The sequence below is a fragment of the Pholis gunnellus genome, assembly GCF_910591455.1.
Source record: "Pholis gunnellus genome assembly, chromosome: 21".
In the NCBI taxonomy this organism is placed as follows: Eukaryota; Metazoa; Chordata; class Actinopteri; order Perciformes; family Pholidae; genus Pholis; species Pholis gunnellus.
In genome coordinates this window covers 7,981,671-8,123,708 of record NC_136548.1, presented here as the reverse complement: position 1 = coordinate 8,123,708, position 142,038 = coordinate 7,981,671, and the positions used below count along the sequence as shown (strand labels likewise).

Here is a 142,038-nt window from a genome sequence, read left to right as displayed (position 1 = left end):
ATCTCTGACTTCAGAGGAGATGACTTGGCATAGCGCACTCAATAATTCAACACTACAGGCATGTGAATGTATATGGTTGTCTCATCTGAGACTGGGGTAAGTTGAGGGGTAGCAGCGTTGGGCTTTTGCTGCAGCATGCCAAACTACAAAGGCATTTCCTGGGGGCTGTGGCGAACAGAGGAAGCAGGAGGGAGATGTTGAGCTCTGCTTCTTGGAGGCGGCTCATTCGTTTGTTGCTTACGTTCTACCGCCCGCACGCGCTCACCGCCATTGCACTTCTTCTCCCCCTCCAGATATTAACACTTTAACATTAAATATGCATGCACACCCCCTCATGTTTATGTTTTTGTCTTGGAGGCGCGGCAGGCGGATCTCTCCTCTCCTGGTATCTGCTGCAATGGGAGGGAAGCGGCCATATTTCCAAAGTCCCCAACCGCCGCTTCTAGCAAGAATGTGCCCTATTTGCTGTGGTTTTCAGCCCTCTCCACCAAGCATCCGTCTCTACTAATGTGTGGGCTGTAGCAGTAGAGCTGCGTAATGGAGGCAGGGGCGCGGGCACACACACACACACACACACACATATACACACACGCAGTGGGAGGCTGGGAACGCACTCTTAATCTGGGCACAGTGTGAAAGTCACGTAAGAGAGGATTCCTGTGCTTCCCTGTGAACTCCCCCACCCCTTGCTTCCCTCTTAATAAAGCATTTCCTCACACACACACACACACACACACACACACACACACACATGCAAAGTAGAAAGCACTGACACACTCATGAGTGCATGAGGCTCATAACGCACACTCGGCAGACAGCCGTGAATTCAAGAGCACATGACGGATGCGAGCCAGTGTGTGCCGTGGCCATTCACTCCTCTTTTTCATCTCTCTCACCCCTCTCGCTCTTCTCGCGGCTCTCATCTCCTCTAAACGCTGCAGGGTGGCTGACAGGCCCGCTGAGGGCTCTTGTCGCCGGGTGGATTAAGCGGTGATACAAAAAGAGGCTTAAGGACCGCAGGAAGCAATGACTCCTTAAAGGAGGAGGGAGGGGGGGGGGGGGGGGGGGGGCAGGAACAATCGAGCGGGCCCACGAGCCGCCAGCAACAGCCAATCGGGAGGCGCTGCCAGGGGGCACCTGAGCCTCGTGGCGTGAGGAGGGAGTAGGTCAATCCCCTGTGACACCGGGGTCAGGGTCGGGGCACCGTCGGATCAAAGGGCACGTGATACACGCACACATAGAAACACACACAAAGACTCCAGACTTATCCCCCAGCATCAGCAGCGGGAATTAACGTCGAACTACAAGCCTTGTTGTTCTCTCCACTTTGTTGTTTGTTCAGGCCTCACCGCTCTGTCGGGAGACACGGATGAGTTTGTGGGTTTGTCTGTTGGGGGGGTACACGCCTTCTATTTATACACTGGAAATGGTGCATGAAAAGCAGGGCTTTGATACGGTATCGTTAAAAAACGCGGTTTTTAATGCGACAGCCGGTTTAAGAGCAGATGTGAGGCCAGACAGAGGTTTGACGACGTGACCCCTCTGAAGACTGAAACGCTTGCTCTACCAGCCGGAAGCGAGGTCTATCATGTGTGTGTAATGTAAAACGGTCACTAGTTCATTAGAAGCCTGATACACTTCCACTCTGTGGTGGTGGACTGGAGATGTGAGAAGAGGCTGGTGATCCGGGAGGGACAAATTGTGGGCTTATGTCCACCGGCCATCTGTCGGCTAGCGGAGCTAATCCCTCGACATGGGATGGGGCTCCCTGGAAGGTTCCCCCTCCTCACCGCACTCCGCCTCGCCTCCCTCTCTCCCTAGCTAGCCACCTCCCCCCCCCCCCCCCCCCCCCCCCCCCACCCACCCACCCACCCACCACAACATAAACCATGTCCCACTACGTCACATCGACACTGACGGTGACCTTTGTTACATTCATCCCGAGCGTCGCTTGCCGAGCGCTGATTTGCATTGACCCTGTTTTTTAATCTCTTTGACACACGAGGGATGTTTGAGGTCAGAGGTCAACAAGGATTTCATCGGAGTTGCGCGGTATGAAGAAGAATATTAAGTGGTGACGCGAATCATCTTATCGATCCGGGAGAGATACTTTGCTCCGTTTCTACGTCTTGCTTTTATGCAATCAAAACATAGTTGGCCTCCCCAAAGATCTCTCATTCTAGCTCAGTGACCAAAGATGAGCTCATTATAATTCATCCTCAACCTGAAGCGCATGGACTAGATTTTTTTAATGTATTTTCTTTGATCTAGTTGGATTAAAAAGGCAAATGAAGGAAGGAAGGGATTCCTTCTTTGTGCTTACACAATACTGCGTTCAGCCTATGTTCTCTCTCTCTCTCTCTCTCTCTAATAATACACGCTTGGCCTGGATCTAGAATTGCTTATTTCTGGCTGTGTAAACTAGGCCACGGTTATATGGCACCCAGTAACCCTGTGCCTTTTACCCCCCCCCCCCCCCCCCCCCCCCCCCCCCCACACACACACACACACGCAAAGCTTTTGGACCTGAAACATCTTCATATGAACTTCAGTGTTGTGGTGGCCCTGTCTGAGCGGGTGGGAGACCCCATGAGATGGTGACAATTCACTGATTGTTCGTCTCTGTCCAGATTATGTCACGGAATAAGCCTTTTTAAGGACTTAACTGTTTATTGCCTTTTTAACTGCAGCTGCATGTGGCCGCTCTGCGCGGCCTCTTTTTAATTTCATTCTTTAAGCAAGTAAGTTAAGTTCTTTTGTTGTTGTTGTTGGGACCGGATGAAAAGGGACACGGTGAACATGAGGCGAGAGTTTGCACAAAGCAACAAAAGAACACAATGAAAGCGGTGACGTGGATATATAACCTTGGAACAGCCAGCAGCACAACTCTTAATTGCCAAGTACTTTAACTATTTGCTGCTCTCTCTTTGCTAAGGTAGTCCTGTATCCCTCACCCTTTTGGCAGCCCTCCCACTGCCAAACGCCAGTCCTCTCTCTTCATTATCGCTCTGTCTTTCTGTCACACAGGGCTTCTTTCGGAGAAGCATCCAGAAGAACATGGTGTACACTTGTCACCGAGAGAAGAACTGCATCATCAACAAAGTCACCCGCAACCGCTGCCAGTACTGTCGGCTGCAGAAGTGCCTGGAAGTCGGGATGTCCAAGGAGTGTGAGTATAAAAACTGTTACCCACAACTCCCTGCTCCGGGGCGAGCACAGATCTCGTTGTCTAATCCCAGAGGGGGTCGGCATGATTGTTACCCCTGCAGGACGTCGGAAGCCACCGCATTTGTCGGCATTTGTTCCACGAGCAGCGTTCATTATTCATGCACACCCATATCGGCTTTTGGAGGTGACTCAAGTGTGACTGCTGCACTTAATTTATTATTTATTTACAACTGCACTGGGCAGAGACCGCATCCTGTCGTTTTTTTTTTTTGTGTCATTTTTCTGAGAAAATCCTGTGAAATCAAAGCTGTTATGATTAATTCCTCACACATTGATGCTTTTAGTTGATTTTTTTTGTATTTTTTTTCGAAGAGAACATCCACTGTAAGAGCGAGACAAAGGGCAGCCGTGATGCAGACTGGCAATAACAGTCGGGGTGTCGCCAGGCTTGGCAGGACTCTGTGATGAATATGTTCTCACCTGCCGAGAGTGAAAGAGCAGGCGTCTGCTCCCATCATTGCACCCCGGGGGCTGTGTGAACACACACACACACACACACACACACACACATACGCGCAGGCAGTCAGACTTGATAAAGTAATTGGAAGAGGTGTGACCGCAGAGAACTCAGAGGCCAGCAGGGTTTTCATACACTGCTATACACAAAGGCACACACTTGCGATCACTTTACACATTGCCAGAATGTGTGTAGGGGACACGTTTGTAGTCATGAACGCTGATAAATGCTTCGTAATAGAACATGTATTATGAATAAGCATATGCAGACAGAGAGTGTAGCACCTCTCCTCCTCTCACAGGCTTGTTTAAGCTCACTCCGCCATCCCTCCTGTCTTCCCAGCGCTATTTACCTCATCGTCCTGGTACAGCGAGTGCAGGGAGCACTCCCTGTGCCTCAGCACTGTGGCTTACAGTAAAAGAAGTTATCCTCTGAGCTCCTTACCTTTGAATGGGGCCATTAATCATGGTTAGAAGGATCACAGCAGCCAGCTCTTTTATACACACACCCACACACACACAGAGACACACACACAGAGGCGCACAGCACAGACAGGCGCAATCTGCTGGAGTTGGAGAGCCATCTAGTGGTGAATAACGAGTACTGAACAAGTCAAAACCGCTAAAATGGTTTTCTGACTGGAATGGAGGCTTGACATTTTTTGTTATGGGATGGATTTGGAGGCACCCTTGCTCGGCCGCTTTTGGTTTGACAGCAACGCCTCTTTCTGATTGCGGTCATTTTGTGCGCCGTTCGCTCGCCCTGTGTCCTCAGCAGTGACTTTGGAGAGAGGAACTGGTCTGGACTGGTGAGGGAGGAGAGGCCGGCCATCTGGGGCCAGCAGGGAGTCTCGCCGCCTCTCTCCTACACACACATACACACACACACACACACGAGAACACGCACACACGAAAATGCATGCTTGCGCGTACTATCCAATTATGCACATGCAAGGTGACAAACACAAACTGATATGAACAAAAATACTCCAACCGAAATGAGCTCGGACAGCTCCACTTACACACCATACACTCTCTGTCACACACACACACACACACACTCACACTCACAGAAGGTGGACCCCCTGCTAGTACCGGGGGGGGACGTCCGGGTGACCTTGTGTCCGTCGGCAGACAGCTCCAGACGACAGTGCCAGGCCCACTGCCAGGTGGCAATGCCAAGCAAGACCGCGTCAGGACGATGGAGGGGGGGGGGGGGGTTAGGAGCAAGTGGAGGATTACAAGGGAAACGCCTGTAAGCCTGGTGCCACGTTATCATCAACCTGACAGTGTGTGGTTAAGGAAGGTTAACGTTAGAGATTCAGGTCTCGGGCTTTAGGTGTCGGCCGATACTGAGCACCAGTGTGTAATCAATGAGCTGTGTGCCTCACTGTGTGGAAGAGACCGGGATCATTCTTTTATGTGTAAGGCAACATCAGGCTTGACTTAAGCATTGCTTTCCTAACAAATAAATACATAGATGTAAATGTACTGAATTATTTATTATTAAAATGGTATTGGTGTATCTCTAATTAACGTGCAATAAGTCCGCAATAATATTAAGACGTTGAAATGTTACTATACATACGTTGCCCTGAGCCTATTTCAGTGATTCCCAACATGGGGTTTGTACAATTCTGCAGCATAAAACATTTCCCTTATTATTTTCTTTTTCTATAACTGGTTTTACGTCTTCAGGCTTCTAAAATATATTTTCTATACTATTTGAGAAGGTAAAAATCACTCTTTGCTTGTAATGCTAACAGCTGATAGAAATATGTGCATTTTGATAAGCAAGTTGACTTTGCTAACTGTTTTATTTAACCAGATAAAGAAAATGTGAATGAGTGGAATTAACTTTATTCCCACAACTGACGCTTCTCCATTTTACATCTTTTTTTTGTTTCTGGTTCAGCTGCACAATCCTCGAAAACTGCTATTTATGTTGGTGAGTTCCGACCAGTCACCTCCCTCCCTTTATCATCCCCTCCCCCTCACAAAGCTATCGCCCACATGTTCCTCGAGGAAGGTGTTATTCAGCGATAGAAAAGGGTAATAAAAGTAAAATAAGATGAAGCAAAGAATGATGGAGAACGGGAGGATAACATCAGCCAGGAAGGCAGGACAGTCGAGAAAGATGAAGGCTGTGAGAGGAAAGAGTATTGAAGTCAGTGTGTGAGTGAGAATGAGAATCTAGTGTTGAGAGAGCAGACGGGTGGGGGGGGGGGGGTGAGAGAGGCTGGAGGACAGGGAGAGGGAGAAAGTTTCATCACTGTCGACGGTGGCTCTGCGCTGCGAGCAGCGGGAGCAGGGGGGGGTGGGGGGGGGGGGACATTGACATTTTTATCTTTCCATTGAATTTAATCTGTGTGATGGACGAGCTGCCAGCGCTTTAATTTTCCTCACACGAATTATCCCTGTCTGCCCACCTCTCTCTGTCTTGTATACAGACACACACACACACACACACACACACACACACACACACACACACACACACACACCGAGGCACTAACAGAAATTGTCCATTAACTGCACACTGCAGCTGAAATCCACGATGAGAACAAATGATTGAGTGATGGCTGTGTGTGTGTGTGTGTGTGTGTGTGTGTGTGTGTGTGTGTGTGTGTGTGTGTGTGTGTGTGTGTGTGTGTGTGTGTGTGTGTGTGTGTGTGTGTGTGTGTGTGCTGTCACAGTATTCTGTACACGTTACACACCGGCTCCTGTAAATCATTTTTATGCAATGAACACGGAACCGCAAACAATCCAGGATGCAAGTTCCCTCATTAGCATTCGTATTCTCTCGTAATGCATTTCGAAAAAGATGCATTGCTTGAAGTTGGCACGCACGCAAACATCAAATGCACGTTTGTGTCCACACACACACACACATAATAAAAACGCAAGACAGTATCTCCCCCCCCCCCCCCCCCCCAAGTGTTATTGCATGTGGCAATTCGCCATGACAGATCGTCAGTCGTGCCTAATAGTTCTTTAATGACTTCATTAAATTGTGTTGTGCGGCTTATGATTGTGCTGCCAATTTGTCAGCGCGGGTAATGTCTGGGCGCTAGGGATGCCCCACTTTTATTTGTGAATTAATTGGACATCGACTGCGCTGCGGCCCCTCCACCCCCCCCCCCTCCCCTCATGGCAGGCGGCACACAGATCCTCCAATCGGCGCCGCAAGCGAGGCCGGCCCAAACATGTTTCGGCAGTTTACTGCGGTTTTTATGTAGCTGGCCTCAAAAGCCGGCGGTTGCTTAAGAGGGTGTTCCCTCTCTAATTAAGACATAATTAGCTCATAGAAGTAAATGGAAGTGGGAAGCTTTTTGCTTGCTTTTATTAACATAGTTCATAGAACTGCCTCATCATAACATACCGTGTTGTATGGGGGATCCACATGTGTTTTGGCGACTACACTAGTCCACCAATAAAACGCTGGCAAGAAACGCCGTGCCGTGCCGTGCCGTGCCGTGCGCTGTCTGCACAGCAGGGTCTTCTTCATTTCTTGTTGTGCCGAGCAGCGCTTAGCAATAACATTGTGCAGCATCAGACTTCCAGCCCCCTCCTTCCCCCTTCCCGCCATGTTCTCCCAGGCAGGGAGGCCTGTCTGCGGGCTGATGGATGAGCAGCAGCGACCGGGTAGTGCATCCCTCCCCGGCCCCCGGGCCATGCCCCTTCTGTCACAGACACTGATCTCCCATCAGCCCGAGCGCTCTCACCCCTTAATGGTCAAGGTTAGGATTAAGACAAGGAAGATCTGATTTTAGGTCAGCTTGCTAGGGGGAAATTCAGGTACCTGGAGGGGAGGTAGAGATTGCGAGAGCTGATTGAGATGACTAGGAAAGTGGGATGATTTAAAGCGCAAGAAATACCATTTTTGGAAAGGGGAGGAAGTGAGAATGAAATGAGAGGAGGAATAAGACTTGTGCGTTGTACAACCAAGAGAGGGGGAGAGAGAGAGAGAGAGAGAGAGAGAGAGAGAGAGAGAGACGTAAAAGAGAGAAAGCTGGAAGGGTTTTTTTTTTCCTCCGGTATGGGCTGAGCAGCCGAGCCCTTTTAAAACCATTAGAGGCAGGATATTTGTCATATTATGTTATTAGATTAGCCGGGACCCCTAATGAAAGCTCTGGCAATTCGTCAGCCTTATGGATAGCTCCATCCCCCACCACTATTTATCAACTCACCCAGCCCACCCCCACCCTCAACACACACACACACATACACAGCCCAGTCATAGCTAAACTGCACCCCAGTCTGGATGGGAGAAATGGATGGACCCTGTAATGGGATTCCAATGCTAAACACCCCGCCTGGTGTTTTTTATCATTTGGGGTGAGCACACTATTCTCAGCTAGATCGCCCAGAGGGAAAGCACATTGGATTATTTCAAGGTTTTTTTTTTCTTTCCTCCCCTCCATTACCAAAGGCCCTCCTCCGTGGAGCCGTCTCACAACATTTATCTTGCAGCGTAGGATAAGAGAAGAGGCGCTGCTGCTGTTTGCTGCAGACAGAGCATCCTTTCATGCCGAGGACTTTGCCTTTTTGATTTTGATCTCAGTTTACCTCGTGGTAAATAGTATGTAGGACACACGCGTGCCTGGTTGTTAGCCTGTTGCAACACGTTTTCAAGCAATATGTACAGATTTAATTGACGAAGGCCATACAAGTTTGGTTTCTCCAGCGAGTTTCTAAAAGTGTAGCTGAGATACAGTATGAAAACTCTATTTAAGACAGTGAGAGCTTGTAGATTTAAGCGTGTGTAAAGCTTAAGTTTGTCACTGTTTGTCAATGTTTTTAATGTCGTTGTTTTTTACACAAATGGTAACCTTTCCTTCTGCCCCTCTCGTTTCATCTCTGTAGCAGTAAGGAATGACCGGAATAAGAAGAAAAAGGATGAGAAGAAACAGGAGTGCACAGAGAGCTACGTGCTTAGTCCCGAAACAGAGCGGATGATCGACAGGGTTCGCAAGGCCCACAAAGAAACGTTCCCGTCTCTCTGCCAGCTGGGCAAATACACTACGGTTAGTAGCATGACACCGGCGACCTGTGTGTCGCGTACGTTCCTTCACCTTTTGTTAGCCGCTGTTTATTTTCTCCTGCACTCATTGTATTTATCTGGAAATATCTAAAACATGTCGCTCACCTCACCCCCCCCCCCCCCCCCCTCCTTCCAGACTAACAGCTCAGAACGACGTGTATCTTTGGACGTAGACCTCTGGGACAAGTTCAGTGAACTCTCCACCAAGTGCATCATCAAGACGGTGGAGTTTGCGAAGCAGCTGCCCGGTTTCACGACGCTCACCATCGCTGACCAGATCACTCTGCTCAAATCCGCCTGTCTGGACATCCTGGTAAGAGCAGCAGCAGCAGCCCGCCATATTGTTACAAAATGTAACTGAAGTGATAAAGGAGAGGACTGGTTCAAATGTCTAACCAATGTCCCCGTTCTGTCTCCGCCGTCGCCAGATACTCCGGATCTGTACTCGCTACACACCGGAGCAAGACACCATGACTTTCTCAGATGGACTCACGCTAAACCGAACCCAGATGCACAACGCCGGCTTCGGTCCCCTTACCGACCTGGTTTTCGCCTTTGCCAACCAGCTCCTTCCTCTGGAGATGGACGATGCGGAGACGGGGCTGCTCAGCGCCATCTGTTTGCTGTGTGGAGGCAAGTCACCTCGAAAACTTACCGAGCATTCTCTTTGCCAAAACTGAAATTCCAGATTATAGCTTTAATGAACTGATAAGAAATAACAGTCGGGTGTCTCTGCTGGGCTCTTTCATTGAGCTCCACCTAGTGGCAAACTGTGAGTATGACAGTAGTCTGACACATTTTGTTTCTGGGTGTTCCTCCACAGATCGTCAGGACTTGGAACAGGCAGAGAAGGTGGACGTCCTGCAGGAGCCCCTCCTGGAGGCGCTGAAGATCTACGTGAGGAGGAGGAGGCCCCACAAACCGCACATGTTCCCCAAGATGCTGATGAAGATCACCGATCTGAGAAGCATCAGCGCTAAAGGTCTGTGGTCCTCACTAGTCGCCAAGTGTTTATATGTGAAGAATGCTAAAAGATTAAGTTGATTAAATGATTGCTCATGTCATATTAATGTTGTGTTTAAGAGAAAGAATGAATGAATACCTCAAATGTATTTTGTCAGATCTATGGTAGCTCACGTTTCCCTGTCTCTCTCTCTCCCTGCAGGAGCTGAGCGCGTCATCACCCTGAAGATGGAGATCCCCGGCTCCATGCCCCCTCTCATCCAGGAGATGCTGGAGAACTCGGAGGGCCTGGAAAGCGGTGCCGCAGGCGGCCGGCCCAGTGGTGCCCCCCCGGGCAGCTGCAGCCCCAGTCTGTCCCCGAGCTCTGCCCAAAGCAGTCCGGCCACACAATCGCCGTAGTAGCGGCCCACCCTTTTTATTATTCCTCACGATGCCCTCTGTGTCCTCCCTCGGCGTTCTAAAGAGGAGGGGGGCCAAGGAGGGGGGGGCGGGGGGGATGGGGATGGGGGGAGACCTTGCCCCTGACTGCTGAACTCAGGAGACTAGCAGAGCCGACCTCCTCCTCTCTCACGACACAAGTCCCCCACCTCCTGATCCGCTTCCCCTCACTGTGGAGCACCTTCCTGGTGTGAGGGGAGGTGAGGCCGGGGCAGGCCGGGGGGCAACAGTATGCCTCTGAGAGACCACACCGTAAACACTGCTGATGACTCCTCCCGCGTCTCCCTCCACTCTCCCCCTCCACTGCTGCGCCTCCTTTCTCCACCCTTTTCCCCCCAAAAAAGACTAATGGAAACAAATCTGGGATGCAGCGGTGACCAGTTTCGAATGGAACTGAGAGTGGGCGGGGCATCGTGGGACAAATATATGATCAAGGACAATGCATACAGACTGACTTGACAAACACCAGACACTTTTTTTTTTGTTGTACTCTGAGGCAGACTGCAAGCTTGGGACTTGTCAAAAGACCCCCCCCCTCCTCCTCCTCAAAGACTCTGGGTCTTTTCTCTTTTTCCAACTTCAAAAAAACAGATTTCGTACAAAAGATATATAAATATATATAGAAAGTTAAGGAACTATTGTGATTGACATGTCCAGAACAGAATGGCAGGTTGAAACGAGGACGTGTTTTCTGAGATTAGAAATTGTTGTATTCCTCCACCGTTTGAATCTTTTCATACCCATCGAGAGTATTGAGAGAGACCTTTCAGTTTGATCACATTTGTACATTATTCCAATTAACGAAAAGCAAAAGATGTTGAAATTTCTCTCCGGTCTACACACGCAAACACACACAAACAAACAAGACACACACACATACATACACACACACACACACACACACACACAAATGTGCACAGAAAACAAGTCGCAATGAATATCACCCACTATTCCAGGTTGGATTTGTTTTCCTTTTTTCTTTTTTTTTTCTTTTGCTTCCAAGATAATGGAATAAAATGATTGTATGAACTTGGTTGTATGATATGGTCACAGGTCCTTTCAAGAAATCAAATTAATGAAGATTCATTATTAAGGTGTATTTTAAGTAGCCTTTGAGTTTGTGTATATAAGCTTTATTCATTTCTTTAAAACTATGAAGAGTTTTAGGCTTCACCTGATTTTATTTTTTTTTTTTTTTAAAGAACACCATCTATGTGTTTTGTTTCTAGGTTTGTGATGCAAGAAAAGACATTTTGAGCACATTTTACTGAAGGAAGTTCTTTCGTGTTTTGTGTCCTACTAAATACTGGACAGACCCTTAACCAATCACTGGCTGTTCAGAATGTGGCTTTCACAGACAATTTCAACCCCCCCCCCCCCCCCCCCCCCCTCACTTTTAAAACGTGTTTTTACATACAGTAGAATGACAAAGTAGCACTCCAGTCGGGGCATAGCTTTTTTTGGGGGGCCATGTAGCAGAAAGAGATGGTGTTTCTGAAAAATGGTGAGCCAGACGGCACTTGTAGCCTGCCAGGTTCAAGTGAGCCACCGCAGCTCCGCCTCAAAGAGAATTAAAATGTGAAGAAAGGTGTACATACACACTGTATTAAACACACGGGATTCTCCGTAGTCTCTGAATGGATCAATAATCTGTAGTGGATGGGAAAAGGCTAGATTGTAGTGATGCCTCTGCTCGGTCAGTCGTCAAGGCAAGTGAAGGTCCCAAATGTGATGTCTGTCAACTAAGTCCTCACAAACCCCCCCCCCCCGGCAACCTGTGGTAGAAACGAATATGTGACTTTTTTTTTTTGCCGGATCCAGAGCAACCTCGCACCCTGTGACTCACTTTACGCCAAAACGCCTTCACCGTTAACACACTCACACACACACGTTTCATCTAGACCATCGTTACTGTACACACGCCAATGTCTCAGGAAGGAATCATTTTGTGTGCTTGGCCTGTTCTATGTCCTGTGCTGCACCCCCCCCTAACCCTCCACAGATGCACACACACACACACACTTCTGCTACTGAGCCCCTGACTTTTTCTTCAGTCACTCGTTTTTTTTGTTTTTGTTTTGGCCTGGCAGACCAGGACTTGTGCAGAGAGACACTTACCCTGACCCTGCAACGTTACGACATAGGATGCCAGTGTGGAGTCTCTCCGAGTCGTTTCATGTGTTCTTTTTATTTGTACGGTCAAAGCTGCTTTCATCATTAAGGACTGTCCACAACAGCGCACAACTTTTCCCTCCACAGCTAATCTGGAATAGCAACGGACACACCGTCAGTTTGAGAATTATGGAGTATGTTGCAATTTTGTCAAGATTATCAAGCGACTTTGAAAAAAAAAAAAAAAGAAAACAACAAAAAAAAAAAAGATACAAAAATAAAAACATTTAATATTAAATGAGTTTGTGTTGTTCGTGTGTGTCATTCTTTTCATTGTCATGCCACAGGCGTGTCCTAAGTATGTTTTCATGCATCATACACTTGTTCACTCTCTCTGGAAGCCTTAGAGCTGTGTGTGTGTGTGTGTGTGTGTGTGTGTGTGTGCGCGCAGCAATAGCAACACATTGAAGAGATGGACAACAAGGGTTAACAGCACAATCTTAACTTTTATATTTAGTGTTGAACATTTGCCACCACCCACTGAATAAATACCTTCACGACAGTGACCTCAATCGAAATCAGCATGAACGTATAGTTAACGTGAAACTTTGTAACTTTTGAAAAAGAGGTAACGTGTCTTTTAAAAGAGTGAGTTTGCAGACAGTTTTTGCAATTGCCATTTGAGCAACATGTACACAGACTCAGTTTTACAAGAATACAATAGAATGTATAGGAAAAAATGACATCAGAAACTACATCCTGAACCAGGCTTCGGCTGGATTTACAGATTACTGTATGAGGGTCAGCTGTACTGTGTAGATATAGTGCACAGTACATTATTGATTATTTTTGGAATATGTTGTGCTCTCTGGAGTTGGGACTAAGGCGAAGACAACACAATCATCAAATTGTTACTTGATGGTGTGGATTAGACCCAAGCAGACAAATCGGCACTTGATTTTACACCTGTAATGGATTATTTTAAAAGTAGTTGGCGCACCTAATCTGGCAACCACTGTCTATAATCACAATGAAACACGTTGCATGCATTGCACAAAAAATAGGAAAATTAATCATTTGTTCTCCCATTAGCCATTTTTTTAACAGACTTATTTTGGGAGCATATAATTGCAATGCGCGCCTATAAGCATTTTTCACCAAAATGTCAAAATCCTACAGCAGAAATTCAGAGCTGCCACTAATAACATTAGTGATGGCTCTGTTCCATTTAGGTGTTTCACTAAGCCCAACCAATAAACCAGTAGGCTATACATAATACCATGGCTCCTCAACTTGAACACTTTATTGAAAAACAGCCCTCATTGATATTATTAATTACACTTGTGTTTTTTTTCTGCAATGAAATGTCAAAGTTCCTTGTGTGAAAACAGTCCGTTATGATTATGTACAACAAATACAGTACTATCAATAATAGCTACTCAATACTTTGATATCATGTATGTTAAACCCATATAACAGAAGATCCATTCTAGTCTTTTGACGTTCATGAAAAACCTCTTTAAAAAAAGAAACCTTTAATATATATGTTTACAACATTAGAAGTGCCTAAAGCTTCAGCACGGACCAGTCTAGGCCCTGGAGAAACCGTATGCTCCGCCCTCTTGTCGAATAGTGACGTTTCAACCAATCACAATCCTTCGCGCGGAATTTCAAACATTTTCAAATCAGATTCCCTTTACCGAAGTACGATTGTTCCGCCAAATTCGTAAACAAAATAGTCCCTTTCATGTAAACTCAGGTTAAATGTTATGCTGGTAACGAAAAAGTGTGAAATGTAGTAACGTAAAATCCAACTATTGTTTGTAACCCAAAACATCAGTTAATCATAGTTGTTTAAGGTTACTGTGTGTCTGTAGTGTGGCGGAGTGATACTACGGCATGTATCTGGAAGCGGCGAGTAAAGCCAAGGGACGTATGGACAAGGTAGCATACGTTAGCCATTCGTCGTAGTACATCGTAGTGCATGGTAGGATATCAATAGTAGGTTTAGTCTGATATGATACCATAGTAAAACTACTCTTTGTCACATCCGGGTCGATGTTTATGGACTGCCAGAAGTTGACATTTCTTTGAGCGGACTTCCAGGTAAGGTAAGACTAAAACACCAAACGTTACTAATGTGTTTCATCGTGTAGTTAAATATTAGGCCATATCACGTTCGTCGATTGTAGCTAGTTTAGCGTTACACGCCTAGTTAAAAAACGTATGTTGTTTAGTAGTTAGTTGACATCGATTTCTGACTTAACTGTAACATTGCCATCGTGGCGCCGTTGCACGTGGGGTTTTGCAGTATTGCCAGCAGTGTGTTTTAACTTCACGTTACACTAACTACGACCTGCTGACAAGTTATTTAAAAGTGTAACGTGACGTTGGACAAAGCGTTATTAGCTAACGTTAAATTGCTAAAGATATCTTTGAGTATATAAATGATGTTTTGTCGCAGACAGTTGGCCTTCCGTTGGTTGCATGTTTCTGGAAGGCTTCTTCCTAACGATAGCACGCTATTCTCCAATAAAACAGATAAATAAGTTGATTTGATGTTGCTGTTGTTAAAGGACTTGGCCCGGTCGTGACACTAGTGTTTTGCTCGTGTTCCCAGGTAACGTTACGAAAATGCCATTGCATGGGAAGATAGTGGTGATCAAGAGGACTGGAGGAGATGGCACAGAGTTTCCTCTTACTGCCGCATGCTTGTTTGGAAGGTGAGCTCACTAAAGTCGCATTTGGTGGATATAATGTTAGATCGCCATGTCACGTGTAACTTCAGTTATTTCAAGATTAAACCTCCTTTCGTTTCCTGTGTTTAATTCTAATTGCACTAGCTTTATTTTATTTTTTATCGTAAGATGGATATGTTAACTACAATAACGCATGCTAAAAGAAACCACATGTTGTGTCGGAGCCAGCATTCACTATGTGTAGCCATGATGAGCCGTGCTGTTGAACCCCTTGTGGCCTGGAGGCGGGACATCTGCTGATGACGTCAGAATCTGGTCTTTCACCAAAGACAACTTCCTCCTCACTGTGTGTGTGTGTGTGTGTGTGTGTGTGTGTGTGTGTATATGTACATACATACATAAAGTTAGTTACATGTCAGCTGACGCGTCTCTTTTATTCACACATTTGTTTCTTTGCGGTCTTGCAGGAAGCCCGACTGCGATATCCGTATTCAGCTTCCTCAAGTCTCCAAGGAGCATTGCCGAATTGACTTGAATGAAAATAAAGAGGTAACGACACATTTTGAACGTGACTACATTAACGTGTTTCAACCTAGTAGGATGTCTGGGCTAATATGGAATTGTTACTGAATAGTCACATCGATGTCTTCGTGTTGTGGTCATCACAATGTTAATTTTGTAGATGCTTGAATCACGTGTGCATTCACTGTGGGGGGGGGTTATGACCCAGATAGAAGTAGAAGCCTGGCTGACGCTGGTCCTCTGCTTCGACAGACTGTATTTATGGTGACGCTTATGTTTGTCTCTCCCAGATCATTTTGACAAATTTGAGCTCAGCGAATCCAACCCTTGTCAACGGAGAGGTTTTGCAGCAATCTGAGCGTCTGAAGCACGGAGATGTGATAACTGTTATTGATCGTTCTTTCAGGTGAGTGCGACGCGAACGTTTTGAGTTTGTCAGTGTGATTTGCACTTGAGTACTATGATCTTCAAGAGCATCCTCTTTTATTAATGATCATTATTTAGTGAAGCTTTATTTGTACCGTGGTAGATTTTATAGAGAAATGATCGTGCAATATATTTAAATCAAAAATCAGTTGCTGCTCCACTTTGCAGTGTTTACTGCCCACGGAACAGACGTTACTTCGTCTGAATTTCCACATCTACTCTGTTAACTGAACGATGTGAGCATAAGCTGCTACCGCCAGACCTCCCACCATTTTACTATCCATAGTCAACGTGCTGTTTCATTATATCTCTCACCAGCAGCTCTTTCTATTTCTCTACAAGAGTTTTACACTCTGTTCCCACATTTACCATTTGTTCCTCTTGATGGTTCCGCCTCTCCTCATATGTGCCTGTGCTTCCCAAAGCACATTAGAGCGAAGTACGGGCAGGCTGTATTTAAACGGCACACGTTATTTTGGGGAACGGGAATCCCGTGGTGTCGTTTCCCAAATGTTACCACTTTCATGAGGTCGTACTTACATTTTGTTGCTGATTTGTCATTTCAGGTTTGAGTACCCGCCACCACCCACGCCGAAGAAGAGGTCTTCCATAGGAGGCAAAACTGAAACCCTCAAAGTAACCATCCCATTATTTATCTCCTCACTAGAGCAGTGCAGCCTTCCCGATGTCTTGAATTTGCCTCCACTGCTGATAATTTGATTATCTTATACATGTGTTCACAAAAGTGTCTCCTGTCTAGGTTCTTCAGAATCAACACGTTTCCGCTGAAACTGGAGAAAAAAGGAGCTCTGAAGCTTCCACAGGTGAGACAGTGATTTTTCTGAATTGGAGATTTAAGAGTTTAATATTTCAAGATAATGTTGCACAATTAACAGTCGGTGTGCATTCCCAGAATTAGTATTTCTGTTGCAGGTTAATAAACATCATAGAATACAAATTTGTCCAAATGTTTTGAAAATGGAGATAATAAACCATTGAAATCTAGTATTAGTAGTCTATATTCGAGCCAGTGTCCTATCAAACAGATCATTTACAAAATGCAAGGCGTTGTTATGTATTTTTTTTTTCATGTTTAGCTCAAAACAAAAATGTTTTTCTGTCTTCCTGTCCCAACCCACTCTGTTCCATTTAAAGGGATTTTGGTTCCTGTATTTTTTCTCATGTCTAACACTGTTTTGTTGTTTCTTCTCATTGTAAGACCCTCATCTTAAAGATGGAACTAACCATGAAAACATCCAGCGACCCCTGGAGAAAACAGTGGAGATGGAGACCAAGGAGGGTGATGGCCTGCAGCAAAGCAAGACGGCCTCCCCCTTCAACGATCTGTATCAAATGATCAAAAAGTCCCTGGATGTCAAGACCCCTCGGACATCATCTGCCAGTGTGCTTCAAACACCCACCTCGAGGTTTTGCACCCCAAAACCTGCTGCAGTCAGGAAAAATGATGGAAAACCTGTCATTTCCACAGAAGACCACATCACCCCGAAGAAGGAGGAAGCTGAAGTCTCTTCTGTCGCTGACGAAGCTAAGACGGAGGCTGGAAACGTAAGTAACGGGACCCCAACGTCTGTGAAGAAGCAGAGGAGCTCCTTCCAGTTTCCTTCCCCTGAGATCGCCAGACCGGAGGTTCAAGACGCTGAAAATGCTGCCGGGTCCGAAGCAACTTCCCCCCAGAAGAGAATCCGTACACCTCCCAAGAGGTTTACTGCCTGTGAGGGTGTAGAGCAAATTTCTGCAACGCCCAAATCACCCGTGAGACGGAGAAGCAAAGAGGCCAAACCGGCAGAGACGAAGGAACAAGAAGAGGAAGCAGTTACTCCTCCCAAAACAGAGCGTCTTCGAAAGGCATCACCAAGGAGCTCAGGGAAAGGTGAGAGACTGTAATACTCTATTGTTTCTCTTTGTTAACCCAATCGCAGTAATTATTCAAGCCTGCTATGTTCACGTGTTTGGTTGTTATTGATGTAAAATCCTGTTTTCAATTCATTTCTCAGGGAAAGAGACGTCCAAGAAACGTAAAAGTGAAGAACTTGGGGCCGACTTGCCCACCTCCCAGATGAAGAAGAAGCGGGTTTCCTTTGGAGGCTCCCTGTGTCCCGAGTTATTCGACAAACGTCTGCCTCCCAACAGTCCGCTACGTAAAGGGGCCGATCCGCACTGTGTGACTAAACCCAGACAGTCACTCCTTCGACGAGCATCAGCCACTGGCTTGTTCAAGGTGAGACTTAAGTGGAGAATGATAGGTCAAACTATTTGAGTCATCAGATGCGTATAAATGTTATCCATCTTATAATTCTATTTCAAATGGAATCTTTTTATTTTTTGCAGGACAAAAAGGAGCGTTCAGGTAGCCCTAAGTCTCCAACAACTGGAAAGACTTCGCCAAAATCCAGGTCTCCCAAGGCTGCGTCTCCAGCAAGGGGAAAGTCTCCCACTGTGCAAGGGCGCTTCTCTGTGTCCCACATCATCACGCCATCTCCAGTTGCAGACGATGCCGCGACTGAACAGGCGTCTGTAGTCGCTGCAACTCCTCTGAGGAGGAGGAGCACCTCACGGGAGACTCCAAGTCTGGTAAAAGTAATGCGCAGAAGAAGTGGCGTTTCACGGGCGTCTATGAAAGGTATGTTGGACCCTGAGGTGCATAATACGTCTCTTACGTTGGGATTGTTGTCTTTGTTCCTTGCATTGTAGCATCAATAGAAAGAAGAAAAAAATGTCCTTTATGTAAAGAGCGATGCTGAAAGCCATTCAACTTCCATGTTTGCCATTCAGTTTTATCACCGAGGTTAAATTCAGCACATCATATCTTATTTCATCTGTCTGTCATTTATTATTATTATTAAATGAAAACCGTACCCAGACAATGCGGTCGATGTCTGATGTTTGTTAATATTTTTTTTACTTTTGGTATCTTTACAGTCAAAAATTCCTGGGCAGAAGTTGTGAGATTTGGGCAAAATAAGACTCAAGTGGCAGCTCCAGCTAAAAAAATAGTCACCAAAAAGACAATGAAGAAGAAGAAGACTGTCTCCAAACCACAGGTAAAGTACCACACTGAGGATTACATGGTCCATTAACGTCATTGTAACAACTTTGCAACAATCATAACTTGTTGGACCCATTATTCTAATCAAAGGACATACTGCATGTCCACTGTTACTGTAGTACGCGTATGTCGTTGTGTGATGTTGGCATAGTTAAAACTACAGAGACGATATCTTCCTCGATCTCCTCAGACCCCTGTGAGAAAGCTCGACAGCCATGTCAGCACTGGACACGCAGATTCACCCGTTACCATCGTGGTGGGCAGAGCGCACAAAGAAAAAGTCGTCCAGCCGACTGGTGCCGCACCAAAACTGGTCCCCAATATCGCTCTCTTTAAAAAGAACACGGAGATTGACGAGGACTTGACAGGTAATTGACTATTTGTCATCCCAACCAATGGGAAGAATTTTAATTACTCTAGTAATGTAATTTGGATTTTCAGTATTGCACCTGCTTATGTTGTGTGTTGTGGTTTCAGGAATCTCTGAGATGTTACAAACCCCCGCAAATGAACAGAGGACGAGATCTGTGATCGATGGGAACGACGCCCCAAAGACACTGGTGGGAGGTCTGGGCACATCGGTGGTGGAACCATCAGTGTTGAACACACCGGAGGAGACAGGTACAGTCTGGTGGTGTTAGTGATTACAGGGGAGAGCTGAAGCATCATCACTAAGTCTACGGGGTTTGTCAGATTAAGCCAGTTGGGTAATTGAATGTTATAAATGTGATTTGTTTTACAGGTGAAATGATGGTGTCTCCGATGAGTGTTACATCTACAGTAAAAGACAGAAGCTACAACAGCGAGGCAGTCCAACGCCTCTTTGATAATGACCAAGAATCCAGCATCGTTAGCGTCGTCCCCGCCGTGGAACTTCTGACCACTCCCAAACAGAAGCCTGAACAACAAGAGGGCCTCACTGAAGCTACGGGAATTTGTGAGACTCCACAACCGGAGGTTGAGCTTCTTGAAGACGGTGGAAAACCTGTGGAAGCTCCCAAAGCGCCAGAGGCCAGTGAGGTACTCGTGAAGACGCCAGCACGCGTGCAAGAATCAGAAGACGCGACAGCCGACAGCGTGAAGAGCTCCCCGTTGGTGTGTCTCACAGGTGGCAAGAGAATAGCAAAGACCCCCAAGAAGAAAAGTGCTCCAGTGGAAGATATGGTCGGTGTGAAGAGGCTCATGAAAACCCCCAGAGTGAAGGGCCAACCTGTCGAGGAGAACTTCGGTATTAAGAGACTTGTGAAAACGCCGAGGCTGAGCGGTGCTGCACCGGTGGAAGAGCTCATGGAGGAGCCACTGGCTGAACCCTCAGCACAGCCGGAGACCAAAGAGGTGAACACTGCTAAAAGCTTCTTGTTAGGATTGTAAATGTTAGGTATATATGTTAGTGCCGATTGTCTAAATAGTTTTTGATTATTTTTTTTTTAGCAGGTTGCAGATCAAACTCCTCTGGATTGTGATGAAGACGTAGCAAAAGGTAAGTCTGTGCTTAGGTCTGATTATAAATATATTGGAGGTATTAGATGTCATTACTTGCAGTGTTTCTGTAAACTGCATTACATTGATGAGCCGACTGATGATTTTATTGTCTTCACTATCTTTTTTTTAAAGAACTAGTCTTTGCCCTCGAGGAGCCACGAGATGACGTGCCAACAGATGTGATTGCTGATGTTCCCCAAGATGACAAAGAAAAGGGTATGTTGACTAATTATCTCTTTTCATTAGTTTGTTAAATATTACTTCTAAGTAGATTATATAGAACATGAACTCTGAGAGATGTTTTCAGAAACGTTGTGGAAATTCTGCACATTGATATACATCAAGATAGAAGTCTGCTCTAAAAACATATTTTAATGTAATTTTAGTCCTAATAGAAGCTACCTTTCCTGTCTTTAATCTGAATATTGTTTGTCTTATTCTAGAAGCCGATGCAAATGAAGTAGAGACCCTCTCTCAAGCAGCTGTAGATGAGAAGTTACCTGAGGAACAACCTGAAGTGGAAGCTGCTTCTATCAAAGTCACAGAAACGGAAACGTCTGCCACAGATCCTGACCATGAGAAATCTGTTTTAGACAGCACGCTTAAAACGGTCGAATCTCTTGCAGCTGATGCAGCAGAACACAGTGACGAAGCTGTCGTCTCTGCTCCAGTCAGAGGAAGAAGAGGGAAGAAAACCGAAGCCACAGCACCGCCCGCTGTTAGACAGTCGAGAGGCAGAAATGCAAAGTCTCAAGAAAGCCCCGCTGAGGATCAACCTGAAATGCAAAGTGAGTCTGTTACTGCAGACGCTCAACCGCAGCAAGCAACACTGGCGACTGAGATTTCCTCTGAAGCTGTGAGTGACCAGACGTCTCCAATAAATGAAAATGAGGCCACGCCCACCGAGGAGGAAGCTGTCGTGAAGCCCACCAGAAGAAGAAAGCCTAAAACCGCTGTTGAGCCTCCTCAGACCGAGCAAAGTGAGTCTGTTGCTGCAGACGCTCAACCTGAGAAGTCCATTCCTGCTCTTGAAAAACCCAAAAGAGGGAGAAAGCCAAAACCCGATGCTGTTGAACAAAACGAGGTGGCGGAAGACTCCGTCGTTGCTGTGGAGACCAAGCAGCAGCCTCCAGTCAGGGCTAAGAGAGGAAGAACTGCTAAACAGGAAGAAAAGCTAGAGTCTTCATCAGTTGAGACCATCAACCATGAAGCCAGCGGCAGTGCAGCGCCCCTGGAGAAGGCTGTGTTGAAGCCCAAGCGAGGGAGAAAAGCTAAACAACCTGAAGAGTCGGTGGCGGAGCAGCGAGATGCGTCTACTTCTCACAGTGAGGATGTTCCTCAAGCTGACACGACAAAAGGTATGCCAACTGTCCTGTTTGTTTCTGCTGTCATGTTATTGGTTTAATCTGAATCACTTAAACTGTATTCTGACTCCGTGCAACACATGTGAAAGTGAGGTCATGTGTTTAATGAGTTTTCTCCTGTTGTTTTTGAAGCAGATGCCATGGAAACTGCTCCTCAGGCGCCTGTAACTGAGAGTCTACCTGAAGAAGAAACGAGCAAAGTCACAGAAATGGACGCAGCCGTTCAGAAGAAATCTGGTCGAGGCAGAAAGGTGAAACCGGTGGAGTCCGTCTCCGCCGAGGAGAAGCAGGAGGCAGCGGAGATCTGTGACGAAGCGGTCGTCTCTGCTCCAGTCAGAGTAAGAAGAGGGAAGAAAACCGAAGCCACAGCACCGCCCGCTGTTAGACAGTCAAGAGGCAGAAATGCAAAGTCTCAAGGAAGCGTCGCTGAGGATCAACCTGAAATGGCCCCAGAGAACGCTGCGGAAGCAACACTGGTGACTGAGATTTCCTCTGAAGCTGTGAGTGACCAGACGTCTCCAATAAATGAAAATGAGGCCACGCCCACTGAAGAGGAAGCTGTCGTGAAGCCCACCAGAAGAAGAAAGCCTAAACAAACCGCTGTTGAGCCTCCTCAGACCGAGCAAAGTGAGTCTGTTGCTGCAGACGCTCAACCTCAGAAGTCCATTCCTGCTCTTGAAAAACCCAAAAGAGGGAGAAAGGCTAAACTCGATGCTGTTGAACAAAACGAGGTGGCGGAAGACTCCATCGTTGCTGTGGAGACCAAGCAGCAGCCTCAGCCTCCAGTCAGGGCTAAGAGAGGAAAAACTGCTAAACAGGAAGAAGAAAAGCTAGAGTCTTCATCAGCTGAGACCACTAAATCCCAGGAGCCGGCTAAAAGATTGAAAAGAACCAGGAAGGCAGAGCAAGACCGAGAAGAAGCCATTGAAATGGTTCTCCCAGAGGAGGCTGAAGCTCCACTTGTTGCTGAGCAGGCTGCAAAACCCAAGAGAGGAGGACGTAAAGCCACCGAGGTCAGTGCCACAGACAAAGTTAAACGCGGTACCAGAGGAAAACGAGTTGCTGAAGAGGGTGGAGTCACTTCTGTACCAGAGGCGAAGGCTGACGAGAAGAATAATTCTGAGCCAGCCGCTCCAGTCATGAAACAGAGCAGAGCAAGGGGGACGAAGGCTTCCATAAAAAAAGAGGTTTCACAAGCCGTTCCAGCCAAGAGAGCCCGTCGAGGTGCGGCTCCCCTTGAGGAGACTAATGCAGAATCCACAGTCCAGGTTTCAGAGCCTTCAGTAGAACCAGCCAAAAAGAGCCGACGGGCAGCAGCAAAGCCTGCAGCGAGTGAAGCCACGGTGACCAGTGAGCGGGCAGAGCCCACTGAAGACGTCGTAGAAGACACAAAAAGATCCGTCAAGTGGAAAGCAGAGTTAGAAGTCATCGAAATTCCAAAGGTAACACCTGCGAAGGCAGTCCGAGGTAAAAAGTCAAAACTTGGAGGCCAAGTCGACGCAGAAAGCAAAACCGTTTCAAAGGCTGCTGACAGAACTGAAGAGGAGGATCTCTCAGACAAAGTTGTGGAAGCTCAGCCCGTCAAGAGAACCAGGAGAGGGCCAAAGGTCGCCGATGTGACCGCTGACGAAGTCACAAGTCAGGTTGAAAGTGTCGAGGCACCGCCCAAAACCCGAAGAGGAAAAGCAGCAAAGAAATAAAGCATTTGTATATTTTGTTCATTCCAATGCCTCTTTATACCTCTCCTTTTTATTAGATTGTTTAGCATTTTAGAAAGTAGTTTTATAGACTCAAAATTAAGCACTGCTTTTTTTTTTTATTCTTCAATACATCAGGGAATCTTCTTAAACCATTTTTTTTTGTGACAAGTTGTATGTTATTCATTGGTGGTTTTAGAAATATCTTTATGGTGAAAAAAAAATATTATTAAATTTGTTTTGAAAAATTGACTCTGTCTTTTTTTTTGTTCAAATATTTATTTGGTGTTCTGTGGATCTTCATGTGTGGTTATAGTGACTAAGATAATAATTCACCAAATGGCTTGAGAGACCTTGTGAAAATGCCGACACCTGAAGCTTTCATGGAGCCTGTTGGTGCAGATGCTGCTGGTGACTGGGCTCCATCATGGTCCTGCTTTAGTAAGACAAGCGCTGGAAGATGAGACTGAAAAGAGAAATAGAATTACGTTTGCTTTTTATGTGTTGCTTCCGGTCTGAACTTTTATAGGAAGAGGAAAAATAAAGTGTTTATTCACAGGATATGAAAAATTACTCCTAAGTGTAAAGGAGTGAAGCAGATGTGTAACCTGACATGGGTTTAAAAGGGAACTCCACCAGGCCTTTATTCAAGATTTATGAGACGTACTGAAATAAATATCCTCACTTCCTTTCTTTTCCTTCTTTTTAAGTTAAACATTAAGTTTGGATTCTCCGTCATCCGTGATAGAATGTTTATTTTAGTGTAGCATACACAACCTGAGTCAGTTTAATCTCTGCTTGGAATCGCTTTCCTTTTGTTCAAACATGAAGACAGATTGGAAAATGAAAGGTAATGTTAGGCTATGAAATCAGTGCACTAATACATTTACACTAATATACATTACAAATCAGTATAGAAGTGATGAAAATGTGATTTAATAAGATATAAATGGAAAATATATGAAGAATAGCTTAAATTACATTCAACGGAACCTTGTGATTAATAAGGAGTACAACCCGGACAGAGTTTGGAGACGGACCCGAAACAATCGCACAGCCGACGTTGGAGGGAGATTTGATTGCGGGGCGCGTGGAGAGCAGTCGGCCGCGAACTTTGCAGACGACCTTATCGGTTGATTTATTTCTTGCCGTACTCTTCTAGTTTATGTGCCATCATGGAAGCAGACAGTGACATAAAAACGACGCCGAGAGGGTTTCACTGCGCCCTGTGCAACACCAACGTACCAAACCGTAAGTAACGTTAAGCTAACGTAGCCACAATAAACGTGAACTTCTACGTTATGTTTCTATGAATGTGGGTGGAATACAACCATACCGTCATTCTAAAATCATAACGTCAATGTAACTCATTAGTACAGTTGGCTAATGTTAAACTAGAAATGCCAAAGATGGTTAATGTAACGTTATTGGTCTTGTTTCAGTGGTTTATTTGCTAAATACAGATTTATTTTATTTCTTTTAAATATATTATTTTCTTCCATATTATAATTCCCCTGCAGAGTCTAGCGTGGAACAGCATGTCCGAGGGCGGAAACACCAAACGTTGCGCACCGTGCGGGAAACCAGGAAGACCCAGGAGCAGCACAGTGTGTTCGTCAGCGGCATCAGCCCTGTCGTCTCTCAGACCGACATAGCGGAGTACTTCCAGCAGTTTGGACCGGTCTCAGATGTCGTCATGGACAAAGACAGGGTCGGTCCGTCTGTTCTCAGCGGGGACGCAGCTCCTTTAACATGTCAATAACCTCACAGTGCCCCTTCCTTACAGACACTGTCCCTCTGCACTCACAGGGTGTGTACGCCATCGTGCAGTTTGCCGAGATGGACAGCTTACAGGCGACGCTGTCCCGGCTCGAGCATCAGATGAAAGGCTTGAAGCTGCGCGTCAAACCCCGAGAAAAGAAGTCCTTCAAGTTGATTCCCAAGAATAACCCGTCTCAGAACCTCCAGCAGGCTCTTGAGCGCCTCAAACCTCAGCTGTGTCAGTTGGTGTCTGTAAGCATCCAGTTATCAATACGGAACCTGGTTGATGCAAATCAAAATTGTTGTTTAACTTGTACATACACCACGGTGTGTTCCTTTTGTTCTCCTCAAGGTGAATGCACAGATGCAGTATGTGGTAGAGCGCTTTCAGCTGGGAGAAAACGAAAAGAAGGGCCGAGGCTTGCTGGTTCAACTCCTGCAAGAGGTCTTCGTAGAGTTTTTTCCAGGTAAACATGGGCACGTAGTAGAGTCTGTTTCGGAAAAATCTCGTCTTCCACGATGACAAAATGTTGGTTCGCTCTCTCACTCTTGATACAATGTTTTTGGACCGGTTGCAGATAGCCAGATTCAGCCGTTTGGTTCATCTGTGAACACTTTCGGCATCCATTCCTGCGACCTGGACCTCTTCCTGGACCTGGACAACACCAAGGTGTTCCAGGCCCATGCCAAGTCCACTACAGAACAGGTCTGGCATCTTTACATACACAGTAAATCATTTATAGCAGGGGTGTCAAACATACGGCCGAATCCGGCCCGCCACGTCATTTTATGTGGCCCGCGAATCCGCCAGCAAAAAAAAAAAAAGTTAAATCGCGCACGGCGGAGCTCCTCCCCGATCCGCGCGCACACACCTCCACCAGCGCATGTGGCAGCAGCAGCAGCAGCAGCAGCACCAGCACCCCCCACACATGTGCGGGGGTAGATGGGGGCAGAGAGGGACACTTTGAAACGTCACTGACGGGGCTTCAGCTGATAGCTGTGAATTATTTAGGCCAGAAAAGGTAACGCAAGGCTAGTGAGAAGCCTGCGAGTCAGAGAGTGCTACTAATAGTTTGCACTCCCTTTCCTCGGATAACCTTTCGTACTAAAAGACGGCGGAGACACATTAAAACAAAGAATGGTGGGAAGAATTCCCAAAACTATTCCGCTAAAGCAAGACAGATAATTAATCAGACAGTAAAGTAGCTAACCAGCCGTATTCTTGAGGTCTGCAGTAAATGAGGGGCCTTTAATAATATGTTATGAGGAATTACACTAGGTTTATTTGACCTGAGAGTGCCAAGTGAAATAAGGTGTATATTGTATTGGTGGCAGACGGTTTGACTTGGTTTTTATTGTCATTCTGCAGATTCTCGGTTTCACGGCGGAGTTATAGGTGAAATAGGAAATGACTCATGTTCACTTTGAGTTGATGTTTCATCTGTGATGCTGCTGTCACTGTTCAGACTTGTTCTTCATGATGCTCAAGCAAAAGATCAGTTCACGTTGCCATCAATTCATTTGGCCTTTTCTCACCATGTAGTTAGTAAATGAGATAATAAAATGTCCTGAATTTAGTGATAATGGCCTTTTATTTATGTTCTTGTACCATACATGTATGGCTTCATCTCTTAAGATTGTAATGATTTATAGTTTAACAGAAGGTAGGTGAGGGGGTTATACATCTCTACAAGCAATTTAACCTGATGAAAAAAACTGGGACACAGATGCTACTGTTGTGTAATTTCCCATCCAGCTCTGATGCATTACATGTTTAATTAGATCGCAATAGAGCTGAAAAGATGACTTGATACATTTATTATTTGTTCATCTGAACTTTTTTTTATATCATCAATTAATCATTTAAGTCATTTTTAATGCGTTGGAGACTCATCGACTTAGTTGTTTTTCTGCGGGCGTGGTGGAATCTTGCAACTGTCTCTTCCCTTAATGTTAGGATATAGTGACAGTCAGTGGCGGCTGGTGGAAAGTTTTCTAGGTAGGGCCATCCAATCAATTTCAGCAAACATCCCAGTATGATTTAATGCAAAAAAAAGAAAGTATCAAACACGCATTACTACTTTGCAGTTCAATATTTAAAATGTATTCCAACACGAAAAAAAGCAGTAAATAGCACTTTGATAAACACGTCAGGACATCTTATTTTAGTCACCCTCACAGGGAATTCAGTATAATATATATATATATATATATATATATATATATAACATACATATATAGATATAAGCTATGATGAGTTTTCACTGATGCCTCCATGATCAAGTTGTCATGAAACTATGTAGAAGAAAAGATGTTCACTTTGCCTAATATGTAGCTTGACAGAGTTCTCATGTGTGCCCTGGTGTTCTCATGTTTCCTTACCTCCTCATCCCTCACTCCTGTAACTGTCCATGCTGGATCTATCCCCGTTGTTTTAAAAAGCTAAATAAGTTATTAGCCAAACCTGTCTGGTACAGCTAGTAGAGAAGCTTTGCATGCACTGCTTCCCTTTCCCGCTACTCTGCTGTCTGATTGTGAGGTCAGGCTGATCTGGGATCAGCTCTTTGGCCTGCAGAATCTCCGCCAAACTTCTCTTCTCATACGGGTCTTGGAGGAGTAGTGCTCGCGCTGGCGCTCACGCTCGCCTGTAGAGACTTCTCCTGACAAGAACGCTTCGCTTGGGGCCAAACCGATTTGGCCCCAAGCTGAATCTATTTGAGGACGCTGATTGGCTAAATTGTGTGTCACTCATTTATATCTTTAATCAGCAATTGGCTAAATTGCTTCATAGACCCGCCTCTTTTGGGCCAAATTCGTTTGGCCCTCCTAGCTGTGCGTTCTGAGACGTGTCGTGCACACAGGCGGAGAGGACAAGCAGGAAAAGCATATATTTTGCGCAGATATCATATATTACACATATTACTGGGTACATTCCATAGTTCAAAAACACAAATATTGACAACTTTTATAATTTATTATTATAATTTTTTTTTTTTAATATATTCAATTATATTCTGTTTGTATAGCTCTTTAATCTCATGTTGCAGAGCAACGTTGTCCTGGCTGATCACCTCTTTCTGAGCTTTTACGACTTTGCATGATTCAACCAAGGCTTCGACATGCTGCTGTGTGTCCTTGAGCTTCAGGAGTTCCTTTTGCAGCACGTCGTTTTGATTGCTGACAGCTTTGTGCAAAGCCGCCTCGTCCTGTAGCTCCCTGTGCAACTCCTGCATTTCAAAGTGCAGAGCCTCGTTCTCCTGGCTGATCGCCTCTTTCTGAGCTTCTGTGTCGTTGAAGGATTTCTTCAAAGCTCTGACATGCTGGTTCCTATCTTTGAGCAGCTGGAGTTCTTGTCTCATGGCCTTGTTTTCCAGATTCAATGCATCCGTCTTCTCTTTCAGTGCAGTGCACGCTTCCTCCGAAGTGGTCGCATCTTGCAGTTCTTTCACCAGATCCATAATTTCTTTCTTGAAATTCAGGTTCTCTTGTCTTGCGACTTCATAGGCTGCCTTCACATTATCCACTCTCTTCAGCTTTTCCTGCTGTTTCTGCAGTCTCCGTCGCAGACTTTCCTGGTGAAGGCCCATTGTTCTGTTTGATGCTTTTGCCTCTTCATACATTGCATCAACAGTGCTGTGATTTTGGGCCTTGTCGATGAGCACCTTCACCTGTGCTCGTAGATCATCAATGTCTTTCCTTGCAGCATTTCTTTCTGACCTGAATTGCTGACATTTCTGATGTTTTGTCTGCAAAGATTCCCAGTCTGCAATCTCTACCTGGCTGCGGTGAATTCTGAGGCGCAAGGAGCCAAGCACTTCAGAGATGTCCTGTAGGTTCATATTCATCTCTTCATAGTTTTCAGATGAAGAGGAACTTGAAGGTGTTACGCTTGGTCTCTGGTTGCAATTCATCTTAGCCATGGGGTCGTTTTAAAGAGGACTTGAGAAAAGGAATGGTGTTTGCTTGCTTGGGCAGTATGATCGGTATGAGAGTGTGTCTACAGGGGCGTAGAACTTAGAATTCCTGTTCTAAAATAGAATCTCTGTGTATTATGTAAACAAGTCGACCGTTGCCTTGGCAACAATGAACTGAGCTGCATTATGGGTAATGTAAGATGGATATTACATAATTATGCATATTTGTTTGGATTATTATTCCTGCTATACAAATGTTTAAGGTGGAGCTCATTTTAACTCCTTTATACTCTGTTGTTCAGTTTGGGTAGTTGTAACATTGTAATGCACCGTTTTGTTGTCACACTTTCATCATGGCACCTTTCAGTGGATATTTTTCTGCTTTCATTTTGAGGTACTTCTTAAGAGAAACAAAGAATAAATGTAAGATTTATTTACGTCTTTCTTTTTTAAATGCTTTTTTTTAAACTGTACTGCACAGCAGCACCATTGTTTAACTAACCTTTCATCTCATTTAATGGATATAGATATATGATGTGAAATAATTTTGGGGAAAGAAAAGCAAGGAGCCGTTGCTTTGAACATATTGTGCTTGATCATATAATTTCAGTTTGGTATTTAGTAATTATAACTGAATACATGTTGCATTACATTACGCTGGTCAAAGGGGTCCCTTATTTTGAAGGTTCCGACCGGAAGTTGACACAAGCATCTCTAACTCGACACTGGTGTACTTTTCGTTTTGTAGGGAGGAGTCAGACGATAGTTTCTTTATTAAAGTGACATGGTTATTACCTTTAGTAGATTCCCTTTAGTAAAGGTCATTAGGTACCCGTTAGACAGTATGGATTGTGCTCCTAATAATCCAGGAAGATGGTGGCATGTGATCACTCTCTTTCTTCTCATTCTATAGCACATAAAAAACGTCAAATAAAAAAGCTAAAATGGAACAAAAGTGTAGTGATAGATGTACTGTTGTCAACAGGTTTCCATGCAACAACTGTGATGCGTTAGCTGAAGTACAGTCACAGTACAGACTTCGTGAGAGAATTCTAACCTTACTGTATGTCAACCTTAGTAAAGGATGGGCCAACATTTTGTTCTATTTCCAAACATCTATCTAATAAAACTAGTATCTAAAAGAAACCACTTCTAAAAATACTAAATGATTCCCCCTCAATGCACCTGCCCCCCTCTGCTGCTTCAAGATGGCCAGAGTCATAGCGGTGTGTGTGTGTGTGTGTGTGTGTGTGTGTGTGTGTGTGTGTGTGTGTGTGTGTGTGTGTGTGTGTGTGTGTGTGTGTGTGTGTGTGTGTGTGTGTGTGTGTGTGTGTGTGTGTGTGTGTGTGTGTGTGTGTGTGTGTGTGGTGTACAAGCAGAGATGAGCAGTATTTCTATTACTTGTATTTGAAATACGTATTTCAATTACTTTTGAGTATTTTTTAATTTGTATTTGATAGATCTTCAAGTTCAACGGATTGTCTGTTAAATATGTTATCTGAGTGTGACAGATGTCAACTAGCTTGATGTATAACTTATGCTGGGTCCGGCTACATAGCCTATTGTATATACATGGTGATGGTTATAATATCAAGCTAGCGATCGATGCTAACATGCTAATGACGCTAGCATGCTGTCTAGGCTAGTGCATAGCCAGTGTTTAGCAAGTTAACTTATCAGTCGAGTAGCTCGCTATAGGAAGAGGGAGATTGGGAGCTTGTATGTCATATGTGATGAATATTTTCTTGTTGATACAAAGCCAAAGTTTATGGGCTGTATATATATATATATATATATATATATATATATATATATATATATATATATATATATATATATATAATCAAGTTGTTGTCTTTCAATAGCTTTGCTGAGTTACACTGACATTCTGTGACTGTTCTTCCTTTTTAGGGGGTTTCACCAGAGCTTTGTGTACATTATAGCCCAAACCTGAATGCTATACCAAATTGTGAGAATTGTCCTATATTTTAAATACAAAATACATGTATTTTGTTACATTTTCTGGCACCAGTATTTTGTATTTTGTTGTATTACATTTATTTGGGGGTATTTTGTATTTTGTATCAAAATACATTTTGATGTATTTTTGCCCATCTCTGTGTACAAGTGTGAGACAAACACGTGCGTATAGATCACGGGTGTCAAACATATGGCCCGTGGGCCGGGTACGGCCTGCCACGTCATTTTATGTGGCCCGCGAATCCGCCAGCAAAAAAAAAATAATTTTAAATCGCGCACGGCGATCAAACCGGCCCTTTGGGGGCAACCATGATGCCGATGCGGCCCCAGAGCAACAATGACTTTGACACCCCTGATTTATAGCCTAATAGTGAATGATGTAAGTTTATGTATTGAACCATCCTTCTTTTTCCTTCCTTTTAGGCAGGGGAGGGCACGTCGGACGACGGCCGCTCCGAGGACTCCATCCTGTCTGATATTGACCTGTCCACTGCCTCTCCGGCTGAGGTCTTGGACCTTGTGGCGGCAATCCTTAAACGCTGTGTCCCCAATGTGCACAAAGTCAACGTGGTCGCCAGTGCTCGCCTCCCCGTGGTCAAGTTCCATCACCGAGAGCTTAACCTGCAGGGCGACATCACCATTAACAACAGGTCTGTCAGCGACGCTTCCCTTTGACGCCGCGTAGCAGAAATGTTTCCATCTATCTACAGCGATCTGAATTACAGTACGCTTTTCTTCTCTTTCGTCCCTTATCCCTCACTAGACTGGCTGTCAGAAACACGCGCTTCCTCCAGCTGTGTTCAGGGATGGAGGACCGGCTGAGACCTCTGGCGTACACCATCCGCTACTGGGCCAAGCAGAAGCAGCTGGCTGGTAAGATGGAACGACCTCAGAGCATAGCACCAAACGTTTAGGTAGTAATTTAATTTTTTGGTCAACAGATGTCAGTAGAACTCCACTTGCCCCCTCTGTCTGAACACACAGATTCACAATGCTTTTTATTTATTTTTTAGAGCCTTGTTCTAGAAGCTGTGGTTAATAAGTCGGCACAAGCACATCTCTGTTTGTGTTGTAATAGTACAGAGGAGTCCCCTGATGTAGCATCACAACGTAACCAGAGTGTTCTCACACACTTCATTACCGTTTCTCCTGGGGCATAATCATCTTTATTCCCTTTGATGAACGGCAGCCTCCACGCTGCAAGTGTTTTTCTTTTTCAACGAGGCACTTGTGCGGAGTGATCAGCGGAAACAGGATGGGACCAGTTGCATGGGAGGCTGCCGTGATTGCATAGATCTGTGTTGCCAGGTGCCAAAGAGCAATAATAACAAAAGAAAATGATCTTATTTCAGAAGTAAGCTTTCTACCTTCAAATAAATAAATTAAAAACAAGTTTGCTACTATATGAGTCTGGGCTGTTTTGCAGTCTACAACACATACGTGGTTTCACACTATAAGCCAGAGTCCCATCATTCATGTTACGGGGCACCCTATCCAACAGAACGTGAGGATAACCAAACTAAACCGTTCGATACTTAACCAAACGAAAACGGAAGCGCAGTCACACAGAGTTGTATAAGATGTAAGTGGAGAAAATGACCGCTCCATAAGATGTCAACAGAGATGTGATTGTATCATTCAGTGCAGATCCAGGGTCTGCCCCTCCGCACCGTTACAAATACGCTCATGCTATAATCGTTAACAACACAATGTTTGCATTGTGACGTGTAGGTAATCCCAGTGGTGCCGGTCCTCTGCTCAACAACTACGCTCTGACGCTGCTGATCATCTTCTTCCTGCAAAACTGTGAGCCTCCTGTCCTCCCCACGGTGGACCGGCTCAAAGACATGGCCTGTAAGTGCTGCATGGCTCCTTCACGCCAAAGGCCTCGTGCAAGAACATCTTTGTATCGTTAGCGGAGTCACCAAACTCTTAACTGCACAATGTTCGTCATAAATTGCTCGTTCAGTACGTCTCAGTTTCAAATGTTTCATAAGAATTAGTCTTTCGTATTGTAGACTATTGAGATGATCTTATACATTTAAGTTAATTTGTCTACTTTGCTGTCATTCCAATGAGATGCTATTTGTTTAATAATCATTATGTGTGAACCTCTTTGAAGGTGAGGAGGAGGAGTGTGTTATTGCGGGCTGGAACTGCACCTTCCCGAGTCAGCCTATTGCTGTGCCCCCCAGCAGGAATACACAGGACCTCAGTAAGTGAGAGTATTTAAAAGTGTAATTTGTTAGTCAGAGATATCCTGCGACATGTTTTTATGTAACCTTGCTTCATATATTCTAAATTCGACTTAATTTAACCTCCGTAAATACGATGCCGACATGACCACTGTGGACCCTAAACGTCCTTCTTTATGTTCATGTTTGTCTGCTCTTTCTAGGCACGCTGCTCTTCGCCTTCTTCACCTTCTATGCTAAGTTTGACTTCGCCGGTAGTGTCATATCTGTCAGGAAGGGGCGCGCACTCCCAATCACTGATTTCCTCAGCCAGAATACAGAAGGGAAATCTACCAAGACCCAGCCCCACGGTCCCAAACTGGGCCCCCTAAATCTCTTGGACCCCTTTGATCTCTCCCACAACGTGGCTGGAAACCTGAATGAACGCTCTCAGCGCAGCTTCCAGAAGGAGTGCCAGGAGGCCGACAAGTACTGCCGCAGCCTGCAGTACCAGCGCAAATCCGCCAAGGGGAAATCGTGGGGGCTGGTGCGCCTATTCACCCCCCACGGGGAGGTCCCACAGTCCAAGGAGGAGCAGCCGACCATCAGCATCCCCTTCAAGTCGGCGTCGCTCCCCGAGGGCCTGCGTGATCAGCTGCACCAGGCGGGAGACGGCTTCCGGTCGCTGTGGTTTCAGAAGGTTTGCTCCGCCGTGGAGGGAGTCTTCCAAAGTGTTCTCAGGTGTCACCTCGCTCCCTCCACAGACGCCGTCTTTGGCGAGGAGTCGGTCGTCGACGCCTCTGGGGAAATGGAAACTACCTCCGCTTCCCTCAACTCGTCAATCAATGACAGCTGTGACAGTGTTGAATACCAAAACGAAGCCAGCCCTGCGGTCGGTGCCAAGAGGCATCTTTCTTCAGGCAGTGATGCTTCCGAGTCGCCTCAAGGCAAAAAGCCGAGACTGGCAAAAAGGGGCAAGCCCGAATCCCCTCACTGGATCTGTGTGCAAAAGCACATGGTGTGGGCTGGCAGGAGGAAAGTGAGAAGGGAGCTGATCAAAGATACAGACCTGAGGCCGGAGGGCAGCTGCATGGAGCTGGAGTCCAAGGTCACAGCTCACATCATCGAAAAGGAGCCGGAGCTCAAGGAGCCGCTGGAGTTCAAGGTCCAGCCCCAGATGGTTGGCGGGACAGAAAGCACGAAGGCGGTGCTCAAGTTTGAGCCAATCAGCGACAAGACGGGAGTTTTTCAAGACTTGTTTCATTTCCTGGAAGCCTTCTTACCTAAGATGGTCGAGACGCTGCTGGAGAAAGAGGGCAGTGCTTCACGGATGTGAGCTTTAGATCTGAGCATTTAGTTTTCTTTCTGACTCAAAGATGTTGGTACTGCTACTTGTATTAACCCTTTAGAGTGGGACATGAAAGAGCATTGTTGTGGCTTTATGTTGACCAGGCATTGAGAATTTTATTTGCCAATGTGGGCTTTGAAAGAATGAGAAGTTTGTATTGTTTTCATGTTTACATTAACTTGTATTTGTTAGTTTCAGAATAAGATGAATAAGCCCTACTGTTGTGTTTGAGATGGGGCTTGGTTTTAGTGCTTTTCTGTTTAAAATAATGTTCTTAAATGTTGAAACTTTAAAGGGAAACTTCAAGTGGCAGACATTTGATGTACACAAGGCTGTCTTCAAGTGAATAAAAAATTTGTAGAACACCGCCTCCTTCTGTACATCGTAGTTGTGATTACATTGTCTCCAAGCAGCATCTTCAAAAAGTCATTTTTTTCTCAAAAGGGATCATTAATTGTACTGTGCTTTGGTTCAACTTGGGCCAGAAAGAGGCCCTCGAGTGGAGCTTGTATCCAGTCAGGTCTTTGCTCATCTGCTTGAGACATATGAGAGCAATTACTCAGGCAGGCAGAACGCTTTATTAAAGCGGGACAAGCAGGAGCTGGGGGGGTGCACAGAGCTCCCATGTGCTGATTAACATCATTCATCTCACTTTTAAAGGGAGCTGCAGATGGCCAGCCGGTTAAATGGGGCTATGGAGATGGCTGTGATGATGAAGACGTTTGAGACAGCTTACCACATTTTAATTTGATGCTGGTTTACAATACCGTTGGGATGTGTGCTGTGGCTATAAAATACAAAGATCATATTGTGGTATATTATGACGAAAGTACTCTTAGTAACTGCTCCAAAGTTTCTCACCAAATCTAATAAGCTGTTAAGCCTTTTAAGAAAAAGTATATTATAGTTTGACTATGATCAGAAAGGTAAAATTGCATCATGAATCCAATTATCATTGAAATGTTGATTTTTTTTTAGCCATGCTAGCAGCGTTTCCCCTTGGGTTGCCAAATGCTGTTCCGGTCTTCAAATTTAAATATCTCAACAGCTATTTGATTTATTGCCATTTTACAGGCATTCGTGGTCCCCTGAGGATGAACCCTGCAGCCTTATGTGACTCCCTGTCTTTGCTTTTAACACCACCAGCAGGTCAAAGTTTTCCCTTATGAAAATATCTAAAGCTGTACTAAATAGATGAGCACAAAATGATGTACAGTATGAAGTACAATTGTGGTTTTGAGTGAAATTTCTCAAACAGGCAAACAAACAATCCATCCAATAGTTGTTTTTTCTAGGCTGAAGCCCTGACCATTCTCTTCTGTGTGTTTATTCTTTTGAGGTTCACTTGAACATCAGTCATTTTCTTTCACCGACACTCCCGGCTACTCCAATATCCCCATCCCTTGTTTTTCTACGGTGCTTCTGATATACGAGCTCTCACACACCTCTAAGCAAGAGAATGACGTGATTGATACCAAAACTGGGGATGTGTGTTTGCTGTTGGCCTGAACAAACCATTACTAGTTCACTCATCATGCTTTTTTTTCTTCAAGTTTCCCTTCATCCAGAGAACAATCTATTGTAAAGATGGACAGCAACTCGTGCAGTCCTGGATGATGATGAGCTATGGTTTCATTGGGTATTGATGACCAACTAGCTGAATTGCATGTACTGTAGCTCATTTGCTGTAATTACTTTAAGAAATGATTGTGGTGGGCATTTGTATCTGTTGGACCGTGTGGTCCATCTTCATTTGGAGTTCCCCAGCAATGAGACAAAAAAAACAACCAACTTCTTGTTTTGTGTAATTGCTGTCCACTGGGAGTAGATCATGAGTCAACCCCCCCCCCCCCCCCCCCCCATCTCCACAGCTGGCAGGCAATATCAGCTATCTGCCATGACGCATCATACCGTCACATCTAGTGTGATGACGTAAGTCTACGTCATGTATATAGTCATCAACCCCTCTGCCTGATCTGATGCCCCGGAGGGGCAAGTGACTAAGACGTTGACGTCATCTTGCCATGGCAGATTTTAAGGGGTGTCATTTATCATTTATAAGCAGAACACCGGCTTCCCTAATTTGTAGCGTCTTTGAGAGCACGCTCTGAATCAAATCGGCGACCTTTCCCGAGCAATCTTGACACCTTGTCTGGCCATTCATCAGAATTACCTGAAGCTGCCATTGCCAGCTCGCTCGTAAATACGTCTGCCGCTGGGATAGTTCTGTAATTGGTAGCCTCTGCTTTCCAGAAAAAAGAAACGAGTGGTGCTGCTCTCTTGCGGAGCGGCTTTGATCCTCTTGGAGGGGGGAAAGGGAATCAACCATTGCCTAGGACGGCCTCTGTGAAGAAGCTGTGTTTATGCCCACACAAGAAAGGCAGAAAAAAAGCCTGTAACATGAAAGTTAAAGAGAAATGTGTTATTGTTTGCTGACTGGCACTCGATGGCCGCTTTTAGAGCCATTTATATGTTCATGAATTACAGTGCTGTGGTAGTGGGCAGCCCATCAACCCCCCATTTTTGTCTCCTGACCTGTGCAAACAGACGTGCCTGAAAAGCACTCTGCTCATATTAGCGGCTCCCCGAGTCTGAAGATAAGGCGAAATAAAAAACACGCAAAATCATTTCCCCGGTTCTGCCCGTGATGGCAGGAAGGAGTCAGAGTTGTATTTGGACTAGGCAGCGTAAGTGTAATGGAAATGGTGAAGACAGGTTGAGTAGAAAAGCTTTTAGAGCACCATTTGAGGAGCACGGGCAGATTCCTGCAGTAAGAAGGTTTCCAACACCATGATCTGTTCCTGTTCTCGCTCTCGGCTGTAAAAATGTCAAAGTCTTACCAAAAAACACCGACATTTTCACCGGCATCAGTGGGAAAAGATGGTAGAAGTGAGCAAGATTGGAGAAAAAGTTTTGAAACTGGTCCTACTGGTGCCATTATCTTGGTTATCTTGGTCTTGATGGCAACTCCAACACTTCTCATCTCGGTAGGGGCCCAAACTGCTCTCCAGGAGTGCATTAGCTGGAGCTTATTGGACTGTGAAAACATTAACTATCTGTCCTTTCCCTTATCTGGGGGCTGTTACTTTCTCCGTGTTTACCTACAAACTCTGGAGGGAGCTAATGAGTTTGTCCTGTGCACGTTGTTGTTTCTTGTCATTGACTTTTACAGCCCGTAGAGTGAACGCAGAGAGGTTGATTACTGGAGTAGAATTAACTAAATGTTCAGGGTGGCCACCGTTAGCGCTTGGAAATGGGTGATCACGACAGAGAGGACACATATCAGTTCCCTTGAATGGGAGATCATTTATTCCTTATTTAATCACTTTTAATTATTCCCCTTGTTTTCCCAACTCACCAGAGTGTTAAAAGCCACGCTATTCCGATTTAGGTTCCATTTTGCTGCTTGGCATCAATTTGGTCATTTGGTGTAAAACCTGCATCACACTAATTGTCCCTCGGTATCGGTTTGACTTATGGTCCAATAATTGCTCAGAAGCGGTCAGCGCAATCGATGTGTAATAGCACAATCCACTCACGGCCTTTATAGCATGGTCATATACGCTATAAATGCCTGTTTATTGGCAACACCAGCAGCTCTTCAGAGGCTGTCAGCGGGGATTTATGCCGAAATCAAGTTGTGTTTTTGACAAGGGTTTAGGGACAGGGAAAACATTGTTTTTTACAGCCCTATAAACAACACAGGAGAGGGGTTTTCATGACCTCCCCCGGGGAGCCCAGTTGGGCGACATGAAGTGTTCTGTTGCTTTTAATGGAGCCATGACAGTTTCTTTGATTCACCAATGTTCTAATACATGGCTGATCTTATACAGCGGCACTTTAAACCAAGCATTTATTGCATAAAATCAGCTGTGCGTCTCTAAAGTGTGTGCAAACATAAAAGGACAGAGGCCGGAAGGCCTCACCGTGTGCACACTAAAAAGACACCGCCGCTCCCGATCTGTCGGACACGGGACGACTTCAGGCGTCATGGACCGAACAGCAGACCGTGAAGATCCAAGATAAACAGGAGCCGCTACAACGGTCATAAATGGGACCGATTACGCTGTAGACTCAGCCTCAGCACTTGAGACCTGAAAGGTATTTATGTACACGCTGTCTTGTGTGCTCATGTCGCTTGAGCCACATCAGCCCACATCCATCCTAATGGCATCATGTAATGGTTAATACAAGTGATATTTGATCCCAGAACACCTCGATGGGTCGTTTATTTCAACTATAATATGCTGCCACTATCTATGTGAGTGTGTGCAACACAATAGCATTATTGATCTGTGGATGCTGTAGCCTATGATCTCTGCTTCCAGACCTTAATGGCTTCATCACCCATGTGAATAATGCTTGCGGGGGGGGGGGGATGAGTGCATAGAGGACCAAAGATGAGGGGGCGCTAATGATTAGACACATTAGGCTAAATCATTCCTGGATATGAAGCATTTCATATTAATGCATTAACACTAACACATTGGCATTTACAAGAAGTTGTGATCGAACCCATGTCTATATTTTAGAGGGCCTGCACATCCCATATCCTCTGAATCTACCGGAAGATGGATGTGTTTGTTCACTGACTACCCCACGCACAGAACAGACCGGAGTCAATAAAACAATTGGACGACTGATTACAATTGAAAAAAGCATTCATTTCCCTTTTATTCACGGTGGCGTCACTGTCATGTGAAAAGTGCTTCATTACAGCACTGAATACTAAACACTGACACTAAAGTGCACTAAACATGTTTGAATAAAAGCCCACTACTTACTGATTGAGACCCTGTTATCAACCGTAACTCACAAATACAGAGCTGCACGTTGTGTAAATGCAGGGCGACATAAACCCTTGAAGTTCATGTCTTATTTTCAAGAAACAAAATATCAAGCTAATATTGTGTGTTACAGTATCTTCTCAAATTAGACCCTTTTTCAATATTCTTGCCAAACGAAATTATGAGAAAACATCTGGCAGCAGAGGAGGCGATGGATAGAGACTGATACAGCTGCTGACTGTGATAGCTGGAGGAATGTGTTCTCTGTGTTGTTAAGCACGATATTGCAGAGCCAGTCGTCACATCTCTCTCCCAACGTCGATACACTTTGGTTTAGTGCTGTGCAGGCCTTTATCTCAAGTGTGCTGTATTGTTTTCTGATTGTTGTGGTTATTGAACTTGCCCGTTGAGAGACAGGATTTCAGTTCAGGTGAGTTCAGGTCGTTTTCTTTTATGGAAACACTGGGTACTTTCTATTGCCTACTACTTTCTTTCAGCATCCAAACATGTTGCTCTTCACCTGCAGGGATTGTTACGTCACATGTTGGTAGAAAACATACTGACACGTGCCAGGCATACAGTAGGCTGCCATGAATGAGCCAGTAGACATGATGCCTACTGGGTTTTAATCAATGTGGTCCATGATTTGAACTCATAAAACAGAGTGACTGGACTATTTCAGTGCAACAATTCCAGCAGGTTTCTGTTCGTCCGTTTATTTCATAATCGTGCGTCGTGCATGGATGATGTGCTGCAAATAGCATCTTCTTTAAGAGGATGAAATTGTTAAATTTGTTACCAAACCCATTAACTTGGCCACAAATGTCAAACTTCATGTTGAAAAAGACGGAGAGAAGGCAGGGTAAACCTTGGACAGGTTGACAAAATAAACTTCAGAATTCAGCTAAAAGTCATGTATTAAAAACAAATGTAGCTCTAATCAAAACTATATTGAATATTGTGCAGAGATAAGTTTCCACTGTGGACGCAGCTAGCAGAGGGAGGGGTGTGGTTAACTGTTCCTCAGTGCGCATCAGGTACCATCCCGCACTATATAATCCTGTGAGCTGAGAGGAGATGACCAGACAGGGGCAACACCGGGGAGACCACATCAGCAGACAACTGTCAAAGAGTAAGCTACTTGTTTTGAGACTTTGATGCATCTTGAATTTCTAACCGCATCCTGGAAATTAGATCTATTTTCATAGAATATTTAGACATTTTTAAAAGGCATTTTGAGCGTTAAGGTTTTTATTTGAAATGGAACAGAAACTTAAAATTAAAAAAATAGATATATTTTGGCTTCAACCAAAGTCATTTTCCAAAAGTAAATCATACCACGGTACCGGTGCTTCTCCTCAGATGGCCAACATGATGAGATCGTGGATGATGCTTGCAGCGCTCGTCGTCTGCCTGCTGGTGTGTTGGAGCAGCTTCGCGGACGCCTACCCTCCCCAACCGGAGAGCCCGGGGAACAACGCCTCCCCGGAGGACTGGGCCAAATACCACGCAGCTGTCAGGCATTATGTCAACCTCATCACCAGGCAGAGGTGAGTCAGCTTCACCCCGAACAGCATATCAGGCTTGTGAGTGTTGCTCTGAAATGAACACATATGGAGGGCCTGAGACAGGAGGGCTAATAAGAAAGCTTGCAGTGGTTTTGGTATCTTCTCGTCCTCCGGTTGGGGTCAGACAGGTAGGTCCTCCGCCTCTTGACGTGAGGGATTAAGTCTCTGGCTCAGAAACAAGTCTGCAAAGGTAGTCACATGGGGGATCGAGCCTTTACATTGAGGCACGATTTCACTCATAAAAGGCCTGTTTTCCAGCCGAAATCAAGACTTTTTCAGTTGGTCAAGAGCTCAGCACGTCTTTGGCAAGTCGATCAGAGCTCCAGCGTTGTTGTGCTCGTGACGCGATGCAATGCTGTGCTTGCTATGAGATATAATGAGGCAGAGGAGAGGAGGTTTTCCTCAGAAGAGCATATAAAGTCCTGATAGGAGCCCGTAATGGCTCCGTTGTGACCACAAATCTTGTTCTCGACATGCTGGAACATACTATTTATTTTCTTTTGTTTCTTATGGGTGAAAATCAAGACTCTTCATGGCAGAATATTTGATACTTAAAAGGTTCTCTGCACCTTTTTACAAGTTTTAGCTTTTTGTCTCATCTGTCATAACAAACATGTGACAAATATTATATAACTGATTACAGTTTTGATCAGATAACTATGTTATGAAATATAATATCCCTGCTGTGTAGCATATCTTGCAAAAAAGAATGTTTAACATCAGTACATTAGTTCTGTTGCTCTATTTGGAGAAAACAGTGGGTGTGCAGTTTCCCTGTGATGGAAGTTGAGCAAAGTCTCTGTAATTAAAGAGGCTGGATCCGTCATTGCACTCAAAGGACTCACAGTGTTGTCTAACAAAGGCAGGCGTTGCTCTTCAGTTGGGCAGGTATTGATTTGAGTAAAGACACTTCAAAAGACAAAGTCGGAGGGGCTTGTTGTGTTTGCCTTGCTGGACGCTGTGCTGTGAACCTTTTCTTTCAGATAATTGCTGGACTGATCTGTGGTTGGACCGTAGAGATTGAGTAGAGAGGCCATGCAGATGAAATCTCTGCAGCAGTAACTCGTTCCCACCTCAATGGTTCTTGAAAAAAAAAAAAAAAGAAAAAAAAAGATGCCCCGTGGTGGAAATTCATAGCAAAAGCTGATGGGGTCGCACCGCCAGAGCACCCAGTGAAATGCTGACTGAGTGACTGCTCGTGGAAAGCAGAGAAGGGTCTCGCATGAATGAGAATCTCCAAAAATAATATGCAGTTGCAGTCATTACGTTCATGTTTGATTTGTCTCCAGGTATGGAAAGAGGTCGACCCCGGAGCAGGCGGTGGCGTGGCTGCTGTTTGGGGCTGATTCGAGCCAAGACACTGAACCACGGTGAGAGAATCATGACGAGGATTCACACATTTAATCATATCTGGCTCTGTAAGGCTGATACTGATACCGGTTAACACATTGCTATTAAAATGCCCGACTTTATAGTCTAGTCAGTGTAAAAAACACTACATAGAAAACGCAGCCCGGCCAATATTGGTCTGATATATTGTCATATTGTTTTAATGCTGTAAGCCCCACAGCAGGAGGATTACATGTTATTGAGCTCCTTGTTGATAATTTCCTCTTCAGGTGAGAATTGGTTAGCATTTCATCTCACTGTGGATTTACACAGCCCACTGGTCACCATCATTATGTGACTATTGTATGTATCAACAGTTGAGGTGGTGTCCACCACATATTAGGATGCAGCAAGTGTGAATATTCAATTATTAAACCTGCTATTTCTCCTCCCCTCACAGCTCGGACTACAGCGATCAGTGGTAAACGAGCCCAACGCCGACCCTTAACCACAATTCCCCCCCCGACCCTTCGATTAACCAACAATCAGAAAACAATGAGGTTCTCAACCTGCACTGGACTTTGTGACTCTCCATACTTAATTATTTAATGTGCATGCAAATCTCTATCTCTTTCTGTTTCTTTGTCTTCCTCTCTCAGTACATCTATTTCTTCTTTGGCCAAAAATGTAAATAATTTGTATCAAAATCACTTTACAATAAAGAATTGAAGGGAATAAAAGTATTAAATAGACACAAATGCTTTGGAATTCTATTATTTTCTTTAAAATAAAGTCAACTGTAGTTAATGTTGATGCCACTAGATGCCACTGTGTCACCAGGAAACGCACATTTTCAAGTTGGTGGATCTTTCTGCTGCTCTTGTACGGGTTCACATCGACGGCAGCGGACGAGCTTCAACTTCTCACCGGGGTACCGCACCGTTAGACGCATCTGTTATCACGCAACCTCCGCGGACACGCGTCAGGAAACGGGATCAGGGTTAACAGGGCAGCCAATTGGCTTTAAATCAATGGAGCCACTTGCAAGAGCACGCGAGCCGTTTTAGGAAAGGTCTCGTTAAAGATAGCAGTTTGTGTGGGTTTTCCGCTGGCGTCGGTGTTGTGAAAGTGACTGCATAGATTAAAGAAGACCTGCCGTGCTCCAGCAACTACGAGCGGACCGGCGGAGATACCGCAAACCTCGTGAGGCATCCGGATAAAGGTGACCCGGGCAGGTGAGCTCAAACCATTTTTTTTTGGGTAGCAGCGGAGGAAACGTGGTGTTTATTTTAGGTCGGTGTTTCGCATAAATGCCGTTTCCCACCCTCGCCTCTCGTTAGGTGGGTATTGGTGCACGCAGTCAGATGTATTTCCACGTCTCCTGTCAAAGTAAGATGAAATATTAAGTCTCGGTTCCGTTAAAGAAACACCTCAGACTACACATTAGGCTTCCTTCAGCGCGGGTTCGTACGCAGTACGTTTGCCACCATCGGTACCAGCACGCGATGTCTATTAAGCTAGCTTAATTGGCCAATTTGGTCTCGTGCTATTTGCACCTTTTACAGGTGAATCCAATCAGCGGTGACAGCCTCACTCAGGAATAGCATGTTACGTTTTACTTTGACCGAAACTAATTCTAAGAATAAGCTAATGTTGATGACGACTAGATGGAGGTCATGTACCTGTTCAGAGCCATTGCGCATGCTCACACGTTCGGGGACGTGCACAGATGTGTTTGAGCGCGTGTCTGACATCAGGGAAGGTAAACATCAATAAGGCACTTTAGGAATTAAGGCGTAATTGTTGGGGCAATTGTTTGTCAGTAATGAATGTTTTTTCCCAAAAGGCCGAATTCAGTTTGACAATTAATCCGAAATGGGTTTAACCCAAATTAAGAGATTAAGATTTATGATTACTACAAATACAACATTTGTGCAAAACGTATTTTCCATCCTAGAAATGAATCTAAATTGTTGTCATACTTACATCCATGTTGGGTTTTCCCTGTTGTATTATCACCTTTTTTTTTTTGAAGAATCGTTTTTATATAATTGTTAATATTCCAACAAACATTCAATGAATTCCTCCATTAATGAACACTATACAGCAGAATGTGGCAAACTCCTTCCACCATTCCCTTTATTTCCTACCTAGTCATACCTCCTGTTGCATATATATATATATATATATATTTACAATATAGACAATTCATTTAACAAGGAGGATAAGAAAAAAAGACAAGACCAAAAACAGTCCACACATTCTCCACACTGACAGCTACTGAAGCCAAGATGAGAATCAAACAAACTCCAAAAAAGTGAAAGACTGAAAAACCTTTGATCCCAGGCAAGTTCCATTTATATTTCAGCATGACCCAGTTCTTCATTCAGGAGAAGATTTCTGACATCACTGTATCTTAGCTACTGGTAAATGGTTTCCAGGTTTCTTGGTGAACACACTCGCACATTTAGCCTCTAAAAGCCTGTGCCACACTTATTACACAGCCACCAGTATTAAGCTGACGCTATCACCCTAAAATTAAGAGAGCCGGCCTACATCAAGGCTAAAATCAGTTGGTGTTCCCCGACAATTTGCGTAACACAAATGAAATATCAGCGACATTGATTTGTGTTGATACAGCAGGTTTTCCATCAGTTCCACTTCAGGTTAATGTTTGTCTTTTATATGAACATTGTTTAAGTTACACTCACTTAAACAAGAGGACGTTCAACTGGTGCTCAACAGTTTAGTTCAAACCTCTCTGCTCTTGTCATTTCCGTCTTGTGCTCTACTGTCACACATTTTATTCCTGCAGAGGAAGTATTCAAATGACCTCTGCAAGCAAGAAAGACGTCATCATAGTAGAGAAAAATCTATCTGAGACTACTCAGGCAGCAGTGTGACGTTCATGCTGTTTGTTGTCCCGAAGCACCCTGGAAGACGAGACCGCAGGGACATTAAAACAAATTAATGTATGAATTGAAAGCATTTAACCAGCCCTTTTTAAAATGAAAGCTCTCATCATGATGAGCGTTTGGGAATTCAGCGATTTATTTGAGTCAGGTGTCCTCTACACGGTCAGAAGCGTTGGGAAACTGTAGCACCATGTTCACACAAAGCCTGGTGATCTGGAATGACTGTGTGAGTACATATTGTGTGAGTGTATTTTTAATACGCGGCTGCAAAGGTGCTGGCTCTCTGCCGGTAACCTCCGAGCACACGTGTAGAGCCACCAGGAGGGTCTGAGGGGAGAGTTGTTTTCAGATGTTGCACATCCTCTGTACCGCATGTGTACCGGATGTAAATGTGAAGTCCTTGCTGTCCTGTTGAGAGAAAACAAACCAGTATAATCACAAAATAAATTTAGTACTGATTCTGAAAACCTCCATCTAGTCACTTAATATAATATAACATACAAAATGTTTTAATCCCACTGCTGGATTTTCTTATCAAACCGCAGTCGTGGTTCTCATTTCCACGAGCTTTTGACTGGGATTAAAGAAACGTCAGCCTTCTTATCACTTTCTGTTTTTGGAAGTGTGAGGGTTTTTCCATAAATGTCTGCGTCTGACAGCTTTGGGGATTGTGCTACAAGATGAGCAGGTCTGGTTCAACCTCGTCTAAGCACCGATTTAAAAAAAAAAAGAGTCTGCGTCAAGTTGGACTCTAAACGTTGAGATGTGTCCTCCACTCTGAACCCCTTCAGGAAGATTTGAGCACAGATTGTTTAAGACATCAAATTGGAACAACACTGACAGCATGATGATGATGCAGACGATGAGACCGTGACATGTCTGAGCCTCAGAGTAATGCATTGACTTCATACATATCCTTTAACACTGGGATATCCCTGTGTGGCCCAGCTCCTTTATATAGAGGAAGTCAGAGAGCATCCTTGTTATTTTATGTCGCATACTGAATATCTTTTAATAAGAACACCTTCAGCGGTGCCTGTCTGTGACACGGCGCAGTTTTACTGCTTTGACAACTAATCAACTGTAGCTGGCAGAGAGACTTAACAAATAGGACCCATCTTCACTCGATTCCACAGGGAGATTAATCTGCAGCATTTCCCACAGCCTCAGCATCTTTCCCCCCAACCACCATGGCGTCATTCATAACAAATAAAGATCTGCTCCTATTACTCTCACACGTCCCACCTCTCTCCCGCCGGCACAGATCTCCATATGAAGAGGCTGTGGCATTAAGGTGTGTTTTATATACGTGGATTTTTATTGGACAAATATGATATTTTCTGCCAAGCTAACGGCGTGGCTTTAGGAAAGTTGTGGCAATATGTCGACAGCTGCCATGACGCATGGAATTTGGTACAACTAATGATGACTGTGGCGAAGTGAAGTATCTACTTGATGAATTTGCATAAAGAAAATCAGTTTGATATTGCCTCCTAGGATAACTGTGCCCTCATTTTTTTCAAACACACCTGGTTATGCAATCCAGGCATCATGTAGCTGATTTATGACATTCGGATATCTGATCTCATACAGGCTACAATATAATAATCTGGTGTGATTTACATTTATTTTTGATTGTTATTAATCAAATCACTGTTGGGAAACCAGAGTTACGAGGTTCCTGTTCCTATTTAGCTCGTTCTCTATATCTTCCACACATGTGCGAGCGCTTGTCTTTACATTTTTGATGTACATAAATGTTCTCTTTGGAACAGCTGTCTTCAGGAAACATCTTCAACATGTCTGGTCATGTGACCTCGAATCATTTTTATCACTTTGATTATGACACATAGTCATCCATCTGAACTCACACACGTCAAGCTACGACATCATATAAACCAAATCACGTTTATTTCTAGGCTCTTTGTAATTCCTGGCGGGGTGAAAGTATTGCGATACTTAAGTCCTCGAGCAGCCACAGAGCTGCAGCAGCTTTATTTTTTTTGGTAAATGTCAAAAGGAGGGTCCATCAAAACCGTAAATTAGATTGTATCTGACAAATACACGGGCGAGCCGATGTGTCAGTGTTGGCCTACAAACAGGGATTTGCTTTGTAATATTCAGTCCTCAACCAGATTCTTTTCTCGAGGGATTTGAGTGACATTGAAACGGTGACATTCATTTTGCTGATTTCATCATGTCTGCTTCCTCAGACAAAAACAGTGACAAAGGGAGTCGGGGGGGGGGGGGGGGGGGGGGGGGGCTTTTAAATAAAATCCAGACAGGCAGGGTGGTGATTGTAAATGCTCCCCCATCAACACACTGAACCTGAATCCTCCAGCCTGTAGGTGGTACGTACATGACATTTCATTCTAATTACACTAATTACAATCTGTATCAGCCAACAGCACTAAGTTGATTAGGTCTTATTGGGTGTCTGGCATCAAGTGACACCATTTGATAGTGGTAACTCTTTTGTCATCATGCCGTTTAAACAAAAAAAAAGAGATAATTGTTTTTTCTTAAGTGATGTAGGAAACAGAAAATAGAAGATAATGAACTTGACTTTTACTGTGAGACTCTGAGGTGGCTAATGTCCCAAATCTGTTAGCTGATGGTTAATCATTTACAATTTAAGCTCATCCTATGCCCTGGAAGCATACAGGAAGCGTTTCTTTCCGTGGTGTTTTCTTGCTGCTAAGAATAGCACGTTGTGTGTTTTAATATGCATGCAGGGAATTTAAAACGCCTGTTATTTTTGAAATCGGTCAACCGTGCAGCGCATGGCTTTAAAGTGCGCTCGGATTTATCCTTCCCTTCAAAAGACCTCCACGCTTTGTTTTGATTTGTACAGGCATGTGTAGTGACCTTGGTGCTGATATGAAGCCAATTTCTTTTTTACTTTTGGAGAAAGAGTTTAGTGTATAATAGCATTTAGTCTGACAACAGAGAAGCATTAACATACTGGTGTTTTCTTCGAGATACTTGAGGGCAGATGCTTAACAGAAGTTGTTTTTATGAAGCGATATCCCCCAACAGTTTTGTAAGAACGGTGTAATCTCCGACAGGATTGTCTATTTTAGGAAACTACGTCTTTGCAGGGACCTTTTCGGATGCTATCTTTCAACGATTGAACAAAATCTGCAAAGGTTTCAGAGGCAGATTATTTCTAAATAGTGACAAATAAATCCAAATGTATGAGTGATCAGAAACAATTAGGGCCAAGTGAAGAACTGTGTTCTTCTGTGGTTTGGGTGAACTGACCCTTTTAAGCTTAAATTGAACTCTGAACTTTACTGTCAAGAATCCAAATCATTTCTATTGTGTTTTTGTTTATATATATATATAAAGAAAATGTTTCCTTTGCTACTAGATGGATTTGTTTTTCTCAGAGAAGTCACTGTGCGCTCTGTGTTTTTTTTCTTCAGTTCTGGTGAAATTGCTTTCTCGAGCTGGACTACGTGCTGCTCCCAGGCCACAGGAGCTAAATACGAGCGGTTTAAAAGAGATAGTTTTTGGCTGGAGAGTAATAGTTGTGTGAATGATACCCTCAAATACAATCACACCGATATGAAATAATCCCCCCCCCCCCCCCCCCCCCCCCCCCCCCCCCCAAAAAAAAGAGTAACTCTGTATTGAAGCTCAAAACCTATTAATTGACACAATTTCAGCTCCAACTTATTATTATTTTACGCATTTTCCCTTGTTGCCATGGCAAAGCGCCGGGGGAAAAAAGACGAAGAGCTGCTCACGGTTGTCTTGGATACGACAGTTTTCCCTTGTAATGAGCGGAGCTGAACCTGTGGGAGCACAGGGTTATTTATAGGCCTGACGCCAGCTTGCATGTGTGGATTAAGATGTGTGTGTGTGCGTGTGTGTGTGTGTGTGTGTGTGTGAGAACATGTTTACAGGCTTTAATGCAGACTCACTTTGGGAAGAGCTGATGGTGTTATACACTTGGCATACAAACACCTGGGCCACTACTTGTGTCATTGCTCCAAATGTGCTGATGAGATGTAATTTGGAAAAAAAGAAGTCTGCATCTGACTTGAAAGAAATAGACGCTTCCCTCAATCTCTAACGGTGATCCTTACTGATCAAATACATTACAACACTACATTGGTGTCATGTGAGAGCATAGGCTTGTGGACAAAAAGGCAATACGAAGCAAATAAGTATCAATCCTCAATAAGTATAATGTATCACTTATTCCCTTGAACTTTTAGGGATATTTTTAAGACACCTTAGCCTTGACCTTTACCTTCGTCGCTCGTTATGTAAGACTCGGGCGATGCAGGAATTTAAACTTAGTCTGTTGTTAAGGCTGGAAAGGGTTATTTGCTAAAGAAGTATCAGAAATATCTAGAAATGTAATTATAGATCTGTGTGCATGCACGAAAACCACACACACACACACACACACACACACACCCACACACAACACACCCACACACACACAACACCCAGCTGGCCTCTTGTTTTAATAGACTGACAGTGTAGAGATGATAGCAGGTCTGCAAATATGATGTCATGGCAGCTGTGCTTCTCTCTTCCCGCAATGCGATGTGGAAGATGAAGACTTGTGTGAGTGTATACAACTGTGTGTGTGTGTGTGTGTGTGTGTGTGTGTGTGAGTTGACTAATAAAGCTTTTTAGATACACAAGATATTACTGTAGACGGACTGACCCACCATTTTCACCTAACTGCAGGGTCTTATCCATCTGCAGCTCGTGTGAAAATACCCAATTGAAGGATCACTTATTTGCACACTGTTCAGCTAGTCTTTGAGGTTCTCTGCACAATATTCAGAGCATTAATAGAGCAGCAAACAACTATTTGCTATGTAGAAATATAGTGGAGTAACGTACTGAGCAGAGATGAAGTCACTCTCCCTCTGTGTGTTGTTATCTGAGCTTATCCGTTCCTCGTTAACATAGCTGGGTCGGCCGTGCGTGCTTTACGTGAATGTTAGTGCATGTGAGCGTGCCCCTCTGGCTAGCTCACGGACGCCGCATTAACGCAGCGCAGAGCGGCGGCTGTGAGCTAGTCGTTACAGCTGACGCCGTTAGCACACACCCTCTGGTTCCCCTTCAGGCAAACACTGTTAGCTCTGTTAGCTCTGTTAGCACTGTTAGCACCATCAGCGGCGAACTGCCGGCTCAGCCGTCGCCATGTTGAGATCCGCTGAGAGGCAATTTAGCACCTTTAACGGTCGTAGATGGGAGAAACTAAATGCGAGAGAGACTTTTGTGTCTTTATTTTTATCACCAGACTTTCAGACCACCTTCAATTAATGTTCTTATTATATGGCATTTCATTTGCAAAGGCTAACGTAAATAAAATGATAAAAGTTTTCAGATTTGGATGAATAGATGAATGTAACCATAACTTTAATGACCACCTGTGGGTCCAAAGGACTCATTACATTGAAAATCAGCATCATTGGTAGGGATTGATTACTAGACATCCAGGCTTTTCTACAGTACATGCCACCACTGGTGCTGACTGCACCATCATTAGATCTTGGCCAATTATTTACCATCAGTAATATAAAATAAGACGCAGGGAGCACGGAGAGTGGCAGAGTCGGAGAGCAGAGAACACCCTGTCCACCCCCAACCCTCCTGACACCCCTCCAGTGTGTCAGCCCAGCTCCAGCACGGCCAAGCTCCGCTGCAATCGGCTTTGGCTTCTTAGCGGCCGTGTGGTCTTTGCATACTTTTAACAAGCCCTGTCATTTCATAGTGCAAACACAGGATGCCACGGATAAGCCTGTGGGACTGGTATGTGGTATTAGGAACCTGATCCGCATTGATCAGAGGTTTGCAAAAGAGCTTGGGTTCCTCAGCATCTAGGAACATGCTTCAATGTCACAGCCACATATACTTGCACACGCACAACTTTTACTAAACCAAGAAACATAATGAAGTGGTCTACACTTGCACACGCGCAGCTTTTTTCTATGCGTCAGTTACATCGAGTTCAGGTCGAGCTGTTCCAAATGTGATATAACGTATCTATGGGTTAGGAGACATAGATTTATTGCATAAGGCAAAGAGAGGGAGTTGCATATAAACCATGAACAGGACCAAAACATATGGCAGAAAATTGCCAGGAGTACTGGATAATGTATAATAGATTTAATAGATGACACATTTAATCTAAGTTCTCATTAAAGTAATGAAGTTTTGAAAGATCTTGAAATTCATTATTCAAACCCTCATTCAAATGGAGGTATGAAAAGCAATAATAAAGGTGTCTCAGATAACTTCCAGAATTTCAGTTCCAATGCATCGCCAGGCTTCCATCATTTGGATAGATCAATATTAGGGATTATAATTAACTATGTCCTTCTCCAGTAGTTCACTCTTACTAGTTTATAAAATCAATCTTGAACTGGTGCCCCGGGATGTTGACAAAATGCTCAGACAATAAAACTCTATACAGAGAATCAGATTAATAGAGCGATATAACCACTGTTACCACTGTTACCACTGTTACCTCTGTTACCACGTTACCTCTGTTACCTCTGTTACCACGATACCTCTGTTACCACGTTACCTCTGTTACCACGTTACCTCTGTTACCTCTGTTACCACGTTACCTCTGTTACCTCTGTTACCACGATACCTCTGTTACCACGTTACTGATGTGCCCCGTTAGGTTCATGTAAATCCTTTCAATGCTGGAACGTTGTGTGAAGATGCTTCATCACTCCAGATCAGATCAGTGAGGCTGAAATGGGATTTTTATCTCCACACATTCACACACGGTGAGCCTGTGGTGATGTTACTGGGTTTTGGCCACCACAGCACTGGTTCCACCATGGATTGCTATTGTCATGGCAACCAGGAATTAGCATCCTTGGATACCACTGTCTCCCTCATCAGCAGCACTCCTCTCCTCCTCTCCATTGTTCTTGTTTGAGCTCCCACTTTCTCTCTCTCTCTCTCTCTCCTGTCTGTCTCTCTCTGTCTCTCTCTTTCTCTGTCTGTTCTTTCTCTCTCTTTCTGTCTTTCTCTGTCTATCGTCTCTCTGTCTGTTCTGTCTTTCTCTCTCTATTCTGTCTTTCTTTCTCTCTTCCTCTGTCTGTCTGTTCTCTCTCTCTCTCTCTCTCTCTCTCTCTCTCTCTCTCTCTCTCTGTTTCTCTTTTTCTCTCTGTCTGTCGGCTCCACCTCCTTTTCTCTTAATTTCTATTTACTGTGTGTATTTTTGTGTAAAATTTCCACATCACCTGATAAGCCCTTTTTTTAATTTTAGGACAACAGATGCTTACTCTCCCAGTCTTCTGTCTGTAATGTTTTTGTTCTCTCCTCCCGATGTTAAATGGATCAATTAGAAACAACGGAGATCCTCACTAAGCTAATGTTAGCCGGCCTGCCCACTCACTCATCCGCTCACTCAGCCTTTCCAACTGTTGCTAATAGTACCCCCCTATGGACGTGACGGCTAAGACTGTTTGGATGTTACCAGAGCAACTGGCTATCCTATTTATAGCTATTAACAAAGTTAGATCCCAATTGGCGTGTGTGGGAGCTTTTAATTAAGAATGAGCTGTGCGCATACAGTACGCAAGTCCACAGTGATTATGGCTGGATATTAGACTTTCATGGATCCCTGTGTGTTGTACTTGAAGGGCCTTGATGCAACAACACAGTTTATCACAATGTGACAAGCAGCGATAAAAACAAGCTGCATCAAATATGCAGAACTGTTTATAGAACTTCTATAAAGAGCTTCTACCCTCCTTCCCTTGTTTGAACCTTAACTCGGCCTCAGTGCTCTGACAGCCAAGGGGTTCTGCATTCATATTCACAATCAATACTTCATTAGTGTTTTCAGTGCATCTCCCTTCGCTCTCTCACTGCACTCTCTTTCATTGCAGTTGACCCAACAAGTTCTGTGGAGGATACTGGGAGGAACCGATTCTTAAAATGCCCGTGGCAACATCCAGCTCTGACTCCAGTAAGTGACTTTGTCTTGCTATGACGAAGGCATCTCTGTGTGTGTGTGTGTGTGTGTGTGTGTGTGTGTGTGTGTGTGTGTTTCGGTGAGAAAGATATCGAGAGAGAGAGAGAGACTAGAGGGAGGAGATGTTGAATGGTTTATGGTTATTCCAGCGCTCGGGACATGTATCTCATCTCCAGAGTTCTAATGTGACTTAATGAGCTGGCTAATGGAGCGCTAAACCTCCAGCCTTAGATCAGTCATGCCTCGAAGGATTTGCTGTACCCTTTGCAGCCCTCTACGCATGCACACATGCACGTTAAACCTGCGCTAGTGGCCAGTAGTACAAATGCACACGAGTGCATGCACGAACATGCACACAAATGTCTGTTATTATGGATTGATGACTGATCAATGATGACTGAAATAGTACAGCGTGAAACCCAGAGGGTTAAGGGATTTGCAGTCACTTTTCGAGCGTCTTCCGTTGGTCGTCGTTAAAGAAAAGAAAGATCCAATTTAAAGTAAAGATGCTGTAAAGACATTCTGGCACTTGACAACAGAATAGTAACAGCTCACTATTAAAAAAAAAAGTCTTGCACCCTTTTGCAACATTTTCAACAGAATTGCTGTAATGTAAGTAAAAGATGTGGCGTCACATTGATGGCCTCTTTTGTTGGCATTGTATCAGAGTGACTTTTTAGATGTATGGCACTGATATGAAAGTTGAAGTGTAGCCCTGTAACAGCAGCAGAATTATATTTCACATTAGTCTCTAAACTGGCACATAGCCATGCTTCCATGCGTTTCCTCTTCACTCACTGCTGAGGGCACTTGATCCAGACACATAAAAGATTGAAAAGCCTCAGCCAGATGTCTGGGAAATTAGGAGTCTCAGTATATTCGGTAGCAGAGGACCAAATCTTCAACTCAGAGCTTCCTCGTGTATTATATCGCGTGATAATACATCGCAGGAGTCAGCTGTCGGATAGAGGGAGAAAAGCAGTTCCGCGGAGAGTTAAAATGTGTGTAGAGTTTCTTTTTCGTAATGGTCTGTCAGGCGGTCTTGATTTGCACACCAGCTGAGGGCTGAGTCGGGATGACTGGCATTTTTAGTAAGGCACAGTAAATTGTTTCTCCAAGCCAATTCATGTCTTTTTTTTTTTTTTTTTTTTTCAAATTTCAAGAGCAGCATTTTCAGGAAGGCTATTTTTGCACATGATGGGAGAAGGGTTAGAGGAGGGTCAGCGTTGATTACAAACAAGACGATATTTTTCAACTCCTGTCGGCAAAGGGACTCTTTATGAGCAGAAAGCACAAATATAAACTTCCCAATATATAATATGTCCCTTCACTGAATGTATCTGCAAGGCTGGGCTGTGTTTGTACATGTGTCTGTGATCTCGGTAATGGAGGGTCATCACTCCATATATGTGTCTGCTCCCCACGCACAACCTCCTCGACCGATCCTCCTCTTTACAAGCCAGCCTTCTGCAGCTCTTTCCCCCGGTTAACCCCACAGGGAAGCCCGGAGTGAAAATCGCCCTGCCTCCTTTCTCCCTCCTCCGAGAGAAAGCATCATACCTTCCTCCCTCTTTCTTCCCTAACCCCCCCCCCTCCTCCCCTTTCTTTGCTCATGCACACAACCCTCTGTCGTCTCCATTCATTCATGTGGAGGAGAAGACGCTCAGCCAGGCATAGCTTATACACATTCACGTCAAGAGCAGGTGGAGAAGGGAGGAAAGAGCGAGGAGCTGTTTTTGCCAGAAAGAGAGGAGAGAATCAGGTACAGAGAGGGAGAGAGAAAGAGAGAGGGAGATCTCTCAGCCTGCCTCAGATACAGTATTGGGTGTGTTACTGTGAGTGTGGGCACTGTAGAGAGGTGTTGTTCACCATGGCTGGCAGCCTGTTTGGAAGGCTCTCCCTGGACGAAGAGGACTCGGCCAACTCCCTGGAGGGCCTGGAAATCAAGCTGGGGGGAGAAGGTAAGAACACCGGGTCCTACCTGCTGGGTGTGTGTGTGTGTGTGTGTGTGTGTGTGTGTGTGTGTGTGTGTGTGTGTGTGTGTGTGTGTGTGTGTGTGTGTGTGTGTGTGTGTGTGTGTGTGTGTGTGTGTGTGTGTGTGTGTGTGTGTGTGTGTGTGTGTGTGTGTGTGTGTGTGTGTGTGTGTGTGTGTGTGTGTGTGTGTGGGATGCAGGATTAGTTTAGACAGATGACTTCTGCAGCTATATGTTTTGTCACAGGTTAGGGAAGGATATACTGGACAGAAACTGTGGGGCAGCCGAGAAGGATGAGTCGCTGTTAAAATGCAACTATGCAATATGCTTCTGCACACATCGGTGGTTGAGGGCTATTTGGTGGTTTTAAATTCGCATTGCACCTGCTCCTGATGTGCTGGTTCAAACCACCTGAGTGTGATGAAGATGAGCAGAGACGGATTAGGACCCAGGGCAGCGTGTGATGTACAGGAATCTGAGACAAGCAGACTACAAAGACAAGACGGCAGTCAGCAACGTGCAGGGAAAACATGCCACATTTTCTTCTGTTTAGTTTACAGCGAGATGCCTTGTGGTAAACTGTGAGCAATAAAGAGTGAGAGACGGAGGATTGCACTTTGAGATAAGTAAAGAAAGCAAAAAAGATAAGAAGTCATTCAAAGATGAAACAGCCTGTTTTAAGAGCAAGTGCATATTTGTTGTATTGGATGATAATGCACAGATAATGTTAGCTCACACAGCATGGAGTAGGAAGTACCATACATTCAATTCATTATTGATGGAGCTCATTAATACTACATGGGGTTGCATACTACACAGTAACATGTTGTGAGTCCATAGCTATTTATGGTCTGTTTTGTCCTCGCCTCTATTTGATGTTGTCATGTTAAATTAGTTGAGGTTAGAAGCATCATTGAATCATTGCCTCGTGAGTCTATTGCACGTCACACAGTATACCATGTTGCAAGATATCCTCTGCTCTGTAATGTAGCTTGACAAGACAGCGGTGACAGCCATAATGAATCACGTTTTCTGTCAAAGCATTTGCATCCCGTCTATCAGTTCAGAGTGCATGTGTGTGAGTGTTTGTGAGAGAGAGAGAGACACAGAGAGAGAACGATAAAGAGAGACCTCTAGTGCATTGTACATTCATGGAGAGTAGGTAGGGGGTCATTCATATGCAACAGTGTTCTGATCAGAGAGAGCACGCTTGAGTGTCAGACTCACAACCTTCAAATAACTCTTTGGCTCTCTCACTTTCCCCCCCCTCTCTCCACACACACACACACACACACACACACACACACACTCATAATACACAGTCTCTCTTCCCCAACGAACCTTCACACTATCAGAGGAATATTCTGTGTGCCGACTGGACTAATGAAGCCGTGTTCAAACACAGATGACGGATCATTGAGTACAGTGTGTTGGTAGGATTAGGCTGTCAAAGATAATCGCTGGGTTTCAAGAGAATAGGACAATTTTATTCAGTTCCGGCTGAGGGTATGAAGTGGTGACACTGGCAATTATTTCATCCGTATCGCACCCCGACGATCTCTGTTTGCTCTTTCATTAACCGCTGCGAGGAAAATAGCTGCACACACAAAGTCGAAATGTTTCCTTCCTAACAGTCGATAAACTTGTTCGTGTTGGTTCCCCCCAAAAAAAACAAAAAAAAGTCACATGAAATCATCCCTCGCCCAGACTCTCCACGGGCTGAGGTGTAATGCGAAGCTGCTGTCCATTTGCGAAATGTCAACAAAGATCACAAAGTGTTGTCTCCAGTGGTGACCTTCAGCCAGCTAATAAGGCGATCCAGCACGCTCCCATATCCCGCCAGCTTGAAACAAGCATCACCATGGAGATGGGATGGTTTAAATGGCAGCTTTAAAGTCTCTCGTCCTGCTGATTGGCTACCCAAGAGAGAGGAGGTCAGGGTTACAGTTTTCCCCCTGAAGATGTTGCCAAATGATAGAATTCCTGGTTTCTTTTCAGTTTCCTGGATGAATTAAAGGCCTTTAATATCCATAGTACTGGGGATTTGAATTATATTGGCTGGTTACATGCTCAGGACTTAGTAAAGATGCACCGATCGAAACTTGCTGCAGTTTTGGAGTCATTTCATTTTTAAAGTTTTATTAAGAACGAAACATGTATTTCAATTTTCCATGAAAGACAAAACCTTTGTGTTTGCTGTCAATTATAGTTCTTAGAAAGAAAGAAAGAAAGTCGGAATCAGCAGTTCAGACTTTTAAAACATTGGAACCGGAATCGGAGAACAAAATTGCATTGGTGCCTTTCTACTAATCAGCCACAAGTGGAAACACCTGTGTGATGCAGGACCTTTACATTCACACACAGAGTATTGTCTTAGTTTCCCAATGCTCAAAGTTTACATCAAGACCCTAAAGTCCAACCGTAGTAACTGTATATAACCTGTCTATAACTGCACTTGTACAGTAGAAAATATAAAAAAAGAATCACATTTTCTGCGGTCTATAATTATGCTGACCAAATGAAGAGAGCTATCGAAAGCAAGCCTGTACAAGCTATACACACACACACACACACACACACACACACACACACACACACACACACACACACACACACACACACACACACACACACACACACACACACACACACACACACACACACATTAGCCACACAAGTACATTACTTAATGGATGTGCCCACACATGCTTCACACAGCGTTCTCTGAACCTGTCATGATGAGCTTGTCCTTTCAGTGTTCACATTTTAGCTGTAGTAGTTGTATTCTGTTAACCTGATGTTTGTTACACAGAACCATCTGAGAAGCAGTCATTATAAACTGTCTTGAGTAGGGCTGGCACTTTCAAAAAATATTTGGCAGTTGATTAAATGAACAATCTGTCAATCAAACTCTTGCCAGTTAGGAGAGGAGCAAAAACATCCTTTTTCCATTGAAGAAATGCAGCTCTGATATAGCTGATGCTATTGCAGCATCTCCGCCATTGTTGTTTCGGACAAACAGGCCTCTCTCCGTGTCGTCTCTCACACCTAAGACACGCCCGTAGCCACGCTCCTCACAGCTGATTGGTCCCCGCTCTGGCTTTCCGGACACGAACGCGTTACACATAATTTGCAGCCTGACGAGATGGATTTTTGTGTGATATGCAATCCTGCGATTCTCGGGTGATCTCGTGTCATTGCGAGAATCCGGCTGCCGTGCAAGGCAAGTAAATCTGTATGCTCGGAAGAAAAACACTTTACACTCTGCAAGGACGTCATGGCAAGGATCGAGCACATACCATAAGGACAAATAATTCATATACTTCAGTCAGAGATGATTCATCGGTATGGTACGCACAAAGGAATATACTTCATTCCAATGAAATTCTCCACCACAGTCTTAGACGTTCATCTTTCACCACCTGAGGGCCGGATGGTAATTATATTGTGCTGGAGAGCAGGGAGCAGAATCAAATCTAATCAGAAGCTTAAAGTATTTAATAAAGTCTGTCAGGGCCCCGAGAGTATTTTATGACATAGATGGGACTTTTGGCTTATTTTAAATAGTTTCAGGGTCATCCGCAACATGCTCATTTTCTGTTCATTTTAATGGAGAAATAAAACTGCAGTAACTTCCAAGTGTTTCCAGGAAACATGAGAATATCAATGAGTTTTTGGGGAGAAGGCTGCTTAGAAATCTGTCGGTGTTTTCACAGGACAAAGCAGGTGTTATTACTGCGGAGTCGCTCTGCACACTGAAAAGCTTAACATTGGTACCAGTTGAAAATACCCTGATTAATGACTAGCAGGTCATCGCCGTGACAGACTTTCAATTTTCTTTTCAGTGTAATTCTGGTTATACAAATTTGAAGTCCATTTTCCAGACTGAGGCATGTTTTGTATAGTAGAAACACGATGATACATATTCGGTACTTCAGAATACATTGTTCCTCATGGTGCTTGTTTGAGAATCATAGAAGGAAATCAAAGCGTCCAAAGTGCTTAAAATTGCATAAACCCAATTTACTGTTTCAGTTAAACAGACTCACTCACCACCGAATTTCGCACCTCCTCGAGCAGAGGGCTGTAGCAACGCTCATGGTCAGTGTGTCGCACACCGCAGCCGATCGTAAACACCGTTAATACCGTGCGTATTGATTGGGCAGGCTCATTGGTGGTCTAACCGGTCCTCCAGTCGGATGGTGGAGATGATGTATGATGATTAGGCACCGCACCCCTCACTTTTTGTCACGGGCATGTAAATACTCTGGCATTCTGCCATGAATCTCTACATTTCTGTATGTATTGTCCAGTTGCATTTTTCAAAGTTTTAGTCTGCTCAAATTTCAAGCCAGCATTTGCAGAGTGGAGTGCGGTTACACAGTGTTCACACAAATCAAACAAACTGTACTTTGGGGTCAAGTGGCTATAATCGCTATGTTGTATCAAATGACCTACAAAGACTTTTTAACCAAATCTTCAGCGCCAGAGCTTTGTAGCACGTTTCAGTTCATTTGGTTGTCTGGCCTGTTTTGGTTCTGTCCCACCACTGTTCTATTCTAAGCGAAGAAGCTCTAAAAACCCACCGTACACTATACTGCTCAGCACCAAACAGCAGACAGACATAGTTAGCAAGTTGGTGGAAACCAAACACAGAGTACACCTCCTGTGCTAGGTTATGGTCTGCCTATTACCTGTTAATATGTAATTGTGCTTCTTTCCCTTACATTTACTCTATTTGCATAGAAAGACAGTTTGTTTATCTCAATAACTTTCGGCAGACCAGACTGCTTTTATTGGCAGAAAGTAGAAAGAGACGGCCGCACACCGTACTCCTCTGTGTTTACGTCCCCATGAGGATTCAGCATGGCAACACTGTGCCGCATCTCCCACATCTTTTCCCTCCGTGCCCACTCCATCCTCTCTGTGTTTCCCTAACCTCCGCTCCATAGCAACAGAACAACCTTCGCTAAGTGCTGGCTAAGAGGTTCATGTTCCCCCGCTGTGCTCTATCCACAAACAATAACGGCCCAGGTTGTTTGGCTGCCTCCATGACATTGAGTTTAATTGTAACCCTCACTGGAGCTGGAGTTGCACTCGGATGAGACTTTAAGAGACAAAAGCACCTTTTTGTTCAGGGTTGCTTCTGACTACATGTGCTCTGCTGTCACCGCGGCAAGCACGCTCCTATTCTGCTAACCTTTGTTAAGAGGGGATGCTCGAGGCCACCACAGTGCATTTTATTATAAAGTAGGATTTAATCTTCTTCTTTTTTCTTTCGTTTTCTCTAAAGCTTAATTGGCAGTTGTGTGTACACCATCTGAGTCTCTTGGGAACTTTGACATGTTTGTCCTGATTATTTATCTGCTCTACTGGGTCTCCTCTTTATTGAGCCTTAAATCCAGAAGATGCACTGTAGTGAAGGACATTCTCAAGCATGAAAAGAGCTTGAAATGTGACAAACATTTCCCTGGAAGAGCACATGTTTGTCTGCACACCTGAGTCCCATTTTGTTTTCATAAGCCCCCCCACCTGCTAAATGGAGTTCTCTAATGGTATCAAGTTACTGTGTGTAGTATCGGGAATTTAGGTTCACTGGAGCGAAAAATGACTTTCGCCTAAGCTCTCCCCTCTAAAGGCTCAGAGGATGAAAAAAAAAAAACACCCGAGTATATTATTACGCAAATGTCTACATGCAATTTTGACGCTGGAATGGGACATGAGCAGAAGAAAGATCAATACTGTGAGTGATTTTAAAAAGAAAATGCAGTTTGGTACTGGCTGTGCATTTCTGTATGAGGTGTATGCATGGGATGATGGCTTTGACAGCAGCAGTATACAAGATGAAATACTCCACCTGAATACTAAAGAGAAAGTTGCTGTTTAGATGCGATAAGTAAATAGGTACAGTATCTCAGTCTGACATTCAGACCTCTTCCTGTCTGAACTGTTGACCCGTATGACCAATCCTGTGTTGTCTTTGCTTTGATGCTTGCCAGTGAAAGTAAGAGATTTAACCCTATGTATCTATATAGAGAGAAGAAAGGCTAAGAGACCAGAGAAGGAGGACAAGTTGGATTTTTAATGATCTCTATGAATAATAGAACGACTCTAGGCATACTCAGCACTGGAAAAAAAAAAAAAGGCTATTATTCTCCGGTTCCTTTCACACCTTCTCTGTGACGTTCGAGCATTGGCACTATCGCAGAATATGAAATTCGCAAAGTCAACATCCTGGATGCACTGCAGAGGACCAATCAATTTGATCCGAATTGTAACGTCTGATTGGAAGTGGAGAGGAGAACACGATCAGTGACGTGTGAATGTGTTGAGACAGCATGGGCGTGTGAGACAAAGTAGTGAAAGTAGTGAAACAATGAGAAACTGAAGAAAGAAAAACAAACTATCTCCACAGTCCACACACGTCTACTCAGAGGCGAGCTAACATCGTTGAAAAGTGACGATGTGGCAACAACGCCGGCGTACAGTTGCGGTGATTAAAGAGACTTATGGAGGACTCGTAAGCCGAGCCTGCTGGTCTGATATTCTCTGCCAGGCGCAAATCTGGCAACTGTCCTGCTGGAGCAGAGCCGGCGTTTGAGGGGAAAATAGAAGCGAAGCGAGACTTCACTGCGGAAGGAAGACTTGTGTAATTATTTATTTGATTAACTTAAAGTACTTCCTCTGGCCTTCTTGCCTTTCTGTCTTTTTAAATGTGCGTGAAAATCGAAGATGAGGACAGTCGTTCTTCTGACTGTTTGTACATGGATATAGAGTAAATGTGCACGTAAAAATACCTTTTTTTAAAACTCAGAAGAAGACCGAAAATAGTTTTCTCAAAATATCTATTACCTCATCACTCTTCTTTAGGCATCTTTACAGAAAACAACCCCCACTGCTCCGCTGAGCAATAGAAACATAAATCATGTGCCAGCTTCGTGACAGACCTGAGCCGCACACAAAAAACACAACTGTTGTGTTGTGTGTTAACAACGACTGCCACTGAAACTCCCACTGTCCATATTGTTCAATTTTACAGCATCAATAAACACACTTTTTGTCTTCCTGTGTTTTCACTCCTCTCTATAGAATATCAACTTGAAACATGAGTTTGTTCATAGAAAGGATAATTATAAGGGGATTAGAGAACATTTTCTGTTTGAGTTGATAGTGTTTGAGTCCACAATGTAATTTTGTTGTTTATTGTCAATAGAGCAGCTGCAGGCTGCACATCAATGAAACATGAAACCCGCCGAATAAAATCATGGTTCTCTGGGTCATATTCATGACTCCCAAGTTGTCACAAATCTCGATTTTCACAAGACAAATGCAAATTCTTCTTTCAAGTGATGTTCTGCGAATCATTGAAAACTTAACTTCACCAGCACGGTGCGATGGAGGGCCGAGGCCAGCCTATCTCAAGCTGATTGCCATGAAGCGTTGCACAGACCATAGACTGCATGGTTCATGCATTCATGCTCGGGATAAATTGTCGCTTTGGTTTGTGTCCGAAAACTTGCAAAATTAAGAAATTTGCCATCTGTTTAAGCTGTACTTTATGTTTAGTGCTAATAAGCAAATGTTAGCATGCTAACACGCTGAACTAAGATGTTGAAAGTGGGAAACATTAAACCCTCTAGACATGGTCATTGTCATTGGCTCAGAGCACTGCTGTTCTTAAGAATAGCCTCACAGAGCCGCTAGTATGGCCACAGACTTGTTGTTATTTGTCACTTTAAATGCACGAGTATCTGTATAAATGTACCAGGAGCCGACCATTGATCTCCTTTTTTTCCTGTAGTCGTGTACGTGGGGCTCATTTTTAAAATATGCTAGCTTTCTAGCTCGCTCCTCTGTAGTTTACAGTAGAATAAATCCATATACTTTATACCACTAATAGGAAAACCGTACAAGATAAGTGCTTTTTGAGGATTTATTACATTGCAGCAGCTCTCATGTTTTATGTTATTATGCATACTGGGTATCCAAAGTCTCCCTTGCTAAGGTGCAACATGTTTATGTGGGTCTTCTTACACAAAACTAATTAACTGCCCTCTAATTGGACCATTCAACCCCTTAACGCTCTGCTATGCCCTTATTAGGGCATGAGACTTGTGAAGTGGGTCGTGCTTGATCTGTAGTGGATCACCCATCTGCCTGCATTGTGGGGGGGGAAAAGGTTTGTATATTTAGCTTTGCAAACAAAGACCTCCGTGTCTTTTGAGTAAATGAATGTTCCCTGTGAATAAAAATGCCCACTCCTCTGTCATGTCCGCTGTGATTAATGCCTGCTGGTGCGTCATATTCCACGTCTGTGGAGACGCTCTGAAGCTAGAATGAACGTTCCTTGACCATCAGCGAATTGTAGACATCATCTGCCGATTGATCGGTCGTCTTATTGATTGATGTCTGCGCTTTAGAAGTTTGATTTAGCATCTTTAAAAAAGGGCTGCACATGCGTGCATGGATTTCCTTTTCTGGGCTTATGATCAATTGACTTTCGTCCATATTAGAATCGAGTCTTATCTGGCTTTTTAATCAAGGGGCTTTAGTTTAGTACCGGCATACAGACTGAAATAGACTGAAAAAATCATACGCAAACTGACAAAAAAGGTTTATTCTCTTAGCAACTTTGTTGTTGTTTAGCGTGTGTGTGTGTGTGTGTGTGTGTGTGTGTGTGTGTGTGTGTGTGTGTGTGTGTGTGTGTGTGAGTGTGAGAGAGAGAGTGAGAACGTGCGCATAGTAGGGAGGAAGTTGGGAGTTGTGGGAGAAAGATACTGTCGTTTCCGACAGACATAAGAGGGGGGTGACTGACAGAGGTGAAATTGCTTGAGAAAGGATGTGATGCAGCTCCCATCCCTCCTCCCTCCTCCCTCCCTCTCACTTTGCCTACAGCCTCCTCTCATTCAGCCACGCAGTATGAACTACTGTAAATGTTCTCTCTCTCGCTCTCTCTCTCTCTCTCTTTCTCTCTCTCTCTCACTCTCATTGGGGTGATCTATTCAGTCTATTTCCCACGGGTAACAGTAGAATATCTTCTTTTTGTCTGTGTGTGTGTAGCCATGCATCAGGCCCTGGACACGCTGAGTGACAGCACAAGCTCCACAACTGCCAATGACCTGGACCTCATCTTCCTCAAGGGCATCATGGAGAGCCCAGTGGTGAGAACAACTTTGTACTGTAAATGTATGTGGGTGTGTGTGTGTGTGTACGTGTGTGTTCAGAGCTTTTAATGGGACTGTTTCCAGTTGGATGGACAGACTAATGGATGAGTCAATGAGAAAGGACTTTCACTATATAGCAATTACATCCCAACAATACAGGCTACTTATATTTAGTTGGGTGTCAGTGTATCAGCTGCAAAATGAAGCATGTTTTATGCATGCGCATTTACAATTTAAATGCATTTGGTTAAATGGCGATACAGTTTTGCATTTTGTCTTAACATTAGAATTTGATTCCAACATCATCATTTACGGCTGCCTTTTCCTGCATTTACGCTGACACGTAATTCATAACTAATCATTATGTTTTCACAGCGATTTGCATTTGCTGTTTTTACAGCATCATTACATTTACATTTCTAATTTCTGCTTGCAATAATTACCCTCAAAAGACAACTTAAATTCATCATAAGACAATCACATTACCGTATGAATGGCCTTGCTTCATTGTTTTCTCATCAGAGACATTTTATTTTCGCTCGGTGTCGTTCAGGCAGCAACATTCAGATGAAAATCTAAATAGCCAAAGAGCAGCTCCCCTCTTCGCTGCTTCGTCCCGCCACTGGCCTCATTGATTTCCGAAAGGCTTTGAGTCATTTCATAACTTTTTACGTTGTGAAACGGGATGTTCGGATAGAAGCTTACATCAAGAGGTGTTTTTATTTTATTTTGAAGTTCAAACTCGAAGGAGGAGAAATATGTTTTGGCAATTATTTGGCGTATGATAAATATTTAGCTGAACAACACAGAGAAGACATCCGTCTTTTTCTGAAGGGACTGTTAACATTGTTGCCCAGCTGTCAGTCATTTTAACAAGGCAACTCAACATTTCTATTGCCGATCAGAGCAAAAGATTGAAATAGCAGTCAGTGAGCAGCACAGTTACCCGTGACACGTTTGACAGGTTGACGAGTGCAGCAGCCCCTGTGATCGATGGAGAATCCAGGAATGAATGGCAGCCATTACGTTTTACACTTTTGTATTTATTCCGGTCATGATTCACTTGCACATTATCCATAAGATTTTGAGTGAAATGTTTCTTTCCTGAAGACAAGGTAAATGGGATCACAGATTTACATCAATCCCCTACTCGTAGTACCATGTCATCTAGTGGGAGAGGAGAATATGTAGAGCCAGCAGCACCGTGTAGTCCAACGCAGTAATACTCAAATCCACACTGCTGAAGCACGTGTATTACAGCAGTCGAGAAGGATCGAAGGGTTTTCCATGCTAGACATACTTTATACATGTGCCTTGTTCTGTTTTGTTGATCAGAATGGACAAGTTACATTTTCAAAATCAGTGTTGCTTTCGCACAGATTTATCTTGGACAGTTGCCCAGACGTTGGATTAAAGTTTGTCCTGGATGGAAGCAAATCAGTGAAGTTATTCCAAGAGACGTGGCTGGCAATTGTCTTGTTGTTTTGGCTAGTCTCAAAAATATTTCCCACCAAAATAATGGTAAACAACACAGGTTAACGGTAAACCCAGATATGATGAAAGAATATATTCACACTATTCAGACCTTTCAAACAATATCCACCATCTGTCTCTCTTTGTTCACATTTGGTAAGTTTATTTATAGTTAAATGAAGCTCAGCTGCAAGGGGGTTCTATGAGACAATATGTCTGTTTGCAATATGTAACACAAATTAATTATTGTCTTTTAGAGCCGATTTCGGAAACTACAATCAGCTGTTTGTTTCAGGTCTCACCGCGACTAATGGACTTTTGACCAGAAATACTTACAATTCTATTCCTCGCTGAATTACACTCAAGTGAGTGGTTCAATAGTGATTTGATCCAAAACAGGGTTCACAGTTTCATGATTGATGGCAAATCATCCATTTCCAGCAAACTATCCCCAAACCGTTCTTCTTCTTGAGCGGTGACATCCACCCGATATTCTTCCAGTATTTCAGTTTATACAGAACAATATGTTGAATTATGTTGGATAGAAGATTAACCAAGCATGATGCATGTTTTCTTTCTTCCACTGAAACACCACTAAAGTTCACTGTCTGCGTAGCAGCAGGTATTGAAATGAATTTACTTAGTTCTCCTTATGAAGCCAATCCCAGCTAGTTCTTCATATACACGTGGAGCAGAGAGATGAGGTTGTTATGGAGAACAGCTTTTTGAAGTGAAAGAGCTTAGCAGTGGCAGAAAGTCTGTCTTTCTCTGGTGTTAAAAGTCTTCCTCTTCCACTTCTTGCCAAGAGCCCAATATACATAAAAGTGTGCAACAGGAAGAGAAGGAAAGAGTACACATCTGTTCACTGCAAAAGTACGCAAGGAGAAAAGTAGAGATGCAGTTCACGTCGCGTACTGAAATGAATTCTGTGCCTTTTCCTTTATGGTTATTATGCCATCAACAGTCATTAGTATGGATTACCACATTTATCTTTCGAACTTTGCACGGTCAGTGTTAGCTGGGTGGCACTGAGGTGGTAGCTGCTTGTGGCCGTGAGGCCTCTCTGACCGGGGAGATGAATTGGTCTGCTGGGCTACAGCTCAGAGACTCACACAAAGAGCCAGAGGTAACACATTATGCAGCCTCATACAGGGATTCAGAGGCATTGCTGCTCAGGAAACTTGGAGATGGAATATCCACAGGGAGCAGCAGGGAGCACTGCATACAAAGCCTCCCGTACTGCTCAAAGCAGAGCCTCTTCTGCTCCCTTCCAGCCCGATTTCTCTCCGTCAATTTGTTTTTGGTTTATTTTCACTGAAGACTAAGATTCATTTCCTGTACGTGTGCGTGCCGGAGTCTTAATAGCACAACGCTGGTATTTGTACGGGATGGCTGTGAGGCTTCTCAGAGACATTGTATTGATGAGCACTACCATAAAAGATGAGTCTGCTGATGCAAGCTACGAGTAAAGACGCCTTGCTCAAGGATGTGAAAATGATTTCCAAGATGACCACATGGTGGATCTATAAAGGCTTAACAAGCTATCACTTGATGTGCTGAGAGTGTAAAGAGCGCGATAACAGGGGCGACAGAGCAAGGGTCCATGCCTGTGTGCGTATGGCATGGTGACGTCAGTGAATTGTACTGATTGCACCCCACTCACTACAGAATGATGCAATCAGCCCAACCTGCAATTCTGTAATGAATCTGAAGGGCGATTCGGCCAACAATGAACAGATACCGACAACAGGCGCTAGCTATCATCACGCAAGAGGGCTTCCACAGTGCTCCATTATCATCAGCTATGACTGTGGCACTGACTCAATGCTTTGCTCTATATCTGACTCAATGAACTGCATTTAGACTTTTAGTTATGTACCTACCTTGTACTTTTTAACTTCCAAGCCATCGCATTTCCCCTGTTCAGACTGTAAACGACACGACAATGTGGAAAAAACCCTCAGTGTATTGAATTCAACTGTTTTGTTTTTTTATTGCAAATTAATTCAGGTTTTCATATCCAAGATGATGAATATGTGATTTTATATGTCTTCCTTTTAAGTAATTTCACCTTTATCAGCCACCATTGATGACCGTTGGGAGCAAGATTGATCTAATTACAGCACTGAGCTTTAGTGGTGAGATGTGCTTCTTTTTCATATTGGAGAAGAGAAGTTTTAGGCCAACTAAACTATGTCATAGAGATGCAGAATACAATTATGACACTGCTTTGTCATTTCCTTTTGGCCTTTAGAACAGCAGTGCTCATTAGCCTTTATAGCTGAGATGTCCAGGTGGGGACAAGGAAGATTAGTAACGTCTTGCAATTATAATGAAATGGGAATTTTAAAAAGCCTTCAAATTTCAGTACTTGGCAGAATAATTGCTTAATAAGCAGTGTCAATGATAGAGTTTATATCATCAACCTGAAAGGCCGATAGCAAAGAAAATGCTCAATGTAATAGGACAGTACGAAAACATGCTTATCCTTGTCGTTTTTAGTCAATTAGTAATTTTTATAACTAATTTAAAGTGGTATCAAAACAGACACATGCCTCAGAAAACAGTGTAATCATACAGCTGGCATGTAGTCCAAGGGCCCGACACTGACGGCTCTCTCCATCGGGTTACAAAGGATTCTGCCAAATCACTGAATCACTGTGTTTAAGCCCGTGTGCAAATAACTGTGCAGATAATGTGTGCTGTGCTAGTGTGTGTGTGTGTGTAGTGAAGTGCATACGATGAGGCTGTGTACATGCAGGCGATTGAGAGAATATCTGTTTGTGTGTATCTGTGCACCGTATCCTGTCTCTCGGCAGGGATCCTTCCTCTCTTCCTCAGACAAACAAACAACGTGGCTGCCAGAGTAGTCATCAGTCCCACCAGACAAATCCTCTGTGGGGAACGCCTTTGACACTGTGGGACTACAAATACAAGATTGCTGGGTGTACAGCTGCAAGGAGTGCAACTGTAAATGACGGTTGACATGTGAAGGGTTTAAACAGTATCTATGTCTTTTGTTAGTTGATTCAATTTCATCATATTTCAGGATAGAAATCTCATTTATTTGCAAAACAAATATGGTGTATAACATAACAGAAATATCCCAGTGATAAAAAATGAATGGCTTCATCCTTTCCCATCTGGTGCATTTTGCATCTGCGACTTGGTACCAGAGACGTGGAAGCCATATCCAATAACCACAGACCCGTGGCAGCAGAGAAGGAGAAAGTGAAAAATGAATGTTCCCTGAAATATTGATGTTTCACAGCAACATACTGAAGACTCCTGCCGGGTGCAAGATTTGACCTAAGTTTGTTCTTGTTTTTTGTATCTTTCATTGAGGATTTATAAGTGCAGTCTGCACGTCGCTCTCAGCAGGGGTTGGCTTCAGGTTGCTGTCGTTTTGTTATCGGCGTTGCTGAATAAAAAATAAACGGTCCTACAGTAAGTCAGAAAACATGCCATTCTAATTCAGCAGAGTGCATCAACTGCTCACTGAGAAGGTGCGCGAAAGGAACTAGATGCCATAGATTCCTTTTCTGAAAGACTGGTAGAGGCACATCAGGGGATCAGGAAAATCCTGGCACTTGGAGAAGGAACCTCTGAAGTAACATCTGTTTTATATTCATTAAAATCCCAGGCCCACGAGCAGTTTGAGGAGCCCAAGCTCGAGGCTGTGAGGGAGAACAACGTGGAGCTGGTCCAGGACATCCTCAACGAGCTCAACCCGCTCTCAGACAGGAGCCAGGCAGTGGACGAGCTGGTCCGCATCCTGAAGGAGCCTCACTTCCAGGTCTTGCATCTCGCAGCAAACTGTAGCTTGAATTGATTTCTTTTCAAAGTGATGTTCATGCTTAATGATGCTAGCATGGATTAGATTGGTATGGAGCTAAAGTAATTGTTTCAGTCCATGCGGTGACTGACAATTGCTCTGCACAGGCCCAGAGCAAGGACACCCTGGTTCGACAGTAAAGCATGATCCTGTAAAAAGAAATACCCGTTTGTCAATGCCATCCTCAGTGCTTGTGTCACCTGCTGCTCTGCTCACAGTCCCTCCTGGAGACCCATGATTCTGTGGCGTCCAAAAACTACGAGACTCCTCCCCCCAGCCCCTGTTCCTTCATGGACGCAGCCCTCAACAACCAGCCTGTTCCCCCAGACGCAGTCAGGATGGTGGGCATCCGAAAGGTGTCTGGCGAGCACCTGGTAAGTCTACTCCGTTAATGAGCAACCCACTGTAATCAGTGAGGCAGGACGGAGCCCTCCTGTCAAATGTGAACCGATTAAAACGCCTTAATTAATGGCGTCGTGATTTGTGTTTTGGAAGCAGCACGTGCCCTCAGTTTAATGAGATTTTTCCGTAGCGTTGTTAAAAAGAGAAACAAGTCAGATTCAAACTGCTTTGCAGCACAAAATAGGGGAGATTTATCTGCAGCACCTTGACATGTTGTTTCATACCAGTGATAACTTTGCCAGGTGCTGTATTGTCTAACTTGTCGCCGCCGACTCTCTGCCAACTGTTGGCGGAGTCACTCATAGGTTTCTCAATTTCACATGTTACTATACAGTGAAGGAAGTTGCTGGTGTCACAAAATCCAAATTGTAGCAAAAGTGAGGAAGCATAAGCGGAAACTGACTGGGACAAAAAAGGAGCACCAACTGACAGTAATTTAACTGTCAAAAAAGCAAACACACCCTGAAATGTATCTTTCTTTGAGCCTAAATGTCTTGTGTGTAGGGAGTGACGTTTCGAGTGGAGAATGGCGAGCTGGTGATAGCCAGGATCCTCCACGGCGGCATGATTGACCAGCAGGGTCTGCTCCATGTGGGTGACATCATCAAGGAGGTGAACGGCAAGGAGGTGGGCAACGACCCCAAAGTGCTCCAGGAGATGCTGAAGGAGGCCAGTGGCAGTGTGGTGCTGAAGATCCTGCCCAGCTACCAGGAGCCACACACGCCAAGACAGGTCAGCTGGGACACACACACACACACACATCAAAACAATCGTCGCAAGCATCTGTTTCTCACACACACACACACACACACACACACACACACACACACACAGAGATATATATAAAGAAGTGTGTAAAATCTGTTTATTACAATGGATACATATAGCTCATATACCATTTGTGCTCATTTACAGAGATATGACTACTTGTTTGAAATGTTTTAGTGATGCATTGAGTCTCATTCTCTCTGAAAGTAAAACACATTTCTGATCACCCATCCTGAAATAGATATTGTACAAAAGTTTTGATTACTTTGAAAGGATACTGTCATTTCCATCAGTCAAGTAAGTACCACTCACTGCTCTCCCTGGCACTCTCCCTGCTGCCTGTAACCTTGTATGCTGTGCCAAGAAGCATATATCTGCTGCTATAGCTTTGTAGATGACTTTGCCTATTTAGATGTAATACCTGCTTTCCAGCTTTGTCACTTATCCAAATGTAGGGTCATTTTCTGCTCATACATAATGGATCAATATTTAAAGTTGGCAAGAACAAGAAAGACAAAGAGGGATCGCACACTGACACTGGAGTCCTTTCCTGCTGCAGTTGTAAGGTTCACATTATAACAAATAATATTTTAGTTAGTGGGATATCCATTATTTGTAGGAAATTACTCAAGAGAGTGTTTTAACGGCTGAAAAAGATAATGGTGTGTTTGTGGCTCTCCTTTGGGTTGTGCTAGCTAATGAACACTCTCTTTCTAAGAACCAGATGAGGCTAGTCACACTGAAAACGTGACCCAGTTTAAACTGAGGGGGAAATAAACGAGTTACGTTGCCTGGTGATGCCAATAGGATGGGAGGATGGAGCACATCAGAGGATGCATGCAGATCGAGATGTGTTGGGCACAAGGCTCTGTGACTGATTGGTCTCAGCAGTAGAGAAGAGGAACATTGGAGCTTGAAGAAGCCATGCTAAATGAATTACTTACACTAGAAACCGAAATATACTGGAACACAATCTACAAGGAAATGATGTAGAGATGGTTTAGCACAGACATACGCATGTGTTTGAAGCATATTATTGCTGTTAAGTAAAAATATCTGTAAAAAGTCAGTTCAAAAGTTGGTTTCCTACCAGATGATACTTCACTTTTAGCCGCGCTATCAAAGTCAGTTGGTTGATCCGCCACTTTGTCCAGAAATATCTCAACAACTGTTGGATTGATTACGCTGACATTTTTACAGACATCCTTTGTGCTCTCAGCATGTTCCCTACTGACTGTGGTCACTTACTTATACTCGTACCAGCTAGGTTGACATCTCTGGTTTTGAGTAAAAACGTCTCTCAAAACTAGATGGATTGCCATAAAGTCCATTACTGTGGTTTATGACCAACTACGTGCAGAACTAATGACATTCCCATCAGCCTTTGCTGTTCTTTGTATTAATTACCAATTAGCAAATCGTAGCATTGTCATTGTGAGCATGTTGCCATACTTTCATTATGCTCAAAGCACCACTGTGCTGAAGCACAGCATGGCTGTAGACTCACACTATGACCCTTGGCGCTGCTGTGATGGTCATGATGCTCTACAAGTAGAAGTTGAGCAGGTTCTTCCAGTCACAGGTTTTTGTTTAACGTAACTACGTCAAGGAGCACTTCACCAACACTAGCTGACCTCACTTGGCTGTTTTTGCCGCTTTTGCCGCTTGTAGCGTTAACATCTTGTTTTACGTTATTCCAAGAGAATTCTGGAATTTTTGTAATCTTTGGAAATGAAAACATGTAAACTATATCAAAAGTGGAATTTGCAGGTTTACATATGACAGCAGCTGTTCAGTAGTTTTTTTCCCCTGATGGCAGCAGCCAATCTGGTGGAAATCATCTAAAATGGCTTTCATATACGAGACACCCACACATTTCTAAGGGTTATTAATTGAAGAGTGTGTTCAGAGTCACGGCCCTTTCGAACATTTCAAAAAGCGCAGACTTCTCTGTAAGAAGGCATTTCTACAGTATATCCAGAAACCAGAGCGTACAAGTCTTTTAGTTTTCCCTTTTCTGTGATATCAGCCCTGGATATCAAAGTGGCCACTTGAATACTTAATAGCGACCGTCCGTTAGAGATATTAAAAAGTGATTTGGCTGAGCGCCCACAGTGAAGTGCTGTGGAGGTAGATGTTGTACTGTGTGAGGAGTTGCGATGATAAGAGTTTGTTCGCAGAAGTAATCCAGCTGTCTTGTGTTTAACGCCTTGAGCTTTGCCGTCGCGTGGTGACTGAACTCAAGTGACAGTGACAGTGCCTGTCGGCCCATTGTGTCATTGCAGGGCTGGAAGGAGACACACAGTACAGTACAGTGAGGGCTGGCAGCCGTTTTATGCATCAGTTCAGTACGGGAAAAGGCGTCAAGAGCAAGGGGGGGGGGGGGGATGGGATAGTTGCTATGGCTACAGATTTTGGCTCCCTCTCTTTATTTCTGTGTCTGTCTGTCTGTCTGTCTGTCTGTCTGTCTCTCAGACTCCTTGTCCTGTCGGTGGGGGTTGGGATTCATGGTTTGGTTTGAGCTGAATCCCGAAGCCTTGAGACGTCGGTAAAGTGAGCTGAGAGATGGAGTAGACTTTAAGTGCTCAAGGCTGTTTGGCTGTTTCATAGCGCCGGACACTCACTCACCCAATCCATCGACCACACATCATGTACTGTTCATACAGCACACCAGAGGCAGCATATATATATTAATTCCCAGCCTGTCTATTCAATTAAATGTGTATTTTCTTTTGTATCAATCAGTCTGTTTTGACATCCCTTACAGCAGTTTGACTGACCCCTTCCCTCTCTTCGACATGTTTATCCATTCAGGCCTTTGTAAAGTGTCACTTTGACTACGACCCATCCCATGATAACCTGATTCCCTGTAAAGAAGCAGGGCTGAGCTTCAACAGTGGAGACGTTCTGCAGATTTTCAACCAGGAGGACCTCAATTGGTGGCAGGTCTGTACAAGTCCCACGATATTCAACATTTCTGTGCATCAATTGAGCTAAGACTGAGGGGGTTTTTATTCGCCTGCTTGTTAGCTTGTTGCCTCGTTCTTTGTGTGCCCTCACAGGCCTGTCACATAGAGGGAGGCAGCGCAGGTCTAATTCCAAGCCAGCTGCTTGAGGAGAAGAGGAAAGCGTTTGTGAAGAGAGATCTGGAGCTCACTACCACAGGTACACCTCTCAGCAGCAGAGCAGCAGAGAAGCACTTCTCGTTATGCAGATTCGACACAGGCTCCTCGCCGCACAAACACACCGGCAACAAAGACAACATCTGTTCCTCTCCATATCATACAAGCATTTCTTACGGCGCCGGCCCGCTCATCCTCCCCTCACCTCTCCAGTCTGTTACTCTTGTCAGTGGGCACTGGAGAACTGGTAATGAGCATCGCTGTGACTCAGGCAGCCAGATTGCAATCTGCTTGTGATTAAGCTGCAGGCTCTGCCCTTCGCAAACGGCTCTCCCGAGAAGGAGAGTTGATTGAGGAGTGGTGATAAGACCCCCGTAAATACAAACCTGATCAATAATCATCTCCTCTCTTATGAGATGCCGGGTGAAAAGAGGCTCTGCTCCTTTAGATTTATCGCCTCTGTGCCGTTTCCTCAGTAGCAGCAAAACAGGTGGTGAGTCACAGCCGGCAGCGTGCCCGTTACTTGTGGAGGAGAGGAAGATGACAGCCTCGCTGTACTGCCCTTGGAGCCTGGGAAGGACACATCTGTTTGCTAGCAGGCTTTTCCCATATCATACCAACTAAGAGCATGATTTGAATGAGAAGAAAATTGTTAATTGGTCCAATTCATACATTCAGGAAAAATACGTCATTATTTAGCTCTGTGGCTGTAAGGTGCTAACCACACATAGCTGTCACAGCCTGAAGGGTTGGATTCTGACATGGAAATAAACAACTGATCTCATGTTTGCTTCTTTTCTTGTCTCTGTTCATTAAGACATTCTGGCCCACGGCTTAAATAATCTGCCATATTGATCAAACGTGTCAGCAGATCGCCTTGTCACAGGTGTCCTCTGGCAGCAGACTGGTTGCACATTGACTGATAAATATTGGTGCACAGTGCCACCCAGTGGCCCTGTTTCTCTAATTCTAAAAAAAAGAGTTTGGATTTATGACCCTGCAGTGCATTCAGAGACATTCACCTTGATACTACATCATTTTGACTTTGTGGAAGTGGGTGGCAGAAACAAGCGCCAAGGTTGTGCGTTTTATTGAGTTTTTTTTGTTGCGGTCTGTCTCAGGTCCTCTCTGTGCTGGGATGGGTGGTAAGAAGAAAAAAAAGATGATGTATTTGACTACCAAGAATGCAGGTAACTCGCCAGACAAAGTATAAAATCACCGTCTTTTTTTTAATTATGTACACCTCCCTAATTACTAGTTTCTGACTAGAATTTGATCGACACGAGCTGCGGATATATGAAGAGGTTGCCAAGGTCCCGCCCTTCAGGAGGAAGACGCTGGTTCTGATTGGTGCGCAGGGGGTCGGCCGTCGCAGTCTGAAAAACAAGCTGCTGGTGTCGGATCCCCCGCGGTATGGCACCACCATGCCCTGTGAGTGCAGCCAATCATCATCACACTAAAACACATACGAAGACAGAAAATCCGTCTTTCATTTTGTTGTTGTTGTTACAGTGTTTGTCGTATTGTTGCATGCTGTGTTCCTGTTGTCATTTAACTCATCTTAGTTTGTAATCTTGTCTCTTGGTGTTGAACTTTGAATGTTTTTTTAATATATACATATTTGAAATTGTTATATTTTCTCCTTCTTTTTGTGATTTCATCCTTGTATTTTGTTTATTTTAGTCTGTATTTGCACGGTGCAAATGATCTATTTCGTCCTCTTTTCTATCCTTCAGTCACCTCCAGAAAGCCAAAGGTGGATGAGAGGGATGGCCAAATGTACTCCTTCATGAACCGTAGCGAAATGGAGTGCGACATCAAAAACGCTCGTTTCTTGGAGCATGGCGAGTATGACGGGAACCTGTACGGCACCAAGATCTACTCCATACACGAGGTGATAGACACGGGAAAGATCTGCATCCTGGACGTCAACCCACAGGTAGATTCTGTTCCTCTGCCATCTAAACTTCTTTCCATTAATTATGTTTTCAAATGTAAAGTACTTCACTATAAAATTCTATATTCAAACCAATTGCGTACAGCTCGTTGCTACTGAAGTCCTTTCAGGCGAAGCACACCATCAATGTTCATAATCGACATTATTTGAGACACTCAGCTTATTTTATTTGCACACATTAGCGTGATAGACTTGTTAGATGAAGATGCTGCCGTTGCATTTAAATCACACTCCCTGCTTAATAATTACGTATGTGTTACAGCTATTCCCAATGCTTGCTGTGCAGCGATGCAGTGATTTGTAAATGTTTTTCTCTGAAGGCTCTTAAAGTCCTGCGGACGTCAGAGTTCCTGCCCTATGTTGTCTTCATCGAAGCCCCGGATTTTGAGGTTCTCAAAGCTATGAATAAGTCAGCAATCGAGTCAGGAGTTGTTACAAAACAGTTAACGGTAAGCGCATGTTTTCTTACAGGCCTTGAAAACCCATTCTCTCATTCATGTTGTACTACGACAAATGTTGTCATTATATAAACGCTCAGTTGTTTAACTTTGATCGTTGCTTATTTAGTCACAGATATGAAAGAGAAGAAAAGAAAGGAATACTTTTAAAACCATGTTTTCATGCGGCTTTAAAAGTCAGTGGTCCTTCCATTAGAATCAACTAAACAGTTACATTTCGTACCCTAAATTAGTTCGACTGAAATGCATCACATGACAGAGTATTGTATTAGTAATTGGAATACGTAATGTGTTTGATTTAGTCGGCAAAGCAAATGGGGAAAGTTGAAACTAATTTGATTTCGGTTGCGCACGGCTTTCACTGTTTACTCTGTTCTTCCATTCAAGTAATTGCCTGCTCATTGTATTTGTGTTCACCTAATGGTCTCACTTGTCCCGCACCTCTCCCTGAGATGCTCTCTACAGGACTCTGAATTAAAGAGGACGGTGGACGAGAGCGAGCGCATTAAGCGGGCCTATGGACATTACTTTGATCTTTGCATCATAAACGACGGCCTGGAAGCCACGTTCCGAAGTCTACGGTCGGCACTGGACAAACTGTCAACGGAGCAGCAGTGGGTTCCTGTCAGCTGGGTCTTCTGAAAGTCCCCAAAGAGCACACCAGCAGGGTGCCGGGTCCACAGGCCGAAGGTCAGAGGACGGTTTGGTAGCTCCAGAGGGGCTGTGTCCATGCAGCCATTGCTGGTGGAGGTCTGTAGTGAAGCGCCAATGGCCAGCCTCACGTAGAGCGTTTTTGTACAAACTTAGTGTTCCTCTGTTGAGCCCAATGTCAAGTTGTACTTTATTTGTCAGAATTGGGATAATTTAATTGAAAAAAAGAAGGGTTTAGAGTTGATTATGAGGTTTAGTGCAATAGTGTGAGTGAGTGTGTGTATGTTATCATAAACGTGATAATAGACTTAGAGTAAAGAACATGTTTGCAGACAGCAGCGCTCTAGTGAAGGTTTTCGTTGAAGGATATTGAACTTTTTAGCCTTTTCCTACTTTACGTAGTGTAATGTTTACATTGGATTGGTAGGACAGTGAAGGAAAGATACCAAATGTTTGTGATAAAAACTCAATATTTTACCATTTGATCATACAGTATGATTGTATGTGCTCATACGTGTGCTTTATATTATGTCGCCACTAATTTGAAAAACAAACAGCAATAGATCGTTTTAAAGAAAAAACGTATACGCGCAATACATTTACTCTACATACTGTATACACGAGCACATTCTGCGTTCGATTTGCAGTCTCGATTTGTTTTGTTTCCGTTTTAATGTCGATTACATTTGTTTCCCTGTGCTGGTAAAAAGTGTCTGGTTTGTTTGACAGTGAGAAGACTCAGCGAATGGATCACAGTGTCCAACGACTGCCTGCTTGATCCTGTTGTTGTTGTCTTTGTAGCACTGAGAACAACAACCAAAAAATGAAGAAAAAAAACTGAAGAAGTAGCCTACAGTATGCACTGATTGTATAATGAAGGCAAAGAAATTACTAAACATTACAGGTCGGACAATTATTGGAAGTTGTCACGTTTTTGTTTTTGATGTACAAAGAGTAACATTTTTATCAGTGGCTTCAAATTCATACTTACTTTTGCCTTAACATGGTTCAAAAGCCAAGGAAACACTGTTATCACTGTACATGTTCCTTCTTAGAATTTAGAGAAAATAATACTGGCAACTCATTAAATATTTATTTGACTTCCCTCAAACTTGTAAGTACTGTATTGTAATAAAGAGTATATAGTATAACATGGAGAGCCACTTGGTGCTTTGATGATTCTGCTGGTGTGTAGACGACTACACTGTAGTTTTGATGTTCACATTAAATGTTTTAAAATTGAGTGTATTGCTGTACTGTCTACAGATAATAATAATAATAATAGTGCAATTTATTTTTAAGTTAAAATCACAGTATAAAAGAAACAACAATAGTATTTTTCAAAGTACACGGACACAACTGAAGGTTAGCGTTAGCTGTCGGTTACTATGGATATTAACCGATGGACGCCTGGTGCAGCCTCTGTGGCCGTGGGGGGTTTTGGGTGCTGGATGAGGGTTGTGGGGTTGGACGCAGAGCTCCTGTGGACGTCGTCCAGTGATGAGGCGCCGGAGGCAGCGTTATCGGGTACATCTCGTAGGCAGGTGGCGAGCCCCCTGGCCAAACACTCGTCAGCTTGGGGTCGAACTGCATGAAAGACATGTGAAGGACAATGGTTACAGTGTCTTTTACTTGATACTTCAAATCATATGATAATACAGAAAGTATGAGCCTGAAGCGCTACATTACTAACCTTTAGAAAGAACACAGAGAAACGTTCAGTGTTAAGGGAATAGTTCATTTTGGGAAATATGCTTATTGGCTTTCTTGCTTGAGAGTAAGGTGAGAAGATTGATTCATGCTCATGTCTCGAGAGAGCAATCTTCTAATTCTACTCAAGCAATTAAGCATATTTCCTAAAATATATATCTTAAAAAAGTGGGACATTTAATTGGAGTTAAAAAATATTGATTCGAGAATCCACTTACAGGACCACAATGACTACCTAGGTGCTCCTATATGTTAGGGATATGAATGAATAATAGACGAGTAGTTTGAGTCAGTTTGCGGTGATCGTGGGTGGCTGTAGTGAGGGGCTAACACACCAGCGAGTATGGGGGCGGGAGATCCACAGTGCTGTACCGAGGAGGGAATCGGTCGTAATGTCTGTCCTCTTCTGCCCGATCTTCAGGGTAAGAAACCGTGTAGAGCACTGAAGATGAGTTGTCGCCGTGCGGTGTTGGTGTGGTGACGTCGTACGCTGCGCGTTTCTTTTTCGCGTGCAGATAGAAGCAGAGAAGTACCACGGCTAGGGACACCATCAGGGCTGGGAACCTAGGAGCACATTGCCATCATGTCAAGACTTAGTTATAACAAAAAGTCCCTTCCTGTATGGAGGGATACATTCTTGGCTTTATTAAACTACTTACAGATATTGGAAGATATTCACTACCACAGTCATGGCTGGAATTTATGTCAAATTGCTGACATTGCTGTGAGGGGAGGGGATCAAAAACAATACAATTATGTGAAAAATGTACTTTCATTGACAGTGGGACTAATCTTTGAAATGAGAATAATGTCGATGCTACATATAATTACATCCACAATCTGTTCTGAAATACAAAATGTATTAAATGGATACAGTATGTACAGTGAAAGAACGACCGATAAGTCAACAACAGTCATTGAGTGGGTGTGAGCTGACATCACAGGATATGATGATGTGTCAGCCTTTACATCTTCAATCGCACCCAAACAATTGTTTTCGAGACTAACCGTCCAATCCCAGTGTTGTGACCTGAAGTGATCCTGAAGCTTTTCACCAACAATTACTCTGAAAACTGCTCAGCACCGTACAAGTAGAGAAGTTCAATTTTAGTTTAACAAGTTTAGAGTTTAACAAGTAGCATGAATGACTTTATGCTGTCTGAGTTTAACAACGGACAGTGGACCTTCATCCTATAAATCTTTTGCTCATTACAACAGTATATGAAAAAAAAATATATAGAATTCAAATAATTCTAACATAATGTTACCTTAACGATACAGAGTTAGAAGATCCGTGGATTATTATATTACAGTGGGATGAGTCCTTACCGTATTTGAGAATCCAAAACATACAGAAAGTGTCCTGCCCTCAGGATTGCTATCAAAGGATGATGTGTCACTTAGGGAAGTGCACAAGCTGAGGAGCTTTTACAGCATTATTGTCTTTTTTAAAGACACAGGACTTAGAGGTGTGCTCATGTGTCTTGTATATTTCTAGTGTATGCAAAAACAAAATGATGGATTTGTGAAAGATTGCTATTTATTGCAGTAAACCAATAAGTATGGCATTCCTCAGGGGGCAAGTATTAGACCGCTGTTCTGTTTCTACTCACGGTATACAACCTTTGTCATAAGAGCAACAAAATAGTGATGGCTGAACTCTTGGCACTATCTGGCCTGAAACTCATCTTCCTACTTTGCTTTTCGGAAAACCAAACTTAACTCTATTGTTGTAAATTTCAAGGGTGATTTCTTAAATTCATTTTATTCACAAGTATAAATTAATTTAATAAATGACATACAACAAAAGGAACAGTACTTAAGGCCCTAACTCAAATATTATACCTCTTTAGACAATACAGTACATACATACATACATACATACACATATTGGGGCGTTTTAGCTGGATTGTTCTAGAAAACTAGTTGTGTCATATAAAGATTCTCCTTTCCATCAAGCGGATTGCTTACAGGTAGATTAATCCTATACACATACGTCCCAAATAAAACGTATGTCTCATACAAGCACTAAAGGTTACTGGGATCATATAAGGGTAAAAAAAAGATTTAGATTTTGTTCAGAAAAAAACAAACATAGTTTGTAAAGTTGTGCTAAAACTTTGCATATGATGCTCAAGAAGAGACATGTTGAGAAATGTCAACTGTGACGTTTCTGTTCAATTCTGGGTACATATCAAAGCAGAAAGTGTATTTAATAAAGGTGCCTTTAAATTGCAAAGTTTGGCCCTGATTTTAGTTTAAAAGTAGGGCTGAAATTCAACATTCATTATTTTTTCCCGCTGCAAATTCACGATCCCATTTTCCCATGAAGACAGCTTTACAACAGCTGATCTACAACTACATGTTTTGAAGTCATTTCTAAACATCAGTTCACAATGTGACCATCCTATTGACTCTTATTTGATTCCATAAGAACAGCAGATGGATGAAAAGATACGGATTGTTAAAGCTAGAAGGTGTTTGAAGTGGAGGAAGAGGAAGACGAGGAAGATCAGGCTTGCTCTGAGTAAGCCGGAGGATCTGTGTATGACGGTGGGGGGTCTGGATGGGACGGCGGGTCAAGCTGCAAAAGAGAGAGAGACGTTTAATTAGAGATGATGCAAATTGACTGCTGACGATGAAATCTCGTAAAACTGTTTCGAGATCATCCTCATCATGAAATATGATGAATGTAAAAAAGGCAAAGAGGATGCATACAGCACTGTACCCTGTATGGAGGAGGTGGACTGACATCTCCTGAGCAGTACATGGGAGGGTTTCTGTAAGGAGGCTGAAAATATACTTCATATATGTCCATTACTTCCTCGTGTTGTTCTTCCACCCGATCCTCTTCATATATGGGGATGACGTACACGGATGAAGGGTCAGTGGGCCTCGGGGGCCAGCCGTCTGCTTCACTGTGCTTCTTTGCAAAATGGCAACAAAAAACCCAAAGAACGATACCAGCGCACAATATGGGGATCCTGAAATAAAGGACAGCTTATACGAGCGGCACGCATACCATAATGTATAAATAAGACGAATTAATCTGGGGGAATACTTACTCAATCGCAGGATAAAAAGTGACCATGGCAGTTTTATTTTCCAAATCAGGCTTCACACCTGAGGAAAAAAGAAAAAGAAAGAAAAGGACACATCCAGTTTTAAAGTTGAAGATTTGAACTCCATTTTACTCATTTTGTCGTGCAAGTTAAAGTTGTTTTGCAACACAGTTATACAGGTCGAAGGTAGCTCTTTATCTCTTTGTATCCTTAAATCACACGGACATAAACAAAAGTCTTTAAGGAAGATATAATGCGAAAGCTGCACAATCCTGGAATGTATATATGAACACAGCACTTACACAGTAGAATTAGTTTTTACGCAGACACTCTGTCTACATATAGTTCAAAGTTAAAACTGTACAGCATGTGTAGCTGTTATGGCATGTATGAAAGATAATACAATTGAAGCTGGGTCGATTATAATAAAAGTAATCAGCGGTAAAAGGCAGTGGCAATTTCCTTTCCATTTTTGATGAATATACAAGAATGGGCCTCGTATACGATGAGACTGCTCCTAAGGTTTCAGGCCTTTAACAAAGTCAAATACAAAACGGAACAAAGAAACATTTAACAAGTTTGGATTAGCGGTCTCTGACTTATTTGAATAACTTACATGCTGAAAACAAAGCTTACCTTCCAGTACAAGCCATGCAGAGCGGGATAAGTAGAGTTTTTATAGCCTCATTGACCTGTTTAAAGTAGCAGAACTCACCGAGGTTGCAGCCGGTGACGTAAACAACTTATCATTGACACTGCTCTCACCACACAGTAGAATGGCGGTGGGCTAAAGGCCGCTGGCTGTTAAGGTGACTCTTACTGATTAACATAGATTGAGATAGACAACACAGAAAGGTAATGAGGGGGAAATCACATAACAGGACAACACAAGAGTCCCTGTTTCAGCTTGTTTCTTTGGAATGCAGTCAAGGTATAGTTGAAACATGTTGGGAGGTATTTCTACTGCAGCTCTCTGCGCAGCACAACGTTTCACTTTGAAGGAGGATTTTCAGTCCCCGAGAAAAAATACGATTTGAGGCTCACACAGAGCCGTTTAACACACGTGAAACAGCTCAAGGTAAACCACTACACACAGTTTTTCAAGCTTTTTATTTATGCTTAACGTTGATCTCAGGCCCGAAAATATTTCCATGCAGCTGTACATGTTTCACACATCGAAATGGCAAAACCCAGCATGCCTGTGAGTTGGAACAAAACCATCCAATAACATAATGTTCATTAGCGTAGGAGAGGGGGAGGTGGAGGTGGAGGGGGTGGCGGCACCATACCAGAGGTGCCAGTGTGAAGGGGTGGTGGTGGAGGAGGAGGTGGAGGGGATGCAGCCCCGGCTACAGGAGGAGGTGGAGGCGGGTAGGAGCCGTTTGATGGACAGATTGGCGGTGGAGGGGGAGGCGGGGGGAGGCATGTGGGTGAGGTGGAGAAGGGCGGTGGTGGGGGGAAGCCAGTGTCCGTGGAGGAAGAGGGAGGTGGTGGTGGTGGAGGTGGCATATTGGGGTCCAAATCAGCAGTAGGAGGAGGTGGGGGAGGCGGGCTGCCGTTGACGGGGTCGGAGGTGGTCCGCAAGGTGGGGACTGATGGTGGAGGCACAGCAATGCCCAGACTGGATCTGCAGACACAAAATAGACCTTCAGCTACTGTGAGCCATCATGACATCCTGAGAGTGACACAGCTTTAGATTCTGAAGGAATAGTTCCACATGAGAATTGTTAATGATAATGATATAACATGATATAACATGATGTAACAGGTATAGAGGTGATGCTATGGGTGTTTCTTTTTTCTTCGGACAGAGCCGTGCTAGCTGTTTCCAGTCTTCATGCTAAACTGAGCTAAGCTAACCAGCTGCAGATTGTTGCCCTATATTTAACGGACAGACCTCGAGCTTCTCTTCTAACTCTCGGGCAGAAAAGGGAATTTGCATTCTTCCCAAACTGCTTCTTTAGTCCATAAAAGAGAAACCTTTCAGACATGATCATAATTTATACAGGTCATGTTATGCCCATATTATAATGATCAGTATTGTAGGGTGGTGTTTAATTGTAGTGTTGCTAATAACAGGGAAAAGGAGAACTTTATCTACGTACACAGAGTATTCTCCAGTAGTGAGTGTGCTCTCTGTTGTGTCTGCTCTCTTTCCGGGCTCCTGCGCAGTGACCTGTGAGGAGAAGGTGAATAAAGGTGAAAAAACAACATCCACTGGGACTTCATTATGGATGAAGCTCGGCATCCTTAATCTGATGGGAAAGGTGCGTGGACTCGTTAGTTTTCAAATTTACCCCAAAACAGTGGCCAGTATAGTCCAAGATGGAGAATGATAGTGGCACTCTGGTGTAGCTGCTCTCTGCCTCCTTGCCTGAAGCCGGTGGGGTCATAGGCTTGGCGCGGCTCCTGTTTTTGGGAGTAGTAAAAGCACCGATCTCTCTCCTGGCAACCGTCTCGAAGTGGATAGCAGCAGCCTGGACCAGAGCACAGTGTGAACACAAGATTTTCACACCACTTGTCCCCTCAAGAGAGTTTCTTTCTTCTCTCTCAACAATAAAACAGATGGATCACAGCGACCAAACCGACCAGAGATTAAAGGACCTGCCAGTAGAACAAATGCACTGTAACCATACAACCAACAGTAAGAGTCTAGATATTTGTATTGTAGTTTGAGTTCTTGAAGGTGATGCATGCAAAAAAAAACAAATGCAGATCACTAATTTATTAAAACTAAAATAAAACCATAGTTATTTCAAATGAAATATGTCACTTTGCGCAGTGAATACAACTTTTATTTCTTTATTTTTTTCATTCCAACAACTTCTATGGACTATGCCTCAGATATTATCATCTTTTGCCAGCTTTGCAAGGGGCACATCACGCAGACCTCAGGTGTGGAGAATTTAAGGCGAAATGTGCGACTCACCAGTGACAGCAGGTTGACTGAGGACTCCATGTCACTGATCTGCATGACCTGGGAGTCCAGCAGCCTCAGCAGGGTGCTGGCCAGACTGTTGATCTGGTACGACACACTGGCCAGAGCCTGGGCAGCCAAGCCCTTGGCCTCCTCAACAGCCTTGGTTGAATCCTCTGCCTGAACGATTATATATATATATATATATATATATATTACAACGACATGTTGTTACACGCTTCAAAGGCTTCTCGAAAATATCAAAGTATGCCATAGTTATGCTTTTAAAGGGCACTTTTTTTTTATGAGCGTAACTCACCTGGAGAAAATTGTTCTCGCAGTAATCTGCGACGCGGAGGAGGTTGCTGTGGTTATCAACAAGATCCTTCCTGGCAGCTGGCGCTTCTTGAAATATCCGAGTAATAACTTCAGAAAAGTTATTTTGCTCCGTCATTTCTCCCATTTGGCGCTGCCTGCTAAACAAATAAGCCCTTAACAAATGATTTACTCTATTGAGGAGGATGTAAAACCTCTTTTGGCAACAGTCAGCCAAGATAGGGAGTTGTTATGTCGTCGCTAAAACGCGGAATTACCGCAGGGTAAAGATTTTCAGAGCAGCTGGTCTCAGGGCAGGGCTCGCTGCATAAGGTACATATCCAAATGAAACAGGTGATCCAGAAGCAACCATGATGTACCTTATATACTGTATATCTCTTTATAATATCGTCACAGAGGCAATACTATGATTTATATTATAACATAATGTATATAATAATGTGATACCAGGTGTGCAATAACGCAAGTGGCTCGTGAGGCGAGTCACTTGTGTTATTTATAAAATCCTCTAGAGGTCAGTGCAGTGTAGAGAAAAGTGGCCCTCTCAAGAGTCTGACGCCTGTTGTGAGGGAGAGCGGGGTTTGGTTGTCACACTCATTAGACTTCACTCTCTAGATGGCATTGTTTCAAATGTTGAAACACATTTTTAAGAAATGGTGTCAGAGGTCATTTACAGGGTAATTTCAGGAGTGACACACATTGCGGTGAGAGTATTTATAGTGTTTTTTTCCTTCACGTTGAAATCAATGTAAATAACCAGCTCTTCTGTGATTCTGTTGCAGGCGTTCACACAATGGGTTTATTATAAAACATTGTTAACATTAAACAGTAGGGAGAGTAAGGTCACTCCATTCCTACATGACATTTTAGGCTTTAAGTACAGACTGAAAGGGAATCTATAAGGGATGCCTTTTTTGAGAGATTCAAATGAAAGTAAAATGTGCGACAAGCAACCCCGTTCTTCGTACTCTGCATTATGAATGATGATGATAAGTGATGCCACATAAGTGTGAACCAGCTGGATCGGATAATGGTTCACTTCTAAGCAGTTTCATGTTGACAAAATGCTCAGCCAAAGTCAAATCACACTGTATTGTTCAGGATATCCTGTTGGCCTGTAAACAACCTACATTCCCCAGCATCCTTGATTGTGATTGCATTTATGCAGAAGGTCATGGCCCAACTCCAGATTTTAAAGAGGTTTCTGTTGGCTTACATGCTCACGATCCAGTCTGTACACAATACATCTGATTAGTGCACATGTTTTGCATGTGCACTAAGTGCACTAGCAGGACACTTCCACCTTATTGAGCCATGTGACAAACCACAATAACTTTTTATTTGGATACAGTTTAGTGTTGGTACCTGACTATCAGGTGACTACTAGATGTCTGACAAAGGGCCACTTGACTGTTTACATGTTGCCGCTCTACAGACTTTTGTAACACTGACCTCAGCTCCATATTTTGGGGAGCATTTTATGCCTTTGTAAGATTGCTGACAGTGAAGAGATGACAGGAAATGAGGGGAAATGAATGGTTAATGACAACAAAGGGACCAGGCGTGTTGCAGTCGGTTGGCAACTGGCACCCCCTCGATTGAATTTTCGGATGTCGTTCTGTAAGTTGGTTGCTCCGTTGGTCTAAAACTTTACAATAACTATTGGATGCATTGCGGGACGGATCCTAAAGACTTTGATGTACCCTCGCCTTTCATTTAGCACCACCAGCAGGTTGCCCCCGATACAGGATGAATAACTTTGGTGATCCTTTTACTCATCGAGCTCCACTATCGGGTCAAAAGTGTTTCTAACGACAAACTGATGACGTTCCATTCAGCCTGAGCAATACTTTGTGTTTAGCGCTAATTAGCAAATATTAGCATGCTAACACACTAAAGTAAGATGGTGTACGTGGTAAACATCACCGGCCAAACATCAACATGTTAGAATTTGTAATGTGAGGATGTTAGCATGCTGATGTTAGCCTTTAGCTTAAAGCACCACTGAGCGAAAGTACAGGCTCGTTAGTTAGCTCGTTAGTTAGCATGGCTGTAGACTCTTCTACTTCTTCCTGTTTTTCTTTTATCCTTTTTTGGTGAAATTATTTAGTTTCTTCTGGTCTATTAAATGTAAGCTTTGGAGTATCCAAATAAAACTGATACCAAATTGCACTAGCCTTGTACTAATGACGTTGAAATTATATATTTAATAATAATTAGCTAATGTTCTCTTAAGGATCTGATAATTGTTCACATGCGTCTCAGTCCTCCTTTGGAAGTCATCCAAACTTTTGCCTGATATGATTGATAATGTAACAGCTGTCTTCAACAGTCCACCTTATTCCAATGTGTTGGAGCTATTACAGAGTCATCAGGATCATTATCTACTGACAAGAGATTATGGATGACTTTATTCCTTTATTGAACTTTCTTTTTCTCTGTGTTCAGCACAATCTGGAGACAAAAAATGTTACCATAGAAATAATTTAGCCAGCATGTAATTTGTGTTGAAAGAAAAGAGACATTTACTGTTCACAATCATGATCCTGATTACTGTTTTAATAATTATGGCTTTTTGCTGCTTTTTCCTTTAGTTGAACAAACCCTACATTTAACACAAGAAAGAAAACTGATCGATAGCTAAATACATTTTTGTGCATGTCGACAGAAATTCTGTATCGTGTGTGTTGCATTGTGCAGCCATAGACTTTCTCAATCTCTGGTAGTAACAAATAACTGTGATTCTGTCCCTTGCTTTTGTTGTTCTGCATGACTTAATGCAGCTAGTAACACACTACACACTCTACCTAGACAGACGTGGCCTAATGATATGATGTACTGTAGAGACACGGGAACCATACTGCAGCTGAGGAGAGGGAGAACACTCTATACTTACCTTCCTGCCCTCTCGCTGACCTCAGACATTATGTCATTTTCTTTCTGAGCCTCAAATGCGCAACCAGGGTTTTGTAACACACAATTACCCGTTCAGTCATTATCCCACACTTACTCAGATGCACTTTTTAATCCTCTGGAATTTCAGTCTTGGAGAGGTCCCATTTGTATAAAGTATTCACTAATAAACAAATTCAGTGTGTTTATCCTGAACCATCTGAACAGATAGTTAATCACGAGCCCCCTCCCGCTACAGATTAGCTGCATTGAAATCCACCATACGTATCAGTCAGGACAGCATGGACAGCATACTGCTGTTTTATGGCCTTGTTTACATGGACAAACCTTCCGAGTGTGAAACATGTGATACGGAACAGATACGTCGTTACAGGGTTGATAATGTTCTTCAAAAACACATTTTTTTTATAGTGTATTTGTTGAAATCATCATTATATCCTGAGAGCAATCAGTGAATTGAATGACAAATATCCAGTAACTGTGGCTGTCGCAGGACTGTAATGAGCCCATCCAACGAAAAATGAAATGATTGGACAAAACGATTGCCCGTCCAATCATTGCTACTTACCTACTTTCCTTCCTGCACATTGCTCATCACCGGAGTCTCCCACAGGTTGCAATCTTAAAAGCTGTGAGTGCTCACAATAGCCATGTTTGTTGTTTACGTTCATAATGATGATTTTGGGGGAGTGGTAATGGAGGGAGGCCTGACGGGACGGGCTGTCAGTGTTACTGACATGGTGACTTTCTTGCTACATTTAGCACGTTTTAGCTACTTTCATTGGGAAAGAATTGGCAACAAGGGTTCTCATAAAAATACAACGTCTCTATAGTGCTGCTAGTGGTAAAAAAAACCGCCACAGGGTACCTTTCAATATCCATATTAAACTAGACCCTGTTTAATATGTTTAGGAATCTAACAAGAAGAGACAACAATTATTCAGTTTGAATACCTTAATTGTAACAAAACCCGTGAGCTTCCCACTGTCAGCGTAAGGCGTAATGATTTGACCAACAATGAAACAGTAAGGTTCTTCTTACAGGACAGGTGTATGCAGTTGCTACCTAAATTCCACATTGATCTTCAATGGTCGCCTCCTGCAAATTATGATTTTAAATTATGATTTCTTTCTATTATGAACTGATGACACTGTTAGAATTATCACCATGATAGTTTGCAGAACAGTACACATGCATTATGCACGAAGAATCTGAACTGGAATGATATCTGATTCATATTTTGAAGTGATTCAGAATGTTAGTGAAGAAGCTACGGAAGGAGTTAAAATGTCATCTTACACCCGACAGTACACACACACACACACACATACTGCACTGCAGCATCCATGTCCAATGGTGTGTGCAACATATGCCTGTTTGTGGAGATTGGATGTTCTGGCTCTATCACAGCCTCTCCACACTTCACAGACTTCCATTAAAGGAAAAGCCAAATTCAATTATTGTGCTAGGAGACTACATTGTCAGGTCACCACACACACACACACGCACGCACACACACACACACACACACACACGCACACACGCACGCACACACACAGAGACACAAAATAAGGCAGCAGTTAACACTCTGCACTCACTGTGAACACTGGGAACTCAATTCAAATTAGTCTCCAGGCACCTGCTGCCCTTTTCTCTAACTTTTTTTTTTAAGCCACTGGCTGTGAAATACAGATTACAAATCTTGTGATAGATTTCTTTTCTCATCAAAAGTATACCACTATTTCTGACATATGACATTTGTCTTGATGCACATTGCTTTTGTCTGACTTAACGCTCTCATGACCGGACGTGATCAGCCTCAAGCCGCAACTTTACAGGGCCACCGCTGCATTATCGCTGCTCCATCGAACCCCGTCAGCTCGGGTAGGATGTGGTCTGTCAATAAGTATCCAGCCCACTCACATTTTCAAAGGCATCAACACTCGTGTGTTCGCAAAGGAACATTGGTGCTATTTTTTGCGATATCCGTTATCTCTTTGAAGATGTCTGCTACGTGGCTCGACAGATATCTAGGATGACTTATCTGTACCCGATCGAGGCCGATCTCTGCACAGAGGATCATCTGCAGGACAGTGTGGTGTGATTTTAATCCTGTGATCCGAGGCTAAATCCATTGTGACCCTGAAGTACTCATGTAGCTATCGCTGTCTCATTGTGAGGTGATGATGACTCCCTCTGCCTTGACCTGACAAACAAACTGTTCGGATTCAGTACACACACACACAGACACACTTCACAAGGAAGTGAATCAACACTGTAAAGGCGACTGTGATGTAATATTGACAGCACAGTCAGCAGTACAGTGTGAATTCACTTCATTTCACAGTCTATGCTTATCTTTAGCAATCGGGGTGTTGCAAGGAATCATAATAGGCTCAACCTTGTGAAAGTTAGACTAAGTTCCCCAGAGTTCATTTACCTCAAAAGTAAACTGTCAGCATCATCAAAACACATCTTTATCTGCTCCAGAGGAAAAGTCCTTATCAACGCCATTTATTCCACCGTCAAAGGAGTTCTGACGAGAAAGATACCTTTGTTGAATGATAAGGATTACATTATTATAAAGAGATAAGTATTAGTTTACTGTAGTCACATGACTCTACCAAGGTTAATAGATGTTTTGATCGACTCATGACTTTAACCAAACACTATAAATCAACATGCCAGATACCTGTAGTTTTACATGAACCTGAGATATGTTGATTGTTGGAAAGAAAAAATGTGATCCATTCACACTTCAAACCAAACTCTTACTGAACAAGTAAACCAGACTATTAAGGAAACGTTTTACAGCTATTTAAGTCATAAAGATTTATGATCCAATCGTTGTGGAATATTAGATCAGTCTTTTGAACATTATCGTGTTTTATGGGCTCATTCAGTCACTGCTTCGTTCTGAAGGGCCTCATTGAGCAGCTTAAAGACAAACAACTAGCGACTAGCTGGTAAAGAAGGTAGAGCACTTTGCACAAGTCACATATTTATCTCAGCAGAAGGTGGAGACCAAAACGGAGCTAAAACTCCTTTTAGGAGACAAAATAATGCAGAAAGTCAACTCATTTTTGTTAAATGATGGTGGTCAGTGTTAACCCCGGTGTCAATACATTGTTTTTTTTGTGGCTGTTTCACAATAAAAGCCAACTTGTTTCATCACTTGAATGCCATTAATGTGAAGCAGCAGCAGCAGGTACATATTTTGTTTGGCATCAGCAATAAAATACAGCTCCGACACAGTAAGAAGAGGCTGTAATCACGAAATGCACGGAATTACTTGAATGCATTGTTTTCTTGTATCACAATGAAATTTGATTAGCTATTTGAAAATCCTAAGGATTATTGCCTCAAAAGGTCATAATGTTTTGTGTTTACAGTTTGTGTCAACTGCCCCAAAAAAACGAGTTAAACCAGATTTGTTATACCTGCATTGTGTTTTGGTAAACGCTGTTCATGTTTGTGCTTTTCAAATCGTCCATGTACAGCACATTTAATATTGCTTCATCAAATCTGCACTGAGCATTGTGTAATATAACCTTCAGTCTGCTCTCTCAGAGGATTCCAGGGAAATGACATGGTGAAACAGCTCAGTTAGAAATGAAGAACAACGCAGTGAATCTGTTTACTTGGAAATGATGTCAATTACGCTCAAATGGAGGAAATAAACAGCTCTGTGGAGTATATTCTCGGAGGGAGCTGAGAGCAAAGCATGTGGAGTCCCTCCCAGACACTCCAGCGCCGGTTACTGAGGATCCGCCACTCTACAGGCAGGCAGGCAGACGCACTGCACTGGTGTGTCATATCTTATCTCTCATCTCGTACAGTCATAGAAACTGGGATCTGATCACAGATACTGCCATCCATCCAAATCCTGGCTGCTGAACAGAAAAAGAAAGAAGGGAGGGAGAAAAGATAGTGGTAAGGAAGGGAATTGGAAGGGGGGGGGGGGGGGGGGGACTGTGTCCAGTGGTGTAAAGAGGTAAGAGGGAAGGCTGCAGAGAAGTGTGGGCTGGGTTAAAGTGACACTTAAAAAGAAGCTCGCTTTGGCTTCTCTGCATTTCACCAGCAGACAGGCTGGGGTGCTAAGAAGGGAGCAGTGAGGGAGTAGATGAGACAACAGCTCCAGGGAGAAGGTGTACTCTCAATTCACTGGAGCAAGTATATTTTTAGCTCTTCCTACCAACTCGTTCACTTTACAGTTTTTCTCCTCCACTCTTTCTTTGGCGGAGGCTAGCCATGGGCAATGGCGTGGACGGGTTTCTGTGGTCAGTGCTGCTGCTGCTGCCGGTCTTGGGACACTCTGAGGCTCTGCCAGCAAGCTGGGAGCCAGGAGAATATCTGGACACCACAGTGGATGCACAGAGGTTCCTAGGCGACTACAACAGCACTGCTGAGGAGGTGTTATTCTACAGCGTCTCTGCCAGCTGGAACTACAACACCAACATCACGGACCACAACTCCAAGCTTCAGGTAGGATAACTCCTGGAGTATTGAGCTTAGAGGGTGACATGTTAGCTGGACCTTTCTCTCACGCTGGTATAAAATTGGCCCGTTTAGATCAGTTCAAGCCAGCACTGGCACCTCATCACCATAAATTCATGGTCAAGGGTTTCCGTGGAACTGAGCCCCACATCATTTGGATACTACCCCTATTCTTCTCTCTCCAGAATGTCATGCTCCGTTTCCTCCCAACGCAGCCAACTCAGCTTGTGTGTTACTGGAAATGTAAAACAGATCTCAATGCCTGTGGTGCAAACGTCTTGCCTGTCGACAATCATTTGCTTAACTGTCTGTTTTATGATATTTTCTGCTCAGTACAGTTTCTCCAGATGAATGCACCTGCCACTAGATGCAGTTTTACACACTAATAGTCCTCTATAGTCCAAAGTGGCAATATTTGCAGCCATTAAAATACGTCGCCTTTGCAGGAATTTGGGGCTTTTAGGAGGTCAGCTATGAGACGTTACATTATTAGCAGATTGGAATGGTTTCACGGTTTCTTCTCAACATGTGCCTGAGAAACCTGCATAAACGTTGCAGACGAGGGAAGAGGAGCTGCAGCAAATAAAGCAGAGGAAGAGACAATGAAACTGTACAGGTGTGAAGGAGTATTTTCTTGCCTCCAAGCACAAGAGTCAATACACACATATCCATGTATACTGTGAAAAAATACCAGCTTATTCGGTCATTTACAGACTTGTTAAAGCAAATTGTCCAACCAGCACACTCGGGGCAAAGCCTCTGCATTTTTATTTTCCCCCCCGCGTGTGCTTGGACAGCTGTCACAACAGGATTTCAGTACACTATCCAGGCTTTGGTCTCTTTTCACACATTGAACAGGTGTAGATGCAGCCCCCACCACACCAATATCAACAGAGTCAGGCTGCAGAACGTGTTCTGCTCTCTAGAATGTGTCCGGTATGCAAGTTGAAAGATGAGCAGGATCGCAGTTGCAATGCAAGAGCATGGAGAGTTCTGAGATGGGATCAAAGTGGATCAGAGCGCTGAGCTCCATCTAAACTGGCAGCAAAGGGAGAGCATGGCAGTTAAACCTGAGAGAGAGAGATGTTCTAGTGTTGCCATTTCTCTTACGCTGCCTTGTAGATCTATTACGTTACATAGAAATGATTTGAATAAAGGCAGATTAAAGTACACTCCGCAAACATGCAAACGCACACACACACACACACTTCCTCCTGGGCTTCAGGGGTGAGAGTGATCTGGTCTGGGTGCAAATAAGGCACATGTTAGATGTGTGGAAGATCAAACAGAATGAGGAGCAGTTCACAAGCTTCTAATCATGCTAAATATAAACTGATGAGAGTGGATATCAATGACTGAGGTCCTTTGAACGCCAGAATGAAATACCAGCTGCTTTCAAGGATCTCAATCAGACCTGAGGCTCATTTCACTGCATACTGCCGGCTTTTTAAAAATTTTTTATTTGAATTTGAAGTTTGAGAACTATTCTATTTTGAAATACTGTAATTTCCTTTTGGAAGCATTTCGTTCTCCAAGCTAAATTATTTTCTTTCGAAGAATTCCAGTATTTCAGGCACGAATACCTTCTAATAACTCTTTACCTAAATACTTACCTCTAAAAGCTAACAACCAAAGTGCGTGTTTTTTTTTCATTTTGGAAATGAACTCTTACAGAAGTGCTGCATTCAAGTCTAGTTATCCTTTGACCACAACCAGGCGAATGAGTATGAAGTGTTGTTAAATAAACCTCTTTACCAATTACAGCACTCATTCCAGCTTGTAAAACAAAAAGACCTTGAGGGAAAGAAAATCAGCACAAAAAAAAGGCATTTCAGCCTTACTGTATCTTTATTGTGTTTCTTCGGTTGAGAATGATTATCTGGGTGGATGGATGGGTGTAGGCCGGGTGGAAAAAACGTTTGAGTAGAAGACAGAGCTTAAGAGGAGGAGTACAAAGGTCAGAGTTAATACTTCAACTCACTGTCACCAGTGTTCCCTCCTGCAGCCTGTTATTTTAGTGAAGGCTGTGAGAAAGACAGATAAGAAAGGCTTCCATGAAAACATCACTGGAATGAAGCTACTGTTTGGTCAGTTACATCAGGATGTGGTTAAGATATCACACTGTAAATTGAGCTAACGTAGTCACACTTGCCCATAAGGTTGCAACGCAGTAAGGAACATATTGTTCTTCGGCAAACACAGTGTCTAAGGGGCAGCATAGTGCTGTAACAATACAGCAGGAGTTCATCATTTTCAATAGGAGCAAATCAATGTGACACACGTATACTATCCATGCAATGTTCCGCAGCAGCCTTGACGCAATTCATTCTACCAGCACTGTCATTACATAATGGAAACACCGATGTCCACGGCCTTCCAGAGTGCCATAAATAAAAGAAATTGTGAGATTCAGTGAGGCCATATACAAGAATGAGTACTTGAGCAATGACAAAGACATTTTTCAAAAATATGATCCTTGAGCTAGGTTTGTTATGCTGTTCTGTCCTTGCTCCCAATAGACAGAGCACTCTATTGATCCCAGAGGAGAGATGTGTTGGTACATCTGTCAAAGAAGATCTGTCATGAAGGCACAGATGACGAGATGTTGCAGCTGGTAAAGGAGTTAGAAAAGTGTGCCGCCATGCCAGCAGCTATTGGCCATTAACCTATCAAATCTGTTAGCTAGGTCAACCAAAGTATTGGACTCATTTACATTTGCATCAAATAACACCAATCGCAAGTCAGGGGATCACAGAGGTCCATGGGATTCATCCATTAAGCGCCAATAATATGACAATCCATTCAATATTGAAAAAAGACGACATGGGTGATGACCAACTGATACAAAAACAAAGAAACTGAGCTTTCTCAAAATGTAGAATCAATACTTTTTGATGTTCCCTGTTCTTTAGTATCCGTAACTAATCAAAGTTGTGAATGTATCTTAGTTCTCTTCGTGTCCTCCGTCATTTCCTCCTCCATCTTGGTCACACTGAGGTGCGGGTGGTTCCGCCCACACCACTCAACAAAGGTGTCGTTATTGTCTGAACGTGCTCTCATTGCTGCTCACTTTCTATTCCTGAGACACATCAATGTTGCAAAAATTATGACCACACAGGAAAATAACAAAAATAACCCTTGCTTGGTTATAAAAAATGCATCTAGAAGTGAAGAAACTAAATGACTGATGCTACATGTTCATTAGCCCTTCTTGGCACGGCTTTATGTTTTAGATTGTTGAGTAATCAACATATTCTGATCATTGACTTCCTATCTTCTTTAGGTAAATGCGTCCCTTGAAGAGCAGGCCTTCTCCTCAGCGTGGGGGTTGAAGGCCAAGGTCTTCGGTAATGTGGTTCTAGAGTCTCTCAGTATTTCAGAAAGGAATCTGATGAAGAAGATCAAGATACTGGGAGTTGCCAACCTGCCCCAGAAAGAAAGAGAGGAGGTTTGTTTAGAATAGGAAATTTGTCCTTCTAATTATTTTGTTATCACTGTATTAATGCTGAACTTGTTTGACTGACATTAAAACTCTTTTTCTTGTCTCCAGTACAACACAATTCTCAGCACCATGGACAATATTTATTCAACGGCCAAGGTGCATCCAGCCCCGAACATCAGCTGGAGCCTGGAACCACGTAAGCAAATATAGAATAAAATGCATGAATTATATAAGACAGATGCTTTGGAGTTATTTGAAAGAAACACGGTACGAACAATGTTGAGGATTATGATAATCACAACAATAAGGAGGGGAAGTCTCAAGAAAAAATAAACTATTGTAAGTGGTTAAGATCTTATCTGCTCGTGGAAAAGTAACAGGATGTGCAAAAGTACTTCAGAGAGGTCTCCAAAGGAAGTGTTGTGGATGTGCCCATTAGTGTTGAGTATAATGCTATAGAAACATCATGTCGGCGGCTTTTAAATCTTGTGAACAATGGCTCTATGTTTTAGCTGCCAATAGTAATTGTGAGAAATGCTTGCCAACACACACAGTACAACAAAAATATTACTTCTTCTGAAAACTATTACTCATAAACCTAAAGATGCCAATTTACAATTGTGTTATTACTAGTTTCTTAATCTTGGAAACATACTAAGGTGGAACAGGGTTATTCAAAGGATGTGGTACATCCCTTTACAAAACACATGGAGTCATTACAATAACAAACAGACTGTCAGCAATCACTTTTTCCACCATTTCAACCACCTTGTGTTCTTCAACTTCTTACCTTTTCTTCCCCTTCATTTCCTATTTCTGGCATTTTAAAGATAAATGTTGTTTTGCATCACGTTCCCAATATCATGGCGTTGTCATAACTCAAAGCTAATCTCTTGGGTAATGCGTCTGTTCTGGCCCTTTCCTGCTGAGAGAACAAGAAGTAATTTAAATGCCAATGCATCTTCATTGTTTTGGGAAAGAAATTTCACCTTTCGCTTTTGAATTATAAATGTTTGTCTGTGCACCAGATAAGGTCAGCATCCCTTTACATTTCCATCATTTTCTTCATGACATAAGGTTGGAATTATTATTTTTTTTTTGCAGACCTCACAGACATAATGGCCACCTCAAGGAGCTACAAGAGGCTGCTGTACGCGTGGGAGGCCTGGCACAATGAATCAGGTGTACCTCTCAGAGAGTACTACCCCAGGTTCGTGGAGCTCAGCAACAATGCTTCTCAAGCTGATGGTAAGAACTCTTCACTTTTTGACATTGTCATTGTTATTGAGAGCACTCATAACGCTACAAATAAGTGATAAATGGGACTGACATAACGATAGAATAAGGAGAGTAAAGGAGTAGAAATGACATTACCCTTTTGACCTGTTTAGGGTTTGATGACACTGGAGCTGACTGGCGCTCTTGGTATGAGTCTGCGACCTTTGAGCATGATATAGAGGAACTCTATAGGACCATTGAACCCCTCTACCAGAACCTGCATGCCTTTGTGCGCCGCCAGCTCTACAACCAGTACGGTCCCAAGTACATCAACCTTAAAGGACCCATCCCTGCCCATCTGCTAGGTACAACTGAACATTGTTATGTTGCTAACATATGCTATCTGCTGACAAGAGCCATGAATATGTGCTGGGTCACAGGGTGCAATGTATTTCTTTATGCTCAAGGGAGGGAGTTACCGTAAAGTTGGACAGTTACATCTAAATTGTTGTGTGAAGTAAAGGCCATGTGTGCACAATGGATGCATTTTTCCATACACAGAGCATAGCAAACATGTTTTTTGTTTATTTTAATCAGGGCATTATTTTGTAGCAGCTAGGGGACCAATAGGTCATTTTTAAGGAACACGAAATGTGGATCTTTATGGATAGGGTGTAGGGCTTTAACCACATATTTAGTCACTGCTCCAATAATTGTCATACATTCCCAAACATGAAGAATCATTATTTAATAAAAGCATGGAAGGTCATCAAAAGATGTGATCACACATTACTGTATTAAGATGCAGACGAAACCCAGCAAGTCATTTTGCGTGCTTATCACGTTGCTGTGAATGAGGTATTTCCTACAGTGACCCTGAGCGGAGAATCTCATAACAAGTTGTTGCTAAGGTGTGTTTTCTTCCTCACGCTCAGGAAATATGTGGGCCCAGACCTGGAACAATATTTATGGTATGATGATCCCATTTCCTGATAAACCCAACTTGGATGTGACTGATGCAATGTTCAAACAAGTACGTATGGGGGAAAGATTTTGTGCCGCTGGTATGGATTGTGTAAAATAAGCATCCTGTTGGTCTTGCAGACAGTTACCTCAAATGATAAAGCTCATGAATCTTAATCTGCTTTTAGGCAGTTATAGTTTCATCAGAGAGCATTGAGCTGAATTGTGACTTGTTTCCTCTCCTCAGGGCTATAATGCCACGCACATGTTTCGTGTGGCCGAGGAGTTCTTCACGTCTCTGAATTTAGAGAAGATGCCTGAGGAGTTCTGGGACGGATCCATGCTGGTGAAGCCTGATGGTCGCGAGGTGGTGTGCCATGCGTCTGCCTGGGACTTTTACAACCGCAAAGACTTCAGGTAAAATTAACTAATGAAGTTATGAGCGAACTGTTTTGTGAGTTATGGTTACTCTACGGAAACGGTGCTGACAGAGCTAAAAGTGTATATTTGAAGTGAAGCGGGAGGGTGGACGCCACAACTTATGAGGGCAGTGAAGAGCGTTGTCCGTGAGCTAGCCAGTGAGGCCCATTCACATGCATTTACATGCACTAAAAGGCACACGTGGCTGTCCCGGTATATGTCAAGAAAGCAAGGAGAAGCTCAGATTACAACACAAACAGAAGGGGAGTAATTTCATTATTTACTGTGGTAGACATTACTCCACTATGTCTTTACGTTATGAAAGTCATTGCTCATTTTGTTAATAATACAAAGTAATTTCACTCTCTAGGATCAAGCAGTGCACCACAGTAACGATGGAGCAGCTCTTTACCGTACACCATGAGATGGGGCACGTCCAATATTACCTGCAGTACAAGGACCAGCCTGTGGGCTACCGTCGCGGAGCCAACCCTGGTTTTCACGAGGCGATTGGCGATGTTTTGTCTCTCTCCGTTTCCACACCCAAACATCTACAAACCATTAATCTTCTGGAAACTGTGACCTCTGACCCTGGTAAAGAGACGGAATTAATCAAATCCAAGCCACTGAAATACCCTCCCACAGAACAGATGTGGATGAATTTCCAACATGAATTCTTAAATGTCTCTATTCATCAGCAAATGTTTAAAGAATGTGTTTCTGCATTGTGTTTCTCCAGAAACTGACACCAACTACCTGTTAAAGATGGCCCTGGAGAAGATAGCCTTCCTTCCCTTTGGCTACCTTATCGACCAGTGGAGATGGGGTGTGTTCAATGGAAACACACCACCAGAGCGGTACAACGCTGACTGGTGGCACCTCAGGTAGACTTTTATGCACAGGCTCAATACACTTACAACATATTCCATGTAAAGAGGATGGCTTTATTTTTTGGAAGTGTGATTATTCACTTTCTTGCTGAGAATCAGATGAGAAGATTGAAAACACTCTCATGTCTTTATAGTAAATATGAAGCTCTTGCTAGTAGCTATGCTAACCTGTTAGATAAAGTCTGTTGTTTGAAACTTCAGATATGATGAGAAGATGACTTGGAAGACTTGGAGGCAGCAGAAACAAGTTATTGACAGATTTGTGTCCATCTGATGAATGAAAGTCCACTTTCTTTATCTCTACCAGCAAAAATCATTTGATCGCTCATGCGTGTCCGTGAGTGAGTGTGGCTGCAGTGACTCTCACTTTTTCAAAACACCTTCTATTGCCTGTTTTCTAACGCCATTGACTGCGTGCTGACTCTTCACTCGCTGCTCTTAACCGCCCCCCCTGGCTGATAGAGGCCACTAGTGATAACTCAGCTGAGTGCATCGCCGATCCCCAGCCACTACTCTGCGGCCAGATACACTAACATTCAGTGCCATTTCATTGGGCATTAACATCACGTTTACTTACATATTATCAAAAAAATAGACCTGAGGCCTAAATAAACTCCCCAATTTGCAGTTACGCCCATGAGACGGAGCTGAAGAGACTAAATGCTCCACAATATTCTCCATCTAGTCGTTAACTTTTCTGCCTGCTGTTTGGTGCTTAGTAGATAGTATATAGTTTTTGTCTACGTCCCAGAAAACAGCTCCCTGCTGCATGAGAGCTGTGAGAGTGAACCAAAACAATAAAGTTGTAGCCTGACGGGCTAAACAATTAGCCTCCAACATACTATAAAGCTCTGTAAAGCAGATTCAGGTGAAAATTCTCTGTAAGTTCATCAGCAACGTCTTTCATATTGTCACATAAATGGTAAGTCATTATTAAATCATGAAAAAATGGTTATAGTTGCATCAATGTAATGTCAGTTTATGGCTGATATTCCATATACACGTTACAGCTGGTGAGACTGAGCAAATCCAAGCTGCAACAGAATAATTATAGAGCTGCTCCTTAGGAACAAAATCATTTTAATGAAGGCCTAACTTTCCAGAACAAATTTCTTAGTTACATCTATCTCTTATTTCATTTTCAAGGACAAAATATCAAGGCATCTGCCCACCCACCAGACGTACAGAGGAGCACTTTGATCCTGGGGCCAAATACCACATCCCTGGAAACACACCATACATCAGGTATATCCTCCTGTTCCAGCCACCCCACTATGTTATATTTTACACGCAAGAGATACACACAATCTGCTTGGGCTATGGATATTTTCCTGATATGTATTTAGTGTTTTTCTAGCTGTCTGATTAGCTGAAATCTTGCAGACTTAAGGATTTAAAAACCATAAAATGGAGCCTGTTTAGTGCACAATCATGATGAGCGTGTGAGTATATTTGTGTACGTGCCTGCTCAACACTATGAGGGAACCAGGGAAATATGAGAAATATGGAAAGCGAATGAACATGCACAAATAGCTGGTCATCGGGGAGTTACGGTATTGTTTGCTGTAATGTGGACTCACATTACTGGCACTTGAGTGTGGTTTTAAACGATACAATAACCTTACAATAGCAGGAAGCTTCTAAAAGCAAAGCTTCTGACCCTAAGAGGTTTTTTTTTTAACAATGTGGGCACTGACAGGTTGTCAAACACCCACTTAAACAGAAAAACACATTTTTGTGTTGTAGCAGAAATACATGCTTGCAGCGTTCTTATCATCAAAACCTATATGGGTCATTTTATAGCTTATCGAAGTATGACAGATTTGACCAAACAGCAGGGAATATCATGTCACGTCTCATTATGATTTCTGTCTTTTTTTGACTTTTTGTTTGTGGTATTGTAAATATAATTTACCGAAGACATGACAGCAATAATTTCCCCTGCAGGTATTTTGTCAGCTTCATCCTGCAGTTCCAGCTTCACGAAAAACTGTGCGCGGCAGCAAAGCACACGGGTCCCTTACACACATGCGACATCTACCGCTCCGCAGAAGCTGGGGCCATTTTAAAGTATGTCATCGGTTTGTTTATTATACAGAGCATGAACAATGGATTTAGGGAAGCAGTGAAGGTGTTATACGATTTCTCTCTACCCCGTTCAGGAAAATTCTCCAGGCTGGCTCTTCTAAACCTTGGCCTGAAGTGCTCCAGGAGGCTATAGGGACCAGAAATCTGGATGCCACATCACTGATGAAATACTTTGACCCCATTGTTAAGTGGCTGGAAAAGCAAAATGTGAATGAGACGTTGGGATGGCCTGACTTTAACTGGGTCCCACCCATCCCTGAGGGCTACCCTGAGGATATTGGTAAGAGTACTGATCAAAATGTATAGCAGAATAACAGAGGATGATACACATTAACATTACCTGGAAGGACAGAATATAAGAACTATTCTAAATAAATCAACATGTAAGAAAGTGAAGACATTTACACATCATAATCATAACTCACACATTGTAATTAAGCTGATTACAACTTGATTAGATGGATTTTATTTACTGTAGTTCAGCTAGTTTATCGCTCTTTTTGTTTACCCAGACAAGAACACAGATGAGCTCGATGCAAAGAAATTTCTGGATGATTACAACAGCACAGCTGAGGTGGTGTGGAACGCCTACACTGAGGCCTCCTGGAAGTACAACACGGACATCACCGAAAACAATAAGAAGGCAATGGTGAGCCCCTCTGCCTCTGACAGACCGACTGACTGAGATCACTCTAACATTGTTCAAGCATCATCTATCATCAATAAAATAGGAAGTGTTGTCGATTTCTTGCATTATTCAGGGCATCAATAAAATGTCATGTCGAATCAATAATTAATTTTGAGTCAGTGAGTTACTAATCAACTCATGTACCTAACTACCCATGTACCCATCTGTGCATTTCTAACCCATCCATCCAATCAATTACCTGTTTCCACTGTCAACGAATGTAAAAATGGAACATTTAAAGAGTGTTTAATCATTCCTCTCTAGCTTCAGATGAACCTGGAGATGTCGGCCCACACCCTAGCGTATGGCCAGAAGGCCCGTCAGTACGACACCACAGACTTCCAGGACGGCTCGGTCAAACGCATCATCAATAAGCTCAGCGACATTGAGAGGGCTGCGCTGTCCTCGGCACAACTGGAAGAGGTGTGGGGAATTCGGTTTTAGTTTTACGAATGGTTATGAAAGACAGAGCTGCTCCCGAGGCAGATGTCTTGGTTGAGTTGAATGGGAAAGTTGTTCTTTGTTGACAATAAGACAGGTAACTCAGAAGTAACTGTAGCTATTATCAATACATAAATGTGTGCAGTTATACTCCAATTCATTTGCCAAATATAGATAGTTGATGTTTTCTGTGGGATCTAATGCTTGGTGGATGCCTTTACCTTTTCAGTACAACACGCTCCTATCCAACATGGAGACCAAGTACAGTGTGGCTGAGGTGTGCAGAGACAATGGGGCATGCCATCCGCTGGATCCAGGTAAATGCCAATCCTAATATGAAGAAAAAAATAGAATTAATAATGCTATAATATATAACGAAGATAATGTAGCATAAGGGCAAACCATGCAGTAATTTCTTAATACTTACCAGATCAAATTGGTTATTGATTAGTAGTTACTGGTGCATGTAATAACATTTAGCTACTATGAAATAATGTAACAGGTGCAATGAATATGACCTTTCCCTTCATCATTTCACAAGAAACAATGAAACATCTGAAACGACATGAATACTCTGCTGCATTGTACAGTATTCTGTATTTGAAGTTATAAAAGAATGCGCTGTGTTTCAGATCTCCAGAAGATCATGGCAGAGTCCAGGGATTATGACGAGCTGTTGTTTGCTTGGAAAGGATGGAGAGATGCTGCTGGCAAAGTGCTTCGCCAGGATTACAAGAGATATGTTGAACTGGCCAACACAGCTGCCAAACTCAATGGTATGCCCTTAAAGAGTTATTTTACATCCACCTTGAGATTCGGTGAGAGAATTTCTTTTTTCAGAGTGTGGGCTGTTCAAACTCCACCTACCAGCATCTTTAGAGCAAGTTATATCTTGTTTATTTAATCAGTTAAAAAAAAAACGTTGATTCTTGGTGAGGACCAGTACCGTCTCTGCTGTTTGCCTGCAACATAGTCCCAGCCAAAATATAGTCTGGCACATAACCCCCGAGAGCACATTTAGCTACCTTTGGACAGAGCAAGCTGTTTCCAGCCTTTGTGCTAAGTGTAGCTAATTGGCGTCCTTTCAACTATACAGACAAGAAAGTGGTACAATCCTCTCATCTAAGTCTTTCTATTGTTTGCTGTTTGATTGAATTAATTAGCTTTCCTGCCCACTGGCAAAACATAAACAACAAAAAGTTCCCCTTTTAATGTTAAACTCACCATTTAGGATATTTTGCAGTTTTACTTTTATAGTTTGCATACAACTAATGTAATGTTTATAATATGTTTATCCCTGGTACTGTCTGTAGGTCACTCTGACAATGGGGCTTTCTGGCGCTCCCTGTATGAAACCCCTACCTTCGAGGAAGACCTGGAGGCTCTGTGGAAGGAGCTGGAACCACTCTTTCAGAATGTGCATGCCTACGTCCGCAGGGCTCTGTACAAAAAGTATGGTCCCGAGCATATCAACCTGAAGGGACCCATTCCTGCTCATTTGCTGGGTAGGTAACAATAGGGAAGTTTTGGAACTGGTTTCCATAAAGTACAATATTCAGGGCTACATGGACTTCAGAAACTTTCCATTGATCATATCAGGCTTTCAGGAGTTTAGGCTAAGGTCACAGGTCAAAACCACACTTCAGTCCGTATTTCACTTTGGAATTTAAAGGATTACTCTAGCCTATAAACTCTCCTTTTGTGTGGAAGCGTACCCCATTGATATTCTCGTTGGCTGTAGATGCATTTGGATTTAGGTGCGATTCAATTTGCTTTCAGAGGCGTCAAGCGTGAGATTGTGTGTGACAGTTCCTCGCAGTTAGGAATTGGACTGGCTCACCGCCACGAATCCCACTTGGTTTAATACCGGCAGAGCAGAGGATGACTTGCCCCATAACTTGGAAAGAAATCTAGGAAAGCTGTCTTCTGTCCTTTCAGGCAACATGTGGGCACAGACGTGGTCTGGCATAATGGATTTGGCCATGCCTTACCCGCATGCCACGCAGGTTGACGCCACTCCTGCTATGGTTTCACAGGTGAATAAACCCATGAGCCACCCGTTGCATAACGATCACAGCAAGCCTGCACACATGAATACACAAGGACACACCCAAAGAACACACAGACACACACACACGCATGTGCACTCTTCCACCACTTCAGAGGTCAAGGATCAGTTTGTTTCAGTGAAATAAGACTCTGATGCAGTCCAAAGTGGAGGTTGTAAGCAGAATGAGGATAAATACAGAGACTTTTAATTGAGCTGAATAACAGCAGCAGACATCCATAACTGACATGAAGTGTACATTATTAATGGATATACTGTATACATATTTTCAAGGGTATGTTACCTCGGATCCTTTTAGAACCGCTACATGTTTACACTGCGCTTCACAAATATCTCATTGCCTGAAAAAGTGTTTATATTTACTCACACTTAAATCCACATATTCACTCTTCTTTTCCTGCACAGGGCTGGAACGCCGTCAGAATGTTCCAGGAATCAGACAAATTTTTCACCTCTCTGGGTCTGTTGCCAATGCCACAAGAGTTCTGGAACAAATCCATGCTGGAGAAGCCGTCTGACGGACGCCAGGTGGTGTGCCACGCCTCCGCTTGGGACTTCTATAACCGAAAAGACTTCAGGTTCTTTCTTTTTTTTCAGAACCTAACAGATTTATTTGTTTACGTCATCAAAAGAAAAGTGTGTGTGTGCGTTATCCAAAACCTAGCTACAGCTGTTACAGTTAAGAAGCTGTGCACGGTCCCTGTTAAATAAATAGATACATAAATAAACTTCTTTTTGCAGCCTTGGAAAACCAATAAGATGTGAAATTGATGGCCTTGTTTGTGTGTCACCAGGATCAAACAGTGCACTGTTGTGACTATGGATGACCTGATCACGGTGCACCATGAGATGGGCCACATCCAGTACTTCCTGCAGTACAAAGACCAGCCCGTGTCCTTCCGTGATGGAGCCAACCCCGGCTTCCATGAGGCCATTGGCGATGTGTTAGCCCTGTCAGTGTCCACGCCCAAACATCTGCAGAGCATCGGCCTCCTGGACAAAGTTGAGAGCAACCATGGTGAGTGACCATGAGTTTTGTATAGTTCTGTAAAAGCATGTGATGTTATAACACAGCTCATGGTTTTGGTGTTTCCGTCTCCTCCTCCAGAGAGTGATATCAACTTCCTGATGAGCATGGCGCTTGACAAGATCGCCTTCCTCCCTTTTGGTTACCTGATGGATCAGTGGAGATGGAAGGTATTTGACGGGCGCATCCCATCGACTGAGTACAATAAAGAATGGTGGAACCTCAGGTAAGGTTTACCAGCATTTTTACAATTACAAAGTGCAATGTTTATCATCTAGAAAATTAATTATATTGATAAAGGAAAGTTAATCAGTAAGCATTGTTTGTGTTCTAAATGAATACAGTTGTAAATGATATACTTAAATAAAAACTAGATTAAACTTTATTGCATTGCAGAATGAAGTACCAGGGACTGTGTCCACCTGTAACCCGTACTGAGGATGACTTCGACCCAGGTGCAAAGTTCCACATCCCTGCTAATGTGCCATACGTGAGGTAACGTTTCTTTGTTTGGCAAAACAAACGGGGCACCTGATAATTGAGCACAAGATATTGATAACAGCTTCAACACACTCCAATGAACTATGGAAAGATAAGATAAACACAGCTACTCACGTGGCTGGACAGAAAATCAATCCCCAATTATGAGGGTTTGAGATAACAGAGCCAGTTTGTTTTGTGTTTTTTTTCTGTCTTCCTGGCATTAAAGCAATGTCATGTCTCATGATCTTCAATCAGGTACTTCGTTAGCTTCATCATCCAGTTTCAGTTCCAAAAAGCTCTGTGTGATGCTGCCAAACATGTTGGGCCTCTACATACCTGTGATATCTACAAGTCTGAAGAAGCTGGGAAGCTACTAGGGTTAGTACCCACTTACCACATCCATAAAAATCAACCTTTATGTATCATATCCCATGATGCATTTGCCACATGAAAAATGATTATAAATGAATTCAAATCTTAGCTCTCTTCATCATTAGAAAATGTTTTTCATATATGTATGTACATAGAAATGACAAACAATTCACATAATGTGTTTTTTTGTTCTCTAGAGTATTTGTCAGTGCAGGCAGCTGGTGAAATTATGCTTTGCACCATGTGTGTAATTATCTCTACAACACACTCTTGCTCCTGATCCTTTCCCCCTCCGACCTCCACTCTGACCCTCTCTGTGTTGTCGTTGGCAGTGATGTGATGAAGCTTGGCTTCAGTAAGCCCTGGCCCGAGGCTATGGCCATGATCACCGGCCAGCCCAAAATGAGTGCCCAGCCTCTCATACAGTATTTCAAACCTCTCATTGAATGGCTGGAGGTAGAAAACAACAGGAACAATGATGTTCGAGGGTGGCCTGAGTACGACTGGAAACCTTCAAGTACGTCCAACGCATTCTCGCATTAACATACGTTGATACTTCTTCAGAAACATGAACAAAAGCACACGCATGCAGGCAAGCCTATTCGCTCTGTGTTCAGTATGTTTTCCAATCACCAGGCCAAATGTTTTTTTAACTCCATCCAAGAAAAGAAAGCACAATGTTTGTACACAGAGGGATTCATTTACTTTTTCTCCTCCGCTGCGGCTTACAGTGAAATCAATCTCCTGCTCCTCTTGTCTTACTGATGAGATCCTGCTGAAAGGATGTGTACATGTTAGATTGATTAGATTCTTAGCCACAGAGTAAAAGAGAGGGCTATGAAGAGATAGTGGGGAAAAGAGAACACAGCTGTTATGCAGATCAAGAGAGAAATGAAGAATTTAGATACAAAAATGAATAATGAATGAGTGTGAAAAGAATATAAAGTAGGTCAAATGAAATCACTTTGTTTCCTTAGCTGTTTCACAGGGTAGTAAATTACCCTGCCTTTCACCTTTTTGATTACTAAAAGGCATTGATACCAATTTGGAGACCATACAGTCTATGTTGGAGACAGATGTCTCTTGACGGTTATTTGTAACAACAGTGTCAACAACAACAGAGTCATTAATACAAAGTAGCCTCAGCAGTTTAAGGATATAAACATTTTGATGAGCGCCATCTAGGAAGAGAAACATTTTTGTAATTTTAATTTTAATTAAAGTTGTATTACAGTACACTTTTCCTGTTTTTAGACGCTCTTTTTTTCAAGTTTTAGATTTTAACGCTGCAAATTTAGATTTCTTAGTATAGAAGTATAGTATAGTGTGACACTTTTTTAATAACATTTATATGGCACACTATCAATAACTTTTTCGGACATTTTTGTGATATACTGTATTTTTATGACATTTTTTTACAACACGTTTTTATGGCATACTATACAAGGACATTTTTGATGTATGATACATTTCTATGGCATACATTTTTTGACACACTACGACATTTTATACTTTTTATGGCCGACTATACTGAGATATTTTCGATTACCTACATGAGATACTCTGCTATGACATCTTATATTACATTTTCTATGGCATACTATTTTAAATAATGATGGCATATTATACTATGACTTGTCCAGACTTCTTTATGACAGACTTAACAATGTCATTTTGCAATAGCATACTATGACTTTTTAAGTTTTTTTGACATACTTTTATACTTTCACAGAATATTTGACATGCTGTTCTTTGTATGACATTTTATAATGATATAACATACTATGACTTTTTTAAAGACATTTGTTTGACATTCTATACCATGATGTTTTTGTATTTTTATATATTTTGTATCTTTTAAAAGCTATTTAACTACAGGATTCCTGCATTTAACCTGGAACTGCTCTTGCTCTTACTTTTCTGCCCATTAGATGCCACAAGTAGGTCTATGTATAATTAGTCTGAAAATGACTGAATAGTACCTCCTTGTGGAGAACTGCAGCTCGTTAAATACGTTTAATGTGAATGAGTGAGTTTGTGAGTGAGTGAAGAGCAGTTAAAACGTACTTCTTATTTTTTGTCCTGCAGGTCCTGCAGCTAAGGCTAGTAAAGTGGACTTCCTGGGTATGAATGTGGACGGCGCAGCTGCCATAGCTGGCCAGTGGGTCCTGTTGGTCCTTGGTGTGGTCCTCTTGGTGGCCACCATCCTATTGGCCTATAAGTACAGGAGGTCAAAAAAGCCTGAAAAGTCCTTATCCACGATGGAGCTCAAGCAAAAGGACTAGTCATCAATGACAGCTAACAGTAGCTAGTACCTAACTTCATCATGAACATCAGTGTTTTTGTGCTGTATTGTACATCTGATCAAATTTGCTTTTCTTTTTGGTCTGCCTCCTTATCTAGTCTTGTATATTTGTTGTATACGCTTGGAGTCAAATAATATTTTTGCCTATGCAAAAGAACATTACATTTTTGTAATTTATTTTAAATATTTGAATGTTTAAAGAAGAAATGTTTTAAATTAATGTTTTTAAAGCCATTGATGGCATTTTTGAATATTTGATTTAATTGCTTTTGTTGTTGAATCTGCATTTCTACAATAAAAACATAAAATATTGATTCTGCCTATGTGTTCAAACAAGATATTATGGAAAATACACAATGATGATGGTAGCAATTGAACTGCAAAAGTTGGTCAAAACAATTTTATTACATAGAAACTTCATCATACTATACTATGACTTTTTTCAGTATACTATACTATGACTTTTCAACATACTATTTATACTATGACTTTTTTAATGACTTTTTTTCAACATATACTGACTTTTTTCATGACTTTTTCAACATACTATACTGTCTTTATTCAACATACTTATACTATGACTTTTTTCATGACTTTTCTCGACATGCTATACTATGACTTTTTTCGACATACTACATTATGACTTTTTAATGACTTTTTTGGACATGCTATAGCATGACGTTTTATGGCTATTTTCGACATACTATACTATGACTTTTCTCAACATGCTATACTATGACTGTTTTTGACATGCTATACTATGACTTTTTTCATGACTGTTTTTGACATACTATACTATTACCTTTTTCATGACATTTTTCGATATACTAATGTATGACTTTTCTCAACATACTATACTATGACTGTTTTTGACATGCTATACTATGACTTTTTTCATGACTGTTTTTGACATACTATACTATTACCTTTTTCATGACATTTTTCGATATACTAATGTATGACTTTTCTCAACATACTATACTATGACTGTTTTTGACATGCTATACTATGACTTTTTTCATGACTTTTCTCGACATGTTATACTATGACTTTTTTCGACATACTACATTATGACTTTTTAATGACTTTTTTGGACATGCTATAGCATGACGTTCTATGGCTATTTTCGACATACGATACTATGACTTTTCTCAACATACTATACTATGACTGTTTTTGACATGCTATACTATGACTTTTTTCATGACTTTTCTCGACATGTTATACTATGACTTTTTTCGACATACTACATTATGACTTTTTAATGACTTTTTTGGACATGCTATAGCATGACGTTTTATGGCTATTTTCGACATACGATACTATGACTTTTCTCAACATGCTATACTATGACTGTTTTTGACATACTATGACTTTTTTCATGACTTTTCTCGACATGTTATACTATGACTTTTTTTGACATACTACATTATGACTTTTTAATGACTTTTTTGGACATGCTATAGCATGACGTTTTATGGCTATTTTCGACATACTATACTATGACTTTTCTTGACATACTATACTGACTTTTTTCAACATACTATACGATAACGTTTTTCAGCATACTATACTATGACATTTTTCAGCATACTATACTATAACTTTTCAACATACTATATATACTATGACTTTTTTCATGACTTTTCTCGACATACTATACTATGACTTTTTTCATGACTTTTCTCGACATGTTATACTCTGACTTTTTTCTGCATACTATACTATGACTTTTCTTGACATACTATACTGACTTTTTCATGACTTTTCTCGACATACTATACTGTTACCTTTTTCATGAAATTTTTCGATATACTAATGTATGACTTTTCTCAACATACTATACTGTGACTTTTTAATTACTTTTTTCAACATACTATACTATTGCTTTTTTTGACATACTATACTATGCCTTTTTTCATCACTTTTTCCAAGATACAATACCATGACTGTTACCCACTAACTGATAGACATAAGAACATTTTTGAATATTTTATTTTGTTACTATGTTGTTCCATTTTTAATCTGCATTGCTACAATAAAGGCATTCAATCTTTATTCTGCCTGTGTTCAACAAAGATATTATGGCAGCAACTCAATTGCAAAGGTTGTTAAAAACAATTTAATTACAATGAGACTGCACAGTAAAAAACACCATGACAGAGATTGTGCATTGGTTTTAGCCCTTCCCTCTTTACTTACAGAGTCAACTCTGTAACAGCCAAAGTCACAATTTGTATTTTCTCAAGTAACACAGAATAGAGTGGTAACGCAACACATAGTCCCATCAGTTCAATGGCAGTCTTCTTCTGGTCCAGTTTACTCTCAGTGCTGCAGGTTGACCTCAATGGGGACCACAAAGGCTTGGAAATAATCTGAGTGCAGGTTACAGTTTCATACAAAAATACAAAGCCTAGGCACAGTGAAACAACAAAGGCCAGTGACGTATGCATTCATTCAAATAGTCAATTCCTTGGTAACCTGTCTTTATGTACAATTTATAACAATTACCTATGCCAGAGCTTACAGTCTCCAGACATACACGTCATGTATTATTTACTCCAGTGTCATGACTCCCTATTGTGATATTTTTTAAAGATACGTTCTTTACTAATAACACAAGACAGTGTAATAAATAATCTAATTGTTCTCCCATCATCTCATCAACACAGGTTTTCTATTTCTACATACAGACAAGAAGCTATTGCTTTTAAACTTGTTGAAGGGGTGCTTGGATGTCCCTTTTCATGTCAAGCTGGGCTGTATATACCAATTAAAACCATTTTTTCTTTGTACCTCTCTGTATTTATTTCCTGAAACTAAGGAAATATTTTTTCTATGTAGGCTAAAAAACACAAAAGGTGTTTATTGCACTTTTGGAGGACAGTGCCACAATCATAACTGTATTTGACATGCTAGTCTTTGTAATGCTTGCCAAACACTGACATGGACATTCACATAAAGGCACTCGTAACTGAGTGGCTGCTGGTCAGCATATTCGAAGTGCAGTCCGAAAACAAACTCCTAAAAGATTGATGTAGGTTTAAAACCTTTACAGAACCTACAGCTGCTGACCACAAAGTGATACCTGGGGACTGAGCATTAAAAACATACACAATCACAGAGAAGATCAGTCCTCTGAGGAAAACAGACTTGGTGGAAATAAAAATGAGGAATGACCAGCAACTGCTTGGAGGATTCAGAAAGAATAAAATGGAAACATATATGCAAACACAATAATCAAATCAATTTACAATTTGCTCTGGAATGCAACCCCGATTCCAACACTGAATTCATCAAAAATACAATCTCTGAAACAAACTCTTCAGGATATTGCACTGAAAAGGGATGAAATGAAATTTCCAATTTTTTTCCATGCACGTGGCTCGACCGAGCCTAATGTTTTTTTTGTTTGACTCGTGTCAAACCAGTGTGAGTGGTTCAATGCCCAAAGTAAAGGCTTCAGTAGTAGTAATGCTGCATCTCTGTCCAGTTGGTGATCCAATACTTTTTCTGGGGCTCCTCAGGCTGAAATCCAAGATTGAACTGATACCGCTCAGCCTTGCGAATTCTCACCCCCTGGTGCTTTGGCATTATCCGGTAGTAGATTGCTCGCTTGAAGAATCCAAGCTAGTGGGGAGGGAGAGAGAGAGAGAGAGAGAGAGAGAGGGAGGTGACATTAAAGAGGATACACTTAAACAGCAGGAGAGCTGGGATTAATGGCGAGTTGAGAATGAGATTTAGGATTCATAGTCTGAGGAAAATCAAGTAAAGTAAAGATAGACCCACGCTGAGTAAGATGGAGAGGGTGATTAAAGTAGTAAAGACAAACATGATATAAAATGATCAGCAGCGCACACTGATAGCCTGAAAGGGAAACAGAAGCGATGTTAGGTAGACACAGAGCGGACATAAAAGAGAAAGTTAAGTCATGAGAAAGAGTCACACCCCAAGCTTAAGTAATAGTATCCAGAGAAAATCCATTTGTATGGGCGTCGTTACCCAAAAGCCCCACTGGTGTGTTCTGTTTGGGGACCCATGGGGGCCTCAGTAGTCCTCAGTAAGCCTCTCTGTCTCAGAGGGCTGGATCTTCATCTCAGCCTTCTGGTCTTTGGCCTCATACATCTCCCTCCTGTTGGCCCTCTGGAAGAAGCCACACTGGGGGTGGAGGAGCAGGGTGCATGTCAAACGTTAGACTAAAGGCTCAATATGGAGGTAATAAAATCAGTAAGAAAAAAAATGAGTCAACAGCTCTCATAACCCAGAAACGATTGTTGGTGTGACAGAGATTCGGGGGCTATTTGCTGTCTGTGTCTGCAGAAATACAGCATGTGCAGGACTGTAATCAGTGCAGCAGTGACTGGCAGTCTCACCTTCCATAGTATCACAATGATTATTCCCAGTAGGAGCATTCCCGCCACAGCTGCAGAGATGATGATCCACAGCGGGAGCTCGTAGGGTGCCTCCACCCCCTCCAGTGGTTCTATTTCTACTGTGAACTAGAAAGGTGGAGAGAGTCAAGTAAAATCATCATCATCATCATCATCACAATCATCATCATCATGATCACACACCACGTTGGTCTGACTGTCCATCCTGATGGTTGGTTTATCTGTAATGAGCTTCAGAGTGGCTTGACCTCTGACCGTAATTCTCAGAGCGTTGGAATAGTCCTGCAGGAACGAACACACACACACACACACGGCAAGAAAACATTGTAAAAAATAAGTTCAAAGGACACCATTATTATCAATAATGTGTGTACATAAAACTGGAGAGCTGACCTCGAGCATCGTACTGTTCCACAAACGGGACCGGACAGAAATTTTGGCTGAATCCGTCATGTTGAGCAGCGGACAGGTGAACGTCACGCATCGGGCTGTACCCTTTGAGCATTCCTTCAACACGCGATGACAAAGAACAACTATTACACAAACATTGACACTTAAGACTATTTTGCTTTTGCAGCCAGTACAAGATTCACTTCTGCACTCGGGGATGACGTTCTTTACCAAAGAATATGTTGAGTGAAAGTAGGTCGTTGCTATTGGTTTCCAGCCACACTTACTGGTCTACCAGACAAAAACATCTCAGCAACAATCAGGAAGATTGCCCTGACATTTGGTAAAGATATAAATAATTCCCAGAGAATAAATTCTACTGATTTTGGTGATCCCCTGACTCTTCTTCCGGTCCCACCACCAATAAAGTGCAGATATTCATGATCTCTGATCAAATATAATTGATATTTGTACTTCAAATGACGCGTGCAAGCTTGTTCATGAGAGCGCCAGATCCATTTCTTACCAACAGGTGTGTCTCTTTGTGAGGAGAGAGCAATGTGATGGCTGCCTGTGGCTCAATAATTTGTGGCTTTGTTGTCTCAACGTCATCCACCACGATCTGTCGTTTAGTGCGCTTTCGTCCGCCCTCTGACAACTGGAAGACAAGAAAGTGGGAAGGGAAAATTAAATAAGGAAGCAGATGAGACAGAAACATGACATCAGAGGGCTCGTGGTAATTACTGGTTTTGATAAAGACATTACAAAATTGTTCTTAGAATAGCACTGTCATTTATACTCTATTTCTAGGCCGCACGCATTATAACTTTCTATTTGAGGCTCTGTGAAGTCTGGATGTGGCGACACATACATTTTCCAAAATGTATTTCTGAACATCTGTGGTTTGGCTTTGAGACCTTTTTCACACCCATTTTCTACCGCCGACATCCACTAATGCAGCTCAGGCTGCTTCAGTTCACTCACGTCAGTAACTACAGTTCACGCAACAAGCCTGCGAAAAGCACAATGGCAGCAAACACAATTAAACTGTGAGTAACTGTAACACAGTTGTTATAGCCTATGCTAGACTATAATGTACTTTGTGTTAAGTAGCAAACATTGGCATTTTAAACCGCTAAACTGAGATGGTGGACATTGCGAACAGTAAACCTGCTAAACGTCAGTATTGTCATTGGGAGCATGTTAGCATTAGCATTTTGCTCAAAGTGCCGCTGTGCCAGCCTCACTGAGATGCATGTCTGTAGACACAGTCTTGTTATTGGTTCTAGGCATTTCATTATGTTGAAATGCAACCGTGTGGCTTTTCAGTAATGGGACATTTTGGGATGTGCGTATGTCTTGGGTGTGGGCAGGAGTAAGCTGTAAGAACAGAAAAACTTTTGCAAAGCTGCCAGTACACGGAGAGATGGGAAAGGTTAGATGAGAAAAGCATGACTCAAAGGGGAATATGAACCCAGGATGTTTTCATGTGTTTTGTTTTCTATTCACAATCTCTATCTTCAGTATCTATTCGATTAGACAAGATAAACTTGACCAAGTTAGGGGATGAGGAAAAGGGGCATAACTTGAAAAAGCTGTCTCGCCCGCTATCATGGTAGAGAAATTAAAAATACAGAGCCTGATTTAAAAAAAAAAAAGGAAAAAAAGGAATTATCAAGAAGGAAAAAGTCACACAATGTTGCTATTTTCTATGTTTATGCAGGGGGACCTTAAGATTTAAGGTTACCTTATTTAAGATTGTTTGATGGTTGGTTTTTCACTAAAAACGATGTTTACTAAAAAAAGATCTGTGTCCTATTAGTAATGCAATAAAAATACCCGTTTCTTAGCTAAATCTAAGGTGAAGTGATCCTAGTAGCCACTTTTAATGATGATCAGGATAATATTGTGAATCTGAATATTTTGGCCAAGGTAATCATGACATGAAAGTTCCATATCGTCCTATGCCTAGTGCCAAATTTGAGGAAATTCCCTCAAGGTGTTCCTGACATATCGCGTACGTACGTGCATACAGACAGACAACTGGAAAACACAATGACTCTGTCCAAGGCTGTCGCCAGGGCACAGGCATAACAAATAAAAAGCCTTACAGTTAGGTTAAGTAGGTTGACAACTTCTCCAGAAGGGTTACATTCCACCTCTGATTCCCCTTTCACCAAAATCTTCGTCAGGTACAGCAGCCACTTGCCGTTGGCTACCTCAAAGGGCCACTCAAACTCCACAGCCAGGGTCCCCATGTCTCCCAGAGGCTGTCCCCTCATGTCCACCTAGTGGGGGGAAAAAAATAGGAAACTTCAGTAACAGAAAAAAATCAAACATAATGGTGAGAAATAACAATATGGTGTGGAATAACAGTCAGGGCTTCACTTTGTAACCCCTAAATAGTAACCACCCCTGGTCATGCTTACACCACAATCCCTTCCCCGCACGATATTAAACTTCAGAAGAATTAAAAGTTTTGGCTTCAAAGACAGGGTGGAGAAGAGGAAAATGTGGGTAGCACACATATTATAGATGCAATATACAATCCTGGAGGTCTCATATAGTCTTGAGTGGTGATGGTGACTCACATTGAAGGTGAACTCCACCAGACTGCCCACGTCACTGGTGTTTACCATGGCTGACTCGCCCATCACCGTCCCACTGAACTCCGTTTTTACCAGCATGTTTGCTCTGGACAGGGTGAGAGAGTTAGAAATGATTGTACACTGTGAAAGTAACAATTTAGTGCTGTGACATTAACTACTTCAGTGTCCATGGCATGTCTGTGGTCTTTACTGTATATATACAGGAAGTCATGTTCGGCAATGGGACTCACATGGAGAAGGAGGGGAGGATGGTGTTTTCAATCTGCAGGGCCACAGGCACAGGATTCAGGTCACTCTGCTCACTAAGACTGAAGAAACAACCCTTATTACTACACTGTGAGCCAATGTAATGTAATAGCCACTAGAGCCATTTGACACTAAACACAAATCAAAACTGGGACCCAAGCCTTCAACATAAAAAGGGAACAAAATCAAGCATCAATGTTAAACACTTACGTGGACAGAAGCAGCTGGGACTCAATCTCTTGTGTGTACAAATTGATCCCTGAGGTCTCGAACTTGAGTTCAAGTGACACCTGATAAGGGAAGCGAGAGAATGAGCGGTGTCGGCAGGAGGAAAGGAGTCAACATGTATGAGAGAAAATCAATTCAGAACATACCTTTTCATTGCCTTTAAGTGGATTTCCCAGCTCACAAATCACTGTCTCATGCAGATTGCATTGCACATCGTGGTCCTGAACACAAAATCGGCATATTGAGAAAGTGAACAAAATAATTACATTTTGATGGCAAACATGAATAAAGATATAACATAATGCCAATGAGGAAATGCGTAATAAATGGACATTTGTCAGTCATCTGCTGCCCTCCAGTGGACGTACCGCCGACCTGACGCCAGAGTAACTCAGTGCACCAGGGATGGTGACGTTGAGCATGGCCTGGTGGGCGTCTTCACCAAGCTTCCCCCCATCAGGAAAGTTGGTGACCTCCACCATCAGCCTTATTATCTTCATATTGCTGTTGAACTGAAGTTTCTGGAATTTGCCGTACCTGGAGACAGGGATTCATGTACTGTGTGTATTATTTCGTCACTACATTTTTAACAATCATTTTGGCTAATCAATACATTAACGGCCCTATTTACTCCTACAGTAGTTCTTACTTGCTACAGTAGGTATGTGGCGGTGACAGCTAATCAACAGTGACAGTGCATACGTTTTTGAAGAAGCATTTGTGATTGTTACACATTTCAAAGGGTAAAAATAAAAACACTCTGTATTGACATTGAAGGGAATAGTTTGACATTTGGGGATTTACACTTATTTACTGTGCGCTAACTAGGAAGCTACAGCCAGGGACAGTAGCTTAGCTTAGCATAAAGACGAGAAACAAGGGTAACAAGGCCTTGCTCTGTCCGAAGATAACTGCATGAAATAAACCATATATATATATATATAACGTGTTATATTCTTCTTTCCAGTTGTTATAGGCCAACCAGCTGATGGTGCTAGCTTGATATTATTATTGATATTATATATTTAGTGGCATCAATCTTCTCATCTAACTCTGGACAAGAAAGCGAATAAACATATTCCCCAAATGTCACCCAAAAGCTATTTGTGACTTCCATCAGCTCTAAAAACCCATATCAGTCAAAGAGGACTTAATAAATCAGAGTTCCATTTCACCTGGGGTAAGGCTTATGCTCTTCGTCAACAAACTGGGCTGTCAGCTGCAGGTTACTGCTACATTTGTTGTCCGAGCCACACTCCTTCTGAAAGTTAATCTGCAGGAAATGGAACACATAATAATGCATCATACCTTACCGGGGGAGTTCCACACAGGCTATACGTGTGCTTATAATGATTTACAATGCGACTCGTGTGTGTATGCACCGCGCCATACCTCAGTTCTTTGAGTGAGTTTCTGCTGTTCACTGAGAATTGGGAAGGAGTCGAGGTTCTGCAGGGATCGTCTGGATTTAGGTTTCTGCTCATGCAAGGAGATGCTGAGGGAAAAGACCACCGGTTCCAGTTTGTCTCTCACAAGCCCCTGGAGAATCAGCCAAGAGTCTTACATTAATAAACACATGGTTACTGGGCAACAGCACCCCTCACCATAGCTGTAAATAAAACCCGCATTTGAATTGATGCATTTGTATTGAGGATTTACCACTACAATCAGTTTCAGAGTATGACACGTGGATTTGGAAGATGGCAGGCTCAGGAAGCCGGTATATGTGTCGTCATCATTGCTCTGAAAGCGAACGCGAGGGCTTCTTCTCCTCTCCACGTCGGCCTCCACCGTGTACTTCACCGCTTTACAAAGTACAAACACACAGTACGTTACAGAACGCTACAGCAGACAATACAGCAAGCACACAGCATGCCAGTATCCCCACAGTTTGTAACCATAGATATACATGTGGATTCAAAATTGCAGCCTATATTTTACGTAAATTGGAATTATTATTCATTTCACATTGACATGACTCCTCATTGGAAATGTTTTTGTAATTTAAGTAAAGAAAGACTGCTTACTGGTATTTTTCTTAAAGTCTTTGTTTCCATTGCTTAGAGTGAAAGACATACACAGAGTCGCTGTGATGCTGTAAAACACAAAGAAAAATGAATGTATTTTCACACTAAATCTAATTAGCCAGTTTCAGAATGAGGTGTTCTGAGGAGACATCTCACCATGGTGTACTTCCAAGACACTGATTAGGGTCCACAATCTTTGGCTCGACAGTTAAGTCCTTAGTTAAGTGGAGGACTGGTCGAGCCCTGAAAACAAGGAGGAAGAGGAATAAAACTGCCCAATTCATATCATTGCGTGAACAGTAAACATATTTACCATTTACAAACAGACACACACCATCAAATCCAACAAGAGAAACAAACAATTCCATATTCTGCTTCGCCTCTCTCTTATTTGTACCTGAGCAGAGCCACGCGGTCGTCCAGAGAGCCAACTAAGATGTCAGGATAACCGTTTTCATCCATGTCCATCCCTCCATTGATGGAGTAGCCGAATGTGCGGAATTCTCCCTTTCCCACCGACTTACCCTCAATCACCTACAGGGGGCGACAGTGACAAATACGAGGTCAGCACATTAAATCTGGCCCTCGGCATGTCTGAAGTGCATCTGTGGCATTAAATCAGAAATCACCTGACTGGGGTCCTCTGAGATTCCCTTTTTACTTCCCATCCATATGTAAACCTTTCCTGTGCCGTGGAATGGAGCTCCCACTGCAAAGTCTGCAGACATAAACAATGGAGTGAAACATTAAAAGGAAACATGCAAAGGCAGTCTGCTGAGAGGAAGCTAAGGGATGTCTGTGTGTGGAATATATTTGCCCTCTAGGTGGTAGCAGAGTACTGCTTAATTTTTGTACAGCTTTTAAGTAGTCTGAACTGCAACACAGTAGGTTACGTTATCTTTCACTGGTGGGATAATTAACAATCACACAAAGTCTCAATGGGGAACTGAATGGTTCCTCTTTACCATTTTTTTCATAGCAGCGCCTTTTAATAAACAGTAGTACCCTCGAGGTAGACAAAATAATAGACACTTTATCAAATGAATGTAACTAGAAATATCTGAATTAACATTTCACCAAATCAATAAAACTTGGGTGCAATTATTTTGCCTTTTTTCAACTTTTACATGACCTATTCCCTGTATTTAGCTGGTCTTGTGAGTATAAAACAAATATTGTGTTCAGAGTCATACCTTGGAATCCATCTTGGTTGACATCACCGATGGGAGCCACTGCAAAGCCAAATGCAGAGGTCGAGGGACCCTTCAGCACCACGCTGGCGGTTTTTTGGAACGATCCATTCTCATTCATGAAGATATACACCGCTCCTCCCTCATCCTTCATGCGATCAAAGTAAAATGGGGCGCCCACGATCAAGTCATTCCAGCTGTAATAAGCAAAGGAAATGTCCAAAAATATTCTTCAATATGCAAATTCCTGCACAGAAATACCAGAAGATGACATCCTAAATAGTATATTCCTTAGATTTCAAATGTGTGTATTCACTAAAATCTTACAGACCAAACAAGGTTTAACTCGTGCATTCAGGGAGACATGATTTCACCATTGTGTTATGATAAACACTTTATCTCAGCTGCTGAAAGGACAGGTTCTCTCATACAAACATGTGTGTCATGCATTCTCTGCATAACAAGGCAGATCATAGCTACGGAGCATTCGAGCGTGAGGCAGCTCAAAAGGACCAGATAGAGTTACAGACCATCCTTCTACACATTAACACCTCTGCTCCTAAGGAGTCAGATCAGTCTCAATATTAATGGATATCAGAATGTCGATATCAGCCGAACTACAACCAGAGAGAGTTCAGAAAGCATCTTTGCTACATCCAGTGGCCTGGAGGTCAGAGGTCAACTTCAACATGGCGTCTGCTCCAAGTGCAAGGAATTACCGTCTTTGCTTGCATCATTAAATATGTTTGAGTTATAACTACTTGCTACATTGGTGATGTGGCGTTTGACACTAGCTTTGGCTAACAACTTAGCTAACGTTATATAATGCTAATAGACAACCAACCACCTAGGACCATTAGCTAGCTAGCCATAATATAATGCTAGTAACGTTAGACACCAGTCGCATACGGGGTGGTAACTCACTTAGCAAATAGCTTAGCTACCTGGTGAAAATATACAACAAATAAGTTGATCACAAACCATGATAATAAATTAGTTAGTTAACTAGCTGGCAAGAACAGACTGCACAACAGTTTTGATGTTGACTAACGTTAACGTAACTATGATTATGGATAGCTAGCTCCTAGGTTGTCTATTAGCATTAATGCTAACTAGCAATATCATTAGCATTAGCTATATATATACAACTTGTTAGCTAACGCTGGTGTTGAATGCCACACCGCTAACATAGCAAGCATTCATAACTCAAACATATTCAAATATGCTCGCCAAGGCAGTTACTTATCCCGGTACTTACACTCTCCCCGGGCAGCTGGATGTAGTAAGTGTGTTGTCTTTCTTCCTGTTCATGAATACAGACTGCACATGTGCAACGATCAATTGAATCTTAACCCGCGAAGCTACGCTCACGTGATTGGCTGACACGGAAGTAGACATCTAAATGACCACAACATAATTTCCTGTTCGAAAAAAACTGCATTTGTGGATCGAGCCACAACGAGGGGAGTCACTCAAAACCCCACATAAAGGCAGTGACGTTCACACAAGACAAGCAGTCTATAAATTAACTTCAACAGTCTGTATATAGATGTAACAACAACATCCAAATATATTTTTGATGAAAATTGCAAATACTTTTAAATACAAATCTTTGTGGGATTCTAAATAATACATGTTTGTGTGTGCATCAGAAAATACATTGTGAATCCTTCTGTGTGCATTCATTAATATTGAGACTGCTCGGACTCCAATGGATTTAAAAAAAGGAAGTCTAATTGATTCCCAGCATGGACAATTTCTAAATGTACTATATTTCAAACAAGAAGCTAAAGATAGTAACGATGTTCAGTGTGGTGCGCAGAGACTCACTCGTCATTGTTGAGGTCGGTGACAGCCAGGCTGCTCCCAAAGTACGAACCCACTTGTTCCCCGGGAATGATGAGCACCGGCTCGATATTGTTGTCAGTCTTTCTCCCGAACATCACAGATCCCTTGGACTCGGCCCTGGGAGACCCTGTCACCACTGTGTACTCGTCACGGCTGAGCAGCTTCCTCTCTTCAAGAACTGAGTAACCTGCGGAAGACAGCATTCGAGATTCACTGTTAAACTGTCATCTGACTGTGGGAGGGGTAAGAGGCCTTGAAAGCATGGAAAAGTCCATACATTTATATGATGCAAAAACATGTATTTGTACTATATATTTACCCATATAACTGTATCGTCTTTTCAGCTGTCCAAAGTCTTTGCTTATAGAGTCCCAGGAAGTCAATGGATCTGGATCTCTCCACGTTACATGAACATTTCCTTTATAAAAAAGCAGGATTAAACAACAATGTTATGTCTGCTTCATGCACATTGGACAGGTTTTCCAGACAGAGAATAATCCCAGTGTTAGACTAACACTAGAATTTAGCAGACTTGCACAGGGTTTAATCTTTGTCTGTGAAACCAGCCCATTATTTCAGTGTTCAAGTAACAAAACGCACTCTTTTTGGTGTTAACTCTTCAGTGCCCACCTTGCCACAGGTAGCTGCCTGTAGCGCCAATGTAGACATCAGTGTCTGTCATGCCGCCTGAGATGCCCATGTTGCACATGCCCTCTAACTCCATGTCGAAGTTGGGGTTGCAGACCTCATACTTGTAGGTCTGCCATTCATCGTTGGCGTCATAGGTCAGGTCGTTGCTCCTGACGTAGCACTTTCCTATCATCCGTCGCTGCTCCTCTGTGCCTCCTTGGATGATCTTCACATAGCGATGCCCGCATGCCTGGACACCAGAGAAAAGTGTGTATTCTGGGACATTATGGTCTGTGTAATTGGTCTAACTTACAATGTGCCAAATCTGGCGATCAATTCTGTCACTTTGGGGTGTATAGTGCACATCAGAAATATATAATGGCTAAGAGCGAAAATAATCCTTTAAAGCAAATTAAATACCCTTGGAATTAAAACAATACACCAAATACATTCCTGATCATTATGGTAGTATTGCTCCTTTTTGTATGACACACTAAGCGTGCAGTAATAAGATGAGGCAGTCTGTTTTTATGAGCCATAAATTGTTTTTTTTTTAGAAAACAATTTAAGATGTGACACACAGCTCCTATATAATAGGATAGAAATACAAAAAAAGAGGATAATTTCGCCATGTGCTTTTCTGTGTCTTTCTACTCTTTTTCTATTCAGGTGTTTCATTTTATCAATCTATAAAAACATATACAAAATAAAATAAAAAATGTATAAAGATTTTACAATGGATGAACTGATTTAAAATAAGAAATAGAGCCCCTTCCAGTTTCCAGCAATAATAGAAGTGTCAGATGTGAGTGTCCAATATATTACAATTTAAAATGAAACAAATGGAAAGGGTAAAATGTACCCTTTCCATTATTCATATATATATATATATATATATATATATATATATATATATATATTCATGAATATTTTTCAACCAAAGAAAAAAAAATGTCTCTTTCATAATAAAAGGGAAAAATCTCTCTGGAGAAATATAATATTTTACGTATGAACATGATTTAATTATAACTATGTGGCAATTCATACCTGCGTGTCATTTTGTCTTGGGTGTGTGCGTGTTGAGTGCATCATCCGGTTGGTTTATGCTGCAGTAAATATTGCAACAAGCACACTGTGTCATCTGTGACACTTAATAATGAAATGCAAAGGGTAATATCTCACCCCACTTCCCCTCAGTGCTGCAGTAAATGTTACCATATATAATATTCCACCTGCGACACTGACTAATAGAGAAAACAGGATGTCATCTCACCAGCACGCGTCCCGCTGGCTGGTTTCTCTGACTGGCCACTGTCACACCAAGCCACATGCCCTCCACCATCTCAGATGGATTTGCTGTGGAAATAAAGTGTAGAAATACCATTTCACATTCGGATTATTAAAATGGTAGGTCTTTAATTTAAAAACCAGGTTTCTACTGTTCATTCTGTATCATTCAACATGATTATTGTGAATATAGTCACAGGAAAACCAACCCAAACAGTCAAGCTTCATTCAGACTGGATCATGCCCTGACGAATATTAACTACAAAAATGTGCTGTGACTACAGCAACAGCCACTCCAACCTCAACATCAAAAGTGGCGAGGAAGCCTTTTATTATGGTTCTTACTTGTCGCCTCCGGGGGGGGGGGGGGGGGGGGGGGTATTCACCTCCAAGTAGTAGAGCGGTAAGTCTATCAGTTAATAACCTTCAATTAAGAAAAGATGCGCTTTCAGAGTTTCATATCCTGGAGCTCATCGTGTAGGTGCAGCAAATTATTGTGAATGCGAGATGCCAGGGATTAGACTCTGAGACTGTTCGAGACTGGCTGATTATTCACAGTTCACCGCTTTGCAATCAGGAGTTTTTGGATTCCCATCAGCCTCATCTCTACTTTTTCACTGTGAGCATTTTCTTTTAACTTAACTTAATGCTGTGCCTCACAGAGCAACAAACATGTCTGTAGACTGTAGTCTTGTTTTCACATCAATGCTATAATGCTCTCCCTCATCTTGGAGTCTGATCAGGTTCAGACTGCAGTCGACGACCTTCACTGTGTGACTCAGACTCACTCAAATCACTAACTGGACCTGTACAGAAACTCAGTTATGATACCCCATTCCCCTGTTAAATGACAAAACGATGAATCACATCCGAGAGCTCTGCGTCACGCTTACTTGTGCTGACCAGGTCCATTCTGGAGCAGTCGGAGGCGTCTGTTGTAATGGGACAGGAGTAGACGGCACCTGTTTCATTGACATTTTTTAGAGATTCGGCTTTCTCTTTGGGTGCTCCTGCAAGAAGCCTGGACAGAAAGACAGAGACAGATTATTAGATTAGATCAGACCTTTGTCATGGTGTTATACAACACAACATATTGTAACAGCAGCAACAAGAAAACCTAGATGATTTCCCAGATATTTCTTCTAGTTTAAACACAGAAAATCCAAACAGGTTTGAGTTGTAGTACATTTGAATGTGAGCATGTTGCTTCCATCTTCCACCTTAGACATAGTAGTACGTATTCGGCTCCCCTCCACCCACCCACACCCACACCCCCACACCCCCACACACACACACACACACACACACACACACACACACACCCACACACACAAACAACGAGTGAGCCAGTTCACGTGACCTATGAATTAATCGTGGAGATAATTAAGAGTGTATTAGTCAGAGCGTGACCCGTGACAAGTCTGGGCACCACACACACACACACCCACAAACTAGCTTCTTGGTGATGGACCTGATCTTTTTGTCCACTCACCCCAGACACTCCCTACATCAGCACCTTTTAACACACCACAGAGCTTTGAAGTAGAGGGATTACTCCCTCTACAAGGCTCTGCGCTGGGACACCCTATTTACTGTCAGCACAAGATTTATTAGCTCCACTTTGAGGGCGGGGGACGCCGACAATCTTGTTTACAGTGTGTGTGTGTGTGTGTGTGTGACAGATGGTCTGCCGTTATGTGGGGAAACAAAAGCATATAGCCATGTAAAGTGTGTTCTTTTCATTGAAACTTTCTGAATGTGTTCATGCAATGTTGGTTGGGCGCTGACATGGCGCTGGCTGTGGTGAACAGTGGAAAGTGGTGAGTCAAGCCGTTAGTCAAGCTTGTGGGCCACCCCTTACACACACTGATAAGTCTGTATTAATACAGATAATGGGTGTATACTTAAAGATACACCTTTACAGTGCGGCCATTGTGCCTTCAAAATAAAATGTCTCTCATGAGTCAAGCCTTCATTGTTCCAACTTGAATATTATGTCCTCATGACGGAAGGATGAGGCGTACTGAAGTACTTGATGTCTGAGTAAAATCCTAAAAATATATTTCCTAGATTTTGTAAAATATTTTTTGTGGTGAGCTGTGCATAACACAGGTTATGCGGTGGGTTTTCATAAACACAGTTTACTGTGAACCAGGCTGCACCACTCCACCACAGCCTTCTGTATCTAGACACACACACACACACACACTTGCATAGACAAAATGCCCCCATAAATACTCAGAATCTAATCATGAGAACATCCCCAGACAAATATTTTCTCTTTCATGTGTCACCTGAACCTGACCAGACTCAGAAAGTTTGGCTTTGCATGGAAATCAGTCATGTGAGTTTGTTTCCACCTCTGATCTTACATCGAATTACCCCCATTACCGATTTGAAACGTGAGCATTATTTTTTACCAACATGTCTAATCTAACTTCAGGAGCTATGGCATCATGCATATTACTTATCGGTGGAAAAGTGGACCAGAACTAGATATACATTGCTCTGCACAAAATATTTTTCCACTGATGCATAAAAAACAGTCACCCTGCAGGCATCGTTTGAAACAGAACGGTACAATTATCCCTTCTTTCTGCTACCAGATGGGCATTATCATCATTGAATCAATTATCTTGCCACGGTGATGACAAACAGCTAGAGCCTCGCTAAAGATGGCCTCTGGAAGCCAGCAGTTTACAGTGGACTGGCAGTTACGAGTCCTTGGTTCAGGTCATCATTCAGTAATGTAGACAGCAGCTGAGATTCCACAGAGAGTTGTAGTAGTTAGTGGGACTGACTGATATGTGGAGAATCAGGGCCACAGAGTCCCACTGCGAGTGTGTAACCGCTTCCATAATCTACCCTACATGTGTGTGTGTGTGTGTGTGTGTGTGTGTGTGTGTGTGTGTGTGTGTGTGCTCCCATACAACAGAAAACGTTAGCAGATGAGCAAGTAGGTGCGTGTTTTCATGACTTGCTTGTCTTCTTCCATAGACTTTTAATCAGAAGTCATGGCCACCTAAAATGTTTTTCAGCTGTAAAGGGCACAGTGTCTCAAAACACTCCCTTATAAGGTCAGCAATTCATGTGGGAAAAAAACGAAGCAACTTATCCAACGCATTTAGAAGGAAAGAAAAAGAAATGGGGTCAACCCAGAGAATAAGCAAGACTGTTATAAAACACTCAGTTAGTGTGAATTTGCACACACAGAAAAAAAAGAAGAAAAAAGACTAATTGAGGCACAGAGTCCAGCGCTAATCTCTCATTGTTAGGGAGGCTTGGGTAATCTTGGCTGTCGTTGCGTTTGTTGCAGCAAACCGGAGAAAAATGACTTAGTCCAGCTCGAGCTTATAAACAAACTCGTTGTCGTCTCACTGTCTCATCAGAGCCACGTGGGTCACCTGTGTTTGTTGTGGAAATTCAACCCTGCTGATAGACGCACCAGGTTTGGCATACAGTGAACACACAGCTTCAAAACGAGGAAGTGGTGTTTTCATAAAGGTTAACACTTAAATTAAAGGAAATGGTTTGACATTTTGGGAAATATTCACTTTCTTGGAGAGAGTTAGAAGTGCAGATTGATACCACTCTAAAGTCAGTGAGGTAAATATGAGGCTGCAGCCAGCCAAGTATTAGCTTAGCTTAGCACAATGACTAGAAACAGGGGGAAACAGCTAGCTTGGGTCAGTTAAGGCCCCTCTAAAGCTTGCTAATTGAATAGTTTTACTGTACATTGTTTTTTTACTCGGCACAAAAGCCAAAGTGTAAATCCGTAATATCAGTTATTATTAGACCAAAGATGAAAACCTCTCTAAATGTCAACAAACAAATTCAAGGCCTCAAGTTTGTCACTTTATGTACTCGTCCATGATAACACACCTCATATCCTGTCCTGTGTGCTCTCCTCCTACCTCCCTCCCTGCTCATCACCTCCTCATAAACAGGCTGTCAAAGGCCCAGAGAAGAGAAGGGGGGGGGGGGGGCAACCTGGAGCTACATTCCTACTCTGAAGACATGTTCAAATCCGCCCCTCTTCCTCAGAAGTGATAGGAACGGCTGACTAAACCAAACATTTACTGTGGCGAACACACCCAGCCAAGGTGAGCGCTGCCTGCATTCTTGACACCTAGAGTTAAGAAATTCCCAGAGGAAGGGAGTTGGATATATTCATATCAGTGGTGTTTAGTAAAACAAACAAGAGGTCAATTTATAAAGCCATCTCAATCATGACTGCCCACCTCAGCTCCTGACAGCAGCAAAAAAACAAAGGCGGGGGAGCCGGGGTTGAAAAAGCGAGGGAGGGACGGAAGGGAGGGGAGAGCAAAAAGGCTGATCGCTCCTTGTCTCACAGGAGAGAAAAAGAGAAAACACGACAATGCCTTGTCAGTTTGGTAAACAGACATCTGTCTATAAGACACTCAACACAGCACATGTAGCTCCCTGGAAGTTAATCAAAACTAAGCCCTTAGTCTCTCAAGCTCTCACCCCCCACCTGATGGCTCCTGACTCAGAATAACATCAACAGCACTGAAACCAGGAAACGCAACTTAATTAGAGATGACTAAACCCTTTTGGATATGACATTTTCTCTCCATCTCACAGGCCTTTGCGAGATTAACAAGTAGAGACAATGTGCAGGGCCAAGTCAGTCGTGTTTACAGAGGAGCAGAAATGTCCCATTTTAGATTACTTTCATCTTCACCTGGGTCCAGTCGGAACAGGAGGGCGATGAGACAATATAGGTCGAAACATGGCACACAAGTTCTCACCCTGACATTTAAAGGCCCTTGCCTTAAATGTCAAGCGGTATCAACATATAAAAATGGGTAAGTGAGAGAAAGTGGTCGACAAAGAGACCCAAGTATTGTAACGGCTGCGAGCGTGTTGGAATATGTCAGCCTTACACAAGTGATGGATCACCTCTCCAGATAAGGCTCAGGGCAACCTGTTTGTCACAGGGTGTGTCTGTGGCCCTCGGGGGCAAAGAAAAAAAGGTTTCAGCTTCATGTAAGAAAATCTCAGTGCCTGTTTTTCACAGCCGCGCAACTCTTTTAAGAACTACAACCCATGACGGAAGAAGTCGTGATTAGTGTAATGAATCTTTCTATTCTTTGTGAATTCGAGGCAAATCCACAGGTCTGTCTCTTCTGCTATTAAAAATGATGTGTCAGGTTACTGTCAGACCAACTTGTTGTTGGACAAGGAGGGGGGGGGGGGGATTGGTGGATCAGTGCAGACGAGGCTCAGCGATGTGAAGAGGAGAGAACTGTGAGCCAATGTCACCATCTCCTGCAATCCTGGTCATTTTCACTGCACTAACTGGCAGACTGTGCGAAAAATAACGCAGTATAATAAATCTGTGCACGAGAGAACGAAAGTTGGTTCGTTATTTTGCAACGGGCATATGTGCAAGCTGTTGTGGATGATGAATTGGTTTGACCCTCTCTGTTCTACATGACATGGCTGCTCACCAAATTGCCGAACAAGTACAAGTACAAGCACGGAACAGGCGCACAGAATGCTATTAATCCTCACCCTTTAACCTAAATCCATTTAAACAGATACACAAACACACACACACACACATGCTGCACTCTCAATATTCTCCAGGATGGTACGGAGCTAGTGCATTACAGGCGACTCATATCGATTCCACGGAAACATTGCCACTTAGACCCACTAAGCAAATAAACGGAGATAATACTGAATGGAGCGATTATATTCGCAGATTGAATTAAGCACAAGGACAAGAGCAGACCAGGGCCGAATCTTTTAATGCTCTCATAATGACTGCACTGAAAGTCGAGAGACATGGTGTGTTACCTCCTGGTCCACCATTACTGTGCTGACTTTAAGAGGAAATGAGTCACGTGATGAGTGTGTGTGTGTGTGTGTGTGCGGTTTCACTGTATTTCAATAGCACTCTGATAAATCCAGTTCTTTGTACTTTCAGGAAACACTCTCACAAAGCTGTAGGTAGGGGTAAGCACACACATTGCTATCAGACTATTCACAGTAAGCACGCCTAGTTGTTAACACACTGACTGTGTGTGTCTGCACGTACAGAACATGGCTAACAGATGATTCCTCTCTGGACAAACAGTGATACATCAACCTGCTGCAAGTTTAAAAAAAGTGGTCAAACTGACCTGCCATCACAGCACCTGTGCATCGCAGTACTTCCACATGTTTTTCTTTATTTTAATTATAAGAAATTAACACGGACACTTTCCCACGACACAACACGGCAAATGTACATAAGGCCAAACTCTTCATTGATGTAAAACAAGGAACTTATGTCTTCTGTATAACTCTCAAAGGGTGTAAATTATTAACGAAACATGCACAGAGTGAAGGGAGATCAGTGGTGAATGCACACCCAGTAAACCATGTGCACACCGCCAGTCGTGTTAAACTGTGATTTCACGAAAACAGCAGTGCACCTGGTGGGATGCAGCCAGAATACTGATCCAGTTTCATTTGATTGTCTAAAAGCCTTGAAACGTTTGTTTTCCAGTCACACTTCTCTGAGCTCACTGACTGTCACTGAGTCCAGAGCGATAGGGTGAAGAGCGATAGAGCTTTTTTCGGCCCTGATCTCTCATCTCTGTCAATCTGTGAGGCAAATCCAATTTGCTTTATCGGCATCAATGTAAGCCAAAGAGTCAAGTAATAATGACAGTCTCACAGTGTAGCCGCCGATAGTGACGTTAGATGTTTTAAACAAAGAAGCAGACTGCGCATGCATAACAATTAGAAAAAGAGTAAATGAAATCCTGGCATCATTGTGATAAATGGTAATTTAATCAGGAGGGGAAAACATTTGATGAAAATGAAATGCAATGCATACATTACTGTTGATCAAAAGATAATATATATATATATGTCAGTTTGCACCTGCATTTCTCTCAAACACACACACACACACACACACCAGTCTAATCTCAGCTGGACAAACATCCTGTTTGAAGACCACCATCTGCCATTGGTGAAACAGTAACAAGAGAGCAAACTCATTTAGACCCGGTGTGGCAAATTAAACATGGCAGGTCATCCCCTGATAATAAACTAACTCGCTTTTCATTAGCAACGAGTAAAACCTCGTCTGACAAGGCCAATGTTATTTTGGCTTACGTGTGCAGGTTGGTCTGCTAACTATGCCTACTGAGAGTCTGGTGTCGCTGGGTGAATGACGTCAGACTGGCGACCCCGACTGCTGCAGATGCAGACAGCACAGCACCGCTACACACGATTATCACACACACACACACACACACACACACAAACATACAAACCGACTAAACTGACAGGAAAAAATACACACAAATGTATGCAAACAAACAGAAACAAACAAACTGAGCCTGGAGGCATGTTTCTTAGTGACACCAGCAGAAACCTCATGCAGCCATAGCAGAATTCACTAGAGACTTCTAGCAGTATCAGTAACAGCATTGCCATTAACATTTTGACCCCAGCTGTATGTAGAGGGGGGAGACGGGGGGGGAGTATAGGGTTTACAGGTGGACTACCGCACAGCTGTAATGAAGCAGACAGCAGCGCTGTTAGCGTGTCTGCGTAGTGCCAAGTTTTCACTCAGATATTACTCATCTTAAAAAAAAAATAAAAGCAGAGCAGGTGTGTGCATGAAACATCTGGATTTACCTGTTGGGGCTTGAAGAAAAATGGCCGCAGAACACCAGTGAAACAGAACACTTAATTCTACTATTTTCAATTACCGATATAAAGGGAGGTATTTGATAACATATCTTCAGCACATCTTGTATTGTTAAGGCCGGACAACGAGCTGCCGCCTTCACTGACATCCACATGAATACCGAGTGTAAACCTATACTTCAGGATCATTTCCCCTTCAAAAGATGAAAAATGGCATGAAGAGGGAAAGGTATTGAAGCATATAGTTTTTCTAGCTGCAGGTAGCCCCCTCATTAGCCCGGAGGCCAGCTCCACCAGCTTCTTTTCCATGCTGTTTGAGGGCATTTGTACAAGCAGGGGAGAGAAGGGGGATCTCTTACAGTTTTGTTAGGATAGAAGCAGTCTTCACTGCAGGTATTTCCAATGAAAGCCCCACCGTAGAGAATCTCCTCTGTGGAGATTAGCAGGAGGCCTCATGTCCCGCTGGGATCCAGTTCAACATGTTATTAGAAGCCGTCATTCATTGAGCTGCTACACAAAATGCAGCCCATGCCATTGCCAACTGATTGGATACAGCCAATAAATACCATAAAGATTAGGACCAGTCACTATGGACACACTTGCACTTAACTTTAGTGAGGTTGTGTAGAGTTGCAGTGGCTTGGGTTAGACTTAAAACTATGTATAAATTACAACCTACAATCACGCTGGTCCACAACAGACTCATCACACATTGTCTGGTTTTCATCCTTTTTATTGTTGGCGACCACTTTTAAATAAGTAAACCCTTTATATTGGGTTTATTAACTGTAAATGGTTTATAAATGGTTAAGAAACAATGACTAATGCTTCGTAGATCAGCTATAAGCCATTAGAGCTAATTTTGGGTTGTAAAGTAATAAGCCTTTATGTCTGCAGTTGAAAGTGTCAATAAGTCTTTAATAAAAGGTTTTAATAATCAAGACTGCAGTGTTAATGAGTTGTATATAAATGTATTTCCTGATTGGACAATCGTGTCTGTTTTTTTTATTTTTTAAATCAGTGGTCAAATGGTCTAACGGTACCAATCAAAGTGAGTTTTTACAACCTGGCAAACTCAAGAGTTGTCCTTATCAATTAGTAAATGATTCATCAACCATCAATTAAGCCGACTTAGAAACCCTGTGTAAAGGGCATTGTATTAAAAAAGGTTAACCAACAATAGAAAAACACAAAATAAAAAACAAACGGACTGCCTTATCAGACAGTGGTAAAAATATTTGAATCTTTGTTCTTTACATTTAATACTTTTTTACTGGATCATAAATATCTATGTAATACAACGCTATAAGATAGAATCATTATATTCATATCATGTGACGAAGGAGGGATTAGCAAATAATATCAAATATACAGTATTCCATGTAGTCAATGGTCAATGCATTAACTACGGGCACTTCTCGAAGAGACATGAAATAAAACTGCGAGCATGTAATAGCACAATCTTTCAGATGCTATGACCACATCAGGTACAACTCCCAGCTGGCTCTCGTGTAAAACATGTCTGAGGGTCTAATGGACAACACAGGATTGTTTTTTGGGAAATGTTTCACTGTGGCACGACATTATAGCTCTGATGGGGCCCACTTCAGAGAGAAAGACTACTCGTTTTTCAATGAGGGGGAATGTTGGATCACAGCCAAGTTGGACATCCCCACCTGCATCACTTACATTAGCCTGTGCAACAGCATGTCTGGTAACACATTGGAGCGTTTAGTTTAAGTGATACTATCCAACAATTTGAGTATTACATTATGCGAGTCTCATGTAACAAGTTTCAAGTAATTATGTCTTTAACAGACTAAAGCTGAGGTTCAATACAACAGACCATCTTCATCTGCTGCATTACATTCACTTTACAAAACAGAAATTTGATTTAGGAATCAGGTGTTCAATTCCGTCCAACTTTAGGTGGTTGGACGGAAAGCCGAGCATGTACTGTGTGTCTGTAAACCTTACAGCAGGTCGACCAGTATAATCTGTAGCTCACAGCAGAAAGGGGAAGGCCCCGTCAAATGAAATGGCTGACTCTCATGGCCTCGGGCGACTGTATTCAGACAGTGATGAGCTAGAAAAGCACTTCAGCTCTGATTAGATATTCATCAGTCAGAGGAATTCAATTCTTCCTCTCAGCTCGCAGAGGTTCCCACCCACAACATTAAGGAATCTTTGTCTGCTGAAGGATGAACAGAAGGATTTTTATATTTTGGAGGATTTGTGTGTGTTCTACAATAGTCAGAACCACTCAGTCCTGTCTTGTCTCAACCTGAAACCTGGCAGGTTGTGACTGTGCAGAGAAGGGCAATACATTCCAAGCATACCATGGGGTCAGGGGACTGGAAGAGCCAATAGGTGGCCAGCTGACTACCCAGCCCCTCCTCCTTGCTGCAACAGAGAACAAAAAAAAAAGCCCTCTCAGGGGAAAAAAAAATGGGTGATTCAAAGAGAAGGGTGAAGTGGAGAAGTGAATGCCCCGTACAAATTGGCCTCAGGTAGCTTTTAGATCATTCAGGTGCAGCCCTTCCCCAAGAAGAAGCAATGTTGGCCCAGTAATTGGTCATGCACTCCCCCCAATTTGAAAAAATCTTTTTTTAAATTGCTTCAGTTGAGCCAATATGCGCTGCTAGATTCAGACTAATGAGATAATGGCCTTCATCTTAAGGGAAAACTTTATTGCACTCGCTTTATTGCGGAACAGGGAGTGGAGGCCCTCTGTGATGACTTTAATCCTGGACTCTGTTTGACTCATGCATGTGCAAAGAATTCAAACATCGTACATGTCATGACTGGTTTAAATACCCAGTTCTTGCATTTTTCAAATATTCACACTCTAGCTCGCACCAACGATGAGGAAACATGTGACAAAACAGCTCTGTGGTGCGGTGAGACAGATACGGGGCCACAAAAGAGGCCAGACGACACAAAGCAGCGCCGTAAAAACCAGCCCGAGACAAACTTAGTAACACCATCAGCACATTGTGATGCGTCTTCACAGAATCACAGAGTATGTACACAACTAGGTCTGAGTACCGGAGGACTCTTTACTCAGTGGTGGCTCCACAGACAAATGGGGCGGTTGAGATGAGAGACGCACACATGTTGTTGAGAAATTCAACACTTAAAGTGAGAGTTTGGTTGCAGGTATGTTGGTTAACACTCTCCTTTTGAATCACAGGTCAAAGTCACATTGAGGCTGGAAGTTTCAGAGCTTTTTGTAACATTTTCTAGAGTCCCAAGCTGACATCAGGCACCAAAACACAACACGAGGCAAGCAAATGCAGCAGCTATGAATTCAATTACTGACATCATCATTGACATATTTTTTTAGCTTTAGCTTATGTCAAGCTTGCAGAGACGACAAGACAACATGACACTTGTGGTCCTCCATTGTTGTGTGACGTCAGACAACTGCTTCTTTGTGAAGTTGAGTACACGGATTTAACTCGAGTTTACAAATAGGAACTCCGTTGCACTTTTTCTATAGGAGGTCAAAATGTTGCTGAGGTGTCTGAAAAGCAGCATTAGAGATGCTGGGAGATGGATTTTGATGTTAGAAAGGGTCAGCTAGCTGTTCCCCGTTTCCAGTCTTTGTGCTAAACTAAGATAAGTGGCTTGTGAGTTGTATTGATCTTCTCATCTGACTGTCACTAAGAAAGTACTTCCCTAGATGTATTTATGTACTTTTCCTTATAAACTTAATCTAGGGGGATGTTTGCAGCATTTATTACTGAAATTAATCCTTAATTACTAAATTAAAAGCTGCAATATAGAATTGAGCACACATTTACTTACATATAGCAGCGGACTGATGAGACTTTTTACAGCCTCCTTGTCCCCACGGGCCTCCGGCCTCTTTACCACGGCCATGTGGTCCCCTTCTAGGGTTGCAGTCTGTGGACAGTGAGACCATCCCTCTGGGGACATGGGCCAAGATGGCACATTGATCAAGTGTCAACTGGACACGCTGCAATCTATTCTATGAACTAGGGGACATTTCTGCGGAGATTCGGTTGATAAGCTGAGTTCACTTCGACGGTGACGACACAGAGGAAGTGGGCCCTGCTTTGCAATTTTCTTCAAAGCAGCGCGAGGACACAGATAACAGCCAGCTATGGTCACGCTGTGTGATCACAGACGCGGAAGGATGAGGGGGGCCGCGGTAATTGGCCGACGGAAATCCTACACTAAACAATGATACAGTTTGAGTATCTTTCAAGAAGCTGCATATAAGAAAGGTGTGTCACATAAATTCTTGGCGGTGAACATCAACTATTCCTAAAAACAAGAAGCATGTACTTTTATGTAAATCCTCCCAAACTCTGTTCACTCCACAAGAGCATTTATGTCCCTGTAATAACAAACTACAAGTGTTACAGCCCAATGAACACCTTTATTGCGAAACACAATCCCGCGTGTGTCTCAGCTGAATGTAATAGCACCGGTGTAGGTGGAAAGAAAGTAGAGCAGGCTGTGTCATGGCTTCCTGTGTATTCCTTCATGAATATGTACTGAAGTCGACCCAGAAGTGACAAATATGGGAACCCATAAACTGATCTGATTTCTTTTTTTGCCCCACTTGCTGTGACCTTAAAAGACGTCTTCGGCTTGTATATTGAACTCCAGGCAAGCCCCAGATTGTAGTTGATGAGTCTGTGCTCACCTGGCTCAGCTGTTTCGCCTGCAGCTAAAGTTTCTCACAAAGAACAGGAATTATGGCATTTGCAATTTAGTCAATTGTGCATTTGCAATCATAGGATTGAGTTAAAATTGGAGAATTGCACTTCGGATGATTAAAAGATATTGGATTAACGTGACAGCCAGAGAAATTAAAAGGTGAATATGTGTGTTACAGAGATCTATTTATTAATATTATGTCTTATACCTCAGATTCCTGCTTGATGCTACGTTGACTGAAATGCAAACATATTTTAATGCAAACATATTTTAAACGTTTTCTGACCCAGGTCCCAACTTCCGCCGCACGTCCAATTACAAGACGTTCATCAAATAAGACAGGGGCACAAACATGGCACCGTTCTTCTAAAAAAAATGTCTCACGGCCTAAATAGGCTATTAATCCGCTCCGCTGCCGTTTAACAGGTGGTTGCCTTGAGAGGAACTACTTCGCGTGTAGAAAAAAGGGAAGTGTGTGATGCGAAGAAACCCATCTAACCATTAAGCGCAGTTTATAAACGTGACACAGGTGTTAAACGCAATATACCGCGGGTTTTTTTTTTTTTTTAACCGCAGTATGTGAGCGCAATACGTTTCTCCGAGACGGACAAATGGTTGTTTTATCGCCACCTGGTCTGAAGCAGGTGCGTAGTCTGCGTATTTGAACCTCAACAGGAGGAAGAAGTGGAGTGTTTTCTTAAGACATGCACAGCTGAGAACTTACAGGTACTTTCTGGAGCCCGCCGTCAGTTGATGCAGAGCTACGGAGAATCCAAAGAAGCTCCCTTTGGTTTGTCCCTCTTTGATAACAGGAAACCGTTCATCTATGTTAAATCCACTGCAGGTTTGCGTCCCGTGGTACACAACCAAAACGACGCAGACGAATAGTCTGGGAGACATGTTCGGGCTGTTATTGTCTCGAGCAGTGGGTTTCCTTGCAGATCCACGATCAGCGTGGGTCCCGGCACACGGCAGTCTCCCGCAATGAGCTCCAACAGGTAGGCTGCGCTTCACAGAGACCTGCCCATTGAGAGCCGGCTGTCCCCCCCTCGCGCTCAGTGTGACTGCCTAGGTGTCGGTGTCTGCCTCCCTTTGCCGCCGCCCCCCCCCGCTGCTCCCCCTCCCTTCCTTCCTTTCTGCCTTCCACACACAGTTGAAACAAGTGCACTAGATGCATTCACACACAGCAGAGTGTGGTTAGCTGTGTGAAAACCTCAGTATCTCGCTGTCTCGGTTTCTCTCTCTCTCACACGTTTTGTTTTCCGCCCGTCTCGCCTGTCAAGGATAAAAGTCTGATTTGCACTTTTCAGAAACAAAGATTTACACGGACAAATAGCCTGGTGCCTGTGTAAATATACAGTTCATGAATGTGACTTTCGTTTTCATTAATGCATTTGTAAAACGTTCATACAATACAACAGTATATATGTTGATCAATACCTCTATCAACACTCTCATATATATATTTTTTTTAAATAAAATTCAGCATTAAAAAAATCGTTTTCGAGATTGTAATCTCATTCTAATCAATAATTAAATGAGTTTATAAATAAATTACTTTCAGCATTTTATTTCCCTTTTGGGTGTATGAAAGTAAATCACAAAAGACAGCCATTAGTTCCAAATGCACATTGCATACGTGTGAGTTAGTGGAAGGGCTTACTCAAACATCTGTATAATCTAAATGTTTATGAAATGATTCTGTTGCCTGAAGTTTTTGAACTTATCACCTGCAAGAAAGAGCATACAAACGCCCGTTCAAGCTGGTTAACTATACATATTAAATGTATGTAATGCATTAGCTTATTTTGTGTAGGAGGGACTATATTATGAGAGTCAGGCCTCCTGTCAATACTCCTCCAACCCAACTAATAGACGCATGGCCCGCCCTCACATGAGCACTCTTGTGACAGCCACCCCCTGCCTCGCTCCACTGCCTTTCGCTCAGACTTGTGTCTTCCAATCGGCAATTCATTAAACCCTTAATCCCCTTGGAGAGTTCACAGAACAAGCCAGAGTTTTTTTTTTTTAAAGTATCCTTTCACCTTTGCATGAATCCCGCTCCACCCACTTTCCCGTCTTTTTTTTTGTTGGGGCTGTCTCTCTTAGGAACCCCCTGGTGTCGAGAGACCAGCTGCAGCTCCATCTTCTCTCCGTTTGCTTGTGTCTTCACAGCAATGTGCGATCTTTCATCGGCTCTGCTTTATTGGCTGACTCCTGCCTTACATCTGGCATCGCTGACCTCCTCTAATTGATGAGCCGAGCTCCCACTCTGCATCTCCTCACGGTCCAGGAGTTTCTCTCACCCAGAGGTAATCTCTCCTCCATTCCCGAGTGAAATAATGTGGGGAACGGAGTTCACTGTGCACATTCCACTGGCCAACTGTGAAAGCCTCTCTGTGTACCTTAAGAAACACGTATTTAGAGGTGTTGATGTTCACAGGTATTTGTGTGCCTGCTCTGTGTCAAACAGGAAAACCATATATTATATCACTTTTTCCACCACACACAACTTCCCTTATGATACCAGGAAACAAGAAGTATGTCAAAAAACAGAGAAGACACATTACAAGCAATAAAGGTGCAATGTGTAAGTTGTAGCGACATGCTCCAAATGAGTAGGGGCTAACTAAAGCAAAAATATGTCAAATTCAACCAAACTGCTGAAAATAATGGTCAAAACGGTCAAAAACATAACATCGCTATCTATAATCTTCACGCGTGGCATCGGCCTATAGCTTACATTCACCATCTGTGTGTACACAAACGGGTGGCTGTATGGTCCGTGATAGTCGGTTTATAGACTAAATCCAAACTGGCAGAAACGAGTAAATGACCCGCACCGTTGTCTCGTCCTCCCCGCAGCCAGGAGACCACCCTCTGGGAGAAGGATGCCCAGTCAGAAGCTGCACCAATTAGAATCCAGCCAGCACAAACCCCAGCTCCAGGGGGTCACAGCGGGCTAGTGGGGCACCGGGTCCAACCCGTGTAACGGCAGCAGCAGAGAGTTTACTGATCCGGCGGTGTGTCGGGGCGAGACAGCGTGAGCCGGGACTAGTTGGTTAAGAGGCTCATTTCAGTGGATATCTCTGTAACCTCTTCACATTCTGTTGATAATGTTAGTTCATGTTTTGAACGTTTTAAACTACATTTCTGGTCATCTCTTGCACATTAAACCTTTTTAAGGTGGCTTCCGAGGATTGCAATGCAAACACTCAGTGTCTCAGTTGAAGGTCACATCTCACTTTAACAAGCCTGGCCTGTGCATTTGGAATCTAACATGTTTCCAGAGTTAACCCAGGCTTAAAGTTTGTGTTTGCATTTTCACAATATCTCGCAAGTCAGTGCTTTCCAGCCCAAAGGTGAGCGTACAACATGCCAGTGTATACAGTGTCAACATCCTGTTGTTGCCTTATCAGGACATGCATCTGGCACGGCACTGACGTGGAACAGATCCATGCGATCGAGACCCAGCTTGACTGCCCGGACTCTGCACAAGACAAACGACCTGAGAGAGGTATTAGCAGAGAGGAATTTAAGGCAACCAAAGAGCAATCTGAACTCTCCCTTTTTTTGTTTTGCTCAATGTGATCAATTCCCAAGCAAAAGGGCTGGAGAGCACCTGATCCTTGCCCCCTCTGGGTCTTAGACCCCCACCCGTTTGACATCTGAAAGTGACAGCTGATACTGAGCTATGTGTTATTGCAGGTAACTGTTGATCACTGGTAGGACTGACTCTATACTCATGCTAGAGTTGCCTATGGAAATTCAAAATGTTCAAAAATCTGTATCTGATCTCTTTTCCCCCCACAAGAGCAGTTCACTTTCTGTCCCTGCCCAGTGTTACAGTAGAAGAAAAAAAAAAAGTTCCAGCCTTTAAATGTGTATTCCCCTGACCCGACTGTAAGCCTACACCAGTCTCTGTGAACCACGAGGACAAAGACCCGAATGCAGTCGCTGCTGCCCCCAGAGTCCTCTGCTCTCCAACCCCCCATTCTTAAACCCACACAACACACATGGAATGTAATTAGCAATGTATCTCCCAGTTTCCTGTTTGTTTCCTCACCCTACCGTCCCAGACAAAAAAAACAACAGATTTTCATTCCCCTTCTCATTATGTTTTTCCTTCTGCCTCATCATTTTATTGAGGAGGTTAAGCCTACGCACTTAGAACATCTTCCCGCTCAACTTTTCTGCCGTTGTGCGGTGTGTCGTACGTCCTGAATGGCTCCACAGAGTCCTCTCAAGGCATCCATTGAAGCAGTGCTGAGGGCTGATGGGACGGGGTGGGTGGGTGAGTGGGCTGCTATGTGGAGTTCCTGATGTGAATGTGCGATAATAGAAATGGACTGGCTGTTGCAGCAGAGCAAATGCAAAGACTGAGTGCGTGCTCCATAACAGTCCCATTACACTTATCTCTGGTTACTGTACTTACTCAATAGGCCTTCTGTCGGCAACATTTGGAATAGACTTAAGAAACCAATGTGAGGACGATACAGAAACAGCCTTGTGAACATGGAAATACACAAGATGTTAAAAAAGAAAAACGTCAGTGGCCTCAAAATAACTAGATGTCAGCCTTGTGTTGAATTCCCATGAATATTAATCCAGTTTTGCAAGACTGTCGAGCATAACACCCAGCGCAGGACATTGGTTGAATATGAAACACAGCACGCTCTCACACCGAGCCCTCGCTGCACCGCGACGACAGAGCCGGCCGTTGCCATGGAGCTGGGAGTTGCTATGAAGCCAGTATGTTCTAGCGTCAGTGGAGGAAGACAGTGTGGTCTGTTTAAAGTCCAGCCAGGAGTCTTGCTGGGTTCAGATGACCTTTCGTGGGAATAAAACGTGACCTACTCAGCCCTGTGTGTCTGCTAAACCAGGAATTTACCGCAGAAATATAGGCGCTTTTATGCAGACGCCCGCTGCACATGCGCACAGTAACACCAATAATATGCAGCTTTATAACAAATGCCTCATCTTTGTGCCACTGTGGTTAACCTTCATACATTAGTAGCTGTTCCTTGGCACTTGGCTAAACTGCAGAATATCAAGTGAACTTCGAAAGACAGAGAACACATTTTCCTGCCGTAGCTTTAACTCTCTGGCATGAAATCTAATTTTAGAACAAAACATGAGCAGAGTCTAATAATATGTCATTTTGTTTCATATACCAATAAGCTTTTGCCTGAATAATCCGGCTGTCTGTTCCCACAGAAAGAGATCAGAGTCGGAATTGTGTTAATACAGGACAGTCCACAGAGAAGGGACACTTGTATCAGCCACATCTTGCCTAACAAATGTCCACAACAGCAGGGAAACAACTGATGCCGGCTTATCTACCAATCTGTTTTGGTATGGGAAGGGAGGGATGGTACGCTGTTAAATATTTCATCCTCCAAAACACCACATTGTGTCTCGTTTTTCATGAGCTACAAACTCATTTTAAACAAATCTTGGGATTCAACCAATACAGGATGGAATTTCCATTACCACTGCCCCCATTGGACCACATATGTTATACTGTATGTGCGCACTATACGTCTGATATGGGACAACTGGCCTGATGTTATACGATACCTCCCTATACAATGTTTCCATACAAGTCTGTTTTATGACTTCGCCAGGCTGCTGAACATTTCTTTTCCCTGTTAAATCTTAATCCATTCATGTGTGCAAGTTGTCTGTGAGTGTACGTACACATTTGTTCTTCTGCGTGCGGGGGCCGTATGTCAGCATCCACATGTGCGTGTTCCCTGAGTGTTTGGTGTATGTGTGGCAGGAAGGAAATGCAGCAGGGGTTTGGGACCCACACAAGGCTGTTCCTCGGGTCTCCAGTTCATGCTAAGTGTAGGAATGTATACCCTGAGGAGGAAGGCGTGGCTCCGAAAACTCTCCCACTGTCCATTGGCACCTGTTTTTCAGCTTAGCTTT

At 42.9% G+C, this 142,038-nt stretch overlaps 10 protein-coding genes across 17 annotated transcripts in view; 6 read left to right on the top strand and 4 right to left on the bottom strand.

Moving 5' to 3' along the window:
* Window positions 1–10,138, top strand: part of raraa (retinoic acid receptor, alpha a) — a 12,839-nt gene extending 2,701 nt beyond the window's left edge. Inside the window, exons 2-7 of the mRNA XM_079182579.1 lie at window positions 3,028–3,169; window positions 8,551–8,711; window positions 8,865–9,041; window positions 9,157–9,361; window positions 9,552–9,710; window positions 9,894–10,138. Coding sequence (XP_079038705.1) covers window positions 3,058–3,169; window positions 8,551–8,711; window positions 8,865–9,041; window positions 9,157–9,361; window positions 9,552–9,710; window positions 9,894–10,090 — 1,011 coding nt within the window. The 5' untranslated portion in view covers window positions 3,028–3,057 and the 3' untranslated portion in view covers window positions 10,091–10,138. The remainder of the gene's footprint in view (window positions 1–3,027; window positions 3,170–8,550; window positions 8,712–8,864; window positions 9,042–9,156; window positions 9,362–9,551; window positions 9,711–9,893) is intronic.
* A 4,075-nt stretch (window positions 10,139–14,213) lies between these two features.
* On the top strand, window positions 14,214–23,522 carry mki67 (marker of proliferation Ki-67). Of its 4 annotated transcripts, none has more exons than XM_079182631.1 (17): window positions 14,214–14,347; window positions 14,862–14,964; window positions 15,408–15,489; window positions 15,753–15,868; window positions 16,455–16,524; window positions 16,649–16,712; window positions 17,108–17,779; window positions 17,904–18,127; window positions 18,238–18,529; window positions 18,829–18,950; window positions 19,146–19,323; window positions 19,433–19,576; window positions 19,698–20,290; window positions 20,387–20,435; window positions 20,570–20,653; window positions 20,881–21,795; window positions 21,934–23,522. In XM_079182631.1, the coding sequence occupies exons 2-17, from the start codon at window positions 14,876–14,878 to the stop codon at window positions 23,499–23,501; spliced, it is 5,262 nt and encodes a 1,753-aa protein (XP_079038757.1). In that variant the 5' UTR covers window positions 14,214–14,347; window positions 14,862–14,875; the 3' UTR covers window positions 23,502–23,522. The 4 variants fall into 4 exon arrangements, with proteins under 4 accessions (XP_079038757.1, XP_079038759.1, XP_079038758.1 ...); XM_079182633.1 differs by having other exon boundaries at window positions 14,216–14,352; window positions 20,390–20,435; XM_079182632.1 differs by having other exon boundaries at window positions 14,216–14,352; window positions 21,937–23,522.
* Window positions 23,523–24,572: 1,050 nt separating this feature from the next.
* Window positions 24,573–34,981, top strand: tut1 (terminal uridylyl transferase 1, U6 snRNA-specific). Its single transcript, XM_079183016.1, has 10 exons — window positions 24,573–24,749; window positions 25,019–25,209; window positions 25,308–25,511; window positions 25,612–25,726; window positions 25,838–25,965; window positions 31,577–31,803; window positions 31,917–32,026; window positions 32,885–33,007; window positions 33,276–33,368; window positions 33,552–34,981. Exons 1-10 carry the CDS (start codon window positions 24,674–24,676, stop codon window positions 34,661–34,663), a joined length of 2,379 nt encoding a protein of 792 aa, XP_079039142.1. The 5' UTR covers window positions 24,573–24,673; the 3' UTR covers window positions 34,664–34,981.
* Window positions 34,982–40,553: 5,572 nt separating this feature from the next.
* On the top strand, window positions 40,554–43,117 carry LOC306712961 (peptide Y). Its single transcript, XM_079182452.1, has 4 exons — window positions 40,554–40,594; window positions 40,825–41,012; window positions 42,320–42,400; window positions 42,820–43,117. Exons 2-4 carry the CDS (start codon window positions 40,825–40,827, stop codon window positions 42,842–42,844), a joined length of 294 nt encoding a protein of 97 aa, XP_079038578.1. The 5' UTR covers window positions 40,554–40,594; the 3' UTR covers window positions 42,845–43,117.
* A 10,092-nt stretch (window positions 43,118–53,209) lies between these two features.
* On the top strand, window positions 53,210–77,042 carry mpp2b (MAGUK p55 scaffold protein 2b; the record flags this gene model as incomplete). Of its 5 annotated transcripts, none has more annotated exons than XM_079183140.1 (12): window positions 53,210–53,240; window positions 64,280–64,380; window positions 69,500–69,652; window positions 69,910–70,065; window positions 70,598–70,825; window positions 73,676–73,807; window positions 73,924–74,026; window positions 75,105–75,173; window positions 75,253–75,414; window positions 75,720–75,922; window positions 76,261–76,389; window positions 76,864–77,042. In XM_079183140.1, 12 exons carry the CDS (start codon window positions 53,210–53,212, stop codon window positions 77,038–77,040), a joined length of 1,644 nt encoding a protein of 547 aa, XP_079039266.1. In that variant the 3' UTR covers window positions 77,041–77,042. The 5 variants fall into 5 exon arrangements, with proteins under 5 accessions (XP_079039266.1, XP_079039265.1, XP_079039264.1 ...); XM_079183139.1 differs by having other exon boundaries at window positions 64,280–64,404; XM_079183138.1 differs by lacking the exon at window positions 53,210–53,240 and adding an exon at window positions 55,117–55,207.
* A 1,402-nt stretch (window positions 77,043–78,444) lies between these two features.
* LOC306713232 (uncharacterized protein) lies at window positions 78,445–79,543 on the bottom strand (the record flags this gene model as incomplete). The annotated part of the gene is made up of 3 exons (XM_079182880.1): window positions 79,419–79,543; window positions 79,095–79,323; window positions 78,445–78,636 (listed from the first exon to the last, which is right to left on the bottom strand). The coding sequence occupies exons 1-3, from the start codon at window positions 79,448–79,450 to the stop codon at window positions 78,445–78,447; spliced, it is 453 nt and encodes a 150-aa protein (XP_079039006.1). The 5' UTR covers window positions 79,451–79,543.
* Window positions 79,544–80,316: 773 nt separating this feature from the next.
* Window positions 80,317–82,482, bottom strand: LOC306712967 (uncharacterized protein). Its single transcript, XM_079182460.1, has 4 exons — window positions 82,458–82,482; window positions 81,825–81,882; window positions 81,488–81,743; window positions 80,317–81,343 (listed from the first exon to the last, which is right to left on the bottom strand). Exons 2-4 carry the CDS (start codon window positions 81,848–81,850, stop codon window positions 81,272–81,274), a joined length of 354 nt encoding a protein of 117 aa, XP_079038586.1. The 5' UTR covers window positions 81,851–81,882; window positions 82,458–82,482; the 3' UTR covers window positions 80,317–81,271.
* A 475-nt stretch (window positions 82,483–82,957) lies between these two features.
* abi3b (ABI family, member 3b) lies at window positions 82,958–85,301 on the bottom strand. Its single transcript, XM_079182966.1, has 5 exons — window positions 85,058–85,301; window positions 84,751–84,918; window positions 84,119–84,298; window positions 83,927–83,997; window positions 82,958–83,448 (listed from the first exon to the last, which is right to left on the bottom strand). The coding sequence occupies exons 1-5, from the start codon at window positions 85,199–85,201 to the stop codon at window positions 83,061–83,063; spliced, it is 951 nt and encodes a 316-aa protein (XP_079039092.1). The 5' UTR covers window positions 85,202–85,301; the 3' UTR covers window positions 82,958–83,060.
* A 6,770-nt stretch (window positions 85,302–92,071) lies between these two features.
* ace (angiotensin I converting enzyme (peptidyl-dipeptidase A) 1) lies at window positions 92,072–109,203 on the top strand. Its single transcript, XM_079182496.1, has 25 exons — window positions 92,072–92,472; window positions 95,768–95,932; window positions 96,035–96,122; window positions 97,031–97,174; window positions 97,318–97,509; window positions 98,080–98,177; window positions 98,355–98,524; window positions 98,898–99,121; window positions 99,267–99,411; window positions 100,564–100,662; window positions 101,365–101,487; window positions 101,580–101,785; window positions 102,018–102,154; window positions 102,458–102,616; window positions 102,864–102,951; window positions 103,267–103,410; window positions 103,948–104,139; window positions 104,573–104,670; window positions 105,108–105,280; window positions 105,497–105,720; window positions 105,811–105,955; window positions 106,126–106,224; window positions 106,468–106,590; window positions 106,917–107,101; window positions 108,673–109,203. Exons 1-25 carry the CDS (start codon window positions 92,239–92,241, stop codon window positions 108,867–108,869), a joined length of 3,852 nt encoding a protein of 1,283 aa, XP_079038622.1. The 5' UTR covers window positions 92,072–92,238; the 3' UTR covers window positions 108,870–109,203.
* Window positions 109,204–112,380: 3,177 nt separating this feature from the next.
* Window positions 112,381–137,017, bottom strand: itga3b (integrin, alpha 3b). The gene is made up of 26 exons (XM_079183093.1): window positions 136,829–137,017; window positions 124,629–124,756; window positions 123,722–123,804; window positions 122,449–122,698; window positions 122,138–122,236; window positions 121,801–122,005; window positions 119,974–120,167; window positions 119,410–119,498; window positions 119,178–119,314; window positions 118,937–119,023; window positions 118,781–118,848; window positions 118,413–118,558; window positions 118,146–118,292; window positions 117,929–118,026; window positions 117,122–117,290; window positions 116,900–116,974; window positions 116,736–116,815; window positions 116,510–116,587; window positions 116,262–116,364; window positions 115,782–115,958; window positions 114,197–114,328; window positions 113,674–113,787; window positions 113,464–113,562; window positions 113,263–113,388; window positions 112,892–113,047; window positions 112,381–112,519 (listed from the first exon to the last, which is right to left on the bottom strand). Exons 1-25 carry the CDS (start codon window positions 137,002–137,004, stop codon window positions 112,937–112,939), a joined length of 3,171 nt encoding a protein of 1,056 aa, XP_079039219.1. The 5' UTR covers window positions 137,005–137,017; the 3' UTR covers window positions 112,381–112,519; window positions 112,892–112,936.
* Between the last annotated feature and the right edge of the window lie 5,021 nt (window positions 137,018–142,038).

What these genes read in the sequence shown, in the direction of transcription:
- mki67 (XM_079182631.1), top strand. Translation starts at nt 14,876, where the DNA reads ATGCCATTGCATGGGAAGATAGTGGTGATCAAGAGGACTGGAGGAGAT. An exon ending in CCAAGATGACAAAGAAAAGG is followed by an intron (nt 20,654 to 20,880) that starts GTATGTTGACTA and finishes GTCTTATTCTAG; the next exon opens with AAGCCGATGCAAATGAAGTA. An exon ending in TCAAGCTGACACGACAAAAG is followed by an intron (nt 21,796 to 21,933) that starts GTATGCCAACTG and finishes TTGTTTTTGAAG; the next exon opens with CAGATGCCATGGAAACTGCT.
- tut1 (XM_079183016.1), top strand. Translation starts at nt 24,674, where the DNA reads ATGGAAGCAGACAGTGACATAAAAACGACGCCGAGAGGGTTTCACTGC. An exon ending in TCGTCATGGACAAAGACAGG is followed by an intron (nt 25,210 to 25,307) that starts GTCGGTCCGTCT and finishes CTGCACTCACAG; the next exon opens with GGTGTGTACGCCATCGTGCA. An exon ending in AGCTGTGTCAGTTGGTGTCT is followed by an intron (nt 25,512 to 25,611) that starts GTAAGCATCCAG and finishes GTTCTCCTCAAG; the next exon opens with GTGAATGCACAGATGCAGTA.
- LOC306712961 (XM_079182452.1), top strand. Translation starts at nt 40,825, where the DNA reads ATGGCCAACATGATGAGATCGTGGATGATGCTTGCAGCGCTCGTCGTC. An exon ending in AACCTCATCACCAGGCAGAG is followed by an intron (nt 41,013 to 42,319) that starts GTGAGTCAGCTT and finishes ATTTGTCTCCAG; the next exon opens with GTATGGAAAGAGGTCGACCC. An exon ending in AGCCAAGACACTGAACCACG is followed by an intron (nt 42,401 to 42,819) that starts GTGAGAGAATCA and finishes CTCCCCTCACAG; the next exon opens with CTCGGACTACAGCGATCAGT.
- LOC306712967 (XM_079182460.1), bottom strand. Translation starts at nt 81,850, where the DNA reads ATGGTCACTTTTTATCCTGCGATTGA. An exon ending in ACTTTTTATCCTGCGATTGA is followed by an intron (nt 81,744 to 81,824) that starts GTAAGTATTCCC and finishes CCTTTATTTCAG; the next exon opens with GATCCCCATATTGTGCGCTG. An exon ending in GTCCACCTCCTCCATACAGG is followed by an intron (nt 81,344 to 81,487) that starts GTACAGTGCTGT and finishes TCTCTTTTGCAG; the next exon opens with CTTGACCCGCCGTCCCATCC.
- abi3b (XM_079182966.1), bottom strand. Translation starts at nt 85,201, where the DNA reads ATGGGAGAAATGACGGAGCAAAATAACTTTTCTGAAGTTATTACTCGG. An exon ending in GCGAGAACAATTTTCTCCAG is followed by an intron (nt 84,919 to 85,057) that starts GTGAGTTACGCT and finishes ATAATCGTTCAG; the next exon opens with GCAGAGGATTCAACCAAGGC. An exon ending in ATACTGGCCACTGTTTTGGG is followed by an intron (nt 83,998 to 84,118) that starts GTAAATTTGAAA and finishes TTCTCCTCACAG; the next exon opens with GTCACTGCGCAGGAGCCCGG.
- ace (XM_079182496.1), top strand. Translation starts at nt 92,239, where the DNA reads ATGGGCAATGGCGTGGACGGGTTTCTGTGGTCAGTGCTGCTGCTGCTG. An exon ending in ATGCCATCCGCTGGATCCAG is followed by an intron (nt 102,952 to 103,266) that starts GTAAATGCCAAT and finishes GCTGTGTTTCAG; the next exon opens with ATCTCCAGAAGATCATGGCA. An exon ending in GAAGCTGGGAAGCTACTAGG is followed by an intron (nt 106,591 to 106,916) that starts GTTAGTACCCAC and finishes TGTCGTTGGCAG; the next exon opens with TGATGTGATGAAGCTTGGCT.
- itga3b (XM_079183093.1), bottom strand. Translation starts at nt 137,004, where the DNA reads ATGTCTCCCAGACTATTCGTCTGCGTCGTTTTGGTTGTGTACCACGGG. An exon ending in AATGGACCTGGTCAGCACAA is followed by an intron (nt 123,805 to 124,628) that starts GTAAGCGTGACG and finishes TTATTTCCACAG; the next exon opens with CAAATCCATCTGAGATGGTG. An exon ending in TGGACAGTCAGACCAACGTG is followed by an intron (nt 113,389 to 113,463) that starts GTGTGTGATCAT and finishes CCACCTTTCTAG; the next exon opens with TTCACAGTAGAAATAGAACC.